The following is a 144,179-nucleotide window of genomic DNA, read 5'->3' as shown; positions in this document are numbered from 1 at the left end:
TCTATTATTTCTACTATAAGGTCATTAAGATAAGATGAGCCTAATAATTCAAGACCTTGTACTACTTAACTTCTGAGAACAGCAAGGCTGCGCAGAGGGTAAATTAACACTGCCCCAAAAACATTAGCTGCCCTCTGCCGCCCCTGGAGACCATCGCAAGATGGAAAACTGGGGGCATCACAGGTGACCCCTAGCATCCACCACCTGTTTGAGCCGCTGCCCTCTGGCTGACCCCTCAGGTCAATCGGGTCCCACAACTCCAGACCCACAGCTTCTTCCCCTGGGCCATTCGGAATGACAACAAATACTATCCCTCCACATCCCACCCCTTCCCAACTACCTCACCAATCTGACCCATGGTCTGAGTAACCATCACTCAGGCCACTCACACATGGACTCTATACTCAGACCAAGTTCCTTTGCACTGCTTCCAAGCACTTTGCTCTTCAAAGTGTTCTTTTCTATTTTTTATATGTTCCTCTAGACCACAGGTGTCGAACTCCAGGCCTCGAGCGCCGGTGTCCTGCAGGTTTCAGTGAGCTCTTAATCCAACACAACTGATTTAAATGGCTAATCTACCTCCTCAACATGCCTTGAAGTTCTCCAGGGGCCTGGTAATGAACTAATCATTTGATTCAGGTGCGTTGACCCAGAATGAGATCTAAAACCTGCAGGACAACGGCCCTTGAGGACTGGAGTTCGACACCTCTGCTCTAGACTGTATATATCTCTTTTGTTTGCTATTTATTTTATATATATATATATATTAGGGGTGCAACGATACACAAAATTCACGGTTCGGTTCGGTTCGATACTTTGGTGTCACGGTTCAGTGGATCTGCGCTGGACAGTGCAGCCTAGGCGGAGTAGTCGAACACAGATTCACTGAGCGTTCAACACAGACAGCATCGTCAGAAGGGAAATTGATAAAATAAATTACAAATGTTGTATTGTTCGATACATATGCGTACCGAACCGAAAGCACTGTATCGAACGGTTCAATATCGATACGAATATCGTTGCACCCCTAATATATATATGTATATATATATATATATATATATATATATATATATATATATATATATATATATATATATATATATGGGGATGTGGCGTACAACACTAGAGGCCAACTCCAAGCCCATAGCACAAGTTACCATCAAGTGCGGGATCTACCAAGGAGATGCTCTGTCCCCACTGCTGTTCTGCATAGGCCTGAACCCCCTCAGTGAGATCATTAACAAGACTGGCTACGGATACCGACTACGGAACGGAGCAGTTGTCAGCCACCTCCTGTACATGGATGACATCAAGCTGTATGCCAAGAGTGAACGAGACATCGATTCACTGATCCACACTACCAGGCTATACAGCAATGACATTGGAATGTCGTTCGGACTGGAGAAGTGTAGTCGGATGGTAACAAAGAGAGGGAAGGTAGTCAGAACTGAGGGGATTGAACTACCAGAAGGCAACATTGCAGACATAGAGGACAGTTACAAGTACCTGGGGATCCCGCAGGCAAATGGGAACCATGAAGAGGCCGCTAGAAAGGCTGCAACCACCAAGTACCTGCAGAGGGTCAGGCAAGTCCTGAGGAGTCAGCTGAATGGTAAGAACAAGATCCGGGCCATCAACACATACGCCCTGCCCGTGATCAGGTACCCTGCTGGGGTAATAGGCTGGCCAAAGGAGGAGATAGAAGCCACTGACATAAAGACAAGAAAGCTCCTGACCATGCATGGAGGGTTTCACCCCAAGTCCAGCACCCTGAGGCTGTACGCTAAGCGGAAGGAAGGGGGCCGGGGACTGGTGAGTGTCAGCACCACAGTCCAGGATGAGACAAGGAACATCCAAGAATACATTGGGAAGATGGCCCCAACTGACCGAGTGCTCAGTGAATACCTCAGGCAGCAGAAACCCAAGAAAGAGGAAGGAGACGAGGAACCATCATGGAAGGACAGGCCCCTGCACGGTATGTACCACCGGCAGATAGAGGAGGTGGCTGATATCCAGAAATCCTACCAGTGGCTGGACAAAGCTGGACTGAAAGACAGCACAGAGGCACTAATCATGGCAGCACAAGAACAAGCTCTGAGTACAAGATCCATAGAGGCTGGGGTCTATCACACCAGGCAAGACCCCAGGTGCAGGCTGTGTAAAGATGCCCCAGAGACAATCCAGCACATAACAGCAGGGTGCAAGATGCTAGCAGGCAAGGCATACATGGAACGCCATAACCAAGTGGCCGGCATAGTGTACAGGAACATCTGTGCCGAGTATAACCTAGAAGTCCCGAGGTCAAAATGGGAGATGCCCCCAAGGGTGGTGGAGAATGACCGAGCTAAGATCCTGTGGGACTTCCAGATACAGACGGACAAAATGGTGGTGGCTAACCAACCGGACATAGTGGTGGTAGACAAACAGAAGAAGACGGCCGTAGTGATCGATGTAGCGGTTCCGAATGACAGCAATATCAGGAAGAAGGAACACGAGAAGCTGGAGAAATACCAAGGGCTCAGAGAAGAGCTCGAGAGGATGTGGAGGGTGAAGGTAACGGTGGTCCCCGTGGTAATCGGAGCACTAGGTGCGGTGACTCCCAAGCTAGGCGAGTGGCTCCAGCAGATCCCGGGAACAACATCGGAGATCTCTGTCCAGAAGAGCGCAGTCCTGGGAACAGCTAAGATACTGCGCAGGACCCTCAAGCTCCCAGGCCTCTGGTAGAGGACCCGAGCTTGAAGGATAAACCGCCCGCAGGGGCGTGCTGGGTGTTATATATATATATATATATATATATATTAGGGGTGCAACAATACACAAAATTCACGGTTCGGTTCGATACTTTGGTGTCACGGTTCGATATTTTTTCGATACAAAAAAAATGTTCATGCCTTTTTAATTTGTCATTTATTACATTTTCACGGCACATTCCGCACCACATCTCTGTGCGTTCATCATTTGTTTGAAGCCAGCTCACCTCCTGCAACTACTTTTCCGAGAATACGCGCTTCTTTTGTGGTTCGGACTCCTTCTGACATTTCTTTGGAGGTGGAGGAACATCACAGTAATTGCTTAAAGGAGCTTGCTTCTTCGACATCTTTAAGAGTTCTAAACAAATGTCTGTCCTCCTCCTTAAAATCTTATGTATGCAAACACGCGTTGCAACTTCTTATCTTGTGCCCATTTTTTATTTTGACAGCGAATGCGCACCTGCGGACCACTTATGTGCAGCCCTGGTTATTTCGCTTGTCATATTGCAGCCACAGAAATTCTTTTGTCCATGAAACCATAAAGCTGCACTTTCTTTTTGCCTTATAGTCTGATTTGTCATAACTTTTCCGTTTTGTGGTAAGTTTTTCTTTGGCTGTCACTTCTTCACCCTGACCTGTCTTATTTGGCTCAGCAGAACTAAAATATTGTGGCGAGCTCAGACAAGAAGGAGACGGAGGTATCGTTTGGTCTTCCCGTGAGCTAGCCAGGGAGCACAGCCGTTTATTGACATCTGCAGAAGAACACTGCCGCTAGCTAACTGCTCAGCGCGGCAACAGCACAGCAACAACAACAACAACACCACACAGGGCGCCCTCTGACCCCGGAAGGACACACCATCGCAGCGAGAGGGCGTCACCCGTCACTATGGCAACATAAACAAAACATAACTGTACAAACAGAACCCCGAACAGCCCTGACCCGCTACATAGCCCCCACCTAAGGGGTCAGTCGTTCCCGACGACCCCATTACCCCACACAAAGTCATGCAAATGTCCAGGTGCCTTCTTTTGGCGCACCGGCCGGTCACGACCGGCGGGGTAAAAGTCACTCGGGTCAGAACATGGGGTGCCACCATCATCCCACTTCTGACACCAATGTGGCGAGCTCAGACAAGGAGGAGACGGAGGTATCGTTTGGTCTTGCTTCCCGTGAGCTAGCCAGGGAGCACAGCCGTTTATTGACATCTGCAGAAGAACACTGCCGCTAGCTAACTGCTCAGCAGGGCAACAGCACAGCAACAACAACAACACCACACAGGGCGCCCTCTGACCCCGGAAGGACACACCGTCGCAGCGAGAGGGCGTCACCCGTCACTATGGCAACATAAACAAAACATAACTGTACAAACAGAACCCCGAACAGCCCTGATCCGCTACAATATATATCCTGCTGCTTTTACACACGCACTCACATAATGCTCAGCGATTCTCTGCACGATCAACCTCTCACATGTTTAAGCTTGCTGCGGGAGATTTCACTTGTCATGTTTGCATAGTAAGCTAACGATTGATAAGACAACGTCAGAGGAATTGGTGCGCAAATTATCATCACTCACCAATCAGTGCTGTCGCTCTCTATACACAGTTCGCACGATTGCAAAGTGAAAGCAAAAAAACAAGCGCAAATTCAAACGCGATTTCAATATGTCACATATTGGCAGTGGCTCACCGATGCCAATGACATAATTACCCGGCTACATTTCCGAAAGAATGCAAAAGCATTGACATAGATTTTTCCTTCCTACAATAGCCCGACGGGCAGGGCAGAGATAGATTTTGGTAGCCCGTCTGAAAAAAATCGCTAGCCCCAGGACGTCGGGCTAGCGATTTTGCGAGCCCTGTATCTGATTGAGGAATCACTCATCTTTGGAAAAGAGAGTTTATTACAGAGAAATGCCTCTTTCCAAAATAAAAGCTATACTATCCGCTTCTTCTGGGCTATATTCTCAGCAGCATAAGGAGAATCATGTGCTAACAGCTGTCTAAATGACTCGGCTAAAGTTAGTAGCATGCTTGTTGTTTTTGTCTTTGCACTAGGATGATGTAAATGTGCAGTCATATTCGTTGTGTTCCCACTAGTGCTTTCAGGTTAATCTCGTTGAAATGACCTTAACGCTACAACACGGCAAATCTCTGTTAACGAGCTACCGCCGATCGCCCTGTGCATGGGGCTAGACGGCCAACACGTTAACGAGCTAACTGCGCTAACACACTAGTTCCCACCTATGTAATTGAGCATTGCATGGCACATCCAACATACTGTTTTACTTTAGTCCATGACTCGCTTACCTTCAGGGTCATACGTCACATGAAAACCAAAATAATTCCAAACGCCAGATCTGAATGAGAGTGGGGGAGGTCCATGTTGCAAGGAGAGCTTAACTTCTGTCTCGCTAGCTTGCCCTGCGCTCTTCCTTCTGACTATGCTGTCTGTGTTGAGCGCTCAGTGGATCTGCGCTCGACAGTGCAGCCTAGGCGGAGTAGTCGAACGCAGATTCACTGAGCGCTCAACACAGACAGCATCGTCAGAAGGAAAGTTGATAAAATAAATTACAAATGTTGTATTGTTCGATACATATGCGTACCGAACCGAAAGCACTGTATCGAACGGTTCAATATCGATACGAATATCGTTGCACCCCTAATATATATATATATATATATATGTATATTAGGGGTGCAACGATACACAAAATTCACGGTTCGGTTCGATACTTTGGTGTCAAGGTTCGATATTTTTTCGATACAAAAAAATGTTCATGCATTTTTAATTTGTCATTTATTAAAATTATAAATATATATTTTAACTCAAAAGTACAGTTTTTAAATTTAACCCTAACCCTTGTGCATGTTTTTTATTTTGACAGCGAATGCGCACCTGCGGACCACTTATGTGCAGCCCTGGTTATTTAGCTCATCATATCGCAGCCACAGAAATTCTTTTGTCCATGAAACCATAAAGCTGCACTTTCTTTTTGCCTTATAGTCTGATTTGTCATAACTTTTCCGTTTTGTGGTAAGCTTTTCTTTGGCTGTCACTTCTTCACCCTGACCTGTCTTATTTGGCTCAGCAGAACTGAAATGCTTTTACACACTCACTCACATAAGCTCAGCGATTCTCTGCGCGATCAACCTCTCACATGTTTAAGCTGCGGGAGATTTCACTTGTCATGTTTGCATAGTAAGCTAACGATTAATAAGACGATGTCAGAGGAATTGATGCACAAATTATCATCACTCACAGATCAGTGCTGTCGCTCTCTATACACAGTTCGCACGATTGCAAAGTGAAAGCAAAAAAACAAGCGCAAATTCAAACGCGATTTCAATATGTCACATATTGACAGTGGCTCACCGATGCCAATGACATAATTACCCAGCTACATTTCTGAAAGAATGCAAAAGCATTGACATATATTTTTCCTACAATAGCCCGACAGGCAGGGAAGAGATAGATTTTGGTAGCCCAACTGAAAAAATCGCTAGCTTCGGGACGTCGGGCTAGCGATATTGCAAGCCCTGTATCTGATTGAGGAATCACTCATCTTTGGAAAAGAGAGTTTATTACAGAGAAATGGCTCTTTCCAAAATAAAAGCTATACTATCTGCTTCTTCTGGGCTATATTCTCAGCAGCATAAGGAGAATCATGTGCTAACAGCGGTCTAAATGACTCGGCTAAAGTTAGTAGCATGCTTGCTTTTTTTTGTCTGCTTCAACTTGTCTTTGCACTAGGATGATGTCGGTGTAAATGTGCAGTCATATTCGTTGTGTTCCCACTAGTGCATTCAGGTTAATCTCGTTGAAATGACCTTAACGCCACAACACGGCAAATCTCCGTTAACGAGCTACCGCCGATCGCTCCGTGCATGGGGCTAGACGGCCAACACGTTAACGAGCTAACTGCGCTAACACACTAGTTCACACCAATGTAATTGAGCATTGCATGGCACATCCAACATACTGTTTTACTTTAGTCCATGACTCGCTTACCTTCAGGGTCATACGTCACATGAAAACCAAAATAATTCCAAACGCCAGATCTGAATGAGGTTCAATTTGCCTGTTGCAAGGAGAGCTTAACTTCTGTCTCGCATATATATATATATATATATATATATATATATATATATATATATATATTACTCCTGCACAGTGGTGTGGAACAACCACAATTTATTAAATAATTATATAATTCTAATTCTAATTTATATAATTTTATTATACAGTGACAGTAAAGGGCTATTCTTCTTCTTCTTATAAACTGCACAGCTTGGTGTAATTTTCTTATATACTTAGCGCAAACAGCCAAGTATACTTAGCGCAAACAGCCAAGTAATTACTTTTTTAGTATTTCCTGGGCTGGAGTTCCAAGTCACCTCAGTCAATGTGAAACGACTTGCCCATCAGAGGCATCGCTCCCAAGTCATGAAATCAAAGTTGTCCTTTATGAAACCCGGGCACGAGTGAAATGACTGGACAAACCAACACTATGGTCCACCGACGAGTTTAGTTTAGCAGAAAGGTATACCACCATGTGCTGTACCTTGGAGTCGTGTGTGTTAAGCTTGCAATAGTTTGAGGTGACAGTTGAGAGTTTGGTGGGAGAAACTTTGATGAGCTAACCGCTAGATACCTGGGGCAAATAAGGTTTCAGAATATGTTCATGTGTTTACATGTGTTGCATGTGATAGATCATGACTCAGTGTTTGAAATTGTAAAAACAAGTCAATTACATCACAAGTGTAATATTTTATTTTTCATTTCTGCAGCAGTTTTATATTGCAGCTAACAGTAAACATCTAAAACATATTTTCTGAATACTGGATGTTTATTGTGGATCTGCCATGCTAACTGCAAAGCTAGAAACCAGCTTTACACCCTACTGAGGGCAGAATGCATCACCTCAGTGTTCTCCATTGTTTTGTTGTTTGCGTCGCATGCAAATTATCCAGTGGGACTTTTGGCCACACTCCTATAATGACCCCAAGCACATTATGTTGGTACTCAATCAACTTAGTTTTTATCCTGAGGTGCTTACTGTAACTGATTTAAAAAATAGTATCCTGCGTTCTCACTATAGCGAGAATGGTTGGGAGGCATGCGGCAGGCCCAAGCGTCAGCCCAGGAGCATTAAAAGAACAAGCCATCAGTTTGTCAACAGCTTAAGCGTCTCTATTTTGTCTTGTGCCAACAATAACAATCAGAAAGACGCTTTGTGTGTTGAAAGCAACTCTAGTGAATATCTGCATAGTTGCTCTTGTGAAACTTCCGAGAGAGCACAGGGATATATTGTTTTACCCCTTAAAGATTCATTGTCTATATCTGGACTAGTTATTTGTGTTATGTGTGTTGAGTGCTACAGCCCTTAGCATTATCAGCACTTCAACTAATCTCTAAACAGATACCTGCAGCATGTGGTGTATTCATAATTGTCTCTGGTACATTTGTTGGGCAGTATGTGTTCATTGTTTGATTGTGTAATTACGTGTTAAGCACTGGCAAAGCATGCCAGGAGACGGTAATACAGTGAGTAAAGAGTTGGTCTTACCGCACACAGTGGTCCCGCGTACTTATTCAGATTCAGAGTAAGAATCACAATGTTACTGAATCTGTGGAAGCTCCGCGATAGCCACCACACGAAGTAACGAATAACGAGCCTATCTAAATCCCAGTAACGAGTAACGCGTTCCTGATTTTGGCATAATAACTAGTTACCATGGTCGTTACCACAATAATAACGTAGTTACTGTAACGCGTTATTATTGTGGTAACGACCACGGTAACATGCAGGGGTGTCGAACTCCAGGCCTCGAGGGCTGGTGTCCTGCAGGTTTTAGATATAACCAGCGTAATAACGCGTTAGTCCCAACACTGGTTATATCTAAAACCTGCAGGACACCAGCCCTCGAGGCCTGGAGTTCGACACCCCTGCATTAGACCTTCAAATGGACCGGTACTTATGCTACAAACCTCATTCGACCAATCATACAAGCATTTTTTTTGTCTAACATCCATCCACACGCACACACACACACACACACACACACACACACACTCCAGTGGTTGCACAATCACCTCAGGGCTTAATGTCTTGTCTAAGTAAACACTGACGTGCAGACTAGAGTAGTTGGAGAATGGATCTACTGACTTTCTGAGCGATGGACAACCCGTTCTGCCTCCGGGATTGTTGAATATTAAATCTAGATGGGAATGCAAATTGCAATGATCTTACACACGTATTTTTTGAATTATCATAACTGGCTTAGGTTACAATTAAGCTCATCTTATCATACTCCACAGTAATTACAGCTATTCTGAATAACTTTGTCATATTCTTGGAGTATAGTCAAAGGCATACTGTGTAATGTTACATTTTATTACAGTTGATTTTTGTTCCTGTTTTTTCTAGGATTTCCTAGAATTCTCTCTCTCTCTGTTTCTGTCATATTATTTTGTTTGTGTTGTCCGTGGGTTAGAAATGGGGGAGAACTAAAAGATATTCACCACAAACACCTCATGCCAAACATAGTGAGGCATGGCGATGGAGAGGTGATGATTTGGGCTTATTTTGCAGTCACAGGACCTGGGTACCTTGCTGTTGTTGAGTTTAACATAAACTCCTCTGTTTACCAAAGTATTCTAGAGTCAAATATGAGGACATCTGACTGCTAAGGCTTGGTCCACACTGGGTCATGCAACAGGATGATGATACCAAGCACATGACAACAGTATGGCTGAAATAGAAAGGATTCAAGCTTTTGCAATATTCCGATCAAGGTCCAGACATCAGCCTGACTGAAATGCTGTGATGGGACCTTAAGAGATCAAATTGTGCCCACCTGACCTTGCTACAAGAGGAGATTACTTCCGATTGGATCACATCCAAACTCATCCCACATCTCTGTAAAACCTAATGAATTTTGATTGGATCTTGTATTTCCAGATAACTTTGATCTTGTTTGGTTTGTCGACGAACTTTTAAATATTTACATCTTACATCTTTATCAGACCAAGAAATGTTGTTGACAAAAACTATTAGTAAATAAAATTAACATTGGCATGATCAAATGACTGAAACTTAAAAAATTAGAGACTGATATAGCCATGCAGAAAATGATGACTTCATGTTATTGCTCCTGAAGGTGGTTCTGCAAGCTGCTGAAGCACAGGGCTTGCTATGTTTTTCACACACTGCTTCTGCAATTCAGCCAAATGTTTGTTAAATAAAGATCAGATTTTTTTATACCCTCATACATAAATGTTTGAATTTAAAAGAGGATGTGCTTTCTTTGACACTGTTGTGACAGCTTCAGTAGTCATATTGTTTGGTGGACCTGTTTTTGTTTCCTTTTGTTCATAAATGTGGGATGTCTGTTGACATAAGTTCTTGGTTGGAGGGAGCATGTAGCTAAAGTGGTAAATTTACATGTATTTTATTAATTCAGCTCTCATCAAAAGGCACCGAGGGAGTGAATTAAAGTGCAAAACGTCTTTTCTTTTTGGTATTTCTCCACTGCAATTTCTTTTTACTTACAACATACATGTACACAGTGTTGGGGAGTAACGGAATACATGTACCACCGTTACGTATTTAAAATACAAAATATGAGTAACTGTATTCTGTTACAGGGTGACGCTCTCGCTCTGCTGTTTCCTGGGTGAGAGAGCGCCTTTTTGTTGTTGTTGTTGTGCTAAGCTAATAGGCAGAATGCAGAATGTAGGTTCATGGGCACTGTAGTCCGTGCTGCAGGGAGAATACACTGCCATACTCGTTATGTGTCTGTGAGCGCGAGGTGGGAGAAAAAGGAGAGTCGAAAAGTACGAGTTGTCATCGAGCAAAAACGGGAGCTGGAAGCATGTAAATATACAGTGGGGCAAAAAAGTATTTAGTCAGCCACCGATTGTGCAAGTTCCCCCACTTAAAATGATGACAGAGGTCAGTAATTTGCACCAGAGGTACACTTCAACTGTGAGAGACAGAATGTGAAAAAAAAATCCATGAATCCACATGGTAGGATTTGTAAAGAATTTATTCGTAAATCAGGGTGGAAAATAAGTATTTGGTCACCTCAAACATGGAAAATCTCTGGCTCTCACAGACCTGTAACGTCTTCTGTAAGACGCTTTTCTGTCCCCCACTCGTTACCTGTATGAATGGCACCTGTTTGAACCCATCATCTGTATAAAAGACACCTGTCCACAGCCTCAAACAGTCAGACTCCAAACTCCGCCATGGCCAAGACCAAAGAGCTTTCGAAGGACACCAGGAAAAGTATTGTAGACCTGCACCAGACTGGGAAGAGTGAATCTACAATAGGCAAGCAGCTTGGTGTGAAAAAATCAACTGTGGGAGCAATCATCAGAAAATGGAAGACATACAAGACCACTGATAATCTCCCTCGATCTGGGGCTCCACGCAAGATCTCATCCCGTGGGGTCAAAATGATCATGAGAACAGTGAGCAAAGATCCCAGAACCACACGGGGGGACCTGGTGAATGACCTGCAGAGAGCTGGGACCAAAGTAACAAAGGTCACCATCAGTAACACACTACAACGGCAGGGAATCAAATCCCGCAGTGCCAGACGTGTTCCGCTGCTGAAGCCAGTGCATATCCAGGCCCGTCTGAAGTTTGCCAGAGAGCACATGGATGATACAGCAGAGGATTGGGAGAATGTCATGTGGTCAGATGAAACCAAAGTAGAACTTTTCGGTATAAACTCAACTCGTCGTGTTTGGAGGAAGAAGAATACTGAGTTGCATCCCAAGAACACCATACCTACTGTGAAGCATGGGGGTGGAAACATCATGCTATGGGGCTGTTTTTCTGCCAAGGGGACAGGACGACTGATCCGTGTTAAGGACAGAATGAATGGGGCCATGTATCGTGAGATTTTGAGCCGAAACCTCCTTCCATCAGTGAGAACTTTGAAGATGAAACGAGGCTGGGTCTTCCAACATGACAATGATCCAAAACACACCGCCCGGGCAACAAAGGAGTGGCTCCGTAAGAAGCATTTGAAAGTCCTGGAGTGGCCTAGCCAGTCTCCAGACCTCAACCCCATAGAAAATCTGTGGCGGGAGTTGAAAGTCCGTGTTGCTCGGCGACAGCCCCAAAACATCACTGCTCTCGAGAAGATCTGCATGGAGGAATGGGCCAAAATACCAGCTACTGTGTGTGCAAACCTGGTAAAGACCTATAGTAAACGTTTGACCTCTGTTATTGCCAACAAAGGTTATGTTACAAAGTATTGAGTTTTATTTTTGTTATTGACCAAATACTTATTTTCCACCCTGATTTACGAATAAATTCTTTACAAATCCTACCATGTGGATTCATGGATTGTTTTTTTCACATTCTGTCTCTCACAGTTGAAGTGTACCTCTGGTGCAAATTACTGACCTCTGTCATCATTTTAGGTGGGGGAACTTGCACAATCGGTGGCTGACTAAATACTTTTTTGCCCCACTGTAATAATAACCACTGCAGCCAAGAAGAGTGCCTGACGAGCCCAGTTGTAAGTAAGCTATTAAGACTCGACTGTACACTGTGCTCGTGTTTTCCTCCGAAAACAATAAGTTCCGTTGGAGCAGCCTTTCAACGCCTCTCTCTGTCTCTCGCAAGCAGACAGACCCACACAACAAAGTAAAGCTATTTTTCGGCTACGAGCCCGACACGGAACCCGTATTAGTCAGAGGTCCCTTTACTATGGTTTGGAGCCGCGGACCTTCAGTAATAGTAATAAATCACACAGCAATAGTACATAAGATGTTAAGTAATCCAAAGTATTCAGAATACGTTACTCTCATTGAGGAACGTAACGGAATACGTTACAGAATACATTTTAGGGCATGTATTCTGTATTCTGTAATGGAATACATTTTAAAAGTAACCTTCCCAACACTGCATGTACACTAATACTAAGCTATCTGCAACAAGCTTAAATGAGCTGATATACTAGCCAAGCTAATTTATCATATTAGTACCAATCATGTTGAAAAATCATGTTGAAGTGTGTTTATATTTTACTAATTAACATTTAGAAAAGCTTGTGAAATAATGCGAGATTATAGTCTGACAAGATGAGACCAAAACTGAACTCTTTGGATAAGATAACACACTATGTTTGGAGGTAAAAAGGGCGTGCATATCAGTCAAAAAACATCATACCAACAGTGAAGTTTGGAGTTGGGAACATCATGGTGTGGGGCTGGCACACTTCATAGCATTGAAGGAAGGATGAATGGAAAAATATATTGAGACATTCTTGATAAAATTTTGCTGCAATCTACCAGAATGATGAAAATGAAATGAGGACCGACGTTTCAGCAAGACAATGATCCTAAACACACACTCAAGGAAACTCTCAGCTGGTTACAGACAAAGAAAATAAAGCTAGAATGGCCCAGCCAATCAGATGACCTGAATCCAGCGGAACATCTATGGAAGGAGCGTACTCAACCTTTAGGACTTTAAGACTCTGTGAAAGAATTCCAAGAAATTGATTCTGTTCATCTGGACGTAACCTTTTCAGTGCGGGAAATTGTGTGTTATATACTTTTCTCTGTGTCAACGATCATTATTTATGTCTGATAATCTCCATAATTTATGGAAATCAATGGTTTGATTTTTTTATATGTATAAACTGGATGTATTGTTACTGAAATATGTTGAGGAGTTCATGTAGATAGCAACTTTAGAAATATATTTACTTAGAAAATTGGTGATGTGTATTTGCTGCATGAAAAAAAGGATGATATTTATCTGGATATGAATGCTAATAAAAGGATATTGTGATTAAGCTATTTACACAGCTGTATAAGACATGCAAAACCTGAAGCAGTTGCATAACGCTGCTCATGTTTTCCAGTATGGCTTGCAAGCTTCTACGCAACATGCATTATTTGCATTTACAGTGATGTGAAAAAGTGTTTGCCCGCTTATTTATTTCTTCTATATAGTTTTTTTTGCATGTTTGTCACATTAAATGTCTCGGATCATCAAACAAATTTCTATATTAGACAAAGACTACACAAGTAAACACAAAATGCAATTTCTGAATAAATAATAAAAGATTATCATTAACATAACATTAAAATGAATTAACTATAGTGTATCATATCTGTGGAAACCTTAGTTTTAGTGTTTTAATGAGGGAAACGTCTCCAACTCAATACGTTCTCTATGTCCTGAGTGACCTTATTTGAATTTATGTGTACAAGCAGCAACATTCAGAATGTCACATCAAATCCTTTGAACTCTTGGAGGGAGTGATATAGTGACAACCTGGAATTAATAATACCACGTAAGAGGACTGATAAAACTGGCTGTGAATGTTTACAGTGAAACCCACAGTCTCTCCCATAGGTGAAGCATGGCTCCAGGGCTCTAGAAAGTGCTTTAATTATCTAACGGCCAATGACGAAAGGCATTATATAACAGCTGAACAACAGCAAGTAGACTCATGCACTGAGAGCAAGCAGAACATAAAGCTTTCTGTAACTCATCTCTGGGATACGCATCAATCATCTATACACAGGCACACAGAAATGAATTCAATAAATGATTTCCATCTGTAGTGTGCACATTCTTGTTAAAGTTTCATGCAATATCCTGACCTGCAGTGTGTGTATAATTTATGGTTTAGAACATGCCTGTAGGATTGCCTGAAGTAGTGACACTGCACACCTGTGCTACTTTTCATGACAACATGTTGGTATTGCCTCTTTATGTTGTTATATCTGGCATTTATGCATTTGGATCTCACTTTTTAAAAATCTCCATTCCATAACTCTCTGCAGTTTGCACTGATGCGAGGTTGCATTTCCCAACATTTTTAAAAAACTTCATACACATCTGAAGTCAGTGCAGACCATTTTGGTACAAGGTACTGAAGTCACACGTCACTGAACAGCTCATTATTTCAAAATCTGAGAATAATGCATCCCAATTCGCTTATGCACTGGGCGACAATCTGTGCCTCAAGGCGGTGAGTAAAATTTGCCCGCAGGACTTTCTCAATCCAACGTTATTTATAGTGCACTTTAAAAACAACATGGTTAACCAAAGTACTTTCCAAAGACAATGCTATAAGTTAAAAGTAAATAGTAAAACATGAATAAAATAGACAATAAAATATCCAATAAATAAAATTAACAAAACAGCAAAGATTAAAAGTGACCAAAAACTGGTTATTACTGACTACAAGCTGACTCTGGTACTACTCTGGTAAAATGACAAGTGTTGGGACCAGCCTACCATGGAGAGGCAACTTATTCCATAATTTGGGAGCCACAACAGCAAACGCTCAGGCCCCCCAGGTGTTTCAGTTTTGAAATGGGGACAGCAAGGAGTGACTGGTCAGTTGATTTAAGGGACCTTTGTAGAGTGTATATGTGTAGTAGGTCTGCCGCTTAAGTAGGAGCAAGCCCATTTAAAACTTTGAAACAATAAGATTTTAAAATGACTTCTAAAATGGACAGGCAACCAGTGTAAAGAGGGAAGAACAGGGCTAATGTGCTTGTGTTGGTGTATCCAGCAAGCGAGCAGCAGCATTCTGGACCATTTGTAAGCATGATAGTGAGGCCTGATCCATACCAACATAAAGTACATTAAAGTAATCGAGGTGAGCGGTCACAAATGCATGTAAAACTATCTCTGAGTCACAAAAAGAGATAAAAGGTTTGACTTTAGAGAGCTGCCTTAGCTGAAAAAAGCTAATTCTCACCACTGTGTTTATCTGTTTACCCATTTTAAGAGTTGTGCCAAATTTCACTACAAGGTTGGTTTGACACAGGATATAAAAGGACCCAAGTCAGATGGTGGGACTACATGACCCAAATATAATGACCTCAGTTTTGTTTTCATTAAAACATAATGAAAGACATTTTAAAAATAGACCTGAAGGGGTTAGGGTACTCTTTGACTGTAACTCCATTACTGTGATGATCTGAGTGAGTGTCAGCAGTTTTGGTGTGTTTTTTCTGTGCCTGCTCTGGTTCTCTGATATCCTTTGATATGGAGGCAGAAGCTTGTTTCCAAACCTGCATCACCCAACTGCAATCCATGAGCGGCAATCAGTAGGCCGGCATTTAAGACCAGCTGAGCCTTCCACTCACCTCCCATGGTGGTCATGCGGCTCTTACAGCTCTTGTTGTTATGTGCCTCGTCGTTTCTGACTGCTCTTAACTTGTGTGTCCAGTTTGTTTTGCCGTTCCTGGAACAACTCAACTCCACTCACCTGCAGCTCTCTTGGCTGGTCGTCTGGCACTACGCACCTGCTCAGGCTGTATAATCATCGCTGGCTATCTGCCATCACTCATCCAGTCAGGCTACACCCTTTGGCCTCTGACAGCTACCGACTAGAAAGTAAATTAAAAATAAAGAACTAAAATTTGTAAAGATGAGAACACAAGCTTTATGGGAATAGTCAATACATCATAGTAGCACAACAAACCATGATATGAGCTAGAAAGAAAATGTAAAGTTTACTGAAAGATGAGTTGTTTTTTTTAATTTACAGCCAAAATTACAAAATAAGATAATTAGGCCTGTATGGATCTTTGTTGAGAAATGGTATCATTATTTTCTCCAAAATTTTGGGCTCCTTTTCAACTAAACTCATCCAGTTCTCTCTTATCATTTTCCCCCTCCCAACCCTCCCCCCTCCTCTCCAATCTTGTCATCCTCCTCAGAGAGCCATGTGTTGCACCGGACGTTACAGACTCCACCACCCACCTACCCACTCCTCCTCTCCACCTACCCCACCCATCCCTCATTAACCCACCTTGTTTCTTTGACTACCTTTTGTTTTTACAGAACCCTAATGGCAGTTTTTAAGACACATTGTGATGTGTAAAAAAATTAAAGAGGAAAAAAAAAAAGAGAGAAATGGTATCATTATGTGGAAATCCCACGCAATTCCAAATTACTGTGCGGGACAAAGCCCAGTGCATATATTAATTTTCAGACTAAATGCCTTCCAGTCATCGTTTTTGTTGTTTTGTTTTTTGTCCGTTATTAAAGAAAACAAGTTCTGTTGAACTAGAGTTCAGCAGAAACCCAAAATCTTTGCACAAACCGCAGGTGCACTGTTTCCAGGGTGTGGTTTGCATTTCTCTTTAACAGTCTCTACATGCATGTAAACTACAAATCTAAAAAAAAAAAATACACATGCTTAAGCATTTTGTACCATGTGACATTCTTCACTGGAATAATAAATTACCTTCACCTAAGATATATAGCTAAATGCATCACCCACACATCAGACCAGCCCTTACCTCAAGGGGTAAGTTAAACCTCCAGGGGCCCTTTCAAAGTAAAACGACAAAATGATCTTACTTTTTGCAGTCCTGTTTCCAAAAAGGTTTTAAAATGCAAATAAAAGAAGAACAGAGTGATGCAGCAAAAACAAAAAATAGTCTTGGGCAAGAAAGTTGCATCACCTCTTTTCTGTACCTGCTTTTGGGAAACGAACGCGACAAAAATCGGTAGTTTTAAAAGATTGTTGTTGTTACATATAGCATTTGAGGCGTTCGACGGTCTGAGGCCTCCTTTGTCGTATTTGCGCTTTCATAATGTGCCAAAAATATTTCAGTGGTGACAGGTCTGGAGTGTTTACATGAGTTTAAGCCCTGACTCGATTGAAATATGTTTAGAAGGTGGTTTGGCATTGTCTTGTTGTAATAACCAAGTTGTTATGCACGCTGACCTTTTGGCCTCGTTTTGAGAGCTGTCTTTCTCTGTGCACCACGTTTGTTTTCATGCTTTTCACACCTTACTGCCTGGCCTCCCCACACCTGAATGTCACCACAGCACATGCTCCGATTGTTCACTGGTAGGGCTTGCAACACTCGTTGCAGTTTTACAGCTTTGTGCTCGATGCTGTGATTCAGCTTCTTTAATATTGCTCAACATGCGTTCCCTGAAATGAACGTGTTGCAGACCTGCTTTTTCTTTAAGGTAGAATAGGCTTTGCAGTGTTTGTCTGGCAGTGTATGTTACAGGCCATGTTCACACTAATACGTTTTCGTTTAAAAAAACGCATCTTTTTCTCTCCGTTTTGGCGTCCCGCAAACACTGAGACGGTGTTTTTCGGTCAAGGGAAACGCGGCGTTTTGAAAACATTTGAGAACGCCGTTTTCACGTCACAGTGTGGACAGCAAACCCGGAGCCTTTTCATGTGATGCAGTCATGTGACCAGTTAAACTAAGATAGCGGAGGGCATTGTACAGCAGTTGTTTTGTTTGCTCTCAATTTTGACAGCCCTATTAAAGATCTGTATCAGTCTGTACATGCTCTGCAACTTGCTTTTGCAACTTTTTCCTTTTGTGTTACTCGCAGCAGCAACTCCACCTCATTGTCAGTCCATTTAAAAAAACTCGGTGCTTTTCCTCAACATTTTGCCGCGACATTTCAAAGAGCGGGAAAGTAAATAAACGGCACAATAAATGAGGCAGGGCGAATCGTCTTGCGTTTCACGCATGCGCAGTACTGGAACATTAGTGTTTTTGGCTGTTTCAATGTGGACAGACAACGCTGTAAAAAAAAAAAAAAGCTGAAAAGGCTAGTGTGGACGCAGAGTGTTTTCAGACAAAAACGCCATTTATCTGGGCTAGTGTGGACGTAGCCACAGTCACTACCATAAATGTCGGTTTTTGCTCACTACTCAAGCTTTAGATGCCAGAGTTACCTCCAGTGGCCACTTCTATATTTCTCGTTAAAGGTTGTAACACAGAGCCACCCCTGAAAAACTCACCTGTGGCAGTGATAACAAGCCCACTCCTAGTCCCTTTCCTCTTTAGCCCAGATGGCATGCACGATTGCATCTCTAACTGCAAGAATTTTCCTTTTCTTCAAATTTTAATTAGCATTTGCATAAAATGCTCGTTCAACCTTTTACTTAGTGACAAATTCCTTCACATATGTATCTCCACCTCAGCCTCTTATGCCTGTTTTACCCCCAGTCATGTAACTAAGCTGTGATGTGCTCTGTCTGATATGTTTTTTTGAAGCATTGCACACATTTTCCAGTCTTTATTATGTTTTTGTTTTTTTTTGTGGGCGTTGTTGGCCTTCAAATTCAAAATGAGCATTCATGTTTCACAAAGAAAGATAAAAAAACAAAAATTCAAATTTAGTTACAGTTAAGTTTGATATGTTGTCTTTGCAGCCTAGGAATGTTTAAGTTTGTGTTCTGCGCTGATACCCACAGGTTTAACCTTGGCTCCACTGTGCCAGTTTGCCCGGTGGCTGTTGTAGGACTGGGTGTGGTTGCGGAGGTGGAGCTGAGTGTTTTTTTTGTCAGATACTGCTTGTGCAGCAAATTTTTGGCTTGCTAAAGGAGCTGTAAAGCTGCGAGTTATGTGCAGCATTATTGCAGCACAATGGTGTGTTTTAGCCCGCTCTGCAGTCTTTAAGTTTTAAATGTACAAAAAAATATGTTTATTAATTTATGACCATCAAAAGCACAGGTGGGGAACTCCAGAGGGAACATTGGATGCAGGTGTCCGCCACTATCTGTGCGTTGCACACTTTAGTCAACACACAGATAAGCTGCGCGAGTGCGCAATTGCGCACTGCTGGCACGGTCACTGCGCACAGAAAATCTGCGTTGCGCACAAAAAAAATTTAACCTGAATTGAAATTAAAATTAAAACTTTAACAATTCTGCTTTGCAGTGTTAGTCAGTAAGTCACTGGCTGCTCCCGTATGGGATTAGAACGATGCCACCTTATCCCATAGTCCAGCCAATCACGCGATTCACATTCGTATATACGCAGCTAATCAACGTCGTTGACAGGCTATGACAGCGTCCTTATGTGCCGACACTGGTGTTTTAGCTAACAAAGTGGCGTGGCTGATGTGGAGTGAAGCCACGTTAACGACAACGTGTACAACCATTGGAGATGTGAGCAGGACAGACGGAAAACGTGTGGACTTTATACAAGTCTTAAATTGTGTTGATAGGTCACATAAAACCAGAGTTATGATAAAAATATATGCAATGTTTGTTTTTCTTCCGGAATACTATCGTTGTTTATATTTACTGCAAGAAGAAGCGGTAAAAAGGAAGGAAAACGCTCGAGAGCACTCTCCACCTGTGAGCAAAAAACCCCACCCTTTCCTATTCATCGAAAAATGTATCATGTCGACCAATCAAAAAATGATATGGCAACATGGCATTTAGTTGTTTAGGAAAGGGGGAAGTTCTGTAAATAGTTTGAAATGTTTATTTAAAAAACACCTTGGCTGCATTTTTAGGTAAACAGCTGCAAAAAACTTTGTTGTTTCCATAACTCAGTTACTTTTTGAAGAAGTAACTATATAATTAATTGCCCAGCATTGCTCATTATATACTGTATTTTGCAGACAGAGAGTTACGGGAGTCTCTCCCAGACCACAGACTCATACTCATAATACAAATCAGAGCTTTATTAAAAAAAAAATAAAAAAATGTCATTGTAAGTGAGCTAAAGCAGTTAATTAAAAGTACTCTAACATAAATATAATGCTGTAATTTGATTATTTTAATAAACCATGTAACTTGGATGGATTCGATGCTGGCATGACCCACACATCTAATGTTGCTCACAGTGGTCCAAGGGACCGCTCAGGGAGTTGGTGTGTTCGCTCAGACACATGAAAAATTAGAGGGAACATTGCCAGCATCAGTCACTTTAAGGTGATTTATACTGTAAGGCAGAGACCCTACCTTCCTGTTTTGACCTTCCCTGGCTTTGTTAAATTGAGTTTGCTCCTCACTGAGCGACATCAAATGAAATAATTTTAGCCTAAAAATAAAGCTGCAAGGGATTGATGCCTAATTGTTGCATTTTCATTCAGTTGAACTGAAAGAGGCCATGTGTCCTTCAGAGACAGAACATTACCCTCCCTGCATTTGTCCTCATACCGCATCTTCCTAATTCATTTTAAGGTGTGGCAGCTAGCTTAATCTTTCCATTATAGAATCTGGTAGAATTCCCCTCTGGCTTGATGGACTCACTCCACTAACACTCCCTTGTAGTGGCTTTTGTAGAACAAGCATGTGTATGTGAAAGAAGATTAAGGAGTAGTAAATCTGTGCAGATTTAGTCAGAACCACACCTCAGTCACAGAAACTTACACTAAGACCTGAGTAAGACTTCTTTTTGTCCAAAATGCTGTTTTCTCTTTGCACTTTTATCATTTGTCTCACTCCAGCAGCTGTGTCGTGTACTTTCACCTTTAGTCCATTACTTTAAGAAGTGAATGGCATTTTTGTTCTTTTGACTGACTAATGTGAACAAAACTGACTTAAAACAGAGACATGCTGCCTTTTTTAAATGCATGCATTGAAAATGCATGATAGAAAAACAAAGTGATTGCCAGAGAGTTTTGTGCTTATACACCTGATCAAATCCAGTAATGTGCATCAGCTGCATGAGGTGTATAGACTGTATGCTGGGTTATAACATTGCATTTCATAGATCCAACTCTAGTTTTCAGGGTCTTTCTTCATTCCTGAACAAGCAATGTCTCAGTAATTAATCTTTCATGGACAGATTAGCAGGGCAAAAATCTTAAAGTTAACTAGTGCCAGGCACTGTGACATATGTATTCCCCTTGCTCTAAGGCCGATAACAAGAAAAAAGTTAGAAGTCCTCTGCTTTTTTTTTTTTTATCTCTGTGCCAGCAAGATAATGCAAAAACTCCAAATCCAAATGTTCATTCTAAAAAGTTCTTGTATAATCTTAGGAAAATGCTGTTTTGTGATAGATACAAAAACTTTAAATTAAGTTTTACTTCATTTAAAGTTTTTGTATCTATCAAGTTGGGTTTTTTTGTTCTTTTTACTCCATGTTCTAAAAAATTTGAAGTGCAAAATTCTCCTCTACTTAGTGCAGCCCTAAGTCTCATTTAAAGCCTGGAACAGATGACATTCACTACATTTAAAAATAAATAATCTATAATAGTAGGAATAATAATGCAGAAATCCTGTTGCATATGAAGTTGCTTTTCCTGTAATATTATCTGCTTTTACTAACATATTGCAGACCTATGCAGGCAAATATAAATTTGGCATTTGTCCACTGTTTGTCAAACACTTTATGGATGTCAGTATTATTGTGAGAGAGCACTAAAGTAACATACCGTACTTGTCATATATTAAGCAGAGGAATAGACTGGGACACTTGTCATTATGTTTTTGTATAAGTTCAGGTTCAAAATGCAGCTTGACTATTTGATTTAGCTCCATTATGTCAGTTCATGAACTTCTGACAATTTTAGTAAAGTTTAGTTTTTGATTTGACCCCACACCGACTCTTTCTAGGTGACATCTTCAAACTATCATTTTAACCAGACCGTAAGATGCCTGACTCACCTGATTTGATCACTAAGGTGTAAGGAAGTCTAAATAACTGAAAAACTGTTTGTGTTTTTGGAAAACGTAACAACATGGCCTTTTTACTAAAGTTCAGTGGTGAAGGTTGCCGGAAAATCAGATCCGAGATACAGTTAGGTGTAAATTGTCAAGTTTCAATATTGTATAATACAAAAGCTGTCCTAATTGACACCTGAAACTTAATTACGTTTCTAATGTCTCTGTAAAGCACTTTGAATCACCTTGTTGTTGAATTGTGCTATACAAATAAACTTGCCTTGCCTTGCCTTGCCTTACGCTTTCTTCCCCAGCGGTCCCTCTTGCCAAGTTTCAGTAGAGTAAACTCCCATCTCAAGCTTGGTTCTCACAGAGTAAATGAGCTTGTGAACATTCCACTACGTGTTCTGACTAGAAAGCTTGAAAAGCCACCCGTCACATCATCTGAGATGAAATACAGTCTTGCAGAGTGTAGGTTTTCCAGGCACGTTGAACTAGGGAAGACTCATAACCCGCTGGGGAGTTTTTAAAATCTCCTATGGAATAACTGGCTTAGCCTGCTACTACTGTGAAATAGCTCTGGGAAAGAGGCAGAAACATGAAGGATGGCTTGAAGAAAGTTTCAAGTCCCCACAATCTGACCAACATGGGGAAACCAACAGCAAAACCTAAAATACTACAGATTTCAAATTTTGGGTTAACGTGTCTGACCTCATGGGCCTCAGGCAACTAATTACGCCTTGATTCTAGACAAGCAAAAATGACAAATACTATTATATTTGAGTTGTCGTCATCGTGTGGCGCTCTGAAGTCTAAAACGGTTTGTTTGGCAAATGCAAAATATAAATTTACTGCTCAGGTAGTGAAGTTAAAATGGAAAAACGTTTGATATAACTTTATAAGTTTGATAAGTTTCATTCTGTATTTATCTTGCATATTCCTGTACACTGATACAGCGATTATCAGCGTTGCCTCACAGAAAGGGTTCTGGGTTTGAACATAAGTTCATTCTCCATGGTCGAGGGTGCAGCTGTGAGTTCTTGTCAGTCCTAGTGTTTATGGCCTTGTCATCTTGCAGATCTAGTAAGGCTTTATCAATGCTAAAACGAATTTACTGCTTTTAGAGCGACATATGGCCCCAACCAGAAACATCTTTTTCAGAGAAGGCCTCACATATTTCAGCAAGGCGATGCTGTTTTTTGGAACTGTGATCATGAAACTAACGGCATTGGCACTGCTCAGATACACACATTTGTCTACATATAAGATAAATGATGGGTCCTTACGGTTTCAAACTATTTAGACTTCACTTTGTAGAATTGTGCTCTGTTGGAGCATTACATCATGTGACACACCCAGGTAAGATTGAATCACAGCACTTTTTATGTGCTAACAGAACCTAAAGTTGAATACTTCTAGCAAAGTATGATCAGCTTTGCAGCTGCAAAATAATGCTTGAAATAAAAACATAGTTATAACTTCCTTTTTCAGGTCTGCCTGAGCATATGCAGCCTGCCAGGACAAACTGGCTCATTCTTCATGGTGGTGGTGGTTGGCGATGGTGGGAATTCTTGATGCATAATGAAGTCCATGGATTGCACATACAAATAGTGTTTGCAGCAAACATTTTGTAGGCACAAACATATTTTTTGGCATGTTTCCCTCCTGACTAACGCAAATTTGTGAATGTGCAGTAAGTGGCATAGGAGCATAGTTCTTCCACTAGACAGTGTTGGAAGTGAGAGTGAACCACTGGTATTTTAATTTGGGGTGTGACTCAGTTATGCCCTGGAGCTTGTTTAGAAGCTACTACAGTACAGAGGCTGGGAAGCCAACAGCTATACTGGAGTTGTTAAGATGGTTTTAAACAGGTACCAACAGTTCCAGCTCTGTCGGAGCAAGAAATCGACTCTACTTTTGGCTTCTTGTTCTTCCAAGCTGACATTAAGTTAAAAAAAGACTTGCAATGGACCTTTTTCTTAAGATTGAAATATCTAAACCGATGCAATACATTTACTCAGTAAACCTGGGTGAGTGTATTGTGTATTGAAAGCATTGTGCACAGTAGCCTCAAGCACCCGCAAGCTGCAGGCCTGAGCACATAAGCAGCACGGGGTGGATTCCTTCATATGCTCGCTGTGCATAATGTGGAAACCATGTTTCATTGAAATGACCACCATTTATTCTCCGATTCAGCTTTTCTCTATGTGTATCTGTGGGATTTTGTGCAGTGGGTAAGTACTGTACTGTCTGCAGGGAATCTCCTGTAAAACCAGTTTACTCGTCTCAAGGTCTCCACTTTATCTTGGATTATCCTTCAGCCGACTACCCAACTAATTATCTTAATGTGACTTTGTTTTTTTGTTTTTTGTTTTTATTTTATGTACATTTTTTTACTTGTGAAGTCACACTTTGGTGCTCTCTCACAGATCTTAAAACTCACTTTAAAGATTATTTAAATTTAAGGTTTTCCTGTGTATCTAAAAACATACCTGGAAGAATGTGCATTGCATTTTGACAAGCAAAAACTGGTTAAATTGCTTGCTGAAACATTTTCAGCGTAGTTAAAGGGCAATTTTACCCAACTTAATCCTATAGATAGTTTTATCTTAATTTCATGTCCACAATCCCAGTAAAATACAAAGAAGTGCTCACACAGAGGATACAGAGAAAAAATCTTGCCAGAAGGTAAACAGTAGAGAAAAGAAAGGTGGCACAGTGAGTATGCAGGTCCCCACCCTGTACACAGAACACCCCTAGCTAATCAACAAAAAGAGTCTTTGCCAAATGCCTTTCCTGCCCTCCCAGCTCGGGCTCTGATGCTGTTTCTCTACAAGCATCTGGGTGTGTCAAGCCCAGATCGCTTTACAGGGGTGGCGCTATTACCTGTCTGACAGGCTGAGCCAATCTACACTGCCTGCAAGCACACCTTTCAGGATCCAGGTAATAGGAGGAGGGTTGAGGGGAGGCGCAGAGGAGGCTGAGCTTACCGGGACCTCCTCCTCAGCTGGAGACAGATAAAAATCCATCGTAGACAGAGACAAGACACTTAGAGGGACTTGACCTTCCTCTTAGTGGGCTCCACTACGCTCCCAAACCTCTCTCTCTTTGCTTTTCTCTTTGAATCCTTCCTCTTAAGAAGAAACCAGCCATGTCGTCGACCAGAATGTCCACAAAAGTTGTGCGGAGCAGCTATAGTGGAGGTGGACAAGCTGGTGGTGGTGGTAGTTTCCGTATGGGAGGAGGAGGAGGAGGAAGACAAAGTTTTTCCTCAAGATCTGTCAATCTAGGGGGGCCAATGATAATGTCATCATCAACCTCAATGCTCAGATCAGGCATGGCTAGCGGTGGTGGTGGTGGTGGTGGTGGTGGTGGTGGTTTCAGTAGTTATTCTTTTGCCTCTGGTGGTGGCAGTGGTCTTAGTTTGGGTGGTGGTGGTTTTGGTGCGGGCGGTTTTGGTGGTGGTGGTGGCGGCGGCGGCGGTTTCGGTGCAGGCGGTTTCGGTGGTGGTGGTCCAGGAGGTTTTGGATCAGTGCCTCTGATCACACAAGTCCAAGTAAACCAGAGCTTGCTGGCCCCCTATAACCTTGAGATCGACCCCAACATCCAGACTGTCCGCACCCAGGAGAAAGAGCAAATCAAGACTCTCAACAACCGCTTTGCTTCCTTCATTGACAAGGTAAGAGTTTCATAAAAAAGTTTCAGGCCGTTTTATTCTTCTCAAGCAGGAGCTACTCTAGTTGCACTGAAAGCTTTGTACACTTCATTGAGAAGGTGAGTGGCACGTTTCCTATCTGATATTGAAAAAGGTTTTGTCTAGCTTTTATTTTAGTCTCACAACATGTCAGCAGAATGAAAATCCTGAAGCTGGTTTCTAATATATTAGAAAAAGATGCAAAGGCAGGCTCTTGTTGAAAGGGCCCTTGAGCTCATTAAATATTATGCAACAGCTTAACTAAACCTGGAAATGCTAACTGAATGCTGATGAATGTTGAGAACTGCTGGGTGATTTGCTTAAAATTCACCCCTCAAACTAAGCAACATGATGCTCCTTAAAATTGCATTATGAGCACAGCCTGCAAGCTGTCTCTGTGTAGAGTGAAAGCATGGAAACAGTAGAGCGGTCATATCCAGTTACTGCTGCATTATCAGGTGAGAGGAGCGAGGGATCTGGTTATCACTTGTTCCCATGGCAGCAAGAAGTGACAGGCTTTTACTTTAAATTCTCCCACATGCAGTTTCATGTTTAATTAAAGACGATGCATTGATGAGGGACCGTTTCTCTCAGGCAGTAATGGCAAAGTCGCTAACCACACCCTGTATGAGAAAATGCTGAGCTAGCTCTTTCTGCGCGCTACGTGCCACACCTTATCTGTCTTCAAACAGGTAACCTGATCCCATCCTTTGAAGACTCCTTATTTCAAATTTCAAATAAAACGGTATATTACTGCAATAAAGCATCACAAAAACAATCATTAATAGCAGGAAAAAATGGCTTAGATGTTTAAAGAACATTTTTGTTTAGTATAATATATTAAACTAAAGTATAATGCGCATTGTACATTTGACATAACAGTTAATATCTTTAGGTGTGACACATTAATTGGTGAGGGTTGAGGCAGGCACGTTCAATCAGTGAAAGTATGCATCCTGGAGGCGAGGGAGCGCTGATGTCAAGTGGTTGGAGGAGGGTGTGGCACCTTAAAGACACACCCAGAAATGGACCTTTGGGCTCTACTGTTTAATCAAACAATGGTTGATCTTCTAAGTCTCACAAACAAGCTCCACAGTGCAGTGTGTCTAGAACAGTCGTGCACTGTGAGGAATTTTAATATGGTCGTTGGCATTTTTTTGCCTGCAAGAGTTTTTAATGTGGGAAAGTTACACGTGATCCATGGACTGATGGATCTCCAGAGAAAAACAAGCCGGTCTAGGACCTCAAGGCAAGTATTGCTATTCTATGACTGCAGATCTAAATTTGTCAAATTATATCACCATTTAGGTCCGCTTCCTGGAGCAGCAAAACAAAATGCTGGAGACCAAGTGGAGCCTGCTGCAGGAGCAGACCACCACCCGCTCCAACATCGATGCCATGTTTGAAGCTTACATTGCCAACCTGCGCAGACAGCTGGACGGGCTGGGCAATGAGAAGATGAAGCTGGAGTCTGAGCTGAAAAACATGCAGGGACTGGTGGAGGACTTCAAGAACAAGTGAGTTCCCACGAGTCACAATGAACACAGCAGCTGACTTCCAGTAGATGATGCCTGATCGTGTTCAGCTCATTTTTCTTGCATTTTTTGCGACAGATATGAAGATGAAATCAACAAGCGTGCTGGAGTCGAAAACGAATTTGTGCTCCTTAAGAAGGTGAGAATGGATGTGCCATTAAAAAGTTGTCATAATGATGATAGATGATGCATGAATTATCATTTCTGCAAGCGCCGTGACTAATGCAGTCTACTTTATCCTCCTTTACAGGATGTAGATGGAGCCTACATGAACAAAATTGAGTTGGAGGCCAAGGTTGACGCTCTTCAGGATGAAATTAACTTCCTCAGAGCTATCTATGAAGCTGTAAGAAAAAACAAACAAACATTGAATGGCACTGTGGCACACACAGATGTGTTTATTTTGTACTATTTTTTTTTTTAATCTTTCAGTTCAATTTTTTTTTTAAAGAACTTGTGTCTTGTTCACAGGAGCTTGCTGAGCTTCAGGGACAGATCAAGGACACTTCTGTCATTGTGGAGATGGACAACAGCCGCAGCCTGGATATGGACTCCATTGTGGCTGAAGTCAAGGCACAGTACGAGGACATCGCCAACAACAGCCGAGCGGAAGCTGAGAAATGGTACCAGTCCAAGGTAGGTAGAGAGAGTCTGCCAAGTCAAATAAAAGTGGATTGGTCTGTGGAATCTGGAATAACACTTGTTCTCAATCTGATTCCTTCAGTTCCAGGAGATGCAGGCCAATGCAAACCAGGCAGGGGATGACCTTCGTAACACAAAGAGTGAGATTGCTGAGCTCAACCGCATGATTAGCCGCCTTCAGAATGAGATTGAGGCAGTCAAGGGACAGGTAATGCATGTTTCTGCATAGCTGATGAGATTATTTCTTACATATGTGTTAAACATAAATGCTAAACACATAGATAGCATTGTGAATGAGAAATATCACATTTAAAGCTTCTGCAAATTTTCCAACCTCCCAGCGTGCCAACCTGGAGGCCCAGATTGCTGAGGCAGAGGAGCGTGGCGAGCTGGCTGTGAAGGACGCCAAGGCCCGCATCAAGGACCTGGAAGAGGCCCTGCAGAGAGCCAAGCAGGACATGGCCCGCCAAGTCCGCGAGTACCAAGAGCTCATGAACGTCAAGCTGGCTCTGGACATTGAGATCGCCACCTACAGGAAACTGCTGGAAGGAGAGGAATCAAGGTAAGAAATAAATAAATAAATAATCCTCTAAAACACAGGAGAAGCTAAACGAAGTTTTCATGGTGACAATGACATTACCAGCTCATCAAATTGTTACATTTTGTTCTTCTTTGTAGGATTGCCTCTGGTGGTGGAAACGCAACCATCCATGTGCAGTCCACAAGCACCAGCTTCGGTATGTATTAACATATACAGCATTTTGGGCTTTTTTGTTGTTGTTGTTTGTTTTGTATCAGAGTTCCAAAGTTTTACCTAAAAAACTAAATTTAAAGCCTTTCTCCTGACAAATGTGTTCTTCTCCTCACCAGGTGGTGGAAGAAGTGGTGGCGGCGGAGGCGGTGGCGGCGGCTTCGGCGGAGGCTTTGGTGGCGGCATGGGCGGCGGAGGCGGCGGTGGCTTCGGTGGCGGAATGGGCGGCGGCGGCGGCATGGGCTACGGTGGCGGTATTTCCGTGGGCGGCTTTGGCAGTGGCAGCACCTCTAGCATCTCAAAAACAAGAGTCAGCTCATCCTATTCCAGCCGCCGTTAACAGAACCAGTGGCCATCTTCCAATCCATTTTTTCTTCTTCTCTTATTTTTCTTCTCCTCATCATGACCTCCATAAACCCCGCCCTGTCGTTCCCTGCATGCACAGAGCAACCTCAGAAACATATACGCTTGACAAGTCAAAGACAGCCGATCCATGTAATGGCACCACATACCCAAAGAGAGTTAGAGACATTAAATCCAAATTCAAGCAGAAAGGTACAGAGATTGTTGTGAGCAGCAAAGATGTGAGTCAGTCCTGTCTTTCTTTGATCAGTCAGCCTGGCTGTCTTTTAGTTGTTGGATGTGCTGTTGTGCATACAAGAGGATCCTTGTAGTGTCAGGACAGAGAATCCTTACAAAGCAACTACTATTGTATACAAAATGGCACCACAGGAAATTTTCTAATATCTGTCATTTTGTTATGCAGTTTGACATCATCAAAAGCAGCCACATGAAACACTTTCATATTTCTTCTCCTGTGTTAAGAGAAAAATGATTTCTCCACTGCAGTAAATAAATGGTGTTGTGATCATGCTTTACTTCTATTTTCACTCTGAATAATAAAAATGTTTTAAAAAGGATCAGGCTGACTGGAACTTCCAGGTTTATTGGGAATTTGTACCAACAAAACTGAAATAAATCTGTGTTCACATACATTTCCAGATCTTGTTCCTGTGAATTCTTACTATTGTAACATTTGAATGTCCCAAACTTTTTACTCATGATTAGCTGTAGCTGAAACTGCTGAAATAATACGGTTGATATAACACAACACTAATGTAGTCAAGCAAATAATAGTAAAATAATGGAACATTATTTACATTACATTATACAAATGTAACTGGTTTGCTTAGTTATTATAGGGCAACACAGTGTTAATCTTCAGTTTAATTTTGAAGTGAAAAGTATTAATAAATAAGCAAACAAGTAGTATTTGTGGATAAGAGACTAGCAAACGGAAACCTCCAAGGCTAAAAATGCAGACACCGCACAAACACAAACACAAACACACACACACACGCACACACACACACACTGGATTCAATATTTCAAACCTGGATCATATTTAAATTCCACATTATATGACAGAAAAACCAAATATAACCAAATAGGTTTCCTTTATTGTCTTTATAGTGATCTAAAAATACAAAACAAAAAAATAATTCAGCCCTCAAAAGGCTCCTCAAAATGACAGAGCTGGAATTCTCTTTAATATAGGACATTGATATGCAGTGCAAATATGGAAGTGACTCTATAGGCATAATTATATTGTTTCACTTATCCACCTGAAGGTTTTTACTTTGCATACTATATATCATGCGGGCACTTATTCAAGCCGATGGATGATCAATTGTCTGGGACAGATACATGCTAGAAAGATATGTTAAAAACTTATTAAGCTACATTTTCGACAAATTTCGGGAAGCCCTGTGAATATGATATGCGGCCCACACCTATGACACGGCAGATATGTGTAAGCAGGTCTGCCAAAAGTTTGACTAAGGTGAGATGAATGCAACAAGCCCGTGCAGAACCCTGAAACAGGAGAGCACACAGGACTGCACTGGAGTGGTGATTGGGTGTGGCATGATAGATGTTTGTGTCTGCAGTAGAGGCTTGTAAAATGGGGCTAAAAATCAGGAGCATCAGTAAAGCAGTCTGTAACAGTTCACAATATGAGTGATCCCCACAGTATCAGTACTGCACATTTGCTTTGTTCTTTATGTAAACTTTTCCTTGGCAGCAGCAGCTTGTTAACAAAGCTGCACTTCCTGATTGAAAGCAGTACACAGGGCCCTCCACTACCTTCATTAAATGCTGTGCATTGCAGCCTAGCTCTGCTGCAGCACTGCAGCACATATTAGACTGATTGGAGTTTCCTCACTTTCCTATTTTCTTTAACTGGGATATCTTGTGTGCCACAATTTCACTGCTTTCTTTTTATTATCAAGTTTTCAGCTTTATTGTGTGTATATTTTAGTACTTACACTGTAACTTCAAAAGAGATAAAACTGAAATAGTTTGGACTGTTGTGGGTGTTTTCATCCTTTTTTAATGTTCATGATTGAAGTTTTAAGAAACAGTGTTGTTACCCTGAACCTCAGACTGTGGACTAAAGATGGAGGGAGCCCTCACCTTTTGAAATCTGCACTACCTTCACCTTTATAGGGAGGGAAAAAAAATCAAAATAAATCCATCTGTTTTAATTACACCAGTGCACACATTTGTCCTGATCTGAAAATAGGTGCATATCACAGTCTGACTCACAGCAAAGTTTTGTCTCTGGAGCGGCCAAGCACTCAGCTGTAAACCAAAACAGAGCAAACTCATAAACTTCACTTTGTCTCATGCTACAGCAGAGAGACTGTCCTGAAAGCATTATAAAGAAAAATTGGGACATTATTTGGACAGGGTGGATGAGCATAGATATTGTTGTGCTTTGAATAGTGCTACGGGCAAAAGCTACGTGGATGCGCATCATAGTGATGAATCAACCATAAGAGTATCAGGTATATAAACCTTTGGCTTTGAAACCAGAGGTGGGGATTAAGTCAGTCAACTCAAAATAAGAGAAGCACATGGATTTTTGCCCTTAAGGTCACCAGTTACCTTAGCCTCAATGAGTAAACTAAATAAAACAGTCATGAATATATCCTAGAAGTATTCTTACAGAATGTCAAACACATGCCCGATCATCACCATCAGAATTCCCTACGAAGGTGAGATCTGCTGCTTCTTGTTCCAACTTGTTGAGTTGCTGTTATCCACCACGGCTGCAGTCTGTGACATCGTGCAGATGGATGACGATTCCCTGAAGAAACGTTACTTCCAAGGTTAGTTTGCTCAAACCTCATTGATCAATGAGGATGAGGTACATCAAGTAAGGTGGACTGCAGGTTGGGATGACCAGGAAATAAAGCTGCATTTAAATGTTTGTTTTTTTTAATGGCCGGCACAGTGAGTTGAGTTAACTGCTACTTTAATCTCTTTGAATACAAGATAATTTTGTAGATCAGTCAGACATGAGGATGAAGTATTGGCTCACAATTAGAATACAAATGAGCTTGCAGTGTCCCTCAGTTTTACACAGTGACACAAAATTTCAAAAAACTACAATAAGATGTTAGCAGACACAATGTCCATCATTTATATACATTCTATAGGAAAACCTGCCCGAGGATGTAAGGCTCCTCCTCAGCTCTTTTCTAGAAGGGTGACGAGGATGCCCCGTCGGTGGTCCTTCTTGGGCTCTCGTTCTCTGGGGGCCCTCTAGATGTCTAGGGCCTGGATCTCCTCCATGCCTGCATCATGTCCTGGGAAGCAGGGCTTTGGGTCCCCACACCTACTATTAGATAGTTACATGGAGAAACCTTCTGAATACAAGTGCACTCGCGCACACGGGTGTTCACAGACACACACTATCTTCCTTGCCTGCTGCCTCTAAGCATATCGACCATTGACGGTCTTGTGTGCTGCTCAGTAGGCATCTAGGTTGTTGCTTTGGTTTCCTTACCATGTTGTTCTCTTTACTTGTTTTCTTTTAGTCTCCAGCTGATTTTTAGTGTCTTTTCGCTCTGTACCTCTTAACCTGTTTTTCTTTCCTTCTCCGTTTCCTGAACTTCTCTTGACAAAGTCTTTCCCTTTCCTATCCACCAGTCATGTCTGTTCCAATTGTAATAAGTAAAAAAAAAAAAATAAATCAAATAAATACTAAAGATCAAACAAGTGGAACAGTGTGGTAAAGCCATAATGATCCACTTGGGAAAATAAAATCTGTTGGGTATTTTTATTGGCCTTCAGTTCTGATTATACAGTGCTGTATGGGACAGGCAAAAAAGGGGGGAAGTATTATTAGCATTATTATTATTATTATGTGTAAGATATGACACTTCAGGTATAAGCCACCACTGAGTAACTTTGTTCTTCATACCTGTAATGCTATACTGCCCTCTACTGAAACTAAACTGAAACCACAATAGAAAACAGACAGTTACTTTTATTTTTTTATTGAAATGTTTTTTTTTCTTGAAATCAGATGACAGAAGTAATAAAAAAACAAAGATAAACAAAACAGTGTAAATGATTAGGATCATTATGAAATGAAGAGAGTAACATTGCACAATATACCCATATTTGTTGTGAATACATGACACAAAAACCTACAGAAAGACAAATACGCCCATGTAAAGTGACTGTAACTAGCTTTTAACCATAAACCCCTGTACTTATGAACCTGATCTTGACTTTGTCACACACGTCTGTTCCCACTGACAATTCAGTGATAAGTAAAATAAAGTGTTATTAAATGTGAAAGGAATCTTGGACTGAAATCTTCTAAACTCTTTGTTAATTAGCATTTCCTTTCCAAACATTCTGACACAGGACGTGTCAGATAAAAACCTTGAATTAAAGTTATACTCAATAATAAAAAAACATTTCATCCTTACTGAAATGAGCAGACACCGCTTCAGCGTAACAAACAAATGTTGCAATGTTATTATGTTAAGTATGAACTGCTTCCTGTACTTGTATTTTATTTTGTTTGCCTTTCATTCTAAATGTGGTTTAAGTTATTACAAACACCACAGGTCATTGAACAGATAATATCCACAAGCGCCACTTCCAACATAACATTTGTGCATTTCCTAAAGCTTACTTACATTTGAATCACAAATGCATTTTACGTGCAACCACACTTGCAAACACATTTGTTTTCATTGCATAGTGAAAGTATCAAAGTAATCCACAATGAAAGAATATTACTCTTATTGTTACTTCTTACAGACTCTAGTTTTGCTATTGTCCTGTAGAGGCCGCCATACAAAATAAAGCTGCCTTGTATTGAAATGCATTTTAACTGCAATACACATCAGATGCACCAAAACACTTTTAAGATGTTATATGACAAATTTTCACTTTGTGCATATATTATAAACAGTTGAAGGGATCTACATGGCTGTCATACTAGGGTGGTCAGGGTCAAAGGTCATGATCTCCATGTGGATCAGACCTGATTGGAAAGAAAGAAAGGAAAGCAGTGTTAAAAAAATATGACTGAAATTTGGATAGTATTAGAATTCTGTTCATTTTACACACACACACACACACACACACACACACACACACACACACACACGCGCGCGCACGCACACACAGTACTCATAAATTATGTCTTCACATGTTGGCAACGTTTCCATCATCTCCATTCTCCAACATAACACCTGCACTTACTCTTCCACTCGCCAATAGCGAGCTCCAGGCTCTCGAAGGAGTCATCATAGGGCTGAGAGTCTGGTTCGCAGTCTGGGTCGTGATATTCAGCCACGTAAGGGTGGGACAATCCCTGCTTAGCTGTCAGCCTGGCCTCAGGATCCAGCAGCAACATCCCCTCCAACAGGTCTATAACTGGATGTATCAAGACACAAAACACTTTAAAGCAGATTTTTTTTAATTCAAAGATTCACTGCAGTAAAATCTACTCATCGCACATGTAAAATGTGCGTCACTGGATTCAGCAGCCATACTCTCCATATACACATACTTGAAATATCTGGTTTGAGCTTTAATCTAAGTGGAGTGTGAGGGAACATCTTTGTAAATAAAACTACTCAAGATTTCAGATGTGAATAAAATAAAGCAGCCCACCATCGTCATCCAAGCCTGGAAAAGCTTCCTTGAAGTTTTTCTTCTTTTGTGGAGGGAGACCTCGCACATATGATTGTGCCTGAAACACACATTTGTTTCCCTGTTAGAGCTTTATAAAACAGAAAAGATCAGCAGCAACAGCCAAACTAAAATCTCTGCAACACATGGAGAGTGTAAAAAGTAAGGCACGCAGACAAAGCCCTTCCAGAAACAACTGTTGCAGCTCCACAGCCTTTTAAAAACACCTGACTGCAAAACTCACATCTTTACTCTGCATCTTCTGCACCAGGGAGGAGTCTGGAGTCCCTGTTAGACGGAGGATCTTCTTCAGCTGATCGATACCTGAACAAGCTCGTTAAGAAAGGCTGAGAATATTCAACATGCACGAGGTAGATCTGTTGGCAGAGTATGCTTGCCAGCATTAGCTGAAAGCACTCTCAAATAAATACGGCTTCAAAACACTAACATGGTGCTAGTGAAGCTTTAAAATACAAAGTCCAAAACGAATGGTCAATAGCACGATGGCCGCATCAATCCTTTATGTACAGTAGATCATTTATCTATGGTAAAAACCCAGTTACCTTAAAGACTTCCTATTGTGTCCAGTTCTCTGGGAGCTTTTCATTAAAATCTTTAAGGTAAGTATTAAAGCTTGCTATGTTCTTAGAAGGGAGGCCAGATTTCATCATCACATACTCAAGAGTTCAGTGCTGTCCTACCTCAAAAAGGACTGTTAAAAAAATATATCATTGTTGTTCCCGTCTTGTCTTTTCTTCCCTTATCATCATTATTATTATTACTACCTTATTAAAAGTTTTAGCATTACACTTGAGTGATGGATTTAATAGATAGAAAACTGACTAAATATTCCTGCAAACATCACCAACTCTTGAGTCAAGATTGGGGCAATGACATAATATAGACGTAGATTTTAGCGATAACCTACTCTCAGCTTTCTGGTCATCGAGACACCAGGAATAACAAACTTTTACAGTGCTTCACCTGACTTTTTTTTTTATTTCCTTAACATTCAAATAAAAAGAAATCACGCTGGGTTGTGTCTCCCATAACTGAGCATACAGTTTCATTAAAATGTGTGTGGATACTGTCCTGTCCTCGGAAAAGCACCTGGCCAGTGATCATTTCAGCCAGTATACAGGCAGCTGACCAGACATCCACTGCAGAGGAGAAGAGTTCAAAAAAGGACCTGAGTATTAGCACATTGTAGCATGTTGCAACAGTCTGTTTATATCTTAAACAAATAACTATTTGCTTTGAAGGTAAACAACATTATTACCTGTCTGGCTGTAGTGCATCCAGTTAAATATGACCTCTGGTGCTCTGTACCACCGTGTTACAACGTAACCAGTCATTTCACTCTCTGTATGTCTTGCCAGGCCAAAATCCAGAATCTGAGATCAAAGATATTTTGTTGCATCTTCATCTACAGTTAAAATGAAATACTTTGCCTATTTTAAGCATGAATGAGAGGATGGTAAAATTATTTAAAGATCAAAAATCTAACTGCTACATCTTTTTTTATTTTAACTCCTGATTTTGACTGTATACTGCTTTTTTCTTTCATCTTACCTTTAATTCACAGTTCTCATTCACAGCGAGATTACCAGGCTTCAGATCCTACAAGACATTAAGTCATTAAGTCAGTGTATTACAAGCTTAGAAAAATGAGCAGTTAATACAAAAAATAATACAGAAAAACCCAAACAGTTCAACATGTTGGGAAATAACATTCTGAATGGCTTCTTTACTTAGAGATAAAGGAATGTTTGCATCCTTTTTGGGTATTTCTCTCATTTATCTAAGATATAACTCCTTGTTTCCTCCATTGGCCTGTTGTGACCTGGAAATCAGTCAAGTCGGTGTGTGGTCATTAAAGATGTTCAAAGAGAAGGCAAATGTTAAAGGAGGAGCTATAAAAAAGGATGCACAGGGATGGGAAAGAGGCCATGTTTGTATCAGGTAATGTTTCTTCTGTTTAGTGGGTCATTCCAAGAGCTGTGTACAACTTGTACTTACAGTTTTACCTTAATGCTGGTAAAAAGCAATGACATCTCAGAATTGTCTACTTTTCATTTTCAGGCATGTGGAAGAAAATTATTTCTGAAACACTGCCAAAACACAGAGCTCTCAGGACGATGTTTTTAAATGTAAACACAAAAACCGATCACATGTTGCCTTGCAAGACTATTTGCATGAAATGAGTTACTAATCCCTCTTTTATTACTCTTAATTATTTTGCTCCATTTATTTTTATGTAAACACAATTGTACATTAATACTTTGGGTTAGGTAGCTTCATTTTGAATGCCTTTGAGCATATTTTAAAATGAACCTGAATTATTAGATTCCTCAAAGACAGTAGGCCTCAAAAATGAAAAATGTGCATTTTCTTTCAGTCTGGCATGAAAGTTGAATGAAAATGGCAAAATAGTATTTTTCCTCATTTTAAGTCTAAGAATTTCATGTTAAAAAAATATTAATACAATCCAACTTTATCTATCCATCCATTCGCTTCCGCTTAACCTTTCCAGGATCACGGGGCGCTGGAGCCTATCCCAACTGTCATAGGGCGAGAGGCAGGGTACACCCTGGAGAGGATGCTAATATGTTGCAGGGCTAACACATAGAGACAACCATTCGCACTCACTCATTAACTCATAGATTCACACCTATGGGCAATTTAGATTGGCCAATTAACCTATCCCCACTAACTGCATGTGTCTGGACTGTGGGAAGAAGCCGAAGTACCCAAGGAGAACACGGGCAGAACATGCAAACTGCACACAGAAAGACCCCGGGCTGATGGTGGAATTGAACTCAGGACCTTCTTGCTGTGCAGCAACAGTGCTAACCACCTTGCTGATTCAACTTTGTACCATTCAGAAATTTCGACTGGTTATCTTTTTTTAATGTGAAGTTTGTGCTCTAATGCCATTATCTATGTCTAATATCTGGACTACAGCTTTAAGGCTAACTGTGCCTGTGTGACAAAGTATAAATATGCCAAAATCACTTCACTGGACCATTTTCAGAAACATAAAGTCTCATTTTGCCCAATGTACCCAATGTAAATGCAAAATTGAGGACTGGAGTCAACTGAAGTAGATCAGTGTGAAAAGGGTTACTAAGCTCTTCTTGAAACTATTTTCACACATGCACTCCAGCCCTAAACTTTTCTACACTTTACCCGACCCAATAGCACAGTAATTGTCCAGTCCTGCAGTGTGATAGAAGGGATAACTGTGAAAAATATCTGGATCTACCAGTGGAGAATACTTTGAAACATCCAAGGAGATGCAGGCCACTGTCATCTCAGTAAAAAGTTCTGAAAGATCTGAAAATAGGTTAGGAATTGTCATGAAGTCTACTCCCATGCGACTTTTTAAAATATTTTTTGATTCAGACACTGCTGTCAATAAAAAATGAGGTGTAATGTGTTAAAAAGTGCTAGGACCAATTCTGTTTACATTATACATGCTTCCCTTAGGCAGTATCATTAGAAGACATAGCATACATTTTCACTGCTATGCAGATGACACCCAGCTCTATCTGTCCATGAAGCCAGATAACACACACCAATTAGTTAAACTGCAGGAATGTCTTAAAGACATAAAGACCTGGATGGCCGCTAACTTTCTGCTTCTTAATTCAGATAAAACTGAGGTTATTGTACTCGGCCCTGAAAAGCCTAGAAATATGGTATCTAACCAGATTCTTACTCTGGATGGCATTACCTTGGCCTCCAGTAATGCTGTGAGGAACCTTGGAGTCATTTTTGACCAGGACATGTCCTTCAATGCACATATTAAACAAATATGTAAGACTGCGTTCTTCCATTTGCGCAACATCTCTAAAATTAGAAATATCCTGTCTCAGAGTGACGCTGAAAAACTAGTTCATGCTTTTATTACTTCCAGGCTGGACTACTGTAATTCATTATTATCAATATGTCCAAAAAACTCACTGAAAAGCCTTCAGCTAATCCAAAATGCTGCAGCAAGAGTCCTGACAGGGACTAGAAAGAGAGAGCAGATTTCTCCTGTTTTGGCTTCCCTTCATTGGCTTCCTGTTAAATCCAGAATTGAATTCAAAATCCTGCTCCTCACATACAAGGTCTTAAATAATCAGGCCCCATCTTATCTCAATGACCTTGTAGTACCATATCACCTTATTAGAGCACTTCGCTCTCGCTCTGCAGGCCTACTTGTTGTTCCTAGAGTATTTAAAAGTAGAATGGGAGGCAGAGCCTTCAGTTTTCAGGCCCCTCTTCTGTGGAACCAGCTTCCAGTTTGGATTCAGGAGACAGACACTATCTCTACTTTTAAGATTAGGCTTAAAACTTTCCTTTTTGCTAAAGCATATAGTTAGGGCTGGACCAGGTGACCCTGAATCCTCCCTTAGTTATGCTGCAATAGACGTAGGCTGCCGGGGGATTCCCATGATGCATTGAGTTTTTCCTTTCCAGTCACCTTTCTCACTCACTATGTATTAATAGACCTCTCTGCATTGAATCATATATGTTATTAACCTCTGTCTCTCTTCCACAGCATGTCTTTTATCCTGTCTTCCTTCTCTCACCCCAACCGGTCGCAGCAGATGGCCCCGCCCCTCCCTGAGCCTGGTTCTGCCGGAGGTTTCTTCCTGTTAAAAGGGAGTTTTTCCTTCCCACTGTTGCCAAAGTGCTTGCTCATAGGGGTCATATGATTGTTGGGTTTTTCTCTGTATCTATGAAGCGCCTTGAGGCGACTTTTGTTGTGATTTGGCGCTATATAAATAAAATAAAATTGAATTGAATTGAATTAAAAACAAGTAGAAAGGCTGAGTTGTTAGACCACATACTACATGGGTGCTAACACTATGAGCAATGAGTCCTAAGTTTCATCATGCTGGCTGCAGGTCTCTGTCCTCTTTGCTAAAAAAAAAAGAAACAAAACAAAAACAAAAAAACAATGACACTGACCCAGGTAAGGTAGTTTCTGCTGAATATTTCCAATCTGTATGCTAAGCTAACTAAACTGTTAGCTAGCTCAAACGTCATACTGGTCCAGCATGAAGGTAAAAAAGTAGATTTCCCAAAATGCCAAACTATTCTTCTAACAGCACTTTAGAGGCAAACATGATTCTGAGTGAGAATGCGGTAAGTCTGGTAAAATTCAGTAATGTTCATATACCCACCCGATGAATGATCCCTGCAGAGTGAATGTACTGTGAAGAAAGAGAAGAAACTGTTTACACCCACAGTATAACACAGCATGTGTCATGTTTAATATAGCAGGCAGTTGCACAGGTTTACTACTCTGTAAACAAAGCCTCCACCCGCACCAGCAAACCCAGTTGCTGTGATGTCACAGAAGCACTGATAACAAGAAGAAAACATCTTGCGATCAAAGATTCTGGCAGTTAAATTCAAAGACACAAAGCTGGCATTGTTTCCCACTTTGAAACCAGAATTCCATACAGTATCCTGGTTACACATTGACGAGCATTACATGAGAAGCATATGTAAAGCTAACTCAGTCTAGCATCCATTAACTGAACAGGCTGGGTGTGCTCTGAGTATTTAAAATAAACACAGTTTACATTTAAATAATATAGACTGAATTTAGAACAACTTAGTAAGTCCAGAGAACTGATTCCCCAATCTTAATTTGCAAGATTTATTTCAGTTTGTGTCGCAAAGAATAAAGATTTAACAAAGGTTTAACAAATATGCCAGACACCATATTTATATACAGTCCTCCATTGTCAGTGGTGATTGGAAAGTTTTCTGACAAGTAGTTCATGGCCAGGTGAGGCCGATTAAGCAGATAAAAGGTCTGGATTTGATTTGGTAGCTGTTCACTGGACTTAGGCTGAACACAGTAAACCTGTCAGAGAAACATTGAAAAACAACAATCTGGTTCATTCTTAAAACGTAGGAAACCACTCAGCTCAGTGACAGCAAAAGGCCCGAGAGGACGATGACAACCACGGTCTGAAGACGTAGAGACTGGTCATGTTTCTCAGTAAATATCTGAGAATACAGACTTGAGCGAATACATTCATTTCGTCATGTTAGGAAGCTGTCTTTCGTTTTCACTCTGCATGTTTCACCTTGTGCTGCTGCTGCAGTATTTTATTACCTTAAAGCATTCAGTTCAGACTTGTTACTTGCTGACTGCGGCACAGTGGTGCAGCGGTTAGCACTATCGCCTCACAACAAGAAGATTCATGCTTTAAACTGGAGCTTACACATCCTCTCTGTGCTTGTGCGAATTTCCTGCAGGGACTCTGGGTTAATCCGACAGATCTCAGGCATGTATGCTGGTCTAATTAGCAATTCTAAATTGGCCGTGGATCTGAGGCAGATAGAGTGTTTGAAGTGTTTAGCCTAAAGCACTTTGACTGGAAAGAAGTACTAGAAAAGCAATATATAAATGTCAGTCTATTCTATTCCATATACTCTAAGATCCAGCAATTAATTCTTGTCCTCTGTGAGCGACATGAGTCTGAAACCTCTCCATCGACCAAAAATTATGCAACGTATCAGAGTCCAACTGTAGTGTCAAGAGGACATCCTGGTTTTCCTTTTGATGCCACATTTTAGGGGGTTGGTGTAACAGAGCACGTCGACTTTCGTTTAAAAATCATGAGCATTGCAGCTTCCACATTTCATGGCTACAAGGAAGGTTAGCTGATGGTTTCTTCAACCTTAGGTTCTTTTCTTCAGTAGTATTTCAGCTTGTACAGTAATTTTAACTCTTTCAAAACAAAACTTTTATACAATGTCTCTTATAGTGGACAGCAGAACTTACTAACTCCTATTTGTGAGTGAGACAGATGTATAGCCGTCTGGGGATGATGTTGAGGAGGGCCAGAGCAAGAAGGTGAAAGCTCAAAGGACAAACCAGCTTTCAGGGAGACTGAGCAGGGATAAAGTGACTGCACCCAGCGCCCATTGTGGATGAGAAGCAATTTGTGAGCAAGGACAAGAAAACAGAACAACACTAGCAACAACCACAAAGACCGCAGGCAGTCTGATTACATCAGGCAGTAGTTATGCAACCACGTTGCCTGGTTAATTAAATAATAATAATAATAATAATAATAATAATAGTTCTTCAAGATTTGGCAGTCGATCAAAGTGACCAATCGTCTTAACGTCCTTGATAAGGGTAAAAAGAATAATGTCTGCAGGGGAGTCAAACTTACTGCTGTCAGGTGAAGTTATGGAGGAGTAGCAGGGTGAAAGCTGTACCTCTCCTTTCTTTATCAATTCAATGTTAAACCTACTATAATTGAGTTTTTAACATGAAAACAGAACAACACTGCTTGCAACTAGCAAAACACTAATTAGACAATCTGGCTTTTAAAAAGTCACAGCATACAAACCACAGGGAGGCGCTCATCTCTGAAAGCACATATGTTCACATCTATGGCATGACTTGGATCCAGATATACTGGGTCCTAGTTATAGACAGTACAATAAGTTGAGGCAGATTCTTCAAGATTACCCATATGGAAAAGAAATAGTAAAAACTTATAAAAGACTTGCATAAGATGTGGCCTACTTCATATAGGGAATCATATAAGGCTTATATGATTTACTCATGAGAGTGGCCACTTTCTCATTACTTTCATATATTGTTTTAGTAAGTATCCAAAACATACAAGTTTCATTTATATAATTTTTCAAAGGATCTTATATCTGTTTTCACTCTTGTATGCTTTTCATACAGGTTTCACACAAGACAGATACAAACTTTATAAGATTTGTATATATCTTTTCCATAGGCAAATAGCCATTTTCAACCTGCCGTCATGATTTTACTAAGAATTGACGTCAGCATGGAAAGAAGTGCACCTCAAAAAGGAGCACCTCACATCTCACCTTTCCACAAGGGTTACACAACACTGGCACTGTCACTGCTTTCATCCCTCGCTGCTTAACTGAGAGCGAGATGACGCTCCAGCAAACACTTTCAGCTCAATGTATCACACTTAAACAGCCTCCCCACTGAGAAAATGTTATAGTCTTCATTAAGCCACTGATAATAATCAAGGAAGCACTCACCTTCAAGCCTCTTAGAAGCTGGTAGAACAGGTATGTGACGATGCGATTGCTTAATCTCTTGGTCTTCATAATGTGGCCCAGATCCTGGGCTACGAAGGGCATTACCATATAACTAGAGGGAAAAGAACAAGAGTGAGAGGCCAGCAGCGGTTTACAAACAGACAAACACACAGACAATGTAAACCAGCATGTGGGGGGTGTGGCACATTTACCACTGTGTCGCGCCCCCGCTTCCTGAAACAAATGTGTTTAGAAATGTGGAAACTGAAATGAACAGCAGTGACTTTGCAAAGTGAAATGTTTTTAAATTTTCCTGGCACTGTTTTTTTTAGTTTCAGTTCATGCTTGGATGTTACTGTTATCTCATGACCTCAGGATCTGTGTCTTTTGCCCACCTTCGTCCCGTCTCTGAGTGAGTGTCTTTGTCCCCCTGTGTATGCTGTATAGTCATAGCCTTCATGTCTCAGTGTTTGCCGTGTTGTGGTTATTCCCTGTCTGTGGCGGGGCACAGTCCGCAGTGCCGCTGCAGGGAGATGGATGCACCTCGCCGGCAAAAAAGGCTGTGCTATCTGTCAGAATGATGTTGTTGTTGTGGTGTATGTGTCAGCTGTGAGCTGTGGAGCTGTAGCCGAGTGTGTGAACAGCAACCAGAAGAAAAAAAAGTGTGAAATGCTCAAAAGCATGAAAGTGTGGTCATCGGGTCTGTTGTGGTATTGCTACACTGTCACTCTTAGCAGGTTTTCTCTTGTCTGTTCATCAGACAGACAGACAGCAGTCAGTAAACAGGTGCTGTCAGTTAAATGTAGTGAGATTTGGAACAGTACTGCAGCTGTAACTCATGTGTGTATGTTATATGTTTTTATTTATCTGTTGTTTTGCATTTCATTGTATTATTTTGTGTATTTTTTGTCAGGACTACATTGTTTTACATTGTCTTATGGTTTGCTCAAATTTTTATTTATTGTTTTTGAGATGAAAGGTAGCCTCCTGGCTAAGTCTGGCATATTTACATTGATACATGTTCAATAATACGCAAAGTTTTTAAGCAGAGGTTTGCTCTCTGTTCATTGTCCTGCATTCATTATCTTCACCTGTCGTTAACTGCTTTCAGCTGCATCTTCTCTTTTGCATCAACTTTGGCCATTGGCTGCTTTTTCACATATTTTCAGTCCAGTCCTTATAAGTGACTGGACTGAAAATGAGCACAAAAGCAGAGGAATGCTTTTTTGTTCGTTAAGTCACCTATGAGCCATTCAGGCATTAAAAAAAGTCACCTATCTCAAACCAGGATGAATTAGTATTGTGTCTACACATAACAGACAACTGAGCAAAGAACTCATTTTAAATTGTTATAGGAACTAGCAGCCTGTCACAAAGTGCATTATATGCTCTAATGTTTTAGTTGAGCTAAGTTGGCTTACACAGTTTAACAGGCATAAAATAGTATTTCTGCACTCACATTCCCAAAGAGCCTTTAGCTGAAATCCTGACATGACGTGCAGTAAGTCCTTAAAGTTTTGAGGAAACTGAACAAGTGGAGGACAAAGGACAAAGTATCTGAAAGCGATGTTGTAGGGAAAAAAAAACACCAGCAAAGACCTGACACAGTACCTAAGAGATGGTGTTGTTTGAATTGTTGGACTAGAGCACTGTGAGGGATCATTTTGACAGAGAGCTGAACGAAAGGCAGCCAATGTACAAAGAAGAGCTTTGAATGCCCTTCAAGAAGCCTGGAGAACTATTCCTGAAGACGACTAAAAGAAAGCTTATCTAAGAGAGGTCAGGCTGTAAATGCTGAGTTATTTTCATGTCTGTTGATTAATAGGCCCATGCTCTGATTTCCTCTACACAGCTGTGCCTGCTTTAAATCTGCTTCTGTCTGAGAGCCTGAAGATCCTGGCCATTTAATATTATTTTTCCAGTCCCATCCTTGCATACTGAGAAGTACCCACACTCTCTGAATGATATTATGTACTGTAGATGATGAAACACACAAATTGATAGCAAAATACACCGAGGGACATTTTCTTAAACTGTTGAAGTTGCGTCTTACACAGTTTGTCACGATGGTGAAGCCCTTTCCAATCTTTACTTCTGACAGACTTGCACTCTTTGGGATTTTTTTTAACACAGTTGTGTTACTGACCTGTTGCCATGACAGTGTCAGATGTTTTACCCAGTATGTTTTTAACTTTATAGATACATACTTTGCTGAAATGTGTTGCTGAAGTCAAAATCAGGTAATTCTTTCTTTTTACATGCATCAGGTCCCAATCAGCCCAAATAGCAAAGAGAAATTAAAGATGCATGTCATGTAAGAGTTCGGGTCTTAGGAGGTTAATAATCAAAATTACTTACTTTTAGCATCTGATATATTGTGTTTGTATTTTTTTGGGTTTAAAACACAGGGTTTGTAAGTCACTGCATTCTGTTTTTGTTCAAATTAACAGAGCTGAATAGTGCATTTGAAGCTTTTTACATGTGGAGACACAGTTGGACAACTGCTAAAAAGACAGCCAAAACAAACAAGAATCAGCTTGCCCTCACACTAGCTTTTTTGAACTTTTCACACATCCATCCACACACACGTACATGCACGCGCACACATGCATGCGGGGTCTCAACAAGTTGCAACAACTAGTGGGAGAATGCTACCCCTGACTTTCAACTTACAATGTTTGGAATTTCTCCAGTGTGGGGTCAGGTGTGAAGACATTAAGAAGGCAGATCACCTTTAATGAAAAACACAGTGAGGAAATTAGTAAAACACCAATAGCTCAAGAACAGACTTACAGTGTATGAAACACTTCAGGAGCTCTATATTTGTCAGGGGGTCACATACAGTTCAGTGTTGGTAGTAGGATAGGAGGTAAAATCTACTAGTTCTGGGTTCTGGGTTTTTGTGACTTTGTGACTCCTGTTTTCAAAGCTGTAAATAAAAGTAACATCTTTGTTACAGTGAGTCATTGAACATCAAAGGGATCCAACTTTGAACATCTTTGCACTATCTAAAAATAAAGTGTGATGGTTAGAAATTGTTTAAAAAAAGAAGAAGCTTGAATTAAAAACAACAACAACAACAACAAGTGATTCACATTTTTAAACATGTTTCCACATGTCAATGGAAGCAAAGCTGAAACTCATTTAAATGTTTTTCCAAGGAAAATACTGAGCGATGAGGGTTCCACCAATACACAACAGTCTCAGATCATCAAGGCCCACTGATGAGATTATGGGGCTTTTGTTGAAGGGTCAACAAAGTGTGCTTATCCTCAAAATTGACCTTTTTTTCCAGACAGGAGAAAAAAGAGCAAAGGTTATAATTAACTCATGTGTATCTTTCCCAACAGAGTCACTTTGACAGCACTAATTTTATATACTAGAGTTCTTCTAATGACATTCAAATTACAAATTTACAGCTTAGAAAAATGACAAATTCAGATGTTTCTGTCATGCTAGAGTCTGACCTTGCTGTCTGAGTAAGGATTAAGCATAAGCACTTACTGTATGACAGGGATTATAATGCTTAATGTTAATAAATCATCTTATTTTCATTGACTTTTCTTACATTGTCATGCTGTATGTGGCGGAGCAGCCTGAGCTCTCTGTAGGCCCGCGTGGCGTGGATGAGGGACTGAAAAGGCCGGTAGAGCTTCTTGATGGCCACCTTCTCCTTGGTCTTCTGGTCGATGGCAGAGCTAAATGGGACCAACCACAGACTCAGTGATTGAAAACACAGTGGCCATTGTAATCTAGCACTGCTATTAATCTGTACTAATTTCGGTGCTGAATATTCTAATCTAATCTAAAAAAATCAGTGAGCTGATAAAGTCATTGAACTAATAGAGTCATACATTGACACAATAACAAATACAATACATATATATCACATGGCTGACCAATCCATTCATTAACTAAACACTGATAAGTATTGCTGCTCTTTGGAAATGTGCTCTGAATGAGCCATGAAAATTTCCCAAACATAGAGATGAATGTTTGGTCCATATGTTGCTCATATTTGCAGTTTCCTATGCAGGACATCTGGTTTTGACTGGCTGCGCTTGCCTCAAATCCACTGCAGGTCTGCCTTATATATGCCAGCGGTAGGGTGTGTTGGGATATTTGGGCCACATGTGGTCCAAATAACACTTAGCAGCGCTGTACTGCACTGTAAATGCCTAAAAAATAACCCAGAATAGGTCCAACCCTAACATAACTATCTTGTTTCATAATGTTACTTTATGTTACATTACATTATGTTATTTTACATTATGTTATCTTACATCAGGTCATGTTACGTAATGCAACATTACATTGTTACGATGCATTGCATTAGCTTACATTATGTTATGTTGCCTTTGATTATGTGACCTATTTATCTGTAAAGCCAGAAATGCAGCGTTCGAAAAGTATTCACGTATTCTGCAACACTAACGAAAATCTTTATGATAATATCAGTAATACGATTCTGTCTGTCAGTAGCTTATCATTAGGCAGAGCCACGTCTGGGATATCCTGGATTCCTGCAGGCTGGGTTCTTCTGTGTTAGTGGAGAGATTCTTGTCATATCAGAGAACCTGCATTGACTTGCTGAGTGGCCTCAGGCGGACAATTGTGTTTCTGTTAACAGAAACGGATGAAAGCCAGCTAGACCCATTCAGGGAGCGAAATGAATTTCCAAGAAATTCAGAAACCTTAGTGAAAAACATTTCAAGACGATCATTTAAATATATTCAGACTAAGCAGAGAGGAATGAAGCCACACTAAGCCGTTTTTAAAACGCAACATTACCTAATGGAAAATCATTATATTACCACACACTTTAACATGTTTACCAGTTTTCCAAATCCTTTATGATTGTTGAAGTTGGGTCTTTTTGTTATTTTTGTTGTTGTTGTTGTTTTTACATTTTGTGTTTAAAACGCCATAATAAATACTTCCCTAGAGGGGATGAATTCGTTGTTGGTACTAAACCACGTCAAATAATAGTTTAATATGTTTAGCCTTTTAGGGCAGTTTTAAACTTAATCGTAGGCCACCAAAAGACAACCAAAAAACACAACAAAAACAACTTTATAGTTTTCTGTACACAGTAGGGAAAGGAGCGATACAAATTATGTCTGCACTGTCGCCATCGCCCAGGTAAACTCACCACACTGTCCCGTAAGCTCCGGAGCCGATGGCCTGCAGGTTCGCGTATCTATGCGGGACGTCCCACGTCGTTTTCTGGATCTCCATTCTGTGGAAACCCGGTCTCACCGGGGAATCCTTCACTGGAGACTCCATGGCGCTGGGGTTTTTACAGCCTCGGTCTTGCAACCTGACAGGTGAGCTCTAGGGTAGGATCCGCATAGAGACACGCCCACGCGTCCTAGTAGCCTGCCCCCGGTCACGTGAGCAGCTGAATCGAGGGTTATCGGCTCGTGCCTGACCTGTAAAACCACATATACCTTTTCAGCCGAGCCAAAGCTGAATATTATTTTTCCAGTCCCATCTTTGCTTACTGAGAAGTACTCACACTCTCTGAATGATATTATGTACTGTAGATGATGAAACACACAAATTGATAGCAAAATACACCGAGGGACATTTTCTTAAACTGTTGAAGTTGTGTCTTACACAGTTTGTCACGATGGTGAAGCCCTTTCCAATCTTTACTCCTGACAGACTTGCACTCTTTGAGATTTTTTCAGCCAGCGCATATTGGGAATGGTACAGGCACCGATCGGTTTTCTATCGCCCATTTGCTGGGAGTTAGTGATGGGATTTCCGGCTCTTTTTAGAGATCCGGCTCTTTCGGTTCGGCTCACTAAAAAGAGCCGGCTCTTTCGGCTCCGAACCGGCTCTTCAGGTTGTTTTGTTGCTTTAATTAATTTATTATTAACAATAATATAAAATTATGCACAAAAGGAATTACTAACGTAAAAAGTGGTTTTATTTATATATGTTTATATATAAATATATGCGGTGGCCCCTAGAGACAAAACACGTACAAACTCCAAAACACATTTCTAGCATGAACTGAACTTCCAAAGCAGAGCTACTAGATCACTTAAATTACACAATTGAAAGCATGTGTGTATTGTTTGTGTATTTATACACAGGCACTCATATATATATTCAAATAATTTAAAAAAAGTTCATTTACCTGTTATTACCACACACCAAATCCGGTCGTTGGTACTTGCTGGCTTGTGTAGCCACAAGATAACAAAGGCTCAACACTGCGCCCAGCATCCTGGAGCACTTCTGTTGTCTTTTGTACGTGTTTTGAGTTTTTATGTGCTTCTGAGTTTTTATATGCTTCTGAGTTTTTACGTGCTTCGGAGTTTGTACGTGTTTTTACGTGTTTTGGAGTTTGTACGTGTTTTGGAGTTTGTACGTGTTTTTACGTGTTTTGGAGTTTGTACATGCTTCAGAGTTCGTATGTGCTTTGTCTCTAGGGGCCACCGTAAATATACTTTTATTTATTCACTCCACATAAAATGTAATAAATAAATCATATAATACAAAAATCAACTATTCACATTTCAAGTTTTAACTATTTAAATTTTCAGCTTTTTCCTTTCACAAATTTAAAGTGAAAAGAACACAAAACACTGCAAACCACAACACAATTAAATATAAATTATAATATGAAAACTAAAAGAACATGCATATTCTCTGTCATATGGACCTGCATGAATAAACTTTCTCAATCCTTTATCATCTGCAACCGAAAATAGTTGTGGATGATTACTATACCTTTCTAATGTTGTTGTCCCTGCCTCTCTTTCTCTCTCTCTGGCTCTGTTCCTGTGCTACTGAGTGTAACTACCGCCCCTCCCCCCTCTGCCCAGCGTAAAGCACAAGGCTCGCGTGCAGAGTGAAGCGGAAAAAAAGTGCGAGAGAGAGGCTGAGAGAAAGAAAAAAAAAAAAAAAAACCCACGTGACGGCTCGCGATAAGGAGCCGGCTCGCGTCGTTCACGTCAAAGAGCCGGCTCTAAGAGCCATTTCGTTCGCGAACGACCCATCACTACTGGGAGTAAGGGCGCCCTCCGTTTGCGAGGTGCGCCTGCTGCTTGCGGCACAGGGAGGAGAGGGCGGGGGAGTAGCATCTAATAACCAACTCGCAAAATAACACAAAATAAAAACAAAACAACAAACACGAAAACACAAGACATTATGAAACAGACTTATAATTTGCACCGATGTTTTTTCGAAATTCTATACGGGAAAAGTGAGCGCGAGAGCCCTCGGTGCGCCTGCTCGCTGCTGAAGTCAAAGTAAACTTTATTGTCATCTCCGCTACACAAGTCCAGTATATAGAGAGAGGAGACGATGAGGCTCCAGTTACAGCTCTGCAAGTAAACAAATAATAAATATAAGAACAGTAAGAAAATATACCCTTTAGGACTCGGGGTAAAGCGATCAATAACAATTTAAAGTTTATAATTTACAGTTCTATGATTTAAAGTCTCACACACAACCCGTCGAAAGAGGAGGGAGACCTGCTGCTTCCAAGTAGAGCACATTTCATTCATAATGTTGTAAATTATGTATTCATGATTTGAATCCTGGTTTGTGTGAAATCCCAGAAATACACCTTAGACAAAGTGAATCTGTGAACTAAGGTGTAGGTCTATTAGGTTATGTTGTGGTGATCCTCGAGTTGGGGGACTTGTGTTCATACTGGAGTGCAAAATTAAAACCAATGGAAGATGGACAAGAAAAGTTCAAAGCCATCAAGTCCTCAGTTTAGAAAAAAGAGAAAAGAAGAGGAGGAGAAACGAGCAAAAGATACAGGTAAGCAGATGTGTCATTGGATAATGCAGTGGTTCCCAAACGTTTTTTGCTGGGCCCCCCTTTGTTTTACAAGAAAATGTTCTCGCGCCCCGCGTGCACGCGCGCACGCACACATCCTCCAACCACACACACCCATATTTTGCTCCATTGCGGTTTATTTCACACCTCAAACATTTAGTAAACAATTAAGCAAATACATGTAATCTACAATAAATTACAAGTAGTAAGAAAATAAGCTACTAACTATTTTATGCTGCGTCCGCACCTACACAGGTCCACACGTAAACGACGTTTCGAATCACCGAAAACGGAGATTTTTTTTAAACTCTTTTTTTTTTGCATTTACATGTGGACGAGGAATACAGTTTGTCACGCAAAGTCAAAGGTATGTGCCTTTTTTCACGTCACACTGTGCGCCACGTTATTGTTTACATGAGATGAATTGCAGAATGGCAGATAGAGACAAAATACTATTAATCTGACTATCTGCAGGTTTTACACGCTTACATACACAAGCAGTTAATGTCCCTCCATTTACAAAGGCAGAGGCATCACGATGTGATTATTTTACGTGTAGTTGTTTTTTTCTGTGCAATAATATTCAACATTGCTATCAATACATTTTTCAAAAAATGCCTCTCTGTGCAAAATGGGTTCAAAAACATAAACTGCTGTGGGATACTGTTTGTCCGTGATTTGAACCGGGGGAACAAATCGTGGGATCAGCCTGATATTATTTGTATCCCGCTGTAACTTTACTGTATAAAGAAGTAACATCTCCAAAATGTCAGGAGTATCTAGTCATTACAAGAAGTGTTTGTGAACTAAAAATCACGAATGTGGGACACTGTTTGTCCGTGATTTAAACAGCCCAGCGCTGTTCCCAACCCAGGGAAAAGCAATTCTGCAGGGGAGACCTACCTCGGCACTTGTGCGGGTGAAACCAAAGGGCTGACATGCTTCACCATATTTTCTAGTCTTTGGCTTAGAATGAAGTTGGTTTGGAAACATATTCAGCGATGCTTCAGCTCCTGCTTTGCGTTTCTGTAGGCGCCCGTGCTAGCAGTGTCCAAGCGTCAGTGTCAATTGTTGATTTGTCCTGTTCTCATTGTATGACGAATTATGATGGCTGTTTGGTAGCCGTTTGCATACAATGCATACTCTCTCTCTCTTCATGTGTGTGTGTGTGTGTGTTTTTGTTGTTGTTGTTTTTTTCTTTTTACTTATGTAAACTGTGCATTAATCAACAGCATTTGTAGCTATAATGTTCGAGTTCCCTTTTGGCTTTTCTGATTCATATGAATATATAGAAGAAATCTGTGCATGGTCCTTGTGTGAAAGGTGGCACCACCAACAAATTCACAGTGGAAACAAGGTATTTATGACGGATTCATGGTGAAGTGTCACAAATCTATGAGGGGCCGTACAAGCCAAAATTCATACTTTCACTCTCACATACATATATTCTTCTTCCATGCACATGTATTGTCACTCTCACATACATATATTTTCACTCTCACATACATGTATTCTTCTTTCATGCACATGTATTGTCACTCTCACATACATACATTTTCACTCTCACATACATATATTTTCACTCTCACATACATGTATTGTCACTCTCACATACATACATTTTCACTCTCACATACATGTATTGTCACTCTCACATACATATATTTTCACTCTCACATACATGCATTTTCATTTATGCATTCCTACATTTTGCTCTCATTTACATGCATTCAAAATGCATTTAATCTTACAAATAATATATGTATGTAAGAAGAGAATGCATACATATCTGAAGAAAATATATGTATGCAAGATAATAATGTATGTGAATGAAAGAGTATAGTGGAAACGGAAGGAGTTTAATGGAAACGGAAGGCTGGGTGTCTGTACCGCTGTTATTGGCTGAGAAGCACGCGCGGGTCACTTTCAAGTGTCTGACAGCATGGAGGGGGGGAGAAGAAACTCGAGTTCTTCAGCAAGCTGTCGGGTTGTTAAGAAATATTTTATCATCTCCTGAAACGGTCACAACGTTGTCCTCGTCACTTGATCGAGATGGGACGGGCTCAACTGCACCCAGTGTTACCCACAGCACGGTGGAAAGTGAGATGAGGGAACTTTTTAGACCAGCTAACACCCGGGTAGCTTCAACGAGTCAAGTAGCTACACGGAGTTCGACTGGAGTGGGGCAGTCTTTGCGATATCAGACCCAGAAACACTTTGGCAACTGGAACTGCAGATCAAGGAAAAGGTAAGAAAAAAACCCCATACGGTAAAAAAATATATTTTGAAATATATTTTGAAATATATTTCAAAATATACAAAAATTGGCCAAAAAATATATGCGCTAAAATACATTTCAAAATATATTTATATATTTTGAAATGTATTTTAGCGCATATATTTTTTGGCCAATTTTTGTATATTTTGAAATGTATTTCAAAATATATTTTTTGAAATACATTTCAAAATATATAAATATATTTTGAAATGTATTTTAGCGCATATATTTTTTGGCCAATTTTTGTATATTTTGAAATATATTTCAAAATATAATTGAAAATTAATTAAAAATCTTTCAAAAATATATTTTACCCTTCATATATTTCAGTCGAAGAAAACACATTCACATGTAACAACTGAAAATCTTTATTTGATATCTAAAACAAACACAGCATATAAATCAAGCTAGGAACATACATTATACAACTTTATTTTCATAACATTCTTAAAAATTGTAAAATTTTTAAAAAATAAAAATTATATATATATATATATACACACACACACATATATATATACATACATTTTACTATACAAAATGCAACTGCAACAAACACTTATAAGTAACGATACTGTGAATTTGATGTGAACTGCTATTAACACAATAAAAATGTGATCACTCAAAGATGTTTACTGATCAATAACAAGCAGAGGAATACACACACACACACATATATATATATATAGATATATATATGTGGGTGTGTACGAACATAAAACATATTTAAAATGTAACTTTTTTTTTCTTTTCCAACAGTCTGAGTTCCCCCAGCTTTGAATTGACTGCAATCCCCAAAGCCCCTCTGGATACATTGGGGAACCTCTTCCTTACCGCCACTGTAACAAACAAAAGTCACAGTTCTAGTACTTTTATCAGAGTTAAAATAAAAACATGATTTAAATTAGCTAGCTTCATTTAGCAAACAGATATTTCCGTTTATAGAGATACAGATATATTTTCCACATAATTTTACCTTTTTTTCCCCCCTCGATGGAAAGTCTATCCAGTTCACATTACAGTAATACTAACACCCCTTTTGGTCATCTATCCTTACTCTCCATCATTCAATCTGTTGACCTTCTTTGTCTGAGTCCAACCACTTCAATGCTTCATCACCTATCTGTGCAATTTTTATTGTTGCAAAGTGAGTTACTTGTGCAGTATGCAATTTTAGATACACAGTCTTCACTTACTATATATGGCTGTCATGGTTTCTTTATCAAGGGCAGTTCTTCGCTCTGCGCCGATGTCTGTTTTGCTGTGTCCTCCTATAAAAAGCATTAACATTTGAGTGTCTGGCTAGTTAAATTTCCAAAAATCTGATCTTTGTTCATCTAAACATTTGAACTACAATATTATGCTTTTTGGTAAAGAAACTGGTGACAGAGAAGTAGGCTTTTTAAAATACTATTAGCTAACCATTGGAACTAAGTTTCAAAGCTGTTTACCTTTTAAATTGCTCTGGATCAAAACCTCCAGTGGGAAGACGGCCATCAGAAGAACACGCACCATTGAAGTGGGTGTTTGGGCCTGAAGAGCAGTAGCCCACTGATGTTTCAGAATTTTTACCCCTGTAGCATGTGCTAACTCCACCTGTGGTTGCAATCACATAAAAAGAGTGTTTCAATATAAATTGTTTTTAAAAAACACATTTGAGTTTGCACCTACCTAAATTCTCAGCAAAATTACTTACATATTCAGCATCACTGGAACCCTTTAAATAAATAAACACATACATATGAAGTCAACAATGTTGTTACAGACAGAGTATTACTGGTAAACTAAATGAAAGAAGGAAGAACTCAGAATAACTTAGATGATTGAGTCTTTACACTTTAATAAGAAAGATTGACATTTCGCGGTGGAACAAAGCAGAATCAAAAATACTTACTTTAGAATCCCCAGACGCTTTGCATGAAGAGTTGGGCACCTATAAAGGAGAATATTTAAAGATTAAAAAAAATACACATAACATTGACTGCCATAAAACCACTGAATAAATATCAGAATGTGACAATGTTGCACAACAATCTAAACCTTGTAAGTCATGTATATCTATACAATTCAAGTAAATAGGTACAGCATACATGTTCTGGAGAAAAAACAAACAAACAAACAAGCAAAAAAAACAACAATATATAAGAATCCAGTGGGGTAAAAAATCTCTTCTGAAGAATATAGTTCATTTTGGGTGAAAAACAAAACATTCCTCTAAAATATATATACTGACATCAGCAATCAACATCATGATTGTAATTATTTCCCTACTAGTCCATCTACTGCTCTGTGCATGTGTCAAGCACTACGACTGTATCTATGCATATAAATTCACCATATATATCCTGCAAAAATGTCTTGTTATGGTCAAAAAAAGGCAAACAAACAAAGGCATTCAATCAGAGATGAGAAATTAGTCGGGAATATCAATTATATGGTAAATGGCCTGTATTTGTATAGCGCTAGTCCCTAAGGACCCCAAAGCGCTTTACACATTCAGTCATCAACCCATTCACACACTGGTGATGGCAGCTAAAAAAACACAATCCTTATTAAGCAATGTCTAACCAGTAGTACTGGTCTGAATGACAACAAACATAGCTAGTGTTTGGGAAAATCTGTTATAAAACAGTTATTATTTCAATAGTTATGCTTAGCATGTGACATAATATCACGTGACACAGACACTGCATAAAAAACCACAACAACTAATACTTACTTTAGGAGGATGAGGGAGGGCAGCATCAGGTTGAGACTTTGACATCTGTAAGAGAAAAACTGATGTATTAGAAACAAGTCATTTAAAAATACATTAATGTGGCAGACTGTTCCCTGTTCCGATGCAGTGTACAAGTACAATCAGGGCTGTCACAACAATGGGGCGGTGCCAAGTCGTCGCAACCCTAGGTACAATGTACAAGTACATATAACTACATATGTGAATAAAGCAAGAATCTGTTTAGGTTAGGCACACTGCTGACTGATGCTTGTTAGGTTTATATGATTGCAAACTGCACAAAAACAACAAAGCAACAAAATTAATGGTAATGACAAAAAATTAATTAGATTTTACTTACGTCAGGAAGATCTGCATTCATTTTCATGGGCTAAAATAAATAGGCACAAACATTACTGCTAAACAACCCCAAAAAAACTCCAAAAGGCCTCAAAATGATTAAAAAGGCAAGGAAATGTGGAACATTGTAATTAGTGATTATTAATGAAGGATAACTGTGCTTTGTTTCTAACCTTGGTAATTAAATGCTGTGTAGCCTGAAGGAGAGGTGGGATTTCTGTGAAAGTGAAATTAAATGTGAATAGGTTTTGATAGTTATTGTATATGACAAGTGTAAACACACACATAAAACATGCAATAGTACAGTACTTACTTTCAAGTATTTCATTTTTCAGCCTATCGTTCTCTCTTTTTAGATTCGAGTTCTCTTCTCTCAACTGATTAATGACACGCTGTAGATGTTCAAGTTTCTTTTCATTCCATAACTTTAGATCGTTTTGTTGGTCTGTTGGGTATGCCTAAGAAATGAAACAAAAAACTCTCTCTTTAAAAGCCACCTTCTGTATGAAGGAATGATCTCAAAATGTTGGGGGGGGTTACACATACATATATATATACACAAAACAGGTATATATATATATATTAGTATATATGTCTGTGTGTGTACGCGGCGAAACACTCACCTTTTTCTTAGCTGCCGGTTCGTCTGTGACCTCTGTGGCCTCAAGGAGTTTCATAGAAGGTTTACTTTTTCTCTTAAGCACCTCTGGCTTGGGTAGTTGTTCTTCGATTTCCTTAAGCTTTGTTTGCAAAGTTTTTTCCCTTTCTGAGGAGGCAGAATAATAATAAAAAAGGCTAAAGTACATCATAATATAATTAAGTTACATATTTTGATTAACAAATAAGCGACAATAAAGTAATATTATACTGGAGAAAAGGCACCTGCTAGCTTAATGATGGAGGCTTCATAGACCGGCCACCCGCCTTTTGGCTCCTTGGCGCCTTGTCGCCACTCCACCAAATAAATGTCCTTTTCCTCCAAACCGTTTAAGTATTCCTCCTCATCAAAATCCCGAATGTGTTCAGTCGGCAGAATTGAGAACTTTCCATCTTCCGACCACTTAATTAACGTGTTACGATTCGGTGTTGTCAGTGTTTTGTTTTAGGCGTGACTGTAATGTGTTTCCTGCTTTACTTTGAAAGTCTGTCTTATCTCAGTGTTTTCAGTTTACGCTTTCTTGTCTCGTCAGTTCTGATTTGCCCCAGCTGTGTTTCCCTCCTGTTGTCCATTCCCTGATTGCTCCCTCTATGTATTTAAACCCTGTGTTTCAGTGTGTCATGGTCGCGATCTCCCCCGTTGTAAATAGTTTGGTGTTTTGTTAATAATAAATAGTCTGTTGTAAATACTTTCGTTATGGGATATTTTTGTTTTGGGATTTTGGTGGAGAGCCTTCGTGGTTTTACTTTCTTTATCTTTATTTTTCTACGTTGCACCCCGGTTGCCTAGGCCGGGGTGTAACATATGGGGGCTCGTCCGGGATTGCCTTCGCTGGGGGGTCCGGGGACCGCCCCAGCCTTTGTCGTCTGCTGGAGGGTCCGTGGGACCGCTCCAGCCTTCATTCGCCTTCGCTGGAGGGTCCGTGGGACCACTCCAGCCTTCATCCGCCTTCGCTGGAGGGTCCGAGGGACCGCTCCAGCCTTCGTCGTCTGCTGGAGGGTCAGTGGGACCGCTCCAGCCTTCATCAGTTTCATCTGCCTTCGCTTTAGCCGTCCGTCTCCGCTGGAGGGTCCGAGGGACCGCTCCAGCCTTCGTCGTCTGCTGGAGGGTCAGTGGGACCGCTCCAGCCTTCATCAGCCTTCGTCCGTCTTCGCTGGAGGGTCCGTTGGAGGGACCGCTTCAGCCTTCGTCCGCCTTCGCTGGAGGATCCGAGGGACCGCTCCAGCCTTCTGCAGCTGGTGGGCTGCGTGTCCGTGTGTGCAGCTGGTGGGCTGCGTGTCCGTGTGTGCAGCTGGTGGGCTGCGTGTCCGTGTGTGCAGCTGGTGGGCTGCGTGTCCGTGTGTGCAGCTGGCGGGCTGCGTGTCCATGTGTGCAGCTGGTGAGCTGCTCATCCGCCTTCGCTGGAGCGTCCAAGTGACCGCTCCAGCCTTCGTCGTCTGCTGGAGGGTCAGTGGGACCGCTCCAGCCTTCATCAGCTTCGTCTGCCTTCGCTGAGGGGAGGGTCCGTGGGACCGCCCCAGCCTTTGTCGTCGCTGGAGGGTCCGTGGGACCGCTCCAGCCTTCATCCGCCTTCGCTGGAGGGTCCGTGGGACTGCTCCAGCCTTCGTCGTCTGCTGGAGGGTCAGTGGGACCGCTCCAGCCTTCATCGGCTTCATCTGTCTGGATCAAACTTTTCACTTGGTGTTAAAGGTTTGATTTTTGGGTGGGGGGAACTGTTACGATTCGGTGTTGTCAGTGTTTTGTTTTAGGCGTGACTGTAATGTGTTTCCTGCTTTACTTTGAAAGTCTGTCTTATCTCAGTGTTTTCAGTTTACGCTTTCTTGTCTCGTCAGTTCTGATTTGCCCCAGCTGTGTTTCCCTCCTGTTGTCCATTCCCTGATTGCTCCCTCTATGTATTTAAACCCTGTGTTTCAGTGTGTCATGGTCGCGATCTCCCCCGTTGTAAATAGTTTGGTGTTTTGTTATAAATAAATAGTCTGTTGTAAATACTTTCGTTATGGGATATTTTTGTTTTGGGATTTTGGTGGAGAGCCTTCGTGGTTTTACTTTCTTTATCTTTATTTTTCTACGTTGCACCCCGGTTGCCTAGGCCGGGGTGTAACAAACGCGAACATTATCCGCTTGTGTCTTCCCGTCTGTATATCGGCCTTTCGCGCCTCAAACGTCGGTTATATTTCAAAAAAAAAAGGGGGGGAGGGGGGGGAAGAAACAACAACTAATCATTTTTTTTATTACTATTATTAATATTTTTTGCGCGTTCATTGCACATGTTTGGGAATATTTCAATATTTACTTTTTATTTTATCTTTATTTATAAAAAGCACAATGGCAACGCGCATGCGCATACTCTGCTCCGCTCATTAACCTTTACACTTTCACACAACCTACAGATCTAGAACGAAGACGCTGCATTTTTTGAATAATCTCTGGCGAGCATAGATTTCATAGAAAAAACATATTATATTGTTTTAAGTACCTTTTTTTCGATTAATCCTGTGACGTACAAAGACGGACGTTTTTGGGACTTTACGTTTAAGTTTTTAAAGTTTTTGTTAAGGTCTCCATTGCGTGTGCAGACGCTCGCGGAAGAAGACGCTGAAATTTTGCGAACTCCCTGGAAAACTGCTCGGTAAGCATATATTTCACTACATTTATTTTATATGTTGCAGTTTCTGTTTTACAATCCTCGATGTTTTCTTCAATGTGATTTTAATGTCATCAACAGGTCACGTGTGAGTCAAAATGAGCGAGCCTCCTGAAAGGATTCCGTATAAACGTTATCTAACTGATCCTGAAGAGGAAATTCCTTCAAGAACCAAACGGAGATGGGCACAAAAAGAAAGGTGTGTTGGTAATGTAATATCCCTCACTCTTTAACATTAACGAATGCCATAGGGCCGCACAATCAATAAATCTAGTGGCAATCACTAAGGATGCCACAATTATGTAATCGTTCAAAGTGGCAAATAATTGTCCACTGCATGCTTAAGATGTTTGTTTGTTTTTTATCAAGAATAAACAAAGCCAATGTGTAATAGACATTTGGGGCTTAATACTCCAGAATAGCATTGAAGGATTTTCAATTAGTGTTTTCAGCTTATGTTCTTGTAAAAATAGGACATGCAGTTGCTTAAAACAATGGTATAAACATCATTCTAAGTAAATTTTATCAAATGTAATTAATAGCCACAATGAAAATTGTAAGGAAAAAATGATCTTTATAAATTACCATACCATAAGGTACTCTGGCTCCCAAATGAATGATCTGGAGTTGGAGTTGGCTCTTTTAAACAGGGAATGTAGCTAGGCTATGTCTAATCTGCTTATTACTGATCAATAAACATCTTTATAAGTGATCACATCTTTATCGTGTTAATAGCAGTTCACTTAGAGTTCAAATATAGCAATAAGCAATTTCTATTTTCTTTATTGTATATTTTCTTTTTCAGAATTAAGGTTGCAGAAGAAGAACTTCAGAATGTTATCAAGGAATGTCAAAAGGTATGCCTTATGATATGATTGGTGGTTCAATTTGCATTTTTGTAAATTCATAAATGAACAGTTCAACCAAAAATGTAAATTCTCTAATCAATTGCTCACTCTTAAGTTGCTCACTCTTATAAACCTGTATGAATTTCTTTTGAACAAAATAATGTTGATAACCAAACAGTTGCTGGTCCCCATTGACATAGTATGGACATAGTATGAAATAACAACACTATGGAAGTCAGTAGGGACAAGAAACTGGTTACCAACATTCTTGAAAATATCTTCTTTTGTGTTCAACAGAATAAAGAAATAGGTTTAGAACAACTTGAGGGTGATGATTACCAAAATAACATTTTATTCCTTTTATCTTATCATCCATTTTATCTTATCCCTTAGCATTTAATTACCTCAGTTATAACAAATAATAAATGCTTGATTCATATTAATATTAATAATAATCTTATTGGTCTCTTTTTAAGGTTAGTGTTGGAATACAAACATTTTGGGTTAACTGTAATGAAAACACTTTTAATGCATAAACCTAAATTAAATTTATTCTGAGTATTGGACTATAGATTTCTCGAAATAAGTACACAATAGTTAGTTGAATTTTCAAGTCAAGAAATGAAATCAAAAAGATCATTACATTTCTAGACATTATTTTTTAAAGAATATTCATGAATTAGTGCATTGAACAAGAAAAAATAAAACAAGTAATCATTGTTCTAATTATGATTTTTACGGTAATTTCTACTTTCTACTGCAATCATATATTCTTACAGAATTTATCATGAAAGAAAGCACTAAGCATTCATTTTGACAGCCTAAGCACACTTAGATTTTGGCAAGACTGAATGGACATGTCAAATAGTGCACAATTAGTGAATGAGACCAATTTCAAATTTCTGCTGTAATGTTAAAAAAAGAGATGCATAAATACAGAGAAGACGGTTACAGGGCAGATCTCACCGATATAGACATGAATGCGTCTATGAGTCCACTAGGTTAATGCTCTTACACTGAAGATTTGCTTACAGGACCCATAATTCTCTCTCTCGCTTCTCTTTTCAAGGAAATCCCAGACACCCTTCCAGAAGACAGAACTCTGCTGATGACTAATGATGAAGAGTGCACTGCAGGTCCTGTTCAGATAGAGGTCCCAGTGGATTCAGGTCAAACTAAAGAGCAAAATCAACTACTACTTCTGGCACTTAAGCTCAAACACAGTTTGACCAATGACTGTCTTGAAGATATCATGAAAATCCTTAATGTTGTTGGTGGCAGTGATGCAGCATGCAGGACAAAATATTCATTTTACAAAGCTTTTGATGATACAAAAGACATCATGAAAATCTGTTATGTGTGTGAACAGTGCAGTAATATAATGTCAGCTGAACTGGACCAAGTTCATTGTGTTCAATGCAACAGCACCTATGACAAAGCAAGTAGGTTTACCAATAACTTTTTCATATACCTCTCCTTGGAAGATCAACTCAAAAATCTCTTGAGAATGCCAGGAATTACAGATGAATTAATAGGAAGGCAAACAGAAACATCTACTTCTCTCAGTGACATTTGTGATGGTTTTTTGTATCAGAAAGCTTTAAGTGGTTCAGAAACGGCCCTTCAAACCCTCAGCTTAACATTTAGCTGTGATGGTGTGCCAGTTTTTAAAAAGTCCCCTTGTAGTATTTGGCCCCTTTTTTGCACCATTAATGAATTGCCATTGAAAACAAGACAGGATAATGTACTCCTTTGTGCACTATGGTTCGGGGATGAGAAGCCTCACATGAGAAGTTTCTTAAAACCTTTCATTGATGAGTGTGTGGGCCTACAGGACAGTGGTTTCACATGGGAAGATGACAAAGGCGTTTCTGTCAATACAAAAGTAATCCCTCTAATTCTAATGAGTGACTCAGTTGCCAGACCTGTGATCCAAAATTTTAAACAGTTTAATGGTGAATATGGATGCTCCTACTGCCTTCATGAAGGAAAGGTAGTTGAAAAAGGCAGAGGATTCACTCGTGTATATCCTTTTCAGAAGGACATTCAGCTCCGCAATCAGGAACAAACTAATGAATTTGTAGAAGCTGCGCTACAGTCTGGTAAAGCTGTTATGGGTGTTAAAGGGCCAAGTATGTTGTGTAGACTTCCCAGTTTTGATATTATCGAAGGGTCTGTCCCAGACTATATGCATTCAGTACTTCTGGGTGTTGCAAGAACTGTAACAGGGCTGTGGTTAAACAGTGAAAACCATGAAAAGCACTGGTATATAGGTAGGTCTACAAAACTGTTAGATGAAATGCTTTTAAAGATTAAACCGCCATGTAATGTACCTCGTGTGCCAAGGTCTGTCACATTGAGGAAATTTTGGAAAGCCCATGAGTGGTATATGTGGCTCTTTTATTATAGCTTACCTGTACTGAAAGGTGTATTGCCAGAACCACTACTGAATCACTGGTCTAAACTAGTCAAGGGAGTATCCCTTCTGTTGGGCGAAAATATAACTAGAGAGCAGATTACTGAGTCTGAGGCACTTCTAACAGATTTTGTGAAAGACATGGAGGTATTCTATGGGGAAGCTAATCTGTCTTATAATGTCCATCTTTGCCTCCATTTACCAAGGAGTGTAGTTAACTGGGGGCCTTTGTGGGCTCATTCCGCCTTTGTGTTTGAGTCTTACAATGCTAAACTACTAGACATGATCAAAAGCACTCAAGGGGTTGCGCTACAGATTGTAAAAATGTTCTGGCTACAGAAGGCCTTACCATTTTATGGCCAGACTTTACTGAAAGATGCCTCAAATGAATGCAAGGAGATATTTGAATCTCTAACAAGACCTAAACAGTTAAAAGATGTAACTCGCACACATGGTATCACTGCACTTAATCATCCTAAAGTGCGATTAATTAGGAGGGATGACTATATGGCACTGAGTCGTTATGGGGTACAAAGGAGCAGAGTAAAGTACTTTCAACGAATCATTACAAATGGCGAGGTGTTTCACTCAGAAGATTACAGTCGTGTAGTCAAACGTAATTCATTCACTGTTATGTTGAATGATGATGATCAAAATTTCTTTAACATTAAACGATTTGTAATATGTCAAAATGAAAGTGGAGAGACGTGTTATGCCATTGGAAGATTCTATGAACGAGCAAAGCATAGTCTCTGTGCCTCAAATCCAAGTTATTTTGAACCAGTATCAAAACGTCTTGGGCATCTGACAGGTATTCTTGCTGCAGAGATCAAATGCAAATGTCTGATCATTCACACTGAAAAACTAAAAGTCAATTACATTTTTAGAAGCATTAATCAGTGTGAATTCCTTAAATAAGGTTAAACACGAGAAAACATGATTTTCTGCCATGTGGTATTTTTCTGAAGTGATTTTAAACCAGTTCATAAAAAAACATACATAATTAAACATTAAATGGCAAAACGTCAGATATACATTACATTAAGTCATTAAGTGCTATATTATATTGCATCATTAAAGGAACACTCCCTCAGAGTTAATACGTTGAGTCTGACCATTTTGGAATCCATACAGTTGATTTGTATGGCGTCAAGAAAGAAGGTATATGAAAATATGAGTTTGCCTCGCTATTGAACTGTATTTGATTCTGGGAACTTATTGTTTAATTTGCAAATATGAGTATTGAGCAGATTTCAAGTGGAAACCAGAAGGATTTCCTGAGAAGATGATTGTGCCCCTAGACAACAGATTCTGCTCAGAGAGGTGAACACATCTTTGTGTAGAACACACAGCAGTAACACCAGATTACAGCCTAACATGTACAGTGTAAGTAATCTAATCCACAACTGCAGCTCCAAAGGAAAAGACTTACATTTTAAGGGAACAAATCAGATCCCGATCTGCTCTCATTATGAGCTATGTATAGCCATTACTGTAGGATACTTGCTGTGAGTTTGGGGGAAGATGGGATCATTGATTCTGTAACCATTATTATTCAGAGATTGTATTTTTAAATTAACATGGCCTACTTACCAGCACTGGAGGGGGAAAACACAAAATAACAAAGCAAAATGGCAGAGGACAGAGGACACACTTCTTTTTATAGGTTTTGGGCTTTTGTTGTGAAACTATAAGAGAATCTCAGTTTCTGAACACTTCATCAGCAAACTATTGTTTTGATGCTCATCTATGAGTCATACTGTATGAGCTCATCAATGATCCACGGGACATCTGAAAATACCCTGCCATCAGTGGCACACAGCCAATCATGAGCATAATAACTGTTGTAACATAGTGATTGTTCACTTAATTTGAAGTGCTGTTTAATTTTGCTCAACAAAATGAACATTGTGCTTATGATTTTTGTATAATCTGTAAAAAATAAAAATGACCAAAGACTTAATGGTCAAACTCAACTTTTTAACTCTGAGGGACATGGAGAATGAGCCTATTTTCAAAAAAAGTGGACTGTTTCTTTAAGTACTATATTGTATATATTGTCAAAAACTAAAGTGTACATAGCAGTTGTATTTTGTGTACTGTATCAATGACTATTAATTTCAAAGTCAAGTGAATGCTAATATTGTCTAATGTGAAATACTGTAAGCAAATGAATAAATAACCTAATTCTTGCTAGACCTTTGACTGTGTTTTGTTTGAATCCAACTGTGTTTGCAGATGTGATTAGATGCAGATGTTGTTACTTTTATTATTATTATGGCACTAAATACATTTTAACCTCCTAAGACCCGAACTCTTCCACGACATGCATTTTTAATTTCTCTTTGATATTTGGGCACATTGGGTCATTTTGATGAGAACCCAGATCTGACAGTAATTGTAAATAGAAGACGTCTGTGTAATATAAATTAAGGGAATTTGATATATGGAGGCTGAAGTGAGGTCGTGACACACACTCTGTCTCTGTAAACGAGGAACCGTTCCTTGTTGTCTCGGCAAAAAGGGGAACAATTCACTTCAAGACAAAAACTGAAAGGTTGACCGGAAGTACCGGCTATGAAAATAGAAGATGATGTTCTTTCGAACTATGTTAAAAGTCATTGTGGTTTTGAGCTGATCTATGTATAAAATGTACCTGTGACGTATGAAGGGGCGTCATTAATCAAACCCTGATGCTATAAAATAATTGTTTGTGCTTTGATTAAGTTGAAGATTAATTCTTGTCTGCGTACAGACTGGTCTTCCCACGCGTGTATTCATTAAAATCATCGTTTGACTTCACCCGGCCGGATCAGTGTGGTTATTCTTCGATCACCTCTTGTACCCTTCCTCAATATTGAACCCTTAACATTCACCCGATGAATGTAAAAAAAAAGAATTACCAGATTTTCTTTTAACTTATTTTTGTTTTTAAGAAAAATAAGAGCCACAAATGAGGATATTTGTTTAAAATTTTGATAGAACAGTAGCAGTATAATGTCCTCGGAAGTGGATATCAGGCCCTTGTAGAGCAAAATTGAGTATTTTGGTCTAAATAACCCAAAATGTGACGTCCACATATGTGGACGCCAGGTCCAAAGAGGTTAGATAAGGGATACTTTGAAATATATTCTACTGAAAGGTTGGAAATGTATTTTCTTGAACGCAAATATCTTTTGAAATGTATTTTGGTTTGAAAGAAATGTATTTTAAATTTCAAAAATATATTTTTTTGGAGCATCACAAATACAAAATATATTTACCATATATTTGAAATATATTTTGGCCAGGAAAAATGTATTTTTTTACCGTATGGGACAGTTTGCCACTTAACTATACAACTGCGAAATACAAAATACGAAATGTGCTTTGCTGATTTAACAACGCACTTTGTTACCCTTATAAATTTTTAGCCCTAGCTAATTTATTCAGCAGCATCCACATTAAGAACAGTAAAGACCGTGGCATTTATTTCAATATTAGTGGCTGTTTGTACTTGTGACCCGAGTGTAAGTTGATGCTTACTTTAGGATTAATTTATATTAAATCTTCTTTATTAATGTGGGAGGTGGTAGCTACATTAGCCTGCTAAATAAAAGGTTGGGTTAATTTTCTTGTTGTTTTTGTTTAGTTTTGTATTTATTTATTTATTTATTTATTTTTTGGGGTAGAATTTTAATCTTGCTAGAAGACATCAATCCAACTCTGTGTTGTGAGTGGATCAATATCTGTACCACTGTAGAGGTAGATAAACATGGATGCCAAGTCCAGTTTCTACAGTGTATGAAATAAGAAAAAAAGAAATATGATTGGTGTCTTTTTTGTTCTTTAGTCAAAGTAAAAAGTAATAGCAAATGTTTCTATGTATGCCTCTTTGTAGGCGTATTTCTGTCATGGTCCTGGGCCATGTGGGCCCAGTATTCTTAGTTCTTTGTATTTTTGTATTTCGTTCCTTATTTAGGCCATGTCTTCTGAGTTGCCCTGTTGTGTTGTTCCCTAAGTGTTTTCCCTTCATGGCTCTCTCCCCCCTGTGTGCCCTCTATGTATTGATGAGCCCTCGTCTCCCTTTGTGGTTGTTTCATGTTTCCCCAGCCCGTTATGTCTGTGTTTTCCCCGTGCTCTCTCTCCTCCTGTCGGAACCTCTGTGCCTCTACATGTCATGTTCAGTTCACCCCGCCCTGTCTCGTTATGATTATCAGTGTCACCTGTGTTCCCCGTGTGTGCCCACTTTCCTCGTTTACCCTCTGTGTATTTCTGTCTGAGTCTCCCTCTGTTCGGCGTCGTGTTCTCCCTCATGCTGTGTGTGATTCCCCCGTGTTTCCTGGTGAGCTTTACGTTAGTTTTTCCCAGTTTAGTTTTGTATCTCCCATTATCTTTTGTCAGCAATAAAGCTGCTTTTTGAGTTCATCCCCGTGTGTGTGAGTTTTGCATTTTGGGTCCTCCTCCTGCCTGCCACACAGCCGAGCCATGACAATTTCATTTTAAAGAGCAGTAAAAAAAATCCTTATGCAGTTTATTTTTTGAGCTTTTGTGATTGAAGGGGCCGCACTGTAGTTGAACTGGAGCATTTAGATTTTCTTTCACTGTACTATATATATATATATATTAGGGGTGCAACGATACACAAAATTCACGGTTCGGTTCGATACTTTGGTGTCAAGGTTCGATATTTTTTCGATACAAAAAAATGTTCATGCCTTTTTAATTTGTCATTTATTAAAATTATAAATATATATTTTAACTCAAAAGTACAGTTTTTAAATTTAACCCTAACCCTTGTGCGTGTTTTTTATTTTGACAGCGAATGCACACCTGCGGACCACTTATGTGCAGCCCTGGTTATTTAGCTCGTCATATTGCAGCCACAGAAATTATTTTGTCCATGAAACCATAAAGCTGCACTTTCTTTTTGCCTTAAAGTCTGATTTGTCATAACTTCTCCGTTTTGTGGTAAGCTTTTCTTTGGCTGTCACTTCTTCACCCTGACCTGTCTTATTTGGCTCAGCAGAACTGAAATGCTTTTACACACTCACTCACATAAGCTCAGCGATTCTCTGCGCGATCAACCTCTCACATGTTTAAGCTTGCTGCGGGAGATTTCACTTGCCATGTTTGCATAGTAAGCTAACGATTAATAAGACGATGTCAGAGGAATTGGTGCACAAATTATCATCACTCACAGATCAGTGCTGTCGCTCTCTATACACAGTTCGCACGATTGCAAAGTGAAAGCAAAAAACAAGCGCAAATTCAAACGCGATTTCAATATGTCACATATTGACAGTGGCTCACCGATGCCAATGACATAATTACCCAGCTACATTTCTGAAAGAATGCAAAAGCATTGACATATATTTTTCCTTCCTACAATAGCCCGACGGGCAGGGAGGAGATAGATTTTGGTAGCCCGACTGAAAAAATCGCTAGCTCCAGGACGTCAGGCTAGCGATATTGCAAGCCCTGTATCTGATTGAGGAATCGCTCATCTTTGGAAAAGAGAGTTTATTACAGAGAAATGTCTCTTTCCAAAATAAAAGCTATACTATCCGCTTCTTCTGGGCTATATTCTCAGCAGCATAAGGAGAATCATGTGCTAACAGCTGTCTAAATGACTCGGCTAAAGTTAGTAGCATGCTTGTTGTTTTTGTCTTTGCACTAGGATGATGTCGGCGTAAATGTGCAGTCATATTCGTTGTGTTCCCACTAGTGCTTTCAGGTTAATCTCGTTGAAATGACCTTAACGCCACAACACGGCAAATCTCCGTTAACGAGCTACCGCCGATCGCCCCGTGCATGGGGCTAGACGGCCAACACGTTAACGAGCTAACTGCGCTAACACACTAGTTCCCACTAGTAATTGAGCATTGCATGGCACATCCAACATACTGTTTTACTTTAGTCCATGACTCGCTTACCTTCAGGGTCATACGTCACATGAAAACCAAAATAATTCCAAACGCCAGATCTGAATGAGAGTGGGGGAGGTCCATGTTACAAGGAGAGCTTAACTTCTGTCTTGCTAGCTTGCCCTGCGCTCTTCCTTCTGACTATGCTGTCTGTGTTGAGCGCTCAGTGGATCTGCGCTCGACAGTGCAGCCTAGGCGGAGTAGTCGAACGCAGATTCACTGAGCGCTCAACACAGACAGCATCGTCAGAAGGAAAGTTGATAAAATAAATTACAAATGTTGTATTGTTCGATACATATGCGTACCGAACCGAAAGCACTGTATCGAACGGTTCAATATCGATACGAATATCGTTGCACCCCTAATATATATATATATATATATATATATATATATATATATATATATATATATATATATATATATATGTATATGTATATGTATATATATATGTATATGTATATATATATGTGTATATGTGTATATATATATATATGTGTATATATATATATATATGTATATATATATATATATATGTATATATATATATATATGTATATATATATATATATATATTATGGAATGCCCTTTAGGAAAATATTATATATATATATTCCAATATATATATATATATATATATTCCAACCAAAGTCTGAATATATAGAATGAAACTTGAATATATAGAATGAAACTTGAATATATATAGAATGAAACTTGAATATATAGAATGAAACTTGAATATATAGAATGATCTTTTGAATATATAGAATGAAACTTGAATATATATAGAATGAAACTTGAATATATAGAATGAAACTTGAATATATAGAATGATCTTTTGAATATATAGAATGAAACTTGAATATATATAGAATGAAACTTGAATATATAGAATGAAACTTGAATATATAGAATGATCTTTTGAATATATAGAATGAAGCTTGAATATATAGAATGAAACTTGAATATATAGAATGAAGCTTGAATATATAGAATGAAACTTGAATATATATAGAATGAAACTTGAATATATAGAATGAAACTTGAATATATAGAATGAAACTTGAATATATAGAATGAAACTTGAATATATAGAATGAAACTTGAATATATAGAATGATCTTTTGAATATATAGAATGATCTTTTGAATATATAGAATGAAGCTTGAATATATAGAATGAAACTTGAATATATAGAATGAAACTTGAATATATAGAATGAAACTTGAATATATAGAATGATCTTTTGAATATATAGAATGATCTTTTGAATATATAGAATGAAACTTGAATATATAGAATGAAACTTGAATATATAGAATGAAGCTTGAATATATAGAATGAAACTTGAATATATAGAATGAAGCTTGAATATATAGAATGAAACTTGAATATATAGAATGAAGCTTGAATATATAGAATGAAACTTGAATATATAGAATGATCTTTTGAATATATAGAATGAAGCTTGAATATATAGAATGAAGCTTGAATATATAGAATGAAACTTGAATATATAGAATGAAACTTGAATATATAGAATGAAACTTGAATATATAGAATGATCTTTTGAATATATAGAATGTATGAACCTCATTTTTAGAGATGATGTGTTTCTGAATTCTCTGCCTTTACAAAATGGCATCAGCTGAACTATTTCAGTACTTTTTAGAGCTTGACAACTGTTTTGCGACAGCTGTTCAAACTGCAAATGGTAGAAATAATTTGGAATTTATACTACGTCACCTTGAAGAACACGTTTTCATTATTGCAACATTTCTAGTGCTCATGAATAATGTTCAACAAAACGTTTCTGGGAGAAGATTATGCACACTTCTTGAGGGAATTTATCAATCACTGATGGAGATGTCAACTGAGCTAACACTTCGAGCAGAAGCTGAAGCACATGTTATGGGCTCATTATATCATTCTACATCTCAAAGAGGAAGGCCAAGGTAAGTGATAAAAATGGAAACAAATTCATTCATAATGTGTATGGCACTTGAAAGAGTCAAGAGATGGCAAACAAGATAATGAATGCAAGAAATAAGAAAGAAGTTAACATATTTCTTCTTTTGTTTCTAACTCTTTTAGGTACAACATACCAGCTACTCAGCTGACTGACATGCGAGACTTGGGGTTTAGTTGGATGGCCATATCTCAAATGTTGTCAGTAAATGTTCGAACACTGTACAACCACAGGATACAACTAGGTTTAGTGGACTATGGAAATTTTAATAATATTTCAAATGTGGATCTTGATCATCTCATTACTGAGATTCTTACACATACCCCTGGCTCAGGAGAATCCTACATTAGTGGTAGTTTGAGAGGAAGAGGAATCAGAGTTCAGCGGTGGCGAGTGCGAGAACGTTTAAGAATAGTTGATCCAGTGGGAAGAGCTTTGAGAGGACGGAGAGCAATTCAGCGGAGGGTCTACAATGTCACTGTCCCAAATCAAGTGTGGTATGCCTTTTTTCACGTCTTAAATTTGATTAATGTTAATTATTACTTCCTGCATTGTAGTAATATAATATTTTGTTTGTTTTAATAAACAATGTTGTATAATGTCTGAGTTTAAAATATTGTTTATCTCCAGAAATAGTTTACATGACAGAAGTACAATGTCAAAGTCATAGACCTTTATTTTAATGTACATCTAGTGTCATAATAATAATATATTTCTTCTTATTCCAGGCATATTGACACAAACCATAAGTTAAATCCTTGGGGGTTTGTGTTTCATGGAGGAGTTGACGGCTACAGTCGCTGCATTACCTACATGAGATGCTGCACAGATAACAGAGCATCAACTGCTATGCAACTTTTCCAGAGTGCCGTTGATCTCTTTGGCCTCCCACAACGTGTCAGGGGTGATGCTGGCAGTGAGAATATTGATATTGCACGGTTTATGATTGAACATCGAGGGCCAAACAGAGGAAGCTTTATGGTTGGACGAAGTGTGCATAATCAAAGAATTGAAAGATTGTGGGGTGAACTAAACAGAGTTGTGTCAGCATACTTTAAAGACCTTTTCCTCTTTATGGAAAATGTTGGGATTTTAGATAGCACTGATCCATTTCATATTAGGGCTCTTCACCATGTATATCTTCCAAGAATTAACAGATCTGTGGATGAATTTGTAAATCAGTGGAACCATCACAGCTTAAGGACAATGGAAAATCACTCCCCGCTGCAGCTGTGGACTGTTGGAATGTTGCAACTTCCTCAGCATCACAGACCGCTCAGTCAAGTGCACTTCAGACATCGTTCTTACCATCACCAGCAGTTGACGGCTGACTTGAGGCAGATCGACCCCTTGAGTGACGATGGAAATCATGGGATAGAAGTTTTTTTGACAGCATGCCGCATGCTTCAGTTAAGTTATTAGTAAATTTGTTTGTGTTAATTAAAAAATTTATTTGAGTGCCAGACACTAAAAATTGTGAAATATCATGATACTGAAAAGGGTCCAAGACTATTATTTAGGTAAAAGAAAGGTAAGATAAAAAGACTGGTTTTATCTTCATATTCACTTGTGCCATTTAAATCATAAAAGTAGACAAATAAAGTGTTTAGACTACACTTTTCTTTCATGACAAACCATACTTGTCACAGTACAAAATGTTACAGTATATGTTACATATGATTGTATGATGTACTAATGTATCTGTTAATAAACAGGAATTATGATTCATTCATTAAATAAAATATGTTACACATTTTAAACTCTTTAAACTTTTTTTAAAGACAAAAATTACATAAAAAGTAGAAACACAGAACACTTTATTTGTGTATTTCCAGTACCCATAGGAAGGAAATAATATTCTGCAGTAATAGGGCTGGTCTTAAAAAAACAAAATGAAAGAGGAAAAAAAACCCAAACAATCTACAATGAGCCTGTGTTATCAAGTAGTATAGTAAAATATGCAAACAAAATCCTTAAAACACTCCCTGCAAACCAGGTTATGTTTATTATCATTATCATTATTATTATTGTTTATAATACTTTGATAATATATAATAATTTGATAAGATTGTAATGTCATATAGTGTGATATAATGTTCATATTTCAACCTGTAACATAACCAGGTTTGACCTAACCAATGTCTGTCACATTTATAGACAACTTTGCTGCCAGTGTTGGAGATACTGTCTTTCTACCTTTTAGTATGTAGGGTTACTGTAATACTTTTCAAAACTTTACCAAAACCTAACAAAAACATTTTTAAACCTGTGAGTTAAGCTAAAAGTTAAATGATATTAATACAAAGTTCTGTGTAAAGCATAAATGTTCAAATGGGACACTGAAATAAAGCTTAACTCATCTCATTTGAAAATTCACATTATGTGGAATAGTTGAACACAGGAAGCATTTGAGAAAACTTAATTCTATATAACAGTGAGATTGTGGCATATTATTTTGCTCACTGCAGGGGTGCTAAATAATGTAATGTTACTATGGGTCATACCAGAGACAAAACATGCCATATAAGCAGGAAAACAAATTAACTACAATCAAAAAACAAAAAAATGCCCCACATGTATAAACTGAAACAAAATTATTCTATCCATTCTCTTCGGCTTATCAAATCCATGTCTGATTTGAAAGTAGTGTGCACTGCATGAACTGGTATTTAAGCTGTAATTTGAAAGACACACATGAAGCTTATTTAGGCTATACAGTCCTACTGCTGTCCAGGGTGTACTCTGATGCGGGGTTAACAACATTAACAAAAACAAGAAAATAAAAAATGCATATGCAAAATAGAAAAAAACCCAAATCCTCATCATGTCACCAATCCTTAAGAAAACACATCATGCTCTTCCAAATCCTGGTGAATTCCGTATTGCAAAATCCATGTCTGATTTGAAAGTAGTGTACACTGCATGAACTGGTATACGAAGGATATTTTCACAAGTATTGGCCACTGGAAATCTGCAGTTAGTGACGAACTCAAGGCTTGGCTTTGGAGAAAAACCCAGGGCTGGTATGCTGTCACATCCAGTGCAGAAAACAAGAATATCTTCCAAAGAGACATCATTTTCAACTATAAGATAGAAAAATACAAAATCATAATGATATTCTGACTAAGACTACTGATGTACAGATACATTAAATTACCAAAAGATTAAATCAAAAGTGAAACATGTATATATTTTTAAAAGTAAGCTGTAATTTGAAAGACACACATGAAGCTTATTTAGGCTATACAGTGAAACCACAATGTCAAAAAAAGAAGTTAGTGGAGACCACAACATATTAAATGTACGTGGATGCAGCAATAGCCTATTATTTGTACTCAGTATACAGGATTGGTAATAATTTATTTATTTAGTTATCCTCCTATTTATCCTGTTATTTATTTATCCTGTTAATACACTGAAGTCAAACTGAAATCACATTTGGATACAATGTTCTTTGTAAACCCAGCACTTGCATCAGTACTATCTATCTACCTTTTTTGTTATGGCATCTATGTCTGTAATTTCATGATGCTGCTGCACAAAAGTGAGATTTTGATTTATGGTCAAACAATGTGCCAAGTAGTAAACTCACATTCTGCCTCCTGAAGATAGTCTTGCCAGAAAGCCAGGGTCCGGCACTCATCTTGAAATGCATTACTCCCTCGTTCGGAGTGAATGATCTGGAATAGATTCTCCATATCAGTTGCTCTGAGAGCCATTCCAGCTTTCACGAAAAGGCACTTCATCTGAAGAGGGTATGTCTGTAGAGCATCTAGGACACCTAGAGACCTCAAGCCATCTCTGAACCTAGCCAAAATAAAACAAAATCAAATTGTATTTTATATTACTATTATTATATTTGTATTTGATTGGATTTGGAACCTGTATCATAACAAGAGGTTTTGAGGTTTTATCAAGAGACATTTCTGAACTAATTACATTTTACTTTCCTGTGGACTGCTGTATCAGAGGTGAAGAACATTTTTCCCCTTACAGGGCCAGACTGTCTTAGATACAGATAAAGAATGCCTATACATGGAACAACTGAGCTGAAATATGATACACAGGGACCTGTCATGAATTGGAGTAAAAGTGACAAATTGCTTTCAAATACATCTGGTCTCTTGTTCCATTGGCATACCTTTTCTGTCAGTCTACAATCAACCCAAATGCTACTCAATTTGAATCTATTTTTATTTACATATTTAAACACATGCCTACATCGGCACAGATACGTTTTATGTGAATTTTAATTTCATGAATGAAAGATATCTGTTTTGTTATGAACTGTACTAGCATGGAGCGCTACAGACCTGTACCACCCAAACAGGCTAATACCCGTTTCACAACACAGTGACTTTAGTTTGACAGGCTTAATTTTTTACCATTACAGTATGTGTTTAGACATACCTTTCAAAAGGTGCACGGGTCCGTTGAAGGACATACCAGTGAGCCAGATCCAAAGCAGTTTCTTGTTTGTTTTGAAGTGTTATGCAAACATTGTGACCAGCAAGACTGATCAAGTTGGCTGCCTGTGCAACTGCATCTTGCAGCTGTAGATCATTCTCGGCCTGTATGATCTAAAAACAATATGAGGAAATTATAAAATGAATTATTTGACTCTACTATTTAGTAGAACATACAAAACTAATAGCTTCAGTGTTTAATTAGTACATTAACCCTATGAAACCCCATAACCGATCAGGAGGCTGAGGTATAAGTTATTAAGCTGGAAAACAAGTGCAATCATTAAATTCTGTAACCAACAGAACCAACAGAACCATAACCTGCCACACACATTTTTAGTTCTTCCTTCTTGTAGCCATTAAAATGTTTGATCTTTTACTAGAAAGGTGCAGGACTCGGGCAAGAAAAATTAGGGAAGTGTTAGTAAAAATGTTGGACAAGCAAAAAAAGACCTACAATGAAATTGAAAGAACCAAAGGAAAATATGCTCACCGACTGCACTTGTGACCTTGTTTCCTCATCAGTAATATGATCAGTGCTGACTTTTACATTGTCTGGACCCTTTTGAAGACACTCATAGAAGAGTTCAGACAAGAAACATGGACTCTGTCCCCCGTGGGCAATTGACATTGCCATGATCTGGCCAGCATAGTAGTATCCATTATCTTTCATTGCTGTTAACAAATAAAATAAAACATCATCTCAAAAGCTTGCATCATTATTTTTGTTACTGTGGCATTTTTTATAGTACAAGTTACCAAATATTATTTCTGAAAAAAATATTGCCCATACAGTTGCACCCATAATAGTTTGGATAATAACAAAATCATCTTAATTTTGCTGTGCACCACCACCTTGGATTTTAATACCAAACAATCAAGATGATACTAAAGTGCAATTCCTTCGAGGTATTTTATTAAAAAATGGCACCAGCTGATTAGGAATTACAGTCAATTTTATACATTATCCACCATCTTTAAAGATGGTTGCTTTAGACAAGTGATTGAAAGCTAACACCATTTTATGTATTATTTTTAATACAAGGATTAAAATTCTTTACAATTCTTTACAGCCTTACAGTCAGATCAGGTAACTGAGCTGGCTTGTTATGCTTTGGGTTATTATCAATTTACACTGTCCAATCAATTTAGCATTTGCATTTGGCTGAATCTGAACAGATTGCCCTTTACACTTCACAAATCACCAGTGCTATCATTGACAACAGTAGTGGCTTGGTTCTATGGCAGCTACTCATGCCCGTGTCATAACACTGCTTCCACCATGTGTGACTTAAGCTATTCTTTTCTTTACTATGCTTTTCTCCTTCCATCATTTTGGTTAATCTTGGTGTAATCTGTCCATATCTTCATAGTAGTATAGCATAGTTCTTTTAGATGTTTTCTGGCAAAGTCCTTCCAGTTATTTACTATTGCACCTTGTTGTAAAACATCTGTGTTTCCATTCATAAGTGCATCTCTTGATTGTTGAATTACACCATATCAGTCATTTGAATAATTACTTTTGAGAAATGAGAGAGCATGTATAAAAATGACCAGAATTTCTAAATATGTAGTACTGTTTCAAACCTTTCAACTAAAGCAGACAATCTTCCCTTCAGTCAATCTAGGTTTAATTTTTTAAAATCCTCTGTGGTGGTACAAAAATTCTGTCATTGCCAAAAAAATGTGTTTAGTTAACTGTATGAGATACTAAACTCGTACATGTAATCACAAACCAATTGATGTATAATGTATTGATGTAATTTAAATCAAATGGCAACAATTAATAAAATCATAAGTACCTTTAGAATTGCACGTAAGAACTTTAGCATTGGGTGGACCTTCAAAGATGCCAAGTTTGTCCTTGACTTCACAGAGGCAAAGTCGGAAGAACTCCCGAGTAGGTCCTCCATTGTCAACAGCACCCTCAGATATTCCATAGTCATCAGTAAACTTCACATCTATTTTTTTCTCTGGTGAAAAATTGGATCTGCCCATGGCTCTGGATGCTCCATCCCACACATTTCGCCTTATGATGTTGAAGCGTACAGTGCTGTCATTATTTACTCTAGTAACAATCTGCTCCAAGATTCTCTCTAAGCTCTGGACGTCACTGAAACATACACACACACAAAAAAAAAAAACAGTAAAGAAATATACTAGTCTCAATGGCAATAACCCACCAACAGAATAATGATGTACCATTCTTAAGACTGTAATTGATATTTAACAAAAAAGAGATACAAATCAAGAATGTTTGTGATAATGGAAAAAAGATTAAGTTTAAGTTAAACTAAGTTTACATTTTTATCTTGTCATAAATACACTAGTATTTATAAATAGTATAAATACACTATATAAATACAAGCAGAACAAGAAAAACAACAAGATCCAACACTGACAACCAACCTCCATTCAAAAAAGTAAAAATAAACCAAAACATATATCAAGTAAAATATAAGTAATCTGATAGCCTTGGTAATCTTCAAATGACAACAGAAATCACAGGTTGCAGTTCGTAGTTTGCTTATTCAAACTGATCCAAAACTAGACAGTAGATGACTCCTTTTCCGCAACAAACATAAAATAATGGTTAATATGTTGACCTTTCAACATGTAAAAGTTTGTGTTGTACTGACCTTTCACTTGCACTTGAGTCTAAAGACCTTGAAATGGCTTCTTGGAGGTCGGGGTCATCTGACAGGTATTCTTCCTCAAACAGGCCAAGATATGTACTGCAAAGCCAGAATGTTTTGTAAATTATTTAGTTAAATTACATATAAATGATGTTGACAGAATTACATTATCACAATACATAGATTAGCCTCAGCATTATTAAAGTTGTGTGGGATCATCTTGACAGAGAACAGAACAAAAAGCCTGGAAAACTATTCCTGAACCATGCTTAAAGAAATTCAATAAAAAGAAGACATCACCATCAAGAAAGCTTGGTTAAGAGAGTTCAAGCTATGTTGAAGACTAAAGTAGCTCATATCACATTTTGAATTTTAAGCTCATTAAAATTCTACAAGTTTTGTTCTACTCTAATATACTGCGCTTCCATGTCTGTTTGTAGACAGAATTTTGTAGACTTCAGTAAATCACTGCGCTTCTTTCCTATTTTTCCAGCAAAATACAAAGAAAGCAGGGGTGGGTCATGACTTTTGCACAATATAGCTCAAAAGATTAAAAGATACAAACATGTACAAAACACATACCTGTAGGATGTGCTGGATAAACTTGGCTGGGTAGGTCCATTGGACACACTGGAGGTGTTACTAGAGAAGACACGTGTGTCACCAGTAACACTGGCAGAAGAACCCACTGATAAGCCAGGTGTGTTGTAACTGACAAAGGCAGATGTTCCACTGGAGTAAGGCTCATCCTCATCAGTAGCAACGACAGCAGGATTGGTGGACATTGTGAGGGTGTCAGCAGAGATGGAAGATTCAACAGTACAAACATCTTGGGTAGCAACGCACCAGATGACCTCATCATCAACAGACATGGACTGTGCGTTAACAATGGGAATGGCTGAGGGAACTTCTTTAGAAATTTCAACTGTGAGAACACAAAGAACAGGAGTTTAACTTTTGAATAACATCTAATCACATTTATAGCTTTTGCTTTTCATGTATTTAGGGGTACATTTCTTCCTGCTCAAAATATTAAACTAAATTTAAATATGATTTTAACAAAGACTTGACACTTAGCTAAAGACACAATGCCTAAGATGACTAAGTAACAGACACTGAACCAACTTAATTTACAGTTTATTTGGAGCGACTTTTAGATAGGAATATTTACCGCATTTGTCAGAATTCAACGTTTCTGTGAAATCCTGCCTGCTTGTATGGCTACTCTCTCCATCAGAATATGTCTGTAAATTAAAACAGATAATACATTTCATTATACTGACAACAAAATGTCATAATAAATATTAGTAATATGTTTATGTATTATGTATTAAAACATAATACAAGTGACAATGTTTAAGGGAGTTTAAAATCCATCTTTGCCTTTTTCACTCTCATTTTATGAAAATACATACATTTGCTGAAATGATCAGGATTACTTACTGATTCATTGTCCTCACATAAGATGACCTTGTCAGGTCTGACATAAATTGACTTCTGATGAAACAGTTTTTTCACAAGGTCTCCATTCAAAGTCTGTTTGGAAGTGAGTGATGGCTCAACTAGTTTGGTGTGGCATGCCAGCAAAATCTGTAGCCTAGGGGAGGAAGAAAACATAGTGTATATGAAATTTTTGTTAAGGCTAACAGACTACAATACAATACAATACATTAAAAGGCTTAATTTTTGTTAACTCTAAAAGATATCAATCCAGTCATCTGATCGGTGCTCCCAGATCCTTTTTGGAAATACCCAAAGTTGACCTTTAATAGTATAATAATCTAAGTAACAAAAAATATATATTTTTTTATAAAAAAGGATCTAATGCTTACCTGCATCCTTCAACAACTGGCTGGAAGGCAGTCCTTATTGCCTGCATTACTTTGTCTGAGTCCCAGTCACAGCTAAACTCCAGTGCAGATTTTATATGTCCATTTTCAAAAAGCCAAGCTTTTTTGTTACGCCTTGGCACATGTGTAGTTAGATGGTCTGGCAAGAGAATCACTTCTTTGGTGAAAGACTGAGCCACAGAATGTGACCTGCTTAGTTGTGCTGGAAACCTAATGGAGGATAAAGGCAAATTAAACATTTCTGCATGTTATATTACACTTCTCTGATCAATGAAGTACATTTAATTAAAAAAATACACCATGCTGTACACATGTCTAATCTGCATTAATAAACACCCTCTAGCCCCATGGTAGCTAGGATAGGCTCTTGGAATCCTGAATTGGATAAGTGGAAGAGAATGGATGGATGAATGGATGGATAGATGATGGAAGATAGTGGGATGGATGGGTGGAGAAACTTAACAATCACATAAACAAATGTCTTCAATTCACGGAGTACTTTTTGTTGCTTTAAAAAAGGTTTCATTAAATTATATACTGCCAACTATGTATTGTAACAACTGATGTGCTTTGCTTTTACACAATGTTTGCAGATTAAGCTTACGGGACGTGAAATATTATAGAAATGTTTCCACAATTAAACAAATTAACTGTTGTGCACAGTTTAGTCTCCACGTCCACACGCTGTCAGTCTATCGCACAGTTTTTTTGTTTTGTTTTTTTGTGATATTTTTGTTTACTTAGCTTCGTCGAGCAATTGAAACCTACGGGCTATTACTAACCTTCCACTAGTAATTTCAGTGCATTTAGTTCTGTTCTTACCTCTTCTGCCTTGGGCCCTTTCGAGTAAAAGGTCTAAGATTGTAGATGGGACCTGTTGTGGGGCACTCCTGTGATGTGGAAGGCACGTTCTCTATAACGTTAGCTGGATAGCCAGGGGTTATCTGACCGGAGAGGTTCACTGCATTTGGTCTTCCACGATGAAAAAGTGAATAAATTTCTTCATCAGTAGTACGATGCGGTACACTAGTACAAATATTAGGTTGGCCAGAACATGCATTTGCCAAGGTGTTAATTAGCTCCTCATTACTTAGAATTTGAGCCACAAAATTCCGTGCGGACTGGCTCATAGTGCCATTCCTCGCAGGTACAAACAAGGAAAACACTAGATGGCGCAAGCGCCTCCGTGACGTCAAGCTTCATTCTATATATTCAGAAGATCATTCTATATATTCAAGTTTCATTCTATATATTCAGAAGATCATTCTATATATTCAAGTTTCATTTCATATATTCAGAAGATCATTCTATATATTCAAGTTTCATTCTATATATTCAAGTTTCATTCTATATATTCAGAAGATCATTCTATATATTCAAGTTTCATTCTATATATTCAAGTTTCATTCTATATATTCAAGTTTCATTCTATATATTCAGAAGATCGTTCTATATATTCAAGTTTCATTCTATATATTCAGAAGATCGTTCTATATATTCAAGTTTCATTTCATATATTCAGAAGATCATTCTATATATTCAAGTTTCATTCTATATATTCAAGTTTCATTCTATATATTCAGAAGATCGTTCTATATATTCAAGTTTCATTCTATATATTCAGACTTTGGTTGGAATATATATAATATTTTCCTAAAGGGCATTCCATAATATATATATATGTATATATATATATATGTATGTATATGTATATATATATATATGTATATATATATATATATATATATATATATATATATATATATATATATATGTATATATATATATGTATGTATATGTATATATATATATATGTATGTATATATATATATATATGTATATATATATATATATATATATATATATATATATATATATATATATATATATATATATGTGTGTGTATATATATATGTGTGTGTGTGTGTGTGTGTGTGTGTGTGTGTGTGTGTGTGTGTATTTTTTTTTTTTTTTTAATTCAAGCTTCAGTGAATTAAAATGGTCAAACCCCAAAACATTTTCTATTTTACGGACGTTTTCCATTTTTTTCAAAGGAAATTTATAAGCATGCTATTACTTTATGCATTTTTTTTCTTTCAAATTATGTTTCGGTTATTTGTGTTTGCTATTATACTCAACTCTTACATGCACGAGCAACTTTAAACATATTCAAGTGGGCTAAATGGCTAGCTGTGATACTGTTTTTTTAATATGAACTGTGTAACATTTTATTTTATTTATAAAAGCTTAGCAACAGTTTAACGTGTAAGCTGGTCACTACCAAGTGACATTAGCAACTTTCTTAAGGAACTGATAGTGTCTAAGTATAGGTAAGTAAAACAAACGATACATAAATCTGAATATAGTTTCTGTTTTGTTTTATAGGGCCAAGACACATTATCATGATACTTTCAACAAAGATGTCATCCTTCTTCCACGGCCATCAAGCAGTGTTGTTGTCAAGCATCGCACAAAACAACATTTACATGAACAACGGCATATATTGAATGGATTTGAATTCCAAAAATCCTGGGACCAGAAAACTGTCTCTGAACAAATAAGGGACGCCTTTGGAGATAAACTTTCTATTGATGTAAGGTAGGTTGTGCTAGCAGTCGAAACCTAATGCGACACAGCTTTTGTCAGTAGTCTTTTCGATATCTAGGCATTTCAAAGCTTTACATAATGATTTAAGTCAGAGAACAGGTAGACATGAATCAGTAAAGTAAACTAAAAGAACCAAATCAGTTATCCTTTCTTGAACACTCCATTTTTGGCATACTTTTTTGACATTTGTATAAAGTTTACTTCTGTTACTACTGGTTTAAGTCTGATTCAAAGACGAAAACAAGATTAGCTCTAAAAAAGTTATTGGAACATTTTTGCTGTTTTGGATTTTAAACATTTTACAACTTAACTGTTTTCCAGCCTGGAGTTCCTGATGGCTTGTGGCAACATACTGATTGCGCCCAAACTGCGAGCAGGACAGGAGCTGGATGCAAATCTCATACATAAAATTTATAAATCGAAAGCCCTATACATCAGACCATCAAAACCAATTTTGGTACGTTATTTGACTTTTGAATGAATCTACATAGCACTGTACAGTAATAATATGAAGACCAAAAATTGGTGCATAAACAACCTTTGAACTTTCTCATCTCTGTTCTTTTTAAACTTGCCTTTCACCTTTTTAGTTGGATAGAATAGTACCAAGTTAATGTTCCTTTTTTAAAATGTTAATCCTAAGCTCTGGTATTGACTAAATTTACAGCTGCTCTGTTGGACTGTTTGTGAATCATAGAACGTAAGACTACTGCTGTTCAGGAGATGTGTTACAATTTGGTCTGCCTAGTATGTAAAAGTAATTGTGAGAAAGATCTATTAACTCTTGAAATTTCTCACCCTATGGTAGCTGGGATAGGCTCCAACCACCCCACCTCTGATAAGAATAAGCAGAAGAGGTTGGATATATGGTATTTAATGTTCAAATTCAAAATATGTGAATTAATATAATTATTATTTTATTTCTAAGGATGATATTACAAGCTACAGCAGTGAGGAAAACTGTGAAGAAAACCCTGTTTCATCAAGGCAGCTGCGCTCATCATCTTCAGACAGTTTTGCCAGTTCAACAGCTGCCTTCCAACCAATCTCTGCTCCGACGCAATCTCCTGCCTCATCAGTTTGTAATGGAACATTATTAACGGAAACTCCTGCCTTGACCCATGAAAGTAGTATCTCACACAAGTACAGCAGCGCTTCAACAAACATTTCCTTCAGCCAGTTACCAGTGTCTTCATTGGAAATCTACCCTTCCACTAGTCAGCCTTCTACCTCATCATCTGCATCTTTAAGTGATCCAGTTCTGGTCCTGACGTGCCGAAATACCTCAAGCTCACCCTACCAGACCAGGAATCCAGAGAATCATTGTTCAGCATTACCCTCTACATCAACACACAGTCAATCTGTAAACTACGATAACTACCTTTCAATCATGACTCCACTATCTGACATGTCTTCTGATGATGAGGAACTTAACCAGGCTATACTAGCAAGCCTGCAGAGCGAAAGGTTAGTTTCAAATACAAATGTTTTACAGTAGCCAATTAAACACACCATATTTGTTGCAATCCAATACTGTAACCAGTGTTGTGAAGGAGTGTAATCCATCCTCAGATATTTATATGCATATATGATATTTATATTTGCTGTTAACAAAACAGTTTTTTGAATAATGTCTACAGAGTCAAATGATAATGCTGTAATGCTGGCAAATTTTATTTTATTTGAAATAGGCAGCGAATTTTTAACAGAGCCTATCTGACAATGAAGTGAAATTTACTTATTGTTATTTACTTATTGTGCATTGAAACTATTTTTCTTTGCTCTAGTGCTTTCTAGTTCTCCAAAACATATAAACAATACAAAAAGCCACTGAGCAATATACTCCTTTGTACATTTTGCTTATGATTATGATAATTTCCTTTAGGGATTATTAAAGTATGCTGATTCTGATTTTGACAAAACTTTGTATGTCCTTGTAGCCCTTGTATGTGAATGTTTTTACTGATGTTCTTTTCAATATTTTTTCTTTTTTTTTCTTTTCTTTTTTTTTTTTTTAATCCTACAGGACTTCAAGTTGTTTGGTATCAGCAAAAAATATTTTGGAGGAACTTTCTGCAAAAGTAAACCAGCAGAAGAAATGCAAGTTCAACATTAATAGATCAACAGTCCTGGATGGAGCAATTAGAGGTTTTAAACGAGCAACATATGATCCATGCCACACAATTTCTGTCAGGTTTTCTGACGATATGGGAGTACCTGAAGAGGCTGTTGACTTGGGTGGACCAAGAAGAGAATTTCTAAGACTTCTGATTGAAGCTTTGCCCCTGTCTCCAATGTTTGAGGGTGAAGAAGGCAAAATGAACTTGGCGCTTGATAGTGCTGGTATGTGATGGACCGAGTTGAAAAACAGGAGGAGCCCAGGAATTATTAGAAAAATATAGTTTCCATTTATTTAACCCCCAAAAATTATATTTACAAGACTAATAAATGTTGAGCTCATAAAAGAGGTCAAAGACACAAAACTGAACTCAGGCAAAGACTGCAAACTTAACAAACCAAATGACTGCCACAAACAAACATAATTGACCTAAACATGAAATGACATACAAGGGTATATATAATGGCTGATCAGACCATTGTGACACATGAGGGGTAACAAACAAAACTAAATCATAAATCACAAACGATGCAGTACAATCTAGTTTGTTAATAAACTAAACACTAAAGAAGAAAACCAAAAACCCCATTAAACCCTAAACTCAAAAATGTAATTAAATACAAATACTTTGTTTTTGCGGTTTTCGTCCTGGTCGCGGAACACTGGACCAGCTCTTTATCCTCTCCAGGATGCTTGAGGGTGCATGGGAGTTTGCCCAACCAGTCTACATGTGTTTTGTGGACTTGGAGAAGGCATTCGACCGTGTCCCTCGGGGTGTCCTGTGGGAGGTGTTGCGGGAATATGGGGTGTCTGGCCCATTGCTACGGGCCATTCGATCCCTATACAACCGTTGCAAGAGCTTGGTTCGCATTGCCGGCAATAAGTCGGACTCGTTCCCGGTGGGTGATGGGCTCCGCCAGGGCTGCCCTTTGTCTCCGGTTCTGTTCATAATTTTTATGGACAGGATTTCTAGGCGCAGCCAAGTGGCGGAGGGCTTTCGCTTTGGTGGCCTCAGAGTCTCATCTCTGATTTTTGCAGATGATGTGGTTCTGTTGGCTTCATCGGGTGAGGGCCTCCAGCTCGCACTGGAACGGTTCGCAGCCGAGTGTGAAGCAGCGGGAATGAGGATCAGCACCTCCAAATCTGAGGCCATGGTTCCCAGCCGGAAAAGGGTGGAGTGCCCACTCCGGGTCGGGGATGAGTTCCTGCCCCAAGTGGAGGAGTTCAAGTATCTCGGGGTCTTGTTCGCGAGTGATGGGAGAAGGGAGCCGGAGATCGACAGACGGATTGGGGCTGCAGCTGCAGTAATGCGGACGCTGCACCGGTCCGTCGTGGTGAAGAGGGAGCTGAGTGTAAAAGCGAAGCTCTCAATTTACCGGTCGATCTACGTCCCTACCCTCACCTATGGCCATGAGCTGTGGGTAGTGACCGAAAGAACGAGATCGCGGATACAAGCGGCAGAAATGAGCTTCCTCCGAAGGGTGGCTGGCCTCTCCCTTAGAGATAGGGTGAGAAGTTCAGCCATCCGGGAGGGGCTCAGAGTAGAGCAGCTGCTGCTCCACATCGAAAGGAGCCAGCTGAGGTGGTTCGGGCATCTGACAAGGATGCCCCCTGGGCGCCTCCTGGGTGAGGTGTTCCAGGAAAGTCCCACCGGGAGGAGGCCCCGGGGCAGACCCAGGACACGCTGGAGAGATTATATCTCTCGGCTGGCCTGGGAACGCCTTGGTATTCCCCCGGATAAGCTGGAGGAGGTGGCTGGGGAGAGGGAGGTCTGGGCCTCTTTGCTTAGGCTGCTGCCCCGCGACCCGGCCCCGGACAAAGCGGATGAAGATGGATGGATGGATGGATGGATGGATGGATGGATGGATGGATACTTTGTTTTTAAAGTAAAGAAAACACACATTCCCCCCTTCAGCAGGAGGTGGTGGTATGGTCCAATTATCTTCCTTTCCATTTAATGGTTTCAAACCCTTGCTACCATCTTTTGTCCGGCAACTCCCAGGGATGATAGCAGGTAAGAAATAAAAAGACAAAGGTTAGTCAGAAAGCAAAGAAATGAAGTAGTATGAATACATAAGTAAACTAAATGTGCGCGCTTAAAAATAGAACAAATGTATCCAAACCAATCAATAAAGTTATTGGAAACTAAAATGTATTACTATGTTCAAATGAAGAATGAAAATACAAAAGTTACCGACTTTAGAGTGTGGCCACGGGTTTGGCCATCACATGGTATGTATTGATTTTAGGCTGATATCCCTGGAGTAATGCAATAAAAAAATCGTTTTTATGAAGTTCTTGTCAAGCGCTTTCATGCATCTATTGACATGTAATGTTTTTCATTATTTCTAGCCATGAGGGAGGACGGGTACTTCATTGCAGGCAGAGCCATTGCAGTAAGCCTTGTACATGGTGGTCCACCAGCAGGCTTTCTGTCCCCAACACTCTTCTCTTGCCTTGTTGATGGCCCAGATTTGGCTAAACCAGTTTTAGAAGATGTTGCCGATAGTGACCTGCGTGAAAAAATTAAAAGGGTAAAACTGATTTGTCAGTTGTTGGATAATGTTTTAGTATTGTGTGCATTTCATTCTACTCCATGTATTAATTGGGGCCCATTAATTTTTTTATTTTTTTATTTGAAGGTTAAAGAGTGTAAATCCTTTGAAGATCTGATAGTAGCAACTGAGCCACTTCAGGAATACTTAGCCAATGCTGGCTGCCTGAGGCCGCTACGGAGGCTGGAAGACAAGGATCTGCTTATACATGACATTATCAAAGTCAAGTCAAAGTCAACTTTATTGTCAATTCTGCCACATGTACAGGACATACAGAGAATAGAAACTTCGTTACTCTCAATCCCTAGATAAAATAGAAAATGAACATTTAAATATAAGAGTGATTAAAAATGCAAGTAAAATATTTTAAAGTAAAAAAAATTAAATAATATAATACAATTTTACATATAACAAGAAAGCTATACAATATACAATATAAGGGTAAATGACATTGAGTGCAAACCAGGCAGAGTAGTGCAAATAGGCAAATAGTGCAAATGGAGATTTGGTAATGTACGGTATGAGATAGTGTAACACAAAGTCTTATGAGGTAATGGCAGTCCAATGCTCCACAAAGTGACTGGTAACTGGTGCAGGCCAGTGAGTGAGTCAGAGAGTGTGTGTGTGTGAGTGTGTGTGACAGAGTTCAGTGAGACCGTGGAGGAGAGAGGGGAGAGGGGGCAGAATCGGGAGGGAGTTAAGCTTCCTGACAGCCTGATGGATGAAGCTGTCCTTCAGCCTGCTGGTCCTGGCCTGGAGACTCCGCAGTCTCCTCCCCGACGGCAGCAGCTTGAAGAAGCTTTGCATTGGGTGCGTGGGATCAGCCGCTATGCAAAGGGCTTTTTTAGTGAGACGGGTGCTGTAAATGTCCTGGAGGGAGGGGAGAGAGACACCAATGATCCTCTCTGCAGCTCTCACTATGCGTTGGAGGGTTCTATGACAGGACGCATTGCAGGCTCCAAACCACACAGTGATGCAGCTCGACAGGATGCTCTCGATGGTGCCTCTGTAGAAAGTGTGCATGATGGGGGCTGGTGCTCCTGCTCTTCTTAGTTTGCGGAGAAAGAAGAGACGCTGCTGTGATTTCTTGGCCAGTGCTGTGGTGTTGTACGTCCAGGAGAGATCCTCTGTGATGTGCACACCCAAGAACTTGGTGCTGCTCACTCTCTCCACAGACGCTCCGTCAATGGTCAGAGGAGCATGTTGGGTGTGCATTCTCCTGAAGTCCATTATCATGTTCCAAGTAATACACAGAGTCCGTGGTCCATTTGAAAGGTATGTATGTATGTATGTATTTATTGTTGTCCAATAAGTAACTCAAACCCATGCTGATTGCCTTGTATTCTGGGAATTTTGTGTGACATTTCTTTATGTGTAGGTACACCATGCCTCCAAAGGTGACGGCATCACATGAAAAATGCATGATTTGGGATATACACTTTTGATGATGTGAATAATCGGAAGTAAAAATTATTGTATATATAAATTCATATGTTTTAGATTATACTTCTTGGATCCATTCATTTTTGATGTGATTTTAAAGGTAATTCTGATTATCATTTAGATTTCAGGATGGACTACGGACACTTGAGGTGCTGGACAAAATCCAAGCTCACCCAGAGAGTTTTCGCACCCTTCTATGCTGGTCACCTTCAGTGCTTACAGCTGACCTTCTTGACAGCCTCTTTACCATCCGCCTTTCTCCAGCTGGGAGCAATAAAAGGCATGCTGAAGCAGTTGTCATTAGTTTCTGGAGAGACTACCTAACAGATGCAGAAGGTAAATTTAGCGTTTTAAGCATTGTATGTTCAATTTATAATGCGGTGCATCTTTTCATTGAATCAGTTAAAAGTATAAATGCTTGCTGTGTTTTTTGTCTTTAATGCCATTTTTGACAGTATTGCTTTTCCTTTAGATCAAGACGGAACACAGAAGCTGGGGACAATTCTTGCCTTCGCCACTGGAGCCAACACTGTTCCACCAATTGGCTTCTCTCCACAACCGTCCATTGAATTTCTTCACCAAGAGCCTGATGCACAAGCCATGTCTAAACTACCCATTGCAAACACGTGCATCAATTGTTTAAAGTTACCACTTCATACCTCTTACAAAGACTTTCAGGAGAATATGGACTTTGCATTAGGTAATACACATGGTTTTGGAATAGCTTAATTCCTAGTCAGGTTAGTATGCTAATCTGAGTTTTGCACTCAGTTAAATTAATGAGTGTCAATCATTAACTAATTCTAAAGGGGGGGGGGTTTGAATATCAATGCATTTTCTTTCTCAGAAATCAAACCAAAAATGTTCAAAATGTTCCACCTAAAACACCAATTAACACACTTGAGACCAAGCTGAATTTACTTTATGTTGCCATATTTCATATTTCACCCACCTATTTTGTGATTGGAGGCTCTGTTTTTGCATTGACCTTTTAACAAATGTTCATTTGCTTCAAGTCTATTTGCTTGTCAGGGTACCATTCTACAAGTATACAATAGTTATATATACTAACATAATTCAATAATAATTTTTTCATTGCATTAATGTATGTGCATTGTGATTATTTTTGTTTTCTAGCTTTGTACTTGTTTGTTGCTTTTATTCTCTGGTGTTCTTCAATATTGTTTATCTGACACTTCTATTCTATTTGATCAGTGATCCATGTTTGATGTATTTACTGACTGTATTAATGTTAATGTTATCAGTTTGAGTCATCTTGTTCCAAGACAATACATCTGGTGATTGTGATGACCAAAAACCTCAATAAAATGTGGTTGAACAAATTTATTTTTTCTTTTAACAAGGTGTTTTAAAACAAAACATGGTTGTAAAATCTCAACAGACTCACATAATACAACTCATAAATTCTTTAAAATTGTATACAAACTGTCAACATGCATGTAAAGGTTGATAGTAGCATTCTTGAAATTTAAAGCTGTGACTAAACTTCTAATAATACTGAACTAACAACAGTCTTGGCACTGTATTCTTTTTAAGCTGCACAACCACAATTACAGTAAATGAAATTTCTCCAGAGGCCTTATTGATATTTTAGGATTGTCTCTCAAGAAAACGAACAAGGTTGCAAAATAAATCTATACCGTTATTGCCATCATCTTCAAATGGATCAAAGGTCTGTTGAAGTGTAACCATCATGGTGTCACTGATGGAAATGTTAATTGATGGAACAATGACATTATTGTTTGTCTCCAGCTCTGGCAGTGGTCTGCATCCATCAATACCAAAGTCATTTTCACAAATACCATTCATATTTGGGTTATGTATTCCTGCATTGTTGATAATGCCCCTTTGCCACAGCTGAAGAGGGGTTTGCCCTCCTTGTGTTGAAAGTCCATGGTTATTCCACTGGTTCTGAAATTCTGTGGCAGCTCTTTGAATACGTGGCAAATATATATAATGAAGACAAAATAAATGGACCTCATTAAGTGAATCTAATACACCATGCTCCTCCATAAAATTGAAAAGATTAACAAAATGATATGAGACCACTCGATTTAATTCTGCCCATAATCGCTCAATTCTTTGATTATGCACAGACCTGCCAGTGATAACACTATGCCTGTTCAGTCCTTGCCTGTAAAGCATGAAACGGGCAACACCAGTGTTTTCTAGCCCGTGATCACATCTCACTCTGGATGGCATTCCAAAGTTCTGAACACCAACCATGAACAGTGACAAAACACTTGATGCCCTGTTGTTATCTAAACACGCAAGGTAGATGATGGTTCTACTGAAACCATCCACACAGCCATGGAACACCATCCTCCATCTCACAAGTTTGTGGTTTCCATCTATATGCCTATAGAAAAATGAAATAAGTATAAGTTATGTATGGGGAAACTATGACATGGTCAAGGATATGCACACGTTTGAGTAAATAAAACAATGAGTTATTTTGCTTTAGATAATCCATTTTGCTATAGACTTAGAATCAGGACTGTTTTTCTGTTAGAATTTTCTCACCATAACTGATTGGGGAAAGGAACACTGTACAGTCGTCGACGTATTGCATTGCGTCTTCTGAGGGAACGTCCAAAGGGGTCAATTTCTTGTAGACTTTGTCTTACACGCCACCTTTGGATTCGTAACCCACGTGATCTCAAGCTGCCATGCACATATCGTTCACCTGCATTTGTGGTATACTGAAGAATTTCCCTAACAACCCTGTTCAGGTTTTCATCGGATAATGTTGCATAAGTCAGTGGCTCAATGCCAAGGTCCTCTCTGTGCCTGTACAGAGTACGGGAGCTAACCCCTAAGCATGTTGCAATGCTTTGCCAGTTCATTCCAAGAGATACTAAATGAGATATTTGTTCTCTTGAAATGCTGTATCGCGGTCGACCTTGAGAGCAAGTCATGAGAGGTGGAGGTAGCAAGACAAGTCTGTTCTCAGATGTAGTTCCGTGTCTGGTTTCATAAGCAGTCAGTAAAAAAAATAGCCATCCATTTAAGGACTGTAATGTATTCACTGCTTCTCTATTTCTTGCATCGTCAACAAATCTTGAGATGGACAAAATTCCAGATGAGGTTTGAATGTGATCACCAAGTTCTCTATGGAGCCTCTGACGAACAAAAGAATCTGTAGCTTCTCTTTGAATTTGTTCCAAACATTCTAATACATTATTTAAAAATGTTCTAATGTCATTTTCATTACTACTTACTCGACAAATTAACTGCAATACTAGCAAAGAAAGCAGGATGACTTTGAACAGCTTCATTGCTTGGTTCTTCTGGTTTAGGTCTGGGTATGTCAAGTAAGTTCTCCAAGTGTATTACATTTCCTGGTTTAAGAATAACTTCCTGCTTAAAGGATTAACTTCCTGTGTTAGGAAATGCAGATGTGAATGTCAGAGTGTATGTATGCAAGGGTAAAGGATAAACACTGGGATTGTATGTATATATGAGTATAGGAGTACAAATATATATGTGTTGAAAGGTAAAGGGTATGTATATATATGTATGACTAGAAAGGGCTGCACCTGCAAGGAGAATAAATATATGTCAGCATAAAAATATGTAGCATTAAGAAAAATAGAATACATGTGTGTGAAAGGAAGATTAATGGATTTATGTGAGAGTGAATATACATGGATATGAAATAAGAATAAAGGTGTGCGAGATGACAATATATGTATGTATGTGAGAGTGACAATACATGTGCATGAAAGAAGAATATATGTATGTGAGAGTGAAAGTATATGTGTGTGAAAGAAGAATATATGTATGTGAGAGTGAAAGTATATGTGTGTGAAAGAAGAATATATGTATGTGAGAGTGAAAGTATATGTGAGTGAAAGAAGAATATATGTATGTGAGAGTGAAAGTATATGTGAGTGAAAGAAGAATATATGTATGTGAGAGTGAAAGTATGAATTTTGGCTTGTACGGCCCCTCATACAAATCTGTTTTCTGCTCATATTGTAAAACTCTATCATCTTCCCTGTGCAGAGGAGCAGGTACTGTTGCCCCTGGTCTACCAATAGAACTTCCATCTGAGGCCAAAATGTCCTGAACCGACAACAAGGATGGCAGCTGCAGTGTGGAGTACATCCCATATGAGGCTGGCACGTACAACCTCAACATCGCATATAGAGGACAACCTATCACAGGTGCTGAATGGTATTTTAGTAGTATTAAGAAATACAATTGTGAGATAAGAGCGTCTTAAGTAGGGATGGGTACCGGTGTCCGGTGCCATGATGGCACCGGTTCTGACGTAAACGGTAGTAACCAGACCGAAAAGCAGCGCACATTTCGGTGCTTTATTTCGGTGCTTTTTTTTCCCTGAGCTGTGATACACTTTAGATTCTAGCCAATCATTTTACGTTTCCGAGGATAGTAGGCGGGGCCAGGTACGTACGTTCTGTTAGAGCAGAGCTACAGATTAAAAATGTCCAAGGCGAAGCGGTCAAAAGTCTGGCTGTACTTCACAGCAAAATATGCAAACTCAGCAGCCTGCAACAAGTGCTTTAAGCTGATACTGTGATACTGTCAAAGGAGGTAACACCTCGAATCCGATGAAACACCTGGCGACGCATAGCGTTTTTTTTTTAAAAGCCGAGAAATGCGCCGTATTTGATAGCTTGCTGCGAGACCTCACACTGTGCACGTTGGGTGGGTTGCCAGTTATCGGACCCGGAGCAACATCCCCCAAAAACACGAAGAATAGAGTCCTGGCCCCTAGCCCTGTCAGTGTAGCAGAAATGATGAGGATGATGATGGCAGCAGAAGCCGTTCTTCTCTGCGTGAGTCGCTTATTGTTGTTCGAGTGTAATTTACGTTGAGTAGGCTAACCACGTTATTACATTAATGCATGTAAGGTGAACTAGCAAAAATCATCATAGCTACATGCGGCTGTCCTCTTGTTTGATGGCAGATACTCCCTTCACCCTGGACAAAAAGGCTAAAATGACCAAAGAAAAAGTGGGAAACAGCTGAACATGAGAGGTTTTTGGACAAAGTTTGTGTTTTTTTTCCATTGTTTAAGCACTGCTTCCAGCCAAGAGTGATACCATATATGCCCCATAGCTGCAGAAAAGGCTAACATTGTTATCTTTTTACAAAAAAAACAAACAAACAGCTGAACATGAGAGGTTTTAGGACAAAGTTTGTGTTCTCCATTCTTTAAGCACCGGTTCGCGCACCGTTTAAGCACCGGCACCGTTTCAAAAGTACCGATTTGGCACCGGTATCGGATAAAACCTAAACGATACCCATCCCTAGTCTTAAGTGTATAGTGTTGAAATGTACTCCATCTGCTGCTGTTAAAAAAAAAAGGGGGGGGGGGCTTAAATATTTCTTCTAATATTCCCTCATGTCTTGCCTGAGCCCAAGAAGGCAAATATCCATTACAACCATGATGGGACCTACCTGGTGCGTTATGTGCCAGACATGACTGACAGATACACCATTCTCATTAAGTACGGAGGAGACGAGATCCCTTATTTACCCTACTGAACCAGGCTTCTGTTTAGCAGAGATGCCAGCAAGTGTACTTTCACAGGTATGTACTGGACAAATGGGCTTCTGCAGTCATAGCAGTTATAGAGGTTTTGTTGTTGTTGCTGTTGTTTTCTTTACTTTTTGTGGTTTTCTACTAATTTGTCAAAGTCAGTTGTACTGCTGATCAGCTTCTCATTTCAGTAGGAATAATTAGTAGAACATATTGTGTTTAATACTGATACTAAATGCACCTAGATTTTCAACATTCACGTCTGATTCTTATAAACAATATATGCCCCCTTTTTTTCCAAATGTTGCTTTCTATTGCTATTAAAGTTCTTGCAACCAGGAGAGATAAAAAGGTGTTTTGTGCTGGTTTTCACTCAGAGTGCAGAAATCCATAGTTGCTCTTACAGGATGTAATATATTTCAGAAAATGTTAAACAGATTTACAAATGGGTAAATACCTATAAATATGTCTCTTTAGAACACGAGTAGGTGTTTCTCAGCCAGTATAAGTGGCTGGGTTAGTGATATGAAATTACCTTGCAGACCTCTTGAGCTGTTGTTCAGTTTCATACATACAATGAACTGAGGTATTCTCTTTGGTTAATTACTTGTTTGACAATGGCAATGATTACAAGTAGGGATGCACCGATACCACTTTTTTGGAAACGAGTACGAGTACGAGTACTTGCATTTCAGTACTCGTTGATACCGATACTGAGTACTTAATAAAAACATGATTTAAATTTGCAGGTAACAGCTTTAGTCCTATAATTTAACAAAAAACAAACAAACAAGGGACTAGTTTGGAATTAAGAACATTTATTTAAAATGAAAAGCATGTTGTATGCAACATATTACAGAATAAATAATTATAAAAAAAACAAAATTTAATTTTAAATTTGTTCCTCTGTTTCTCTGTTTAGAAGTCTCACTAGCACAGTCACAGCTGGGATGACATCAGAGACTAGTGCGCCGTAGCTGCTCACTTTTTTTAGTTAGTTCCTCAAAGGGGGCAAGGATAGCAACAGTCGTCTCCATAAGAGCCCATTGGTGAGCGGTGAGATAGTCAGGGAGTTCGTGCACTCGCTTTTGCTCAATGAGGGACTGGAGCATGTAATACGTGCTGTTCCAGCGCGTCTGTACGTCCTGCTGCAGTCTCTTTATTGGCTGGTTGAGCTGTCCCTGAATGTCCTCGAGGCGGGAGTAGGCTAAGGCGGAATGTTTAAAATGCCCAACTATTTTCCGTCCCACTGCTATAGCATCAGCTATGCTCCTCTGTGCTAATAAGCGTAAATTGCTTGTGTTAAATGCGCTACCTTTAGAGCCTCCTCTGGACAATTTCGCTGAGCACAATTTGCAGTCCGCCTATGTTTTCACGTCTTCGTTCACTTTGAAATAGTTCCACACAGCTGATATGTCTCGCCTCGCTTTCTCCCCGCTCTGAGCAGCAGCCGGGGCGGGCACTCGGCGCCTGTGATTAACCCCTTATATGCCGCTCAAACATAGACAGGTCTCAGACCGTGGTATCGGTCCTCGGTATCGGGGGACTTTTAACGAGTACTAGTACTTTAGAAAATGTGGTATCGAGGCCGATACCCGATACCGGTATCGGTGCATCCCTAATTACAAGTCTTCCTCCCCAACCAAATCTACTAAGGGGACACCGAACTTTTGCTCTCCAGAGATGATTATGTAGGTGTTCTGTAAGGATGACGAGTTTTGAAAAAAGTTAGGTTATACAGATCCCCTCTCAGTATACCTGCTGCTCATATCTCATCATTTTTCTGTGCATTGGTATGTGGTATTCCTCACACTGTGCTCCTCAGTTACACCCCCTGCCCAATCCAATCCTCACACTGCTTCCTCTCTCATAACTGTGTCTCCATTTCCATTTTATATTGCACAAACTAATGGACTGACAGAGTAGGTAGGAAAGCGTGGTGAAATGGCACTTTGGCTAATCTAGCTTCCTGTTTATACGTGGAAAATGTAACGGTTATAGACCCTGTGCACGAGAAAATGCTAATTTCTTGTTTTAAGACCGGATGTAGGGTTGTACATTTCTGGTAGCTTTATTTTGCGGTCAATCGCTACTGCGAAGGTGGACTCCAAAATCATGTCCAAAATACAAAAACGGAGAGATCGCATTAAGTTAAAAAGAGCAGGAGGTGGGAACAGTCGCCATTGCTGTGTCATAAAAAATCAAATGCTACATTTTGACGTTTGAAGCATGTAGATCGATTGGTTGTTTACATCACTCAACACAAGCAAAATTGCATTACAAAATCAGAAGACACATCGTCCACATTCAGAAGCACATCTCTGTATAGTGACAGTTCTTATGATTTAAAGAGGGAAATGTCCAGTATTCAAACTACAGGTGAACAATGGAATAGAATAGAATAGAATAGAATGCCTTTATTGTCACTATACAGTTGTACAATGAGATACAGAGCATCTCCTACTCAGTGTAAACATGCTGGGGGGGTACAGTTCTGCAGCGCTATATACATGTGGGCAGTATTAACATAGGGAAAAAGATATAAAACACCCAGCACGCCCCTGCGGGCGGTTTATCCTTCAAGCTCGGGTCCTCTACCAGAGGCCTGGGAGCTTGAGGGTCCTGCGCAGTATCTTAGCTGTTCCCAGGACTGCGCTCTTCTGGACAGAGATCTCCGATGTTATTCCCGGGATCTGCTGGAGCCACTCGCCTAGCTTGGGAGTCACCGCACCTAGTGCTCCGATTACCACGGGGACCACCATTACCTTCACCCTCCACATCCTCTCGAGCTCTTCTCTGAGCCCTTGGTATTTCTCCAGCTTCTCGTGTTCCTTCTTCCTGATATTGCTGTCATTCGGAACCGCTACATCGATCACTACGGCCGTCTTCTTCTGTTTGTCTACCACCACTATGTCCGGTTGGTTAGCCACCACCATTTTGTCCGTCTGTATCTGGAAGTCCCACAGGATCTTAGCTCGGTCATTCTCCACCACCCTTGGGGGCATCTCCCATTTTGACCTCGGGACTTCCAGGTTGTACTCGGCACAGATGTTCCTGTACACTATGCCGGCCACTTGGTTATGGCGTTCCATGTATGCCTTGCCTGCTAGCATCTTGCACCCTGCTGTTATGTGCTGGATTGTCTCTGGGGCATCTTTACACAGCCTGCACCTGGGGTCTTGCCTGGTGTGATAGACCCCAGCCTCTATGGATCTTGTACTCAGAGCTTGTTCTTGTGCTGCCATGATTAGTGCCTCTGTGCTGTCTTTCAGTCCAGCTTTATCCAGCCACTGGTAGGATTTCTGGATATCAGCCACCTCCTCTATCTGCCGGTGGTACATACTGTGCAGGGGCCTGTCCTTCCATGATGGTTCCTCGTTTCCCTCCTCTTTCTTGGGTTTCTGCTGCCTGAGGTATTCACTGAGCACTCGGTCAGTTGGGGCCATCTTCCCAATGTATTCTTGGATGTTCCTTGTCTCATCCTGGACTGTGGTGCTGACACTCACCAGTCCCCGGCCCCCTTCCTTCCGCTTAGCGTACAGCCTCAGGGTGCTGGACTTGGGGTGAAACCCTCCATGCATGGTAAGGAGCTTTCTTGTCTTTATGTCAGTGGCTTCTATCTCCTCCTTTGGCCAGCCTATTACCCCAGCAGGGTACCTGATCACGGGCAGGGCATACGTGTTGATGGCCCGGATCTTGTTCTTACCATTCAGCTGACTCCTCAGGACTTGCCTGACCCTCTGCAGGTACTTGGTGGTTGCAGCCTTTCTAGCGGCCTCTTCATGGTTCCCATTTGCCTGCGGGATCCCCAGGTACTTGTAACTGTCCTCTATGTCTGCAATGTTGCCTTCTGGTAGTTCAATCCCCTAAGTTCTGACTACCTTCCCTCTCTTTGATACCATCCGACTACACTTCTCCAGTCCGAACGACATTCCAATGTCATTGCTGTATAGCCTGGTAGTGTGGATCAGTGAATCGATGTCTCGTTCACTCTTGGCATACAGCTTGATGTCATCCATGTACAGGAGGTGGCTGACAACTGCTCCGTTCCGTAGTCGGTATCCGTAGCCAGTCTTGTTAATGATCTCACTGAGGGGGTTCAGGCCTATGCAGAACAGCAGTGGGGACAGAGCATCTCCTTGGTAGATCCCGCACTTGATGGTGACTTGTGCTATGGGCTTGGAGTTGGCCTCTAGTGTTGTACGCCACATCCCCATTGAGTTCCTGATGAAGGCTCTTAGGGTCCCATTGATCTTGTACAATTCTAGGCATTCCAGTATCCAGCTGTGGGGCATTGAGTCATAGGCCTTCTTGTAATCAATCCAGGCAGTGCACAGGTTGGTCAGTCTGGTCTTGCAGTCTCGGCTGATTGTTCTGTCTACCAGTAGCTGGTGTTTTGCGCCTCTGGTATTCTTGCCAATTCCTTTCTGTGTCCCGCTCATGTATTGACCCATGTGCCTGTTCATCTTAGCCGATATGATGCCTGACAGGAGCTTCCATGTAGTACTGAGGCAGGTTATTGGTCGGTAGTTGGAGGGGACCGGTCCCTTCTTGGGGTCCTTGGGGATCAGGACCGTCCGGCCTTCAGTTAGCCATTCCGGGTGTCTCTCGTTAACTAGCAGCTGGTTCATTTGTGCTGCCAGATGCTCGTGGAGTGCAGTCAGCTTCTTCAGCCAGTAGGCGTGAACCATGTCGGGCCCTGGTGCTGTCCAACTCTTCATACTGGAGACCCTTTCTTGGATATCTGCCACTGTGATGGTTACTGGACCCTGTTCAGGGAGGTCGCTGTGGTCTGCCCTCAGATCCTCTAGCCACTGAGCATTGCCGTTATGGGTTGCATCCTTCTCCCATATGCTCTTCCAGTATTGCTCCGTCTCCAGCCTTGGTGGTGCTGTTCTCTTATTGTTCCCTTGCCACTGAGAGTACACCTTTGCTGGTTCTGTGGAGAACAGCTGGTTTATTCTCCTGCCTTCTATCTCTCTGGTGTACCTCCTCAAGCGGCTGGCCAAGGCTGTGAGTCTTTGCTTGGCAGTTTCCAAGGCCTCAGGTATGGACAGCTTGCTGTATTTCTTAGGCACCTTATTTGGCGCACCTTTCTGCAACTCCGTTAGTTGGCTAACCTCCCTCCGTGCTACTTTGATCTTGCCCTCTAGCCTCCTTCTCCATGGAGGGTACTGCCCCTTGTCGCTGTTCAACTTGTAGCCAAGCATCTCACTGATCACTGCTGCCGTATTGCAGATCAGTTTGTTAGTGTCGGTAATCGTGGTTGTAGGTATTGCCCGTAGTGCTGCATTAACATCATCTAGCAGACCTTCTGAGGGTACTTCACGTAATCTTGGTAACCGGCTACGGGGGATTCAGGTTTCAAGCTTGGCCATGATCCTATTTTTCAGGTCAGTTCCTCTCGCACTCAACGATCCTTCTCCTATCTCACTTGGGGCTATGTACCCAATCTCGGGTGGGGGTGATGATGTCGCCCCCCTGACCTGGCGTCCTGACTCCTCCTTGCCGTAGCATTTGTGTTGTATCTCGTCAATCTCTAGCTGTGAGAGCAGTCCCTTCTTTCGAATGTTGGAACACTGAGCTACTAGTTGTTTCGCCGTCATTGTGGATGTTGGGTATCGAAGAATCCATAGGTCCAGGTCCCTCATCCTATTCATGTAGCCCCTTCCGCCGGGGTTACTTGCGTAGTAGCATTCCAACAACGCCCTGTTTTCGTCTCTTGCCCACCGATGCCTTCTTGTTCCAGTAGCCCACTTTTCGTCAGGGTGCCCTGGTTCCTCAACACCTGACGCGGACCTTGTTGATCCGGGCGACGTCCGAGCCGGCATGCCTTCATATTTATTTGTCTCGCTCATGTCTGCGGTAGGCTCGCTTAGCATAGGGGGTCTAGCCTTAGGACCCTTACTGGATACAGACGCCCCAGGCAGGAATCGAACTACGCTATCCAGCTGTTATTTATATATATATATATATATATATATATATATATATATATATATATATATAGAGGAGGTGGCTGATATCCAGAAATCCTACCAGTGGCTGGACAAAGCTGGACTGAAAGACAGCACAGAGGCACTAATCATGGCAGCACAAGAACAAGCTCTGAGTACAAGATCCATAGAGGCTGGGGTCTATCACACCAGGCAAGACCCCAGGTGCAGGCTGTGTAAAGATGCCCCAGAGACAATCCAGCACATAACAGCAGGGTGCAAGATGCTAGCAGGCAAGGCATACATGGAACGCCATAACCAAGTGGCCGGCATAGTGTACAGGAACATCTGTGCCGAGTATAACCTGGAAGTCCCGAGGTCAAAATGGGAGAAGCCCCCAAGGGTGGTGGAGAATGACCGAGCTAAGATCCTGTGGGACTTCCAGATACAGACGGACAAAATGGTGGTGGCTAACCAACCGGACATAGTGGTGGTAGACAAACAGAAGAAGACGGCCGTAGTGATCGATGTAGCGGTTCCCAATGACAGCAATATCAGGAAGAAGGAACACGAGAAGCTGGAGAAATACCAAGGGCTCAGAGAAGAGCTCGAGAGGATGTGGAGGGTGAAGGTAACGGTGGTCCCCGTGGTAATCGGAGCACTAGGTGCGGTGACTCCCAAGCTAGGCGAGTGGCTCCAGCAGATCCCGGGAACAACATCGGAGATCTCTGTCCAGAAGAGCGCAGTCCTGGGAACAGCTAAGATACTGCGCAGGACCCTCAAGCTCCCAGGCCTCTGGTAGAGGACCCGAGCTTGAAGGATAAACCGCCCGCAGGGGCGTGCTGGGTGTTTTTTTTTTTTTTTTATATATATATATATATATATATATAGATATATATATATATATATATATATAGATATATAAATGTACAAATATACAAGCCGGTTTAAAAAAAAAGTAATATGTAATAAATAGTGTTGTGTATATACAGTTGAGTTATTGCACATAGAATTGGTATTGCACTGTGGTGGTCCATAGAGGAAGTGGGAAGAAAAAAATTGGGGGGGGGGGGGGGGGGGGGGCTGCGTTATCGGTGCATGTGTGAGGTCAGGGTGGTTATGGCTTTGGGGAAGAAACTGTTTTTGAGTCTGTGGGTTTTTGTGCTGATGCACCTGTAGCGTTTCCCTGAGGGAAGCAGGCCGAACATGTTGAAACCAGGGTGGGAGCTGTCCTTGATAATGTTTGCTGCTCTGCTGAGGCAGCAGGAGGAATGATGATGATCTTTTGTGCTGTCTTGACCACACTCTGAAGCCTCACTCTATCTGCCTTGGTGCAGCTGCCGTACCATGCCGTGATGCAGTAGGTTAGCAGGCTCTCAATGGACGAGCGGTAGAAGGTCAGCAGCAGGTTGGAGTTCAGCTTGTACTTCCTGAGGACTCTCAGGAAGTGCAGCCGCTGTTGGGCCTTCTTGATGACCGCTGAGATGTTGTCTGTCCAGGAGATGTCAGCAGAGATGAGGACACCAAGGAACCGGAAGGTGTGGACCCTCTCCACACACTCCCCGTTGATGTAAAGGGGGGCCAAGTCAGTGCTGTGTCTCCTGAAGTCAACAATGAGCTCTTTGGTTTTCTTAGTGTTCAGTGCCAGGTTGTTTTCTGAACACCATGCTGCCAGCTTCAGGACTTCCTCTCTGTAGTCTGCCTCATCTCCCTTTGAGATGAGTCCGACTACCGTGTTGTCATCAGCAAACTTGATGATGAGAGTGTTGTTGTGGGTTTAACTGCAGTCGTGGGTGTAGAGAGAATAGTCAAAGCCAGATGTTTCCCAGATGTCTCTATATAATATTTACGAAGGGTATGTTGTGACTTATCTTCACAATTACAGTGGTCCCTCGCTATGGTTCACCTTAAGCAGCCTCGCTGTTTCGCGAGTTTGCATGCTTGTTTTTTTTTGTTCTGCGTCCTGATCAGCTGTAGACCATTGTCGATCTCCTCCGTGCTGTCTCTCCTGTACAGTACAGAATGGCTTCATCAATCGCTAGCAGTGTGACTCTGAAGTGCTGTACTGTATGTTTGTAAGTTTTCTCCCCAACAAAAAACAATGTCGGCGAAACGTTTTGCACCGTCATAGGCAGCTGACTGAAAACTGGTATTGATCTTCGGTTTCATTCTATAATACTGGACTTTTTTTTTCTTGAACTTTGAGAGTGTTTAAACGAGAGAGAAAAGTGGGACAATGTCGATGCCTGTCTGAGAAAAGTGTATAAAGTGTGTAGTGAGGGGTTTTACAGCCTTAAAACATATAAAATAATTGTAAAAAAAATAAAGTTGGCTATTTTGCGGATTTCACCCATTGCTGGTTATTTTTAGAACATAACACCCGCGATAAAGGAGAGAACACTATATACAAATACTGAGAAATATTCTCTATTTTGCTCTGAGGCCAGGGGGAAAAGTATCGACAAGTCGATGAACGCCATCTACAGATGTATTCGGTAAATGCTCAAGACATCTTGAGAAATGTAAATCGCCGCTTGAGTCATCCATTTGGTTGACTTTTTTTTTTTTTTTTTTTAAATAATGACCATAAACAAGGTGCGAATATCACACCGAAAACGAAGCGCCTTACAGGAGTTTCCCCACCAGAAGTCGCATATGCTAAGGTACACATAGTCTATTGGTAAAAAATATATAAGAGATGGTAATAACACGACTAGATTTTCATTCTTTAACCTGGTCTGATGGTTGTAGAATGTGAAAAGCAGTGTGTTTGTGTCTTTGTAACAAATGACTTTAAAAATAACAATAAATTAACCCTTTCACACAGCTATTCAAAGGTTGTTTTCTTGTATTTGTGTCAGTGTTGCTGGTGTACTTGCACATAAACCACTACATTGGACACTGATGTGTCACTCCATACCTTGCCTCCCACTGGTCGTCTAATGTTACTATAGACGTATGACATGTTTCATTGTAATTATTGTTATTTAACCCTTGTGTGTGAATGTGTGTGTGAATGGGTGGATGACTGGATATGTAAAGCGCTTTGGGGTCCTTAGGGACTAGTAAAGTGCTATATAAATACAGGCCATTTACCATTTCATGCATGAATTGTGACAACCTCAATCACAATTTTTTTCTTAGGTATTTTTATTTATCTTTTCATGCCTAAAGATGAATAAAAATACTTAAGATCCAAATCTGGATTGAGGTTGTCATAATTCATGCATGAAAGGGTTAATTTTATTATAATTTTTTTTATCTTAAGGTGCCGGTGTTGGCCCAGTTATCCACATTGGTAAACCGACAGTTATCACGGTGGACGCCAAGGTTGCCGGACAAGGCAAGGCCACATGAGGTCACGGGTATCTGAATGCCAGCTTGACAAAGACATGGTTGAAAATGACGACGGCACATTCGACATCTTTTACACACCACCACAGCCTGGCGCGTATGTGATCTGCGTCCGCTTTGGAGGGGAGCACATCCCTAACAGTCCATTCCAAGTCATGGTGAGTGATCTGCATTTAATCCGACATACCTATGTCCTTTGTTGACAACTAGAATTTCATGAATAAAACTGAGTTTTCAGTCTCAGTCAAAACAATCGCAAACAGGCAGAGTACAGTTATCAAGAATGACCCTCGAGTTAGAGAAGCAGTAGTGTCTTATGATGAGTCTTAAGCTGCGTCCACGGTGAAAGCAGGTTGCAGCAAGCTGGTGACCCGAGAAAATAGAAAGTCAACGACATGAAGCACCTAACCAAATATTAGAATATATCAAATATATATAATTAATAATAATTAATAATTGCTTTATGTGATTTGAAACTTCCCTTTCAAAGTATCCACCAAGGGACTTACTGTTCTTTAAGAACTTTAAAGATATCAGATCGAATAGTGATAAAACAAAGTCATACTTAATACACTTAAGGCCTGGCGATCAGTATGTCAACTTGAGGGAAGATCAAAGTTCACATCTATGTTCACCCCAATTGTGAATAACCTTGACTTTCAACCTGGGATGTTCGATACAGGTTTTAAGCAATGGAGGGACAAGGGGGTTCATAGGCTGAGGGACTTATTCTCCGACAATGTGGTTATGCCATTTGACCAAATGGTGGAGAAATATTCTCTCCCCAAACATGACTTCTTCTGTTATTTACAGATAAGGCATTATATCTTGCACAGTACTAATTTCAGTGAGAACCATGAAAGTTCTCCTGTTGAGAAATTATTAGTTTGAACAGATAAAGAGGTACCTGTGAAGATATTTTATAAGGCTTTATATCTCGCACATTCATGTTACAGTCTTAAAGGCACATAAGGAAAAGGAATTAGGTAAAATAATTGTTGATGAAGAGTGAAAAGATGTCCGCAATTATTCCAAATCAATCTCAGTCTGTAATCACACCAAAGCAATACAGTTAACAGTTAAAAATTATACACAGAATGCACATATCTACATACCGCAGACATCAATACAATCCTACCCTTTTACCCTCATATGTTTAGGAGAAATGTGTGGGCTCTAAAGTGCATAGAGAAAATAGTTTGGAAGGAAGTCACTAACCACTCTTTTTCTCTCTGTCAACAGGAAGTCCCTTGCAGTTCTACGTGGATTACGAACGGTGCTTATGGCCCTGGCCTTATCCACGATCCATCTGGAGATCTTCCAAGACTACATGCCTGGAAACATTCTGCCCGAAACCCACTGCTTCACCCCATTCATCATTAGTGTGCCCTAGGAATCACCAGGGGACAGCCTCTCTTACAACACCCTCGGTGCAAGAGGAGCCCTGCCTGCTGATGATTCTGCGTAGCGTCCATCTGATAAGTGAGAAGTTTGCCAAACAATGAGACTCATCAGAATCCAAATACTTTATTAATCCCTGAGTAAAAGACAGAGGGGGAAAGTAATAAAGTTAAAGCGTGGAGAAAGAAGCAGGAGCAACTGAGACAGGCTGCATGCACACACAAGAATAAGCGTTAACCCTCATCTGTTTTGTCTGTCTGTCTTAGGAATTTCCTTTGTTTCCAAGGAGATTGGTGAGCACCTTGTTAACATCAAGAAGAACGGTCATCATGTTCCCAGCAGCCCAGTTGCTGTTATGATCAAGCAGTCAGGGATTGGTGATGTGAGCCGTGTGAGTGGGCCGAGGCTGACCAGGCCAGGACTTTTCAGCCTGCAGAGTTCATCATTGACACTCATGATGCAGTTATATGCTCAGTGAAAGAATAGATAGGTGAGATCCTTTGGTGTGAACAGGACTATTCTAAGGACGTTCTACGACACTGTGGTGGCGTCTGCTGTCTTTTATGCTGTGGTCTGAAGTTCTCCAGAGGCCTGGTAATGAACTAATCATTTGATTCAGGTGTGTTGATCCAGGGTGAGATCTAAAACCTGCAGGACACCGGCCCTTGAGGCCTGGAGTTCGACATCCCTGGTAAGCTAACATCCATCATGGACAGCCCCTCCCACCCCCTGCATGAGACTGTACGAGCACTGAGCAGCTCGTTCAGCAGAAGACTTTTACACCCACAGTGTAGGAAGGAGCGCTACCAAAGGTCATTCTTACCAGCAGCTGTCAGACTCTATAATCCAGTTTAACATGGTTATCTGACTCATCATCTGTTTAATTGAAATATCAAATGTTTTTAATTGCTGCTGCTCACTTGCAGCTTGTTTGCACTGTATATTTCACCAGGATCATTCACCACTTGTGTACATATCTCTGTACACTTTCATCTTTACATGTGAATTTCAGTTGCTTACTTTGTGTCTTCCTTCTATATTTTATATTCCTCTTGCTATAAGAGCTGTGTAACACCCAAATTTTGGAACTACCGGTACTGGAAGGACTCTCTCTCTGCAAAAGGTGGCGTTACAGAGGATATCGGCTTGGAGGGACCTCTTCCAGGTGGATGAAAGATGGTGCTCGGCTCTTTATGAAACTGAAGCTGCTCACCAAAAAGCCCAATTGTCACATAGGGAGAGAATTTTCACAGACTGCATCCAGCTGAGGTGGCTAGAACTGATATCGCTGTGTCTGGATGCCCCCTGCATCAGCATGCCTCACCTACTCCAGCTAATCATGGATGACATGGAGCATGTCATCCAGCATTTGTCACGATGAGTTGTGTGGTTGGACCCAAGTGCAGCCACACAAGTGAGACAAAACATTAACTTAAATGGCGGCTTTACTTGCTGTTGCGACAAAACTGGGAATACATAAACAAAACACAAACTAACTAGACTGAAGATGCATAGCAGGGCTTGACTTAACCTGGAGATAGACGACGAGGAATACACACACAACAAATGTGGAGGACGCAACAACTGGCAGGGAAAAACACAGGGCTTAAATACATACTGAGGTTGAAAAATAAAAACAATTAAAAATGAAGCCAGTACAGCTGTGACAAACAATGTGATTCCTCCAAGAGTCATTCTCATATAAGCTCCCATGTCCACCTTTACAGCAGGAAAAAAAAAGCTGTTTGTGGACAGCATGGGCAGTTTCCTACTTTCACAGCAACACAACATATGTGACTTTATTGGCTTTAACAAAGACATTAAATCAGAGCTTTGGCATCTGGGACTGCTTATGCATTTACTTCAACCGGTGGCATCTGTCACTCTTATTAGCACTCACTTAAATTGCTTATGTAGAATTTGAGAAAAGCTTATCTTGGGTCTTGCCCACGTCCTATCAACTCAAGTTATCTCACCCATAAGTGCTTCATGTCGTTGACTTGACGCAGCTCAAGACTCATCATAAGACACTACTGCTTCTCTAACTCGAGGGTCATTCTTGACAACTGTACTCTGCCTGTTTGCGATTGTTTTGACTGAGACTGAAAACTCAGTTTTATTCATGAAATTCTAGTTGTCAACAAAGGACATAGGCATGTCGGATCAAATGCAGATCACTCACCATGACTTGGAATGGACTGTTAAGGATGTGCTCCCCTCCAAAGCAAACGATAACTTTTCCGTTACGTCTGATCTCTGTGAAATGCATAGCCAGTGCTCTGACACAGGGCCATCAACCTCTGAATGCTTAAAAAGCACCAGTGTATATAGAAAACACATTATATGTCGTGATAAATGCCCTGCCCAAGTGTCCCCTCTCCCCACTGCCTTTCAGCGGCAGCCAGCAGCAAACAGATTGTCAGAGGAGGCCGAGATGATGATCAAGTTTAACATTGTCTACAATATTGCCAAAGCACTTTAAGCACAAGCACTTTTTCAGTAACTTATCTTTCCTGTAGAATTGTGCTCCAAATAAAGAACTTTGTGTTGACAAGCTTGTTAGTTAATCATTTACAAATCAATATTATCTGTATGAACAGCAATTAAAATAAAGTGAAACATGTAAAACAGTGGGGTTCAGCGATGCGATGAAAAATTTGGGTGCACCTAACTTTTGTGCTGGTCCACCTAAGAAAAAAAGTTAATCCATACAATCTTAGTGATATTGATCACTAGTTTTAAATGTTAAAATTCAAATATTCAAGCAAGTCAATATTCGAGAAAATGCACGTAAAATAAATTAATATTAGTTGTAGTTGGCTTTAAACTTTGGGGTACCACCTCTCTACTCATTGGCTCTTTTGCCTCCAACAGCCACCAGGTTTGGTTCATACCTGAGATATTACAGATTATAAAGTCACATCTACCTTTTTATGCAATTTCCTTCTCACATGTACATTGAAACAGAAAAGGTAGGACTGACTAACAACCACAAGAGCTTTCAGAGACTGATTATATACTGATTTTGAGTATAAACACCACCAAGATGCAAGCTTTGCTGCAGCAGATGTCATTGACTGCTTCAGGGGTTGCTCCCAGCAGCTGGACTGTGTCCTGGAGTAAAGAACTACATATAAAAGTATTTGAATGAAAACAACGGAATTTCAATAAAAAGAACGGAATTAGAATGAAATGAATAGAATTTGAATGAAAACAAAGGAATTAGAATGAACAGAACAGAGTTTGAATCAAAACAATGGAATTTGAATGAAAACAACAGAATTTAAATGTACAGAACAGAGTTTGAATGAAAACAGTGGAATTAGAATGTACAGAACAGAGTTTGAATCAAAACAATGGAATTAGAATGTACAGAACAGAGTTTGAATTAAAACAATGGAATTAGAATGAACAGAACAGAATTTGAATCAAAACAATGGAATTAGAATGTACAGAACAGAATTTGAATAAAAACAATGGAATTTGAATGAAAACAACAGAATTAGAATGTACAGAACAGAGTGTGAATGAAAACAACGGAATTAGAATGAACAGAACAGAATTTGAATGAAAACAATGGAATTTGAATCAAAACAACAGAATTAGAATGTACAGGGGCCTGTTCTTCGTACCGCGCTAAGTGAGTTAGCTGGATGAGATTGTTGACGATTTCGCGTGATCCTGGATCGTTCGGTTCCCCGAAGCCCATCCGGGACTTGCTGTCATAGCAACAGAGCCGTAAGCGTAAACCTGCTGGGGAGCAGGTTTACTTTATGTAAACAGGATTAGATCGCGGCCACGCAGGTATGCCCGCGTCATTCATACGAAAGCAACAGCGATATTCCACCACTGTTTCACCATAAATAAATAACATCAATGTAACTAAAGACAATGCAGCACCTGATCCATCTATTGATTACACACAGATAGATACAGGTCATTTCCTTAAAAAGGGAAATGTACTATTAACATTCTATTACATGTATGTGATTATTACAGATGTAAATCATATTTCAGAGTAGCAATTGCAAATTACTTTGTGTAATCAAGATGAGAGACCACGGCTATAAAAGCGAAGGTGGATTTGGGAAGCCTGTCGCAGCCATGTCCTGTCCGTATACGCGAGCCACCCATTGCGGAAGGTGCAAGATTGATAAGAGAGTTTTCAGAATTCAGCGTATATTGCGGGATAGACAGGATCCTTTAGCTCAGCGCGACAGTGTGCTCATTGAGAGATATCGATATTCCCGTGAGGGTATTATTTACTTAACCAACTTGTTGACGAGGGGGTGCAGGACCACCACCTGTCTTTTTTTCCTCTGCCCTTTTCTTGGTTGCTGTTATGAACAAACTAACAGAGTATTAGAGTATTACAGGCCAGTATTACCTTGCCAAGAGACGAAAAGCAATCTAAGAGATAAATATTACCATTCTGTAGAATACTCCTGTATTCCACCTTTACTTGTTCCCATGTTCTTGTGGGTCCTGTTGTGGCTCTAATGTGAAAGGGGATATAATATAACATATTATAATATAATATAATGCCATATGATATTGGACAATATAGTGTCATATGATAGATCTACCCTACCGCCTACTGGTGTTGGCAAGAGGGGCCGATGGCGCGATATGGCAGCCTGGCTACAACCGTAGCTGCCTCCACCAGTGTGTGAATGTGGGAGTGAATGAATAGTGGTATCGTAAAGCGCTTTGGGTGCCTTGGAAAGCGCTATATAAACCCAATCCATTATTATTATTATTATTAAATTACCTACGAGTTTGATTTGTCAGCAACTTTCTGCCAGCCCTCTCTCCTTGCTTTTGCAGCCTTTGCAGTGTTCTCTTGCGTTTTAATTAAACTCTGAAACTCCTGAAATCCCTCACTCATGAGTTCTTGCTCTGCTGCCGGAAAATACCGAGCACGCCCCTTCGACATTTTCGCCGACCAATCAGCGGGTTGCCGATCAATGTTTCTACTATCGATGCGTAGCCCCTTTTACGACACCCAGTGATGTCACATTACTGCGTCCAGCTGTACTAATCGTCAACAGCAGGTGTGTTCGGGGAACCGGATTAGCGCGCTCACGGTTAGCGCGATGGTTTGGTCTTGGATGTTTCATTTGATCTTGGATGTAGTAAGTGACGTACGAAGCACAGGGCCCAGAAAAGAGTTTGAATCAAAACAACGGAATTAGAATGAACAGGGCCCTGTGCTTCGTACGTCGCTTACTACATCCAAGATCAAATGAAACATCCAAGACCGAATGAAAACAATGAAATTAGAATGAACAGAACAGAATTTGAATCAAAACAATGGAATTTGAATGAAAACAACAGAATTAGAATGTACAGAACAGAGTTTGAATGAAAACAACGGAATTAGAATGTACAGAACAGAATTTGAATGAAAACAAAGGAATTAGAATGTGCAGAACAGAGTTTGAATGAAAACAACGGAATTAGAATGTACAGAACAGAGTTTGAATCAAAACAACGGAATTAGAATGAACAGAACAGAATTTGAATGAAAACAATGGAATTTGAATGAAAACAACAGAATTTGAATGAAAACAATGGAAGTTTAAAACAAACAAAAGAATTAGAATGAAAACAACAGAGTTTGAATGAAAACAACGGAATTAGAATGTACAGAACAGAGTTTGAATGAAAACAATGGAATTAGAATGAACAGAACAGAGTTTGAATCAAAACAATGGAATTTGAATGAAAACAACAGAATTAGAATGTACAGAACAGAGTTTGAATGAAAACAATGGAATTAGAATGTACAGAACAGAGTTTGAATCAAAACAATGGAATTAGAATGTACAGAACAGAGTTTGAATGAAAACAACGGAATTAGAATGAACAGAACAGAATTTGAATCAAAACAATGGAATTTGAATGAAAACAACGGAATTAGAATGTACAGAACAGAATTTGAATCAAAACAACGGAATTAGAATGAACAGAACAGAATTTGAATGAAAACAACGGAATTTGAATGAAAACAACAGAATTTGAATGAAAACAATGGAAGTTTAAAACAAACAAAAGAATTAGAATGAAAACAACAGAGTTTGAATGAAAACAACGGAATTAGAATGTACAGAACAGAGTTTGAATGAAAACAACGGAATTAGAATGAAAACAACAGAATTAGAATGTACAGAACAGAGTTTGAATGAAAACAACGGAATTAGAATGTACAGAACAGAATTTGAATGAAAACAATGGAATTAGAATGTACAGAACAGAGTTTGAATCAAAACAATGGAATTAGAATGTACAGAACAGAGTTTGAATGAAAACAACGGAATTAGAATGAACAGAACAGAATTTGAATGAAAACAATGGAATTTTAAAACAAACAAAAGAAGTAGAATGAAAACAACAGAGTTTGAATGAAAACAACGGAATTAGAATGTACAGAACAGAGTTTGAATGAAAACAACGGAATTAGAATGAACAGAACAGAATTTGAATGAAAACAATGGAATTTGAATGAAAACAACAGAATTTAAATGTACAGAACAGAGTTTGAATGAAAACAATGGAATTAGAATGTACAGAACAGAGTTTGAATCAAAACAATGGAATTAGAATGTACAGAACAGAGTTTGAATGAAAACAACGGAATTAGAATGAACAGAACAGAATTTGAATGAAAACAATGGAATTTGAATGAAAACAACGGAATTAGAATGTACAGAACAGAGTTTGAATGAAAACAACGGAATTAGAATGTAAAGAACAGAATTTGAATCAAAACAACGGAATTAGAATGTACAGAACAGAGTTTGAATCAAAACAACGGAATTAGAATGTAAAGAACAGAGTTTGAATCAAAACAATGGAATTAGAATGAACAGAACAGAATTTGAATCAAAACAATGGAATTTGAATGAAAACAACAGAATTTGAATGAAAACAATGGAAGTTTAAAACAAACAAAAGAATTAGAATGAAAACAACAGAGTTTGAATGAAAACAACGGAATTAGAATGTACAGAACAGAGTTTGAATGAAAACAACGGAATTAGAATGAACAGAACAGAGTTTGAATCAAAACAATGGAATTTGAATGAAAACAACAGAATTAGAATGTACAGAACAGAGTCTGAATTAAAACAATGGAATTAGAATGTACAGAACAGAGTTTGAATCAAAACAATGGAATTAGAATGTACAGAACAGAGTTTGAATCAAAACAATGGAATTTGAATGAAAACAACGGAATTAGAATGTACAGAACAGAGTTTGAATGAAAACAACGGAATTAGAATGTAAAGAACAGAGTTTGAATGAAAACAACAGAATTTGAATCAAAACAACGGAATTAACATGAAAATGACGGAATTTTAATGAAAACAACAGAATTTGAATAAAAAGAGTAGAATTAGAATGAAATGAATAGAATTTGAATGAAAACAACGGAATTAGAATGAACAGAACAGAATTTGAATCAAAACAATGGAAGTTGAATGAAAACAACAGAATTTGAATCAAAACAATGGAATTTTAAAGCAAATAACAGAATTAGAATGAAAACAACAGTATTTGAATGAAAACAACGGAATTAGAATGTACAGAACAGAGTTTGAATGAAAACAACGGAATTAGAATGTACAGAACAGAGTGTGAATGAAAACAACGGAATTACAATGTACAGAACAGAATTTGAATGAAAACAAAGGAATTAGAATGTGCAGAACAGACTTTGAATGAAAACAATGGAATTAGAATGTAAAGAAGCGAATTTGAATGAAAACAATGGAATTTGAATGAAAACAACAGAATTTGAATCAAAACAACGGAATTAACATGAAAACGACGGAAGTTTGATTGAAAACAACAGAATTTGAATAAAAAGAGTAGAATTAGAATGAAAACAAAAGCATTTGAATGAAAACAACCGAATTTCAATAAAAAGAACGGAATTAGAATGAAATGAATAGAATTTGAATGAAAACAACGGAATTAGAATGAACAGAACAGAGTTTGAATGAAAACAATGGAATTTGAATGAAAACAACAGAATTTAAATGTACAGAACAGAGTTTGAATGAAAACAATGGAATTAGAATGTACAGAACAGAGTTTGAATCAAAACAATGGAATTAGAATGTACAGAACAGAATTTGAATGAAAACAAAGGAATTAGAATGTGCAGAACAGAGTTTGAATGAAAACAACGGAATTAGAATGTACAGAACAGAGTTTGAATGAAAACAACGGAATTAGAATGTACAGAACAGAGTTTGAATGAAAACAACGGAATTAGAATGAACAGAACAGAATTTGAATGAAAACAATGGAATTTGAATGAAAACAACAGAATTAGAATGAAAACAATGGAAGTTTAAAACAAACAAAAGAAGTAGAATGAAAACAACAGAGTTTGAATGAAAACAACGGAATTAGAATGTACAGAACAGAGTTTGAATGAAAACAACGGAATTAGAATGAACAGAACAGAATTTGAATGAAAACAATGGAATTTGAATGAAAACAACAGAATTTAAATGTACAGAACAGAGTTTGAATGAAAACAATGGAATTAGAATGTACAGAACAGAGTTTGAATCAAAACAATGGAATTAGAATGTACAGAACAGAGTTTGAATCAAAACAATGGAATTAGAATGTACAGAACAGAGTTTGAATCAAAACAACGGAATTAGAATGTAAAGAACAGAGTTTGAATCAAAACAATGGAATTAGAATGAACAGAACAGAATTTGAATCAAAACAATGGAATTTGAATGAAAACAACAGAATTAGAATGAAAACAATGGAATTAGAATGTACAGAACAGAGTTTGAATCAAAACAATGGAATTAGAATGTACAGAACAGAGTTTGAATCAAAACAATGGAATTAGAATGTACAGAACAGAGTTTGAATCAAAACAACGGAATTAGAATGTAAAGAACAGAGTTTGAATCAAAACAATGGAATTAGAATGAACAGAACAGAATTTGAATCAAAACAATGGAATTTGAATGGAAACAACAGAATTTGAATGAAAACAATGGAAGTTTAAAACAAACAAAAGAATTAGAATGAAAACAACAGAGTTTGAATGAAAACAACGGAATTAGAATGTACAGAACAGAGTTTGAATGAAAACAACGGAATTAGAATGAACAGAACAGAGTTTGAATCAAAACAATGGAATTTGAATGAAAACAACGGAATTAGAATGAACAGAACAGAATTTGAATCAAAACAATGGAAGTTGAATGAAAACAACAGAATTTGAATCAAAACAATGGAATTTTAAAGCAAATAACAGAATTAGAATGAAAACAACAGTATTTGAATGAAAACAACGGAATTAGAATGTACAGAACAGAGTTTGAATGAAAACAACGGAATTAGAATGTACAGAACAGAGTGTGAATGAAAACAACGGAATTACAATGTACAGAACAGAATTTGAATGAAAACAAAGGAATTAGAATGTGCAGAACAGACTTTGAATGAAAACAATGGAATTAGAATGTAAAGAAGCGAATTTGAATCAAAACAATGGAATTTGAATGAAAACAACAGAATTTGAATGAAAACAACGGAATTAACATGAAAACGACGGAATTTTGAATGAAAACAACAGAATTTGAATAAAAAGAGTAGAATTAGAATGAAAACAAAAGCATTTGAATGAAAACAACCGAATTTCAATAAAAAGAACGGAATTAGAATGAAATGAATAGAATTTGAATGAAAACAACGGAATTAGAATGAACAGAACAGAGTTTGAATGAAAACAACGGAATTAGAATGTACAGAACAGAGTTTGAATGAAAACAACGGAATTAGAATGAACAGAACAGAATTTGAATGAAAACAATGGAATTTGAATGAAAACAACAGAATTTAAATGTACAGAACAGAGTTTGAATGAAAACAATGGAATTAGAATGTACAGAACAGAGTTTGAATGAAAACAATGGAATTAGAATGTACAGAACAGAGTTTGAATCAAAACAATGGAATTAGAATGTACAGAACAGAGTTTGAATCAAAACAACGGAATTAGAATGTAAAGAACAGAGTTTGAATCAAAACAATGGAATTAGAATGAACAGAACAGAATTTGAATCAAAACAATGGAATTTGAATGAAAACAACAGAATTTGAATGAAAACAATGGAAGTTTAAAACAAACAAAAGAATTAGAATGAAAACAACAGAGTTTGAATGAAAACAACGGAATTAGAATGTACAGAACAGAGTTTGAATGAAAACAACGGAATTAGAATGAACAGAACAGAGTTTGAATCAAAACAATGGAATTTGAATGAAAACAACGGAATTAGAATGTACAGAACAGAGTTTGAATGAAAACAACGGAATTAGAATGTAAAGAACAGAATTTGAATCAAAATAATGGAATTTGAATGAAAACAACAGAATTTGAATCAAAACAACGGAATTAACATGAAAATGACGGAATTTTAATGAAAACAACAGAATTTGAATAAAAAGAGTAGAATTAGAATGAAATGAATAGAATTTGAATGAAAACAACGGAATTAGAATGAACAGAACAGAATTTGAATGAAAACAATGGAAGTTGAATGAAAACAACAGAATTTGAATCAAAACAATGGAATTTTAAAGCAAATAACAGAATTAGAATGAAAACAACAGTATTTGAATGAAAACAACGGAATTAGAATGTACAGAACAGAGTTTGAATGAAAACAACGGAATTAGAATGTACAGAACAGAGTGTGAATGAAAACAACGGAATTACAATGTACAGAACAGAATTTGAATCAAAACAATGGAATTTGAATGAAAACAACAGAATTTGAATCAAAACAACGGAATTAACATGAAAACGACGGAATTTTGAATGAAAACAACAGAATTTGAATAAAAAGAGTAGAATTAGAATGAAAACAAAAGCATTTGAATGAAAACAACCGAATTTCAATAAAAAGAACGGAATTAGAATGAAATGAATAGAATTTGAATGAAAACAACGGAATTAGAATGAACAGAACAGAGTTTGAATGAAAACAACGGAATTAGAATGTACAGAACAGAGTTTGAATGAAAACAACGGAATTAGAATGAACAGAACAGAATTTGAATGAAAACAATGGAATTTGAATGAAAACAACAGAATTTAAATGTACAGAACAGAGTTTGAATGAAAACAATGGAATTAGAATGTACAGAACAGAGTTTGAATGAAAACAATGGAATTAGAATGTACAGAACAGAGTTTGAATCAAAACAATGGAATTAGAATGTACAGAACAGAGTTTGAATCAAAACAATGGAATTAGAATGTACAGAACAGAGTTTGAATCAAAACAACGGAATTAGAATGTAAAGAACAGAGTTTGAATCAAAACAATGGAATTAGAATGAACAGAACAGAATTTGAATCAAAACAATGGAATTTGAATGAAAACAACAGAATTTGAATGAAAACAATGGAAGTTTAAAACAAACAAAAGAATTAGAATGAAAACAACAGAGTTTGAATGAAAACAACGGAATTAGAATGAACAGAACAGAGTTTGAATCAAAACAATGGAATTTGAATGAAAACAACAGAATTAGAATGTACAGAACAGAGTTTGAATTAAAACAATGGAATTAGAATGTACAGAACAGAGTTTGAATCAAAACAATGGAATTAGAATGTACAGAACAGAGTTTGAATGAAAACAACGGAATTAGAATGAACAGAACAGAATTTGAATCAAAACAATGGAATTTGAATGAAAACAACGGAATTAGAATGTACAGAACAGAGTTTGAATGAAAACAACGGAATTAGAATGTAAAGAACAGAATTTGAATCAAAATAATGGAATTTGAATGAAAACAACAGAATTTGAATCAAAACAACGGAATTAACATGAAAATGACGGAATTTTAATGAAAACAACAGAATTTGAATAAAAAGAGTAGAATTAGAATGAAATGAATAGAATTTGAATGAAAACAACGGAATTAGAATGAACAGAACACAATTTGAATCAAAACAATGGAAGTTGAATGAAAACAACAGAATTTGAATCAAAACAATGGAATTTTAAAGCAAATAACAGAATTAGAATGAAAACAACAGTATTTGAATGAAAACAACGGAATTAGAATGTACAGAACAGAGTTTGAATGAAAACAACGGAATTAGAATGTACAGAACAGAGTGTGAATGAAAACAACGGAATTACAATGTACAGAACAGAATTTGAATGAAAACAAAGGAATTAGAATGTGCAGAACAGACTTTGAATGAAAACAATGGAATTAGAATGTAAAGAAGCGAATTTGAATCAAAACAATGGAATTTGAATGAAAACAACAGAATTTGAATGAAAACAACGGAATTAACATGAAAACGACGGAATTTTGAATGAAAACAACAGAATTTGAATAAAAAGAGTAGAATTAGAATGAAAACAAAATCATTTGAATGAAAACAACCGAATTTCAATAAAAAGAACGGAATTAGAATGAAATGAATAGAATTTGAATGAAAACAACGGAATTAGAATGAACAGAACAGAGTTTGAATGAAAACAATGGAATTTGAATGAAAACAACAGAATTTAAATGTACAGAACAGAGTTTGAATCAAAACAATGGAATTAGAATGTACAGAACAGAGTTTGAATCAAAACAACGGAATTAGAATGTACAGAACAGAGTTTGAATCAAAACAACGGAATTAGAATGAACAGAACAGAATTTGAATGAAAACAATGGAATTTGAATGAAAACAACAGAATTTGAATGAAAACAATGGAAGTTTAAAACAAACAAAAGAAGTAGAATGAAAACAACAGAGTTTGAATGAAAACAACGGAATTAGAATGTACAGAACAGAGTTTGAATGAAAACAACGGAATTAGAATGAACAGAACAGAGTTTGAATCAAAACAATGGAATTTGAATGAAAACAACAGAATTAGAATGTACAGAACAGAGTTTGAATTAAAACAATGGAATTAGAATGTACAGAACAGAGTTTGAATCAAAACAATGGAATTAGAATGTACAGAACAGAGTTTGAATGAAAACAACGGAATTAGAATGAACAGAACAGAATTTGAATCAAAACAATGGAATTTGAATGAAAACAACGGAATTAGAATGTACAGAACAGAGTTTGAATGAAAACAACGGAATTAGAATGTAAAGAACAGAATTTGAATCAAAATAATGGAATTTGAATCAAAACAACAGAATTTGAATCAAAACAACGGAATTAACATGAAAATGACGGAATTTTAATGAAAACAACAGAATTTGAATAAAAAGAGTAGAATTAGAATGAAATGAATAGAATTTGAATGAAAACAACGGAATTAGAATGAACAGAACAGAATTTGAATCAAAACAATGGAAGTTGAATGAAAACAACAGAATTTGAATCAAAACAATGGAATTTTAAAGCAAATAACAGAATTAGAATGAAAACAACAGTATTTGAATGAAAACAACGGAATTAGAATGTACAGAACAGAGTTTGAATGAAAACAACGGAATTAGAATGTACAGAACAGAGTGTGAATGAAAACAACGGAATTACAATGTACAGAACAGAATTTGAATGAAAACAAAGGAATTAGAATGTGCAGAACAGACTTTGAATGAAAACAATGGAATTAGAATGTAAAGAAGCGAATTTGAATCAAAACAATGGAATTTGAATGAAAACAACAGAATTTGAATGAAAACAACGGAATTAACATGAAAACGACGGAATTTTGAATGAAAACAACAGAATTTGAATAAAAAGAGTAGAATTAGAATGAAAACAAAATCATTTGAATGAAAACAACCGAATTTCAATAAAAAGAACGGAATTAGAATGAAATGAATAGAATTTGAATGAAAACAACGGAATTAGAATGAACAGAACAGAGTTTGAATGAAAACAATGGAATTTGAATGAAAACAACAGAATTTAAATGTACAGAACAGAGTTTGAATGAAAACAATGGAATTAGAATGTACAGAACAGAGTTTGAATCAAAACAATGGAATTAGAATGTACAGAACAGAGTTTGAATCAAAACAACGGAATTAGAATGTACAGAACAGAGTTTGAATCAAAACAACGGAATTAGAATGAACAGAACAGAATTTGAATGAAAACAATGGAATTTGAATGAAAACAACAGAATTTGAATGAAAACAATGGAAGTTTAAAACAAACAAAAGAAGTAGAATGAAAACAACAGAGTTTGAATGAAAACAACGGAATTAGAATGTACAGAACAGAGTTTGAATGAAAACAACGGAATTAGAATGAACAGAACAGAGTTTGAATCAAAACAATGGAATTTGAATGAAAACAACAGAATTAGAATGTACAGAACAGAGTTTGAATTAAAACAATGGAATTAGAATGTACAGAACAGAGTTTGAATCAAAACAATGGAATTAGAATGTACAGAACAGAGTTTGAATGAAAACAACGGAATTAGAATGAACAGAACAGAATTTGAATCAAAACAATGGAATTTGAATGAAAACAACGGAATTAGAATGTACAGAACAGAGTTTGAATGAAAACAACGGAATTAGAATGTAAAGAACAGAATTTGAATCAAAATAATGGAATTTGAATGAAAACAACAGAATTTGAATCAAAACAACGGAATTAACATGAAAATGACGGAATTTTAATGAAAACAACAGAATTTGAATAAAAAGAGTAGAATTAGAATGAAAACAAAAGCATTTGAATGAAAACAACCGAATTTCAATAAAAAGAATGGAATTAGAATGAAATGAATAGAATTTGAATGAAAACAACGGAATTAGAATGAACAGAACAGAATTTGAATCAAAACAATGGAAGTTGAATGAAAACAACAGAATTTGAATCAAAACAATGGAATTTTAAAGCAAATAACAGAATTAGAATGAAAACAACAGTATTTGAATGAAAACAACGGAATTAGAATGTACAGAACAGAATTTGAATGAAAACAAAGGAATTAGAATGTGCAGAACAGAGTTTGAATGAAAACAACGGAATTAGAATGTACAGAACAGAGTTTGAATGAAAACAACGGAATTAGAATGTACAGAACAGAGTTTGAATCAAAACAACGGAATTAGAATGAACAGAACAGAATTTGAATGAAAACAATGGAATTTGAATGAAAACAACAGAATTTGAATGAAAACAATGGAAGTTTAAAACAAACAAAAGAAGTAGAATGAAAACAACAGAGTTTGAATGAAAACAACGGAATTAGAATGTACAGAACAGAGTTTGAATGAAAACAACGGAATTAGAATGAACAGAACAGAGTTTGAATCAAAACAATGGAATTTGAATGAAAACAACAGAATTAGAATGTACAGAACAGAGTTTGAATGAAAACAATGGAATTAGAATGTACAGAACAGAGTTTGAATGAAAACAACGGAATTAGAATGAACAGAACAGAATTTGAATGAAAACAATGGAATTTGAATGAAAACAACGGAATTAGAATGTACAGAACAGAGTTTGAATGAAAACAATGGAATTAGAATGTACAGAACAGAGTTTGAATCAAAACAACGGAATTAGAATGAACAGAACAGAATTTGAATGAAAACAATGGAATTTGAATGAAAAAAACAGAATTTAAATGTACAGAACAGAGTTTGAATGAAAACAACGGAATTAGAATGTACAGAACAGAGTGTGAATGAAAACAACGGAATTACAATGTACAGAACAGAATTTGAATGAAAACAAAGGAATTAGAATGTGCAGAACAGAGTTTGAATGAAAACAACGGAATTAGAATGTACAGAACAGAGTTTGAATGAAAACAATGGAATTTGAATGAAAACAACAGAATTTAAATGTACAGAACAGAGTTTGAATGAAAACAATGGAATTAGAATGAACAGAACAGAGTTTGAATCAAAACAATGGAATTAGAATGTACAGAACAGAGTTTGAATCAAAACAACGGAATTAGAATGTACAGAACAGAGTTTGAATCAAGACAACGGAATTAGAATGTAAAGAACAGAGTTTGAATCAAAACAATGGAATTAGAATGAACAGAACAGAATTTGAATCAAAACAATGGAATTTGAATGAAAACAACAGAATTTGAATGAAAACAATGGAAGTTTAAAACAAACAAAAGAATTAGAATGAAAACAACAGAGTTTGAATGAAAACAACGGAATTAGAATGTACAGAACAGAGTTTGAATGAAAACAACGGAATTAGAATGAACAGAACAGAGTTTGAATCAAAACAATGGAATTTGAATGAAAACAACAGAATTAGAATGTACAGAACAGAGTTTGAATTAAAACAATGGAATTAGAATGTACAGAACAGAGTTTGAATCAAAACAATGGAATTTGAATGAAAACAACAGAATTAGAATGTACAGAATAGAGTTTGAATTAAAACAATGGAATTAGAATGTACAGAACAGAGTTTGAATCAAAACAATGGAATTAGAATGTACAGAACAGAGTTTGAATGAAAACAACGGAATTAGAATGAACAGAACAGAATTTGAATCAAAACAATGGAATTTGAATGAAAACAACGGAATTAGAATGTACAGAACAGAGTTTGAATGAAAATAACGGAATTAGAATGTAAAGAACAGAATTTGAATCAAAATAATGGAATTTGAATGAAAACAACAGAATTTGAATCAAAACAACGGAATTAACATGAAAATGACGGAATTTGAATGAAAACAACAGAATTTGAATAAAAAGAGTAGAATTAGAATGAAATGAATAGAATTTGAATGAAAACAACGGAATTAGAATGAACAGAACAGAATTTGAATCAAAACAATGGAAGTTGAATGAAAACAACAGAATTTGAATCAAAACAATGGAATTTTAAAGCAAATAACAGAATTAGAATGAAAACAACAGTATTTGAATGAAAACAACGGAATTAGAATGTACAGAACAGAGTTTGAATGAAAACAACGGAATTAGAATGTACAGAACAGAGTGTGAATGAAAACAACGGAATTACAATGTACAGAACAGAATTTGAATGAAAACAAAGGAATTAGAATGTGCAGAACAGACTTTGAATGAAAACAATGGAATTAGAATGTAAAGAAGCGAATTTGAATCAAAACAATGGAATTTGAATGAAAACAACAGAATTTGAATCAAAATAACGGAATTAACATGAAAACGACGGAATTTTGAATGAAAACAACAGAATTTGAATAAAAAGAGTAGAATTAGAATGAAAACAAAAGCATTTGAATGAAAACAACCGAATTTCAATAAAAAGAACGGAATTAGAATGAAATGAATAGAATTTGAATGAAAACAACGGAATTAGAATGAACAGAACAGAGTTTGAATGAAAACAACGGAATTAGAATGTACAGAACAGAGTTTGAATGAAAACAACGGAATTAGAATGAACAGAACAGAATTTGAATGAAAACAATGGAATTTGAATGAAAACAACAGAATTTAAATGTACAGAACAGAGTTTGAATGAAAACAATGGAATTAGAATGTACAGAACAGAGTTTGAATCAAAACAATGGAATTAGAATGTACAGAACAGAGTTTGAATCAAAACAATGGAATTAGAATGTACAGAACAGAGTTTGAATCAAAACAACGGAATTAGAATGTAAAGAACAGAGTTTGAATCAAAACAATGGAATTAGAATGAACAGAACAGAATTTGAATCAAAACAATGGAATTTGAATGAAAACAACAGAATTTGAATGAAAACAATGGAAGTTTAAAACAAACAAAAGAATTAGAATGAAAACAACAGAGTTTGAATGAAAACAACGGAATTAGAATGTACAGAACAGAGTTTGAATGAAAACAACGGAATTAGAATGAACAGAACAGAATTTGAATCAAAACAATGGAATTTGAATGAAAACAACGGAATTAGAATGTACAGAACAGAGTTTGAATGAAAATAACGGAATTAGAATGTAAAGAACAGAATTTGAATCAAAATAATGGAATTTGAATGAAAACAACAGAATTTGAATCAAAACAACGGAATTAACATGAAAATGACGGAATTTGAATGAAAACAACAGAATTTGAATAAAAAGAGTAGAATTAGAATGAAATGAATAGAATTTGAATGAAAACAACGGAATTAGAATGAACAGAACAGAATTTGAATCAAAACAATGGAAGTTGAATGAAAACAACAGAATTTGAATCAAAACAATGGAATTTTAAAGCAAATAACAGAATTAGAATGAAAACAACAGTATTTGAATGAAAACAACGGAATTAGAATGTACAGAACAGAGTTTGAATGAAAACAACGGAATTAGAATGTACAGAACAGAGTGTGAATGAAAACAACGGAATTACAATGTACAGAACAGAATTTGAATGAAAACAAAGGAATTAGAATGTGCAGAACAGACTTTGAATGAAAACAATGGAATTAGAATGTAAAGAAGCGAATTTGAATCAAAACAATGGAATTTGAATGAAAACAACAGAATTTGAATCAAAATAACGGAATTAACATGAAAACGACGGAATTTTGAATGAAAACAACAGAATTTGAATAAAAAGAGTAGAATTAGAATGAAAACAAAAGCATTTGAATGAAAACAACCGAATTTCAATAAAAAGAACGGAATTAGAATGAAATGAATAGAATTTGAATGAAAACAACGGAATTAGAATGAACAGAACAGAGTTTGAATGAAAACAACGGAATTAGAATGTACAGAACAGAGTTTGAATGAAAACAACGGAATTAGAATGAACAGAACAGAATTTGAATGAAAACAATGGAATTTGAATGAAAACAACAGAATTTAAATGTACAGAACAGAGTTTGAATGAAAACAATGGAATTAGAATGTACAGAACAGAGTTTGAATCAAAACAATGGAATTAGAATGTACAGAACAGAGTTTGAATCAAAACAATGGAATTAGAATGTACAGAACAGAGTTTGAATCAAAACAACGGAATTAGAATGTAAAGAACAGAGTTTGAATCAAAACAATGGAATTAGAATGAACAGAACAGAATTTGAATCAAAACAATGGAATTTGAATGAAAACAACAGAATTTGAATGAAAACAATGGAAGTTTAAAACAAACAAAAGAATTAGAATGAAAACAACAGAGTTTGAATGAAAACAACGGAATTAGAATGTACAGAACAGAGTTTGAATGAAAACAACGGAATTAGAATGAACAGAACAGAGTTTGAATCAAAACAATGGAATTTGAATGAAAACAACGGAATTAGAATGTACAGAACAGAGTTTGAATGAAAACAACGGAATTAGAATGTAAAGAACAGAATTTGAATCAAAATAATGGAATTTGAATGAAAACAACAGAATTTGAATCAAAACAACGGAATTAACATGAAAATGACGGAATTTGAATGAAAACAACAGAATTTGAATAAAAAGAGTAGAATTAGAATGAAATGAATAGAATTTGAATGAAAACAACGGAATTAGAATGAACAGAACAGAATTTGAATCAAAACAATGGAAGTTGAATGAAAACAACAGAATTTGAATCAAAACAATGGAATTTTAAAGCAAATAACAGAATTAGAATGAAAACAACAGTATTTGAATGAAAACAACGGAATTAGAATGTACAGAACAGAGTTTGAATGAAAACAACGGAATTAGAATGTACAGAACAGAGTGTGAATGAAAACAACGGAATTACAATGTACAGAACAGAATTTGAATGAAAACAAAGGAATTAGAATGTGCAGAACAGACTTTGAATGAAAACAATGGAATTAGAATGTAAAGAAGCGAATTTGAATCAAAACAATGGAATTTGAATGAAAACAACAGAATTTGAATGAAAACAACGGAATTAACATGAAAACGACGGAATTTTGAATGAAAACAACAGAATTTGAATAAAAAGAGTAGAATTAGAATGAAAACAAAAGCATTTGAATGAAAACAACCGAATTTCAATAAAAAGAACGGAATTAGAATGAAATGAATAGAATTTGAATGAAAACAACGGAATTAGAATGAACAGAACAGAGTTTGAATGAAAACAACGGAATTAGAATGTACAGAACAGAGTTTGAATGAAAACAACGGAATTAGAATGAACAGAACAGAATTTGAATGAAAACAATGGAATTTGAATGAAAACAACAGAATTTAAATGTACAGAACAGAGTTTGAATGAAAACAATGGAATTAGAATGTACAGAACAGAGTTTGAATGAAAACAATGGAATTAGAATGTACAGAACAGAGTTTGAATCAAAACAATGGAATTAGAATGTACAGAACAGAGTTTGAATCAAAACAACGGAATTAGAATGTAAAGAACAGAGTTTGAATCAAAACAATGGAATTAGAATGAACAGAACAGAATTTGAATCAAAACAATGGAATTTGAATGAAAACAACAGAATTTGAATGAAAACAATGGAAGTTTAAAACAAACAAAAGAATTAGAATGAAAACAACAGAGTTTGAATGAAAACAACGGAATTAGAATGTACAGAACAGAGTTTGAATGAAAACAACGGAATTAGAATGAACAGAACAGAGTTTGAATCAAAACAATGGAATTTGAATGAAAACAACGGAATTAGAATGTACAGAACAGAGTTTGAATGAAAACAACGGAATTAGAATGTAAAGAACAGAATTTGAATCAAAATAATGGAATTTGAATGAAAACAACAGAATTTGAATCAAAACAACGGAATTAACATGAAAATGACGGAATTTTAATGAAAACAACAGAATTTGAATAAAAAGAGTAGAATTAGAATGAAATGAATAGAATTTGAATGAAAACAACGGAATTAGAATGAACAGAACAGAATTTGAATCAAAACAATGGAAGTTGAATGAAAACAACAGAATTTGAATCAAAACAATGGAATTTTAAAGCAAATAACAGAATTAGAATGAAAACAACAGTATTTGAATGAAAACAACGGAATTAGAATGTACAGAACAGAGTTTGAATGAAAACAACGGAATTAGAATGTACAGAACAGAGTGTGAATGAAAACAACGGAATTACAATGTACAGAACAGAATTTGAATGAAAACAAAGGAATTAGAATGTGCAGAACAGACTTTGAATGAAAACAATGGAATTAGAATGTAAAGAAGCGAATTTGAATCAAAACAATGGAATTTGAATGAAAACAACAGAATTTGAATCAAAACAACGGAATTAACATGAAAACGACGGAATTTTGAATGAAAACAACAGAATTTGAATAAAAAGAGTAGAATTAGAATGAAAACAAAAGCATTTGAATGAAAACAACCGAATTTCAATAAAAAGAACGGAATTAGAATGAAATGAATAGAATTTGAATGAAAACAACGGAATTAGAATGAACAGAACAGAGTTTGAATGAAAACAACGGAATTAGAATGTACAGAACAGAGTTTGAATGAAAACAACGGAATTAGAATGAACAGAACAGAATTTGAATGAAAACAATGGAATTTGAATGAAAACAACAGAATTTAAATGTACAGAACAGAGTTTGAATGAAAACAATGGAATTAGAATGTACAGAACAGAGTTTGAATCAAAACAATGGAATTAGAATGTACAGAACAGAGTTTGAATCAAAACAATGGAATTAGAATGTACAGAACAGAGTTTGAATCAAAACAACGGAATTAGAATGTAAAGAACAGAGTTTGAATCAAAACAATGGAATTAGAATGAACAGAACAGAATTTGAATCAAAACAATGGAATTTGAATGAAAACAACAGAATTTGAATGAAAACAATGGAAGTTTAAAACAAACAAAAGAATTAGAATGAAAACAACAGAGTTTGAATGAAAACAACGGAATTAGAATGAACAGAACAGAGTTTGAATCAAAACAATGGAATTTGAATGAAAACAACAGAATTAGAATGTACAGAACAGAGTTTGAATTAAAACAATGGAATTAGAATGTACAGAACAGAGTTTGAATCAAAACAATGGAATTAGAATGTACAGAACAGAGTTTGAATGAAAACAACGGAATTAGAATGAACAGAACAGAATTTGAATCAAAACAATGGAATTTGAATGAAAACAACGGAATTAGAATGTACAGAACAGAGTTTGAATGAAAACAACGGAATTAGAATGTAAAGAACAGAATTTGAATCAAAATAATGGAATTTGAATGAAAACAACAGAATTTGAATCAAAACAACGGAATTAACATGAAAATGACGGAATTTTAATGAAAACAACAGAATTTGAATAAAAAGAGTAGAATTAGAATGAAATGAATAGAATTTGAATGAAAACAACGGAATTAGAATGAACAGAACAGAATTTGAATCAAAACAATGGAAGTTGAATGAAAACAACAGAATTTGAATCAAAACAATGGAATTTTAAAGCAAATAACAGAATTAGAATGAAAACAACAGTATTTGAATGAAAACAACGGAATTAGAATGTACAGAACAGAGTTTGAATGAAAACAACGGAATTAGAATGTACAGAACAGAGTGTGAATGAAAACAACGGAATTACAATGTACAGAACAGAATTTGAATGAAAACAAAGGAATTAGAATGTGCAGAACAGACTTTGAATGAAAACAATGGAATTAGAATGTAAAGAAGCGAATTTGAATCAAAACAATGGAATTTGAATGAAAACAACAGAATTTGAATGAAAACAACGGAATTAACATGAAAACGACGGAATTTTGAATGAAAACAACAGAATTTGAATAAAAAGAGTAGAATTAGAATGAAAACAAAATCATTTGAATGAAAACAACCGAATTTCAATAAAAAGAACGGAATTAGAATGAAATGAATAGAATTTGAATGAAAACAACGGAATTAGAATGAACAGAACAGAGTTTGAATGAAAACAATGGAATTTGAATGAAAACAACAGAATTTAAATGTACAGAACAGAGTTTGAATCAAAACAATGGAATTAGAATGTACAGAACAGAGTTTGAATCAAAACAACGGAATTAGAATGTACAGAACAGAGTTTGAATCAAAACAACGGAATTAGAATGAACAGAACAGAATTTGAATGAAAACAATGGAATTTGAATGAAAACAACAGAATTTGAATGAAAACAATGGAAGTTTAAAACAAACAAAAGAAGTAGAATGAAAACAACAGAGTTTGAATGAAAACAACGGAATTAGAATGTACAGAACAGAGTTTGAATTAAAACAATGGAATTAGAATGTACAGAACAGAGTTTGAATCAAAACAATGGAATTAGAATGTACAGAACAGAGTTTGAATGAAAACAACGGAATTAGAATGAACAGAACAGAATTTGAATCAAAACAATGGAATTTGAATGAAAACAACGGAATTAGAATGTACAGAACAGAGTTTGAATGAAAACAACGGAATTAGAATGTAAAGAACAGAATTTGAATCAAAATAATGGAATTTGAATGAAAACAACAGAATTTGAATCAAAACAACGGAATTAACATGAAAATGACGGAATTTGAATGAAAACAACAGAATTTGAATAAAAAGAGTAGAATTAGAATGAAATGAATAGAATTTGAATGAAAACAACGGAATTAGAATGAACAGAACAGAATTTGAATCAAAACAATGGAAGTTGAATGAAAACAACAGAATTTGAATCAAAACAATGGAATTTTAAAGCAAATAACAGAATTAGAATGAAAACAACAGTATTTGAATGAAAACAACGGAATTAGAATGTACAGAACAGAGTTTGAATGAAAACAACGGAATTAGAATGTACAGAACAGAGTGTGAATGAAAACAACGGAATTACAATGTACAGAACAGAATTTGAATGAAAACAAAGGAATTAGAATGTGCAGAACAGACTTTGAATGAAAACAATGGAATTAGAATGTAAAGAAGCGAATTTGAATCAAAACAATGGAATTTGAATGAAAACAACAGAATTTGAATGAAAACAACGGAATTAACATGAAAACGACGGAATTTTGAATGAAAACAACAGAATTTGAATAAAAAGAGTAGAATTAGAATGAAAACAAAATAATTTGAATGAAAACAACCGAATTTCAATAAAAAGAACGGAATTAGAATGAAATGAATAGAATTTGAATGAAAACAACGGAATTAGAATGAACAGAACAGAGTTTGAATGAAAACAATGGAATTTGAATGAAAACAACAGAATTTAAATGTACAGAACAGAGTTTGAATCAAAACAATGGAATTAGAATGTACAGAACAGAGTTTGAATCAAAACAACGGAATTAGAATGTACAGAACAGAGTTTGAATCAAAACAACGGAATTAGAATGAACAGAACAGAATTTGAATGAAAACAATGGAATTTGAATGAAAACAACAGAATTTGAATGAAAACAATGGAAGTTTAAAACAAACAAAAGAAGTAGAATGAAAACAACAGAGTTTGAATGAAAACAACGGAATTAGAATGTACAGAACAGAGTTTGAATGAAAACAACGGAATTAGAATGAACAGAACAGAGTTTGAATCAAAACAATGGAATTTGAATGAAAACAACAGAATTAGAATGTACAGAACAGAGTTTGAATTAAAACAATGGAATTAGAATGTACAGAACAGAATTTGAATCAAAATAATGGAATTTGAATGAAAACAACAGAATTTGAATCAAAACAACGGAATTAACATGAAAATGACGGAATTTTAATGAAAACAACAGAATTTGAATAAAAAGAGTAGAATTAGAATGAAAACAAAAGCATTTGAATGAAAACAACCGAATTTCAATAAAAAGAATGGAATTAGAATGAAATGAATAGAATTTGAATGAAAACAACGGAATTAGAATGAACAGAACAGAATTTGAATCAAAACAATGGAAGTTGAATGAAAACAACAGAATTTGAATCAAAACAATGGAATTTTAAAGCAAATAACAGAATTAGAATGAAAACAACAGTATTTGAATGAAAACAACGGAATTAGAATGTACAGAACAGAATTTGAATGAAAACAAAGGAATTAGAATGTGCAGAACAGAGTTTGAATGAAAACAACGGAATTAGAATGTACAGAACAGAGTTTGAATGAAAACAACGGAATTAGAATGTACAGAACAGAGTTTGAATCAAAACAACGGAATTAGAATGAACAGAACAGAATTTGAATGAAAACAATGGAATTTGAATGAAAACAACAGAATTTGAATGAAAACAATGGAAGTTTAAAACAAACAAAAGAAGTAGAATGAAAACAACAGAGTTTGAATGAAAACAACGGAATTAGAATGTACAGAACAGAGTTTGAATGAAAACAACGGAATTAGAATGAACAGAACAGAGTTTGAATCAAAACAATGGAATTTGAATGAAAACAACAGAATTAGAATGTACAGAACAGAGTTTGAATGAAAACAATGGAATTAGAATGTACAGAACAGAGTTTGAATGAAAACAACGGAATTAGAATGAACAGAACAGAATTTGAATCAAAACAATGGAATTTGAATGAAAACAACGGAATTAGAATGTACAGAACAGAGTTTGAATGAAAACAACGGAATTAGAATGTACAGAACAGAGTTTGAATTAAAACAATGGAATTAGAATGTACAGAACAGAGTTTGAATCAAAACAATGGAATTAGAATGTACAGAACAGAGTTTGAATGAAAACAACGGAATTAGAATGAACAGAACAGAATTTGAATCAAAACAATGGAATTTGAATGAAAACAACGGAATTAGAATGTACAGAACAGAGTTTGAATGAAAACAACGGAATTAGAATGTAAAGAACAGAATTTGAATCAAAATAATGGAATTTGAATGAAAACAACAGAATTTGAATCAAAACAACGGAATTAACATGAAAATGACGGAATTTTAATGAAAACAACAGAATTTGAATAAAAAGAGTAGAATTAGAATGAAATGAATAGAATTTGAATGAAAACAACGGAATTAGAATGAACAGAACAGAATTTGAATCAAAACAATGGAAGTTGAATGAAAACAACAGAATTTGAATCAAAACAATGGAATTTTAAAGCAAATAACAGAATTAGAATGAAAACAACAGTATTTGAATGAAAACAACGGAATTAGAATGTACAGAACAGAGTTTGAATGAAAACAACGGAATTAGAATGTACAGAACAGAGTGTGAATGAAAACAACGGAATTACAATGAACAGAACAGAATTTGAATGAAAACAATGGAATTTGAATGAAAACAACAGAATTTGAATGAAAACAATGGAAGTTTAAAACAAACAAAAGAAGTAGAATGAAAACAACAGAGTTTGAATGAAAACAACGGAATTAGAATGTACAGAACAGAGTTTGAATGAAAACAACGGAATTAGAATGAACAGAACAGAGTTTGAATCAAAACAATGGAATTTGAATGAAAACAACAGAATTAGAATGTACAGAACAGAGTTTGAATGAAAACAATGGAATTAGAATGTACAGAACAGAGTTTGAATGAAAACAACGGAATTAGAATGAACAGAACAGAATTTGAATCAAAACAATGGAATTTGAATGAAAACAACGGAATTAGAATGTACAGAACAGAGTTTGAATGAAAACAACGGAATTAGAATGTACAGAACAGAGTTTGAATTAAAACAATGGAATTAGAATGTACAGAACAGAGTTTGAATCAAAACAATGGAATTAGAATGTACAGAACAGAGTTTGAATGAAAACAACGGAATTAGAATGAACAGAACAGAATTTGAATCAAAACAATGGAATTTGAATGAAAACAACGGAATTAGAATGTACAGAACAGAGTTTGAATGAAAACAACGGAATTAGAATGTAAAGAACAGAATTTGAATCAAAATAATGGAATTTGAATGAAAACAACAGAATTTGAATCAAAACAACGGAATTAACATGAAAATGACGGAATTTTAATGAAAACAACAGAATTTGAATAAAAAGAGTAGAATTAGAATGAAATGAATAGAATTTGAATGAAAACAACGGAATTAGAATGAACAGAACAGAATTTGAATCAAAACAATGGAAGTTGAATGAAAACAACAGAATTTGAATCAAAACAATGGAATTTTAAAGCAAATAACAGAATTAGAATGAAAACAACAGTATTTGAATGAAAACAACGGAATTAGAATGTACAGAACAGAGTTTGAATGAAAACAACGGAATTAGAATGTACAGAACAGAGTGTGAATGAAAACAACGGAATTACAATGTACAGAACAGAATTTGAATGAAAACAAAGGAATTAGAATGTGCAGAACAGACTTTGAATGAAAACAATGGAATTAGAATGTAAAGAAGCGAATTTGAATCAAAACAATGGAATTTGAATGAAAACAACAGAATTTGAATGAAAACAACGGAATTAACATGAAAACGACGGAATTTTGAATGAAAACAACAGAATTTGAATAAAAAGAGTAGAATTAGAATGAAAACAAAAGCATTTGAATGAAAACAACCGAATTTCAATAAAAAGAACGGAATTAGAATGAAATGAATAGAATTTGAATGAAAACAACGGAATTAGAATGAACAGAACAGAGTTTGAATGAAAACAACGGAATTAGAATGTACAGAACAGAGTTTGAATGAAAACAACGGAATTAGAATGAACAGAACAGAATTTGAATGAAAACAATGGAATTTGAATGAAAACAACAGAATTTAAATGTACAGAACAGAGTTTGAATGAAAACAATGGAATTAGAATGTACAGAACAGAGTTTGAATCAAAACAATGGAATTAGAATGTACAGAACAGAGTTTGAATCAAAACAATGGAATTAGAATGTACAGAACAGAGTTTGAATCAAAACAATGGAATTTGAATGAAAACAACGGAATTAGAATGTACAGAACAGAGTTTGAATGAAAACAACGGAATTAGAATGTAAAGAACAGAGTTTGAATGAAAACAACGGAATTAGAATGAACAAAACAGAGTTTGAATCAAAACAACCGAATTTCAATAAAAAGAACGGAATTAGAATGAAATGAATAGAATTTGAATGAAAACAACGGAATTAGAATGAACAGAACAGAGTTTGAATGAAAACAATGGAATTTGAATGAAAACAACAGAATTTAAATGTACAGAACAGAGTTTGAATGAAAACAATGGAATTAGAATGTACAGAACAGAGTTTGAATCAAAACAATGGAATTAGAATGTACAGAACATAGTTTGAATCAAAACAACGGAATTAGAATGTACAGAACAGAGTTTGAATCAAAACAACGGAATTAGAATGAACAGAACAGAATTTGAATGAAAACAATGGAATTTGAATGAAAACAACAGAATTTGAATGAAAACAATGGAAGTTTAAAACAAACAAAAGAAGTAGAATGAAAACAACAGAGTTTGAATGAAAACAACGGAATTAGAATGTACAGAACAGAGTTTGAATGAAAACAACGGAATTAGAATGAACAGAACAGAGTTTGAATCAAAACAATGGAATTTGAATGAAAACAACAGAATTAGAATGTACAGAACAGAGTTTGAATTAAAACAATGGAATTAGAATGTACAGAACAGAGTTTGAATCAAAACAATGGAATTAGAATGTACAGAACAGAGTTTGAATGAAAACAACGGAATTAGAATGAACAGAACAGAATTTGAATCAAAACAATGGAATTTGAATGAAAACAACGGAATTAGAATGTACAGAACAGAGTTTGAATGAAAACAACGGAATTAGAATGTAAAGAACAGAATTTGAATCAAAATAATGGAATTTGAATGAAAACAACAGAATTTGAATCAAAACAACGGAATTAACATGAAAATGACGGAATTTGAATGAAAACAACAGAATTTGAATAAAAAGAGTAGAATTAGAATGAAATGAATAGAATTTGAATGAAAACAACGGAATTAGAATGAACAGAACAGAATTTGAATCAAAACAATGGAAGTTGAATGAAAACAACAGAATTTGAATCAAAACAATGGAATTTTAAAGCAAATAACAGAATTAGAATGAAAACAACAGTATTTGAATGAAAACAACGGAATTAGAATGTACAGAACAGAGTTTGAATGAAAACAACGGAATTAGAATGTACAGAACAGAGTGTGAATGAAAACAACGGAATTACAATGTACAGAACAGAATTTGAATGAAAACAAAGGAATTAGAATGTGCAGAACAGACTTTGAATGAAAACAATGGAATTAGAATGTAAAGAAGCGAATTTGAATCAAAACAATGGAATTTGAATGAAAACAACAGAATTTGAATGAAAACAACGGAATTAACATGAAAACGACGGAATTTTGAATGAAAACAACAGAATTTGAATAAAAAGAGTAGAATTAGAATGAAAACAAAAGCATTTGAATGAAAACAACCGAATTTCAATAAAAAGAACGGAATTAGAATGAAATGAATAGAATTTGAATGAAAACAACGGAATTAGAATGAACAGAACAGAGTTTGAATGAAAACAACGGAATTAGAATGTACAGAACAGAGTTTGAATGAAAACAACGGAATTAGAATGAACAGAACAGAATTTGAATGAAAACAATGGAATTTGAATGAAAACAACAGAATTTAAATGTACAGAACAGAGTTTGAATGAAAACAATGGAATTAGAATGTACAGAACAGAGTTTGAATCAAAACAATGGAATTAGAATGTACAGAACAGAGTTTGAATCAAAACAATGGAATTAGAATGTACAGAACAGAGTTTGAATCAAAACAATGGAATTTGAATGAAAACAACGGAATTAGAATGTACAGAACAGAGTTTGAATGAAAACAACGGAATTAGAATGTAAAGAACAGAGTTTGAATGAAAACAACGGAATTAGAATGAACAGAACAGAGTTTGAATCAAAACAACCGAATTTCAATAAAAAGAACGGAATTAGAATGAAATGAATAGAATTTGAATGAAAACAACGGAATTAGAATGAACAGAACAGAGTTTGAATGAAAACAATGGAATTTGAATGAAAACAACAGAATTTAAATGTACAGAACAGAGTTTGAATGAAAACAATGGAATTAGAATGTACAGAACAGAGTTTGAATCAAAACAATGGAATTAGAATGTACAGAACAGAGTTTGAATCAAAACAACGGAATTAGAATGTACAGAACAGAGTTTGAATCAAAACAACGGAATTAGAATGAACAGAACAGAATTTGAATGAAAACAATGGAATTTGAATGAAAACAACAGAATTTGAATGAAAACAATGGAAGTTTAAAACAAACAAAAGAAGTAGAATGAAAACAACAGAGTTTGAATGAAAACAACGGAATTAGAATTTACAGAACAGAGTTTGAATGAAAACAACGGAATTAGAATGAACAGAACAGAGTTTGAATCAAAACAATGGAATTTGAATGAAAACAACAGAATTAGAATGTACAGAACAGAGTTTGAATTAAAACAATGGAATTAGAATGTACAGAACAGAGTTTGAATCAAAACAATGGAATTAGAATGTACAGAACAGAGTTTGAATGAAAACAACGGAATTAGAATGAACAGAACAGAATTTGAATCAAAACAATGGAATTTGAATGAAAACAACGGAATTAGAATGTACAGAACAGAGTTTGAATGAAAACAACGGAATTAGAATGTAAAGAACAGAATTTGAATCAAAATAATGGAATTTGAATGAAAACAACAGAATTTGAATCAAAACAACGGAATTAACATGAAAATGACGGAATTTGAATGAAAACAACAGAATTTGAATAAAAAGAGTAGAATTAGAATGAAATGAATAGAATTTGAATGAAAACAACGGAATTAGAATGAACAGAACAGAATTTGAATCAAAACAATGGAAGTTGAATGAAAACAACAGAATTTGAATCAAAACAATGGAATTTGAATGAAAACAACAGAATTTGAATCAAAACAACGGAATTAACATGAAAATGACGGAATTTTAATGAAAACAACAGAATTTGAATAAAAAGAGTAGAATTAGAATGAAATGAATAGAATTTGAATGAAAACAACGGAATTAGAATGAACAGAACAGAATTTGAATCAAAACAATGGAAGTTGAATGAAAACAACAGAATTTGAATCAAAACAATGGAATTTTAAAGCAAATAACAGAATTAGAATGAAAACAACAGTATTTGAATGAAAACAACGGAATTAGAATGTACAGAACAGAGTTTGAATGAAAACAACGGAATTAGAATGTACAGAACAGAGTGTGAATGAAAACAACGGAATTACAATGTACAGAACAGAATTTGAATGAAAACAAAGGAATTAGAATGTGCAGAACAGACTTTGAATGAAAACAATGGAATTAGAATGTAAAGAAGCGAATTTGAATCAAAACAATGGAATTTGAATGAAAACAACAGAATTTGAATGAAAACAACGGAATTAACATGAAAACGACGGAATTTTGAATGAAAACAACAGAATTTGAATAAAAAGAGTAGAATTAGAATGAAAACAAAAGCATTTGAATGAAAACAACCGAATTTCAATAAAAAGAACGGAATTAGAATGAAATGAATAGAATTTGAATGAAAACAACGGAATTAGAATGAACAGAACAGAGTTTGAATGAAAACAACGGAATTAGAATGTACAGAACAGAGTTTGAATGAAAACAACGGAATTAGAATGAACAGAACAGAATTTGAATGAAAACAATGGAATTTGAATGAAAACAACAGAATTTAAATGTACAGAACAGAGTTTGAATGAAAACAATGGAATTAGAATGTACAGAACAGAGTTTGAATCAAAACAATGGAATTAGAATGTACAGAACAGAGTTTGAATCAAAACAATGGAATTAGAATGTACAGAACAGAGTTTGAATCAAAACAATGGAATTTGAATGAAAACAACGGAATTAGAATGTACAGAACAGAGTTTGAATGAAAACAACGGAATTAGAATGTAAAGAACAGAGTTTGAATGAAAACAACGGAATTAGAATGAACAGAACAGAGTTTGAATCAAAACAACCGAATTTCAATAAAAAGAACGGAATTAGAATGAAATGAATAGAATTTGAATGAAAACAACGGAATTAGAATGAACAGAACAGAGTTTGAATGAAAACAATGGAATTTGAATGAAAACAACAGAATTTAAATGTACAGAACAGAGTTTGAATGAAAACAATGGAATTAGAATGTACAGAACAGAGTTTGAATCAAAACAATGGAATTAGAATGTACAGAACAGAGTTTGAATCAAAACAACGGAATTAGAATGTACAGAACAGAGTTTGAATCAAAACAACGGAATTAGAATGAACAGAACAGAATTTGAATGAAAACAATGGAATTTGAATGAAAACAACAGAATTTGAATGAAAACAATGGAAGTTTAAAACAAACAAAAGAAGTAGAATGAAAACAACAGAGTTTGAATGAAAACAACGGAATTAGAATGTACAGAACAGAGTTTGAATGAAAACAACGGAATTAGAATGAACAGAACAGAGTTTGAATCAAAACAATGGAATTTGAATGAAAACAACAGAATTAGAATGTACAGAACAGAGTTTGAATTAAAACAATGGAATTAGAATGTACAGAACAGAGTTTGAATCAAAACAATGGAATTAGAATGTACAGAACAGAGTTTGAATGAAAACAACGGAATTAGAATGAACAGAACAGAATTTGAATCAAAACAATGGAATTTGAATGAAAACAACGGAATTAGAATGTACAGAACAGAGTTTGAATGAAAACAACGGAATTAGAATGTAAAGAACAGAATTTGAATCAAAATAATGGAATTTGAATGAAAACAACAGAATTTGAATCAAAACAACGGAATTAACATGAAAATGACGGAATTTGAATGAAAACAACAGAATTTGAATAAAAAGAGTAGAATTAGAATGAAATGAATAGAATTTGAATGAAAACAACGGAATTAGAATGAACAGAACAGAATTTGAATCAAAACAATGGAAGTTGAATGAAAACAACAGAATTTGAATCAAAACAATGGAATTTGAATGAAAACAACAGAATTTGAATCAAAACAACGGAATTAACATGAAAATGACGGAATTTTAATGAAAACAACAGAATTTGAATAAAAAGAGTAGAATTAGAATGAAATGAATAGAATTTGAATGAAAACAACGGAATTAGAATGAACAGAACAGAATTTGAATCAAAACAATGGAAGTTGAATGAAAACAACAGAATTTGAATCAAAACAATGGAATTTTAAAGCAAATAACAGAATTAGAATGAAAACAACAGTATTTGAATGAAAACAACGGAATTAGAATGTACAGAACAGAGTTTGAATGAAAACAACGGAATTAGAATGTACAGAACAGAGTGTGAATGAAAACAACGGAATTACAATGTACAGAACAGAATTTGAATGAAAACAAAGGAATTAGAATGTGCAGAACAGACTTTGAATGAAAACAATGGAATTAGAATGTAAAGAAGCGAATTTGAATCAAAACAATGGAATTTGAATGAAAACAACAGAATTTGAATGAAAACAACGGAATTAACATGAAAACGACGGAATTTTGAATGAAAACAACAGAATTTGAATAAAAAGAGTAGAATTAGAATGAAAACAAAAGCATTTGAATGAAAACAACCGAATTTCAATAAAAAGAACGGAATTAGAATGAAATGAATAGAATTTGAATGAAAACAACGGAATTAGAATGAACAGAACAGAGTTTGAATGAAAACAACGGAATTAGAATGTACAGAACAGAGTTTGAATGAAAACAACGGAATTAGAATGAACAGAACAGAATTTGAATGAAAACAATGGAATTTGAATGAAAACAACAGAATTTAAATGTACAGAACAGAGTTTGAATGAAAACAATGGAATTAGAATGTACAGAACAGAGTTTGAATCAAAACAATGGAATTAGAATGTACAGAACAGAGTTTGAATCAAAACAATGGAATTAGAATGTACAGAACAGAGTTTGAATCAAAACAATGGAATTTGAATGAAAACAACGGAATTAGAATGTACAGAACAGAGTTTGAATGAAAACAACGGAATTAGAATGTAAAGAACAGAGTTTGAATGAAAACAACGGAATTAGAATGAACAGAACAGAGTTTGAATCAAAACAACCGAATTTCAATAAAAAGAACGGAATTAGAATGAAATGAATAGAATTTGAATGAAAACAACGGAATTAGAATGAACAGAACAGAGTTTGAATGAAAACAATGGAATTTGAATGAAAACAACAGAATTTAAATGTACAGAACAGAGTTTGAATGAAAACAATGGAATTAGAATGTACAGAACAGAGTTTGAATCAAAACAATGGAATTAGAATGTACAGAACATAGTTTGAATCAAAACAACGGAATTAGAATGTACAGAACAGAGTTTGAATCAAAACAACGGAATTAGAATGAACAGAACAGAATTTGAATGAAAACAATGGAATTTGAATGAAAACAACAGAATTTGAATGAAAACAATGGAAGTTTAAAACAAACAAAAGAAGTAGAATGAAAACAACAGAGTTTGAATGAAAACAACGGAATTAGAATGTACAGAACAGAGTTTGAATGAAAACAACGGAATTAGAATGAACAGAACAGAGTTTGAATCAAAACAATGGAATTTGAATGAAAACAACAGAATTAGAATGTACAGAACAGAGTTTGAATTAAAACAATGGAATTAGAATGTACAGAACAGAGTTTGAATCAAAACAATGGAATTAGAATGTACAGAACAGAGTTTGAATGAAAACAACGGAATTAGAATGAACAGAACAGAATTTGAATCAAAACAATGGAATTTGAATGAAAACAACGGAATTAGAATGTACAGAACAGAGTTTGAATGAAAACAACGGAATTAGAATGTAAAGAACAGAATTTGAATCAAAATAATGGAATTTGAATGAAAACAACAGAATTTGAATCAAAACAACGGAATTAACATGAAAATGACGGAATTTGAATGAAAACAACAGAATTTGAATAAAAAGAGTAGAATTAGAATGAAATGAATAGAATTTGAATGAAAACAACGGAATTAGAATGAACAGAACAGAATTTGAATCAAAACAATGGAAGTTGAATGAAAACAACAGAATTTGAATCAAAACAATGGAATTTTAAAGCAAATAACAGAATTAGAATGAAAACAACAGTATTTGAATGAAAACAACGGAATTAGAATGTACAGAACAGAGTTTGAATGAAAACAACGGAATTAGAATGTACAGAACAGAGTGTGAATGAAAACAACGGAATTACAATGTACAGAACAGAATTTGAATGAAAACAAAGGAATTAGAATGTGCAGAACAGACTTTGAATGAAAACAATGGAATTAGAATGTAAAGAAGCGAATTTGAATCAAAACAATGGAATTTGAATGAAAACAACAGAATTTGAATGAAAACAACGGAATTAACATGAAAACGACGGAATTTTGAATGAAAACAACAGAATTTGAATAAAAAGAGTAGAATTAGAATGAAAACAAAAGCATTTGAATGAAAACAACCGAATTTCAATAAAAAGAACGGAATTAGAATGAAATGAATAGAATTTGAATGAAAACAACGGAATTAGAATGAACAGAACAGAGTTTGAATGAAAACAACGGAATTAGAATGTACAGAACAGAGTTTGAATGAAAACAACGGAATTAGAATGAACAGAACAGAATTTGAATGAAAACAATGGAATTTGAATGAAAACAACAGAATTTAAATGTACAGAACAGAGTTTGAATGAAAACAATGGAATTAGAATGTACAGAACAGAGTTTGAATCAAAACAATGGAATTAGAATGTACAGAACAGAGTTTGAATCAAAACAACGGAATTAGAATGTACAGAACAGAGTTTGAATCAAAACAACGGAATTAGAATGAACAGAACAGAATTTGAATGAAAACAATGGAATTTGAATGAAAACAACAGAATTTGAATGAAAACAATGGAAGTTTAAAACAAACAAAAGAAGTAGAATGAAAACAACAGAGTTTGAATGAAAACAACGGAATTAGAATGTACAGAACAGAGTTTGAATGAAAACAACGGAATTAGAATGAACAGAACAGAGTTTGAATCAAAACAATGGAATTTGAATGAAAACAACGGAATTAGAATGTACAGAACAGAGTTTGAATGAAAACAACGGAATTAGAATGTAAAGAACAGAGTTTGAATGAAAACAACGGAATTAGAATGAACAGAACAGAGTTTGAATCAAAACAACCGAATTTCAATAAAAAGAACGGAATTAGAATGAAATGAATAGAATTTGAATGAAAACAACGGAATTAGAATGAACAGAACAGAGTTTGAATGAAAACAATGGAATTTGAATGAAAACAACAGAATTTAAATGTACAGAACAGAGTTTGAATGAAAACAATGGAATTAGAATGTACAGAACAGAGTTTGAATCAAAACAATGGAATTAGAATGTACAGAACAGAGTTTGAATCAAAACAACGGAATTAGAATGTACAGAACAGAGTTTGAATCAAAACAACGGAATTAGAATGAACAGAACAGAATTTGAATGAAAACAATGGAATTTGAATGAAAACAACAGAATTTGAATGAAAACAATGGAAGTTTAAAACAAACAAAAGAAGTAGAATGAAAACAACAGAGTTTGAATGAAAACAACGGAATTAGAATGTACAGAACAGAGTTTGAATGAAAACAACGGAATTAGAATGAACAGAACAGAGTTTGAATCAAAACAATGGAATTTGAATGAAAACAACAGAATTAGAATGTACAGAACAGAGTTTGAATTAAAACAATGGAATTAGAATGTACAGAACAGAGTTTGAATCAAAACAATGGAATTAGAATGTACAGAACAGAGTTTGAATGAAAACAACGGAATTAGAATGAACAGAACAGAATTTGAATCAAAACAATGGAATTTGAATGAAAACAACGGAATTAGAATGTACAGAACAGAGTTTGAATGAAAACAACGGAATTAGAATGTAAAGAACAGAATTTGAATCAAAATAATGGAATTTGAATGAAAACAACAGAATTTGAATCAAAACAACGGAATTAACATGAAAATGACGGAATTTGAATGAAAACAACAGAATTTGAATAAAAAGAGTAGAATTAGAATGAAATGAATAGAATTTGAATGAAAACAACGGAATTAGAATGAACAGAACAGAATTTGAATCAAAACAATGGAAGTTGAATGAAAACAACAGAATTTGAATCAAAACAATGGAATTTTAAAGCAAATAACAGAATTAGAATGAAAACAACAGTATTTGAATGAAAACAACGGAATTAGAATGTACAGAACAGAGTTTGAATGAAAACAACGGAATTAGAATGTACAGAACAGAGTGTGAATGAAAACAACGGAATTACAATGTACAGAACAGAATTTGAATGAAAACAAAGGAATTAGAATGTGCAGAACAGACTTTGAATGAAAACAATGGAATTAGAATGTAAAGAAGCGAATTTGAATCAAAACAATGGAATTTGAATGAAAACAACAGAATTTGAATGAAAACAACGGAATTAACATGAAAACGACGGAATTTTGAATGAAAACAACAGAATTTGAATAAAAAGAGTAGAATTAGAATGAAAACAAAAGCATTTGAATGAAAACAACCGAATTTCAATAAAAAGAACGGAATTAGAATGAAATGAATAGAATTTGAATGAAAACAACGGAATTAGAATGAACAGAACAGAGTTTGAATGAAAACAACGGAATTAGAATGTACAGAACAGAGTTTGAATGAAAACAACGGAATTAGAATGAACAGAACAGAATTTGAATGAAAACAATGGAATTTGAATGAAAACAACAGAATTTAAATGTACAGAACAGAGTTTGAATGAAAACAATGGAATTAGAATGTACAGAACAGAGTTTGAATCAAAACAATGGAATTAGAATGTACAGAACAGAGTTTGAATCAAAACAATGGAATTAGAATGTACAGAACAGAGTTTGAATCAAAACAATGGAATTTGAATGAAAACAACGGAATTAGAATGTACAGAACAGAGTTTGAATGAAAACAACGGAATTAGAATGTAAAGAACAGAGTTTGAATGAAAACAACGGAATTAGAATGAACAGAACAGAGTTTGAATCAAAACAACCGAATTTCAATAAAAAGAACGGAATTAGAATGAAATGAATAGAATTTGAATGAAAACAACGGAATTAGAATGAACAGAACAGAGTTTGAATCAAAACAATGGAATTTGAATGAAAACAACAGAATTTAAATGTACAGAACAGAGTTTGAATGAAAACAATGGAATTAGAATGTACAGAACAGAGTTTGAATCAAAACAATGGAATTAGAATGTACAGAACAGAGTTTGAATCAAAACAACGGAATTAGAATGTACAGAACAGAGTTTGAATCAAAACAACGGAATTAGAATGAACAGAACAGAATTTGAATGAAAACAATGGAATTTGAATGAAAACAACAGAATTTGAATGAAAACAATGGAAGTTTAAAACAAACAAAAGAAGTAGAATGAAAACAACAGAGTTTGAATGAAAACAACGGAATTAGAATGTACAGAACAGAGTTTGAATGAAAACAACGGAATTAGAATGAACAGAACAGAGTTTGAATCAAAACAATGGAATTTGAATGAAAACAACAGAATTAGAATGTACAGAACAGAGTTTGAATTAAAACAATGGAATTAGAATGTACAGAACAGAGTTTGAATCAAAACAATGGAATTAGAATGTACAGAACAGAGTTTGAATGAAAACAACGGAATTAGAATGAACAGAACAGAATTTGAATCAAAACAATGGAATTTGAATGAAAACAACGGAATTAGAATGTACAGAACAGAGTTTGAATGAAAACAACGGAATTAGAATGTAAAGAACAGAATTTGAATCAAAATAATGGAATTTGAATGAAAACAACAGAATTTGAATCAAAACAACGGAATTAGAATGTACAGAACAGAGTTTGAATGAAAACAACGGAATTAGAATGAACAGAACAGAGTTTGAATCAAAACAATGGAATTTGAATGAAAACAACGGAATTAGAATGTACAGAACAGAGTTTGAATGAAAACAACGGAATTACAATGTACAGAACAGAATTTGAATGAAAACAAAGGAATTAGAATGTGCAGAACAGACTTTGAATGAAAACAATGGAATTAGAATGTAAAGAAGCGAATTTGAATCAAAACAATGGAATTTGAATGAAAACAACAGAATTTGAATGAAAACAACGGAATTAACATGAAAACGACGGAATTTTGAATGAAAACAACAGAATTTGAATAAAAAGAGTAGAATTAGAATGAAAACAAAAGCATTTGAATGAAAACAACCGAATTTCAATAAAAAGAACGGAATTAGAATGAAATGAATAGAATTTGAATGAAAACAACGGAATTAGAATGAACAGAACAGAGTTTGAATGAAAACAACGGAATTAGAATGTACAGAACAGAGTTTGAATGAAAACAACGGAATTAGAATGAACAGAACAGAATTTGAATGAAAACAATGGAATTTGAATGAAAACAACAGAATTTAAATGTACAGAACAGAGTTTGAATGAAAACAATGGAATTAGAATGTACAGAACAGAGTTTGAATGAAAACAACGGAATTAGAATGAACAGAACAGAGTTTGAATCAAAACAACCGAATTTCAATAAAAAGAACGGAATTAGAATGAAATGAATAGAATTTGAATGAAAACAACGGAATTAGAATGTACAGAACAGAGTTTGAATGAAAACAATGGAATTTGAATGAAAACAACAGAATTTAAATGTACAGAACAGAGTTTGAATGAAAACAATGGAATTAGAATGTACAGAACAGAGTTTGAATCAAAACAATGGAATTAGAATGTACAGAACAGAGTTTGAATC

General features: G+C 37.2%; 7 protein-coding genes across 7 annotated transcripts; 3 read left to right on the top strand and 4 right to left on the bottom strand.

Annotated features, from left to right (window-relative positions):
• The first annotated feature begins 25,168 nt into the window (after nt 1-25,168).
• On the top strand, nt 25,169-29,759 carry krt5 (keratin 5). The gene is made up of 9 exons (XM_085394528.1): nt 25,169-25,815; nt 27,139-27,347; nt 27,444-27,504; nt 27,616-27,711; nt 27,837-28,001; nt 28,090-28,215; nt 28,349-28,569; nt 28,686-28,744; nt 28,878-29,759. The coding sequence occupies exons 1-9, from the start codon at nt 25,288-25,290 to the stop codon at nt 29,096-29,098; spliced, it is 1,686 nt and encodes a 561-aa protein (XP_085250654.1). The 5' UTR covers nt 25,169-25,287; the 3' UTR covers nt 29,099-29,759.
• A 3,346-nt stretch (nt 29,760-33,105) lies between these two features.
• Nucleotides 33,106-48,158, bottom strand: LOC146645080 (mitogen-activated protein kinase 14A). The gene is made up of 12 exons (XM_085394529.1): nt 47,969-48,158; nt 46,385-46,514; nt 45,490-45,548; nt 42,817-42,928; nt 39,939-39,968; nt 36,334-36,381; nt 36,041-36,155; nt 35,850-35,921; nt 35,006-35,085; nt 34,744-34,822; nt 34,330-34,503; nt 33,106-34,108 (listed from the first exon to the last, which is right to left on the bottom strand). The coding sequence occupies exons 1-12, from the start codon at nt 48,100-48,102 to the stop codon at nt 34,047-34,049; spliced, it is 1,095 nt and encodes a 364-aa protein (XP_085250655.1). The 5' UTR covers nt 48,103-48,158; the 3' UTR covers nt 33,106-34,046.
• A 4,323-nt stretch (nt 48,159-52,481) lies between these two features.
• LOC146645076 (uncharacterized) lies at nt 52,482-89,393 on the top strand. The gene is made up of 10 exons (XM_085394279.1): nt 52,482-52,867; nt 81,752-81,964; nt 82,295-82,430; nt 82,902-83,440; nt 84,000-84,316; nt 86,445-86,626; nt 86,735-86,869; nt 87,717-87,922; nt 88,212-88,426; nt 88,563-89,393. Exons 1-10 carry the CDS (start codon nt 52,482-52,484, stop codon nt 88,817-88,819), a joined length of 2,586 nt encoding a protein of 861 aa, XP_085250405.1. The 3' UTR covers nt 88,820-89,393.
• On the bottom strand, nt 53,624-57,039 carry LOC146645079 (uncharacterized; the record flags this gene model as incomplete). The annotated part of the gene is made up of 11 exons (XM_085394187.1): nt 53,624-53,736; nt 54,094-54,168; nt 54,349-54,493; nt 54,594-54,614; nt 54,792-54,830; nt 55,617-55,661; nt 55,975-56,004; nt 56,147-56,190; nt 56,287-56,431; nt 56,597-56,739; nt 56,856-57,039. Coding segments are annotated over 11 exons (984 nt in total), but the record flags the coding sequence as incomplete, so codon positions are not given.
• LOC146645078 (uncharacterized) lies at nt 59,135-63,527 on the top strand. The gene is made up of 4 exons (XM_085394289.1): nt 59,135-59,260; nt 59,357-59,474; nt 60,081-60,132; nt 61,193-63,527. Exons 2-4 carry the CDS (start codon nt 59,374-59,376, stop codon nt 63,455-63,457), a joined length of 2,418 nt encoding a protein of 805 aa, XP_085250415.1. The 5' UTR covers nt 59,135-59,260; nt 59,357-59,373; the 3' UTR covers nt 63,458-63,527.
• On the bottom strand, nt 72,846-80,527 carry LOC146645077 (uncharacterized). The gene is made up of 11 exons (XM_085394875.1): nt 80,189-80,527; nt 79,349-79,576; nt 78,960-79,113; nt 78,688-78,760; nt 78,099-78,441; nt 77,520-77,615; nt 76,683-76,993; nt 75,374-75,555; nt 74,825-74,994; nt 74,007-74,221; nt 72,846-73,497 (listed from the first exon to the last, which is right to left on the bottom strand). Exons 1-11 carry the CDS (start codon nt 80,494-80,496, stop codon nt 73,265-73,267), a joined length of 2,313 nt encoding a protein of 770 aa, XP_085251001.1. The 5' UTR covers nt 80,497-80,527; the 3' UTR covers nt 72,846-73,264.
• Nucleotides 89,394-89,701: 308 nt separating the features above from the next.
• LOC146645075 (uncharacterized) lies at nt 89,702-90,957 on the bottom strand. Its single transcript, XM_085394278.1, has 2 exons — nt 90,635-90,957; nt 89,702-90,470 (listed from the first exon to the last, which is right to left on the bottom strand). The coding sequence occupies exons 1-2, from the start codon at nt 90,955-90,957 to the stop codon at nt 89,702-89,704; spliced, it is 1,092 nt and encodes a 363-aa protein (XP_085250404.1).
• Nucleotides 90,958-144,179: the final 53,222 nt, after the last annotated feature.

Source organism: Rhamphochromis longiceps, linkage group LG20, assembly GCF_057381845.1.
Source record: "Rhamphochromis longiceps isolate RC_006_pf linkage group LG20, R_longiceps_female_GT1.1, whole genome shotgun sequence".
NCBI lineage: Eukaryota > Metazoa > Chordata > Actinopteri > Cichliformes > Cichlidae > Rhamphochromis > Rhamphochromis longiceps.
This window is presented reverse-complemented; position numbering and strand designations above follow the sequence as displayed.

What these genes read in the sequence shown, in the direction of transcription:
- krt5 (XM_085394528.1), top strand. Translation starts at nt 25,288, where the DNA reads ATGTCGTCGACCAGAATGTCCACAAAAGTTGTGCGGAGCAGCTATAGT. An exon ending in AATTTGTGCTCCTTAAGAAG is followed by an intron (nt 27,505 to 27,615) that starts GTGAGAATGGAT and finishes CCTCCTTTACAG; the next exon opens with GATGTAGATGGAGCCTACAT. An exon ending in TCAGAGCTATCTATGAAGCT is followed by an intron (nt 27,712 to 27,836) that starts GTAAGAAAAAAC and finishes TCTTGTTCACAG; the next exon opens with GAGCTTGCTGAGCTTCAGGG.
- LOC146645080 (XM_085394529.1), bottom strand. Translation starts at nt 48,102, where the DNA reads ATGGAGTCTCCAGTGAAGGATTCCCCGGTGAGACCGGGTTTCCACAGA. An exon ending in GATGCACTACAGCCAGACAG is followed by an intron (nt 35,922 to 36,040) that starts GTAATAATGTTG and finishes TCTCCTCTGCAG; the next exon opens with TGGATGTCTGGTCAGCTGCC. An exon ending in CGCTATTGGCGAGTGGAAGA is followed by an intron (nt 34,109 to 34,329) that starts GTAAGTGCAGGT and finishes CTTTCCAATCAG; the next exon opens with GTCTGATCCACATGGAGATC.
- LOC146645076 (XM_085394279.1), top strand. Translation starts at nt 52,482, where the DNA reads ATGGAAACGGAAGGCTGGGTGTCTGTACCGCTGTTATTGGCTGAGAAG. An exon ending in CTTGGCGCTTGATAGTGCTG is followed by an intron (nt 84,317 to 86,444) that starts GTATGTGATGGA and finishes CATTATTTCTAG; the next exon opens with CCATGAGGGAGGACGGGTAC. An exon ending in GTCCGTGGTCCATTTGAAAG is followed by an intron (nt 87,923 to 88,211) that starts GTATGTATGTAT and finishes ATTATCATTTAG; the next exon opens with ATTTCAGGATGGACTACGGA.
- LOC146645078 (XM_085394289.1), top strand. Translation starts at nt 59,374, where the DNA reads ATGAGCGAGCCTCCTGAAAGGATTCCGTATAAACGTTATCTAACTGAT. An exon ending in AGATGGGCACAAAAAGAAAG is followed by an intron (nt 59,475 to 60,080) that starts GTGTGTTGGTAA and finishes TTTCTTTTTCAG; the next exon opens with AATTAAGGTTGCAGAAGAAG. An exon ending in TTATCAAGGAATGTCAAAAG is followed by an intron (nt 60,133 to 61,192) that starts GTATGCCTTATG and finishes TCTCTTTTCAAG; the next exon opens with GAAATCCCAGACACCCTTCC.
- LOC146645077 (XM_085394875.1), bottom strand. Translation starts at nt 80,496, where the DNA reads ATGAGCCAGTCCGCACGGAATTTTGTGGCTCAAATTCTAAGTAATGAG. An exon ending in CAAGGTCACAAGTGCAGTCG is followed by an intron (nt 74,995 to 75,373) that starts GTGAGCATATTT and finishes TATTGTTTTTAG; the next exon opens with ATCATACAGGCCGAGAATGA. An exon ending in CTATCTTCAGGAGGCAGAAT is followed by an intron (nt 73,498 to 74,006) that starts GTGAGTTTACTA and finishes TCTATCTTATAG; the next exon opens with TTGAAAATGATGTCTCTTTG.
- LOC146645075 (XM_085394278.1), bottom strand. Translation starts at nt 90,957, where the DNA reads ATGAACTGGCAAAGCATTGCAACATGCTTAGGGGTTAGCTCCCGTACT. An exon ending in CCTTTCCCCAATCAGTTATG is followed by an intron (nt 90,471 to 90,634) that starts GTGAGAAAATTC and finishes ATTTTTCTATAG; the next exon opens with GCATATAGATGGAAACCACA.